Genomic DNA, 144,179 nt, shown 5'->3' with positions numbered 1-144,179 from the left:
TCTCCCTAGTCCTTAAGTGCTCTCCCTGTCACCTCTCTCTACTCTCCATGTTTCCCCTGTACTTTTCATGTCATGTCCATGCTCTAACTGTCACCTCTCTTCTCTCCCTGTTCCCTCTGTTCTCTCCCTAGTCCTTATATGCTCTCCCTGTCACCTCTCTCACCCCTCCATGTTTCCTCTGTACTTTTCATGTCATGTCCATGCTCTGTCACCTCTCTTCTCTCCCTGTTCCCTCTGTTCTCTCCCAAGTCCTTATGTGCTCTCCCTGTCACCTCTCTCTCCTCTCCATGTTTCTTCTGTACTTTTCATGTCATGTCCATGCTCTTACTTTCACCTCTCTTCTCTCCCTGTTCCCTCTGTTCTCTCCCTGTCACCTCTCTCTCCTCACCATGTTTCCCCTGTACTTTTCAAGTCATGTCCATGCTCTAACTGTCACCTCTCTTCTCTCCCAAGTCCTTATGTGCTCTCCCTGTCACCTCTCTCTCCTCTCCATGTTTCCTCTGTACTTTTCCTGTCATGTCCATGCTCTTACTGTCCCCTCTCTTGTCACCCTGTTCCCTCTCTTCTCTCCATAGTCCTTATGTGCTCTCCCTATCAACTCTCTCTCCTCTCCATGCTTCCCCTGTACTTTTCATGTCATGTCCATGCTCTAACTCTCACCTCTCTTCTCTCCCTGTTCCCTCTGTTCTCTCCCAAGTCCTTATGTGCTCTCCCTGTCACCTCTCTCTCCTCTCCATTTTTCCTCTGTACTTTTCATGTCATGTCGATGCTCTAACTGTCACCTCTCTTCTCTCCCTGTTCCCTCTGTTCTCTCCCAAGTCCTAATGTGCTCTCCCTGTCACCTCTCTCTCCTCTCCATGTTTCCTCTGTACTTTTCCTGTCATGTCCATGCTCTTACTGTCCCCTCTCTTCACTCCCTGTTCCCTCTCTTATCTCCCTAGTACTTATGTGCTCTCCCTATCAACTCTCTCTCCTCTCCATGTTTCCCCTGTACTTGTCATGTCATGTCCATGCTCTAACTGTCACCTCACTTCTCTCCCTGTTCCCTCTGTTCTCTCCCAAGTCCTTATGTGCTCTCCCTGTCACCTCTCTCTCCTCTCCATTTTTCCTCTGTACTTTTCATGTCATGTCCATGCTCTAACTGTCACCTCTCTTCTCTCCCTGTTCCCTCTGTTCTCTCCCTAGTCCTTATGTGCGCTCCCTGTCACCTCTCTCTCCTCTCCATGTTTCCTCTGTACTTTTCATGTCATGTCATGCCCATGCTCTAACTGTCACCTCTCTTGTCTCCCTGTTCCCTCTGTTCTCTCCCTAGTCCTTATGTGCTCTCCCTGTCACCTCTCTCTCCTCTCCATGTTTCCTCTGTACTTTTCATGTCATGTCCATGCTCTAACTGTCACCTCTCTTCTCTCCCTGTTCCCTCTGTTCTCTCCCAAGTCCTTATGTACTCTCCCTGTCACCTCTCTCTACTCTCCATGTTTCCTCTGTACTTTTCATGTCATGTCCATGCTCTAACTGTCACCTCTCATCTCTCCCTGTTCCCTCTGTTCTCTCCCAAGTCCTTATGCGCTCTCCCTGTCACCTCTCTCTCCTCTCCATGCTTCCTCTGTAATTTTCCTGTCATGTACATGCTCTTACTGTTCCCTCTCTTCTCTCCCTGTTCCCTCTGTACTCTCCCTAGTCCCTATGTGCTCTTCCTGTCACCTCCCTCCTCTCCATGTTTCCCCTGCACTTTTCCTGTAATGTCCATGCTCTAACTGTCTCCTCTCTTCTCTCCCTGGGCCTAATGTGCTCTCCCAGTCACCTCTCTCTCCTCTCCATGTTTCCCCTGTATATTTCCTGTCATGTCCATGCTCTAATGTTCCCTCTCTTCTCTCCCTGTTCCCCCTGTTCTCTCCCTAGTCCTCATGTGCTCTCCATATCACCTCTCTCTCCTCTCCATTTTTCCTCTGTACTTTTCACGTCATGTCCATGCTCTAACTGTCACCTCTCTTCTCTCCCTATTCCCTGTGTTCTCTCCCTGTCTTAAATTGCTCTTCCTGGCACCTCTCTCTCCTCTCCATGTTTCCTCTGTATTTTTCATGTCATGTCCATGCTCTAACTGTCACCTCTCTTCTCTCCCTGTTCCCTCTGTTCTCTCCCTATTCCTTATGTGCTCTCCCTGTCACCTCTCACCTCTCCATGTTTCTTCTGTATTTTTCATGTCATGTCCTTGGTCTAACTCTCACCTCTCTTCTCTCCCTGTTCCCTCTGTTCTCTCCCAAGTCCTTATGTCCTCTCCCTGTCACCTCTCTCTCCTCTCCATGTTTCCTCTGTACTTTTCATGTCATGTCCATGCTCTAACTGTCACCTCTCTTCTCTCCCTGCTCTCTCCCAAGTCCTTATGTGCTCTCCCTGTCACCTCTCTCTCCTCTCCATGTTTGCTCTGTACTTTTCATGTCATGTCCATGCTCTAACTGTCACCTCTCTTCTCTCCCTGGTCCCTCTGTTCTCTCCCAAGTAATTATGTCCTCTCCCTGTCTACTCTCTCTCCTCTCCATGTCTCCCCTTTACTTTTCATGTCATGTCCATGCTCTAACTGTCCCCTCTCTTCTCTCCCTGTTCCCTCTGTTCTCTCCCTAGTCCTTATGTGCTCTCCCTGTCACCTCTCTCTCCTCTCCATGTTTCCCCTGTACTTTTCATGTCATGTCCATGCTCTGTCACCTCTTTTCTCTCCCTGTTCCCTCTGTTCTCTCCCTAGTCCTTATGTGCTCTCCCTGTCACCTCTCTCTCCTCTCCATGTTTCCCCTGTACTTTTCATGTCATGTCCACGCTCTAACTGTCACATCTCTTCTCTCCCTGTTCCCTCTCTTCTCTCCCAAGTCCTTATGTGCTCTCCCTGTCACCTCTCTCTCCTCTCCATGTTTCCTGTGTACTTTTCATGTCATGTCCATGCGCTAACTGTCACCTCTCTTCTCTCCCTGTTCCCTCTGTTCTCTCCCTACTTCTTGTGTGCTCTCACTGTCACCTCTCTCTCCTCTCCATATTTCCTCTGTACTTTTCATGTCATGTCGATGCTCTAACTGTCACCTCTCTTCTCTCCCTGTTCCCTCTGTTCTCTCCCAAGTCCTTATGTGCTCTCCCTGTCACCTCTCTCTCCTCTCCATATTTCTTCTGTACTTTTCCTGTCATGTACATGCTCTTACTGTTCCCTCTCTTCTCTCCCTGTTCCCTCTGTACTCTCCCTAGTCCCTATGTGCTCTTCCTGTCACCTCCCTCTCTCCATGTTTCCTCTGTACTTTTCCTGTAATGTCCATGCTCTAACTGTCTCGTCTCTTCTGTCCCTGGGCCTAATGTGCTCTCCCTGTCACCTCCCTCTCCTCTCCATGTTTCCCCTGTACTTCTCGTGTCATGTCCATGCTCTAACTGGTCCCTCTCTTCTCTCCCTGTTCCCCCTGTTCTCTCCCTAGTCCTTATGTGCTCTCCATATCACCTCTCACTCCTCTCCATGTTTCCGCTGTACTTTTCCTGTAATGTCCATGCTCTAAATGTTCCCTCTCTTCTCTCCCTGTTCCCCCTGTTCTCTCCCTAGTCCTTATGTGCTCTCCTTGTCACCTCTCTCTCCTCTCCATGTTTCCCCTGTACTTTTCATGTCATGTGCATGCTCTAAATGTCACCTCTCTTCTCTCCCTGTTCCCTCTGTTCTCTCCCTAGTCCTTAAGTGCTCTCCCTGTCACCTCTCTCTACTCTCCATGTTTCCCCTGTACTTTTCATGTCATGTCCATGCTCTAACTGTCACCTCTCTTCTCTCCCTGTTCCCTCTGTTCTCTCCCTAGTCCTTATATGCTCTCCCTGTCACCTCTCTCACCCCTCCATGTTTCCTCTGTACTTTTCATGTCATGTCCATGCTCTTACTGTCACCTCTCTTCTCTCCCTGTTCCCTCTGTTCTCTCCGAAGTCCTTATGTGCTCTCTCTGTCACATCTCTCTCCTCTCCATGTTTCCTCTGTACTTTTCATGTCATGTCCATGCTCTAACTGTCACCTCTCCTCTCTCCCTGGTCCCTCTGTTCTCTCCCAAGTAATTATGTCCTCTCCCTGTCTACTCTCTCTCCTCTCCATGTCTCCCCTGTACTTTTCATGTCATGTCCATACTCTAACTGTCCCCTCTCTTCTCTCCCTGTTCCCACTGTTCTCTCCCTAGTCCTTCTGTGCTCTCCCTGTCACCTCTCTCTCCTCTCCATGTTTCCCCTGTATTTTTCAAATCATGTCCATGCTCTAACTGTCACCTCTCTTCTCTCCCTGTTCCCTCTCTTCTCTCCCTAGTCCTTATGTGCTCTCCCTGTCACCTCTCTCTCCTCTGCATGTTTCCCCTGTACTTTTCATGTCATGTCCATGCTCTTACTTTCACCTCTCTTCTCTCCCTGTTCCCTCTGTTCTCTCCCAAGTCCTTATGTGCTATCCCTGTCACCTCTCTCTTCTCACCATGTTTCCCCTGTACTTTTCAAGTCATGTCCATGCTCTAACTGTCACCTCTCTTCTCTCCCAAGTCCTTATGTGCTCTCCCTGTCACCTCTCTCTCCTCTCCATGTTTCCTCTGTACTTTTCCTGTCATGTCCATGCTCTTACTGTCCCCTCTCTTGTCTCCCTGTTCCCTCTCTTCTCTCCCTAGTCATTATGTGCTCTCCCTATCAACTCTCTCTCCTCTCCATGCTTCCCCCGTACTTTTCATGTCATGTCCATGCTCTAACTGTCACCTCTCTTCTCTCCCTGTTCCCTCTGTTCTCTCCCAAGTCCTTATGTGATCTCCCTGTCACCTCTCTCACCTGTCCATGTTTCTTCTGTATATTTCATGTCATCTCCATGCTCTATAACTGTCACCTCTCTTCTCTCCCTGTTCCCTCTCTCCTCCCCCAAGTCCTTATGTGCTCTCCCTGCCACCTCTCTCCCATCTCCATGTTTCCTCTGTACTTTTCATGTCATGTCCATGCTCTAACTGCCACATCTCTTCTCTCCCTGTTCGCTCTGTTCTCTCCCAAGTCCTTATGCGCTCTCCCTGTCACATCTCTCTCCTCTCCATGTTTCCTCTGTACTTTTCCTGTCATGTCCATGCTCTTACTGTCCCCTCTCTTCACTCCCTGTTCCCTCTCTTATCTCCCTAGTCCTTATGTGCTCTCCCTATCAACTCTCTCTCCTCTCCATGTTTCCCCTGTACTTGTCATGTCATGTCCATGCTCTAACTGTCACCTCTCTTCTCTCCCTGTTCCCTCTGTTCTCTCCCAAGTCCTTATGTGCTCTCCCTGTCACCTCTCTCTCCTCTCCATGTTTCCTCTGTACTTTTCATGTCATGTCCATGCTCAAACTGTCATCTCTCTCTTCTCTCCCTGTTCCCTCTGTTCTCTCCCTAGTCCTTATGTGCTCTCTCAGTCACCTCTCTCTCCTCTCTATGTTTCCCCTGTACTTTTCCTGTCATGTCCATGCTCTAACTGTTCCCTCTCTTTTCTCCCTGTTCCCCCTGTTCTCTGCCTAGTCCTTATGTGCTGTCCCTATCACCTCTCTCTCCTCACCATGTTTCCCCTGTACTTTTCATGTCATGTCCATGCACTAACTGTCACCTCTCTTCTCACCCTGTTCCCTCTCTTCTATCCCAAGTCCTTATGTGCTCTCACTGTCACCTCTCTCTCCTTTCCATGTTTCCTCTGTACTTTTCCTGTCATGTCCATTCTCTTACTGTCCCCTCTCTCCTCTCCCTGTTCCCTCTCTTCTCTCCATAGTCCTTATGTGCTTTCCCTATCAACTCTCTCTCCTCTCCATATTTCCCCTGTACTTTTCATGTCATGTTCATTCTCTGTCACCTCTCTTCTCTCCCTGTTCTCTCCCTAGTCCTTATGTGCTCTCCCTGTCACCTCTCTCTCATCTACATGTTTCCCCTGTACTTTTCATGTCATGTCCATGCTATAAATGTCACCTCTCTTCTCTCCCTGTTCCCTCTGTTCTCTCCCTAGTCATTAAGTGCTCTCCCTGTCACCTCTCTCTACTCTCCATGTTTCCCCTGTACTTTTCATATCATGTCCATGCTCTAACTGTCACCTCTCTTCCCTCCCTGTTCCCTCTGTTCTCTCCCAAGTCCTTATGTGCTCTCCCTGTCACCTCTCTCTCCTCTCCATTTTTCCTCTCTACTTTTCATGCCATGTCCATCCTCTAACTGTCACCTCTCTTCTCCCCCTGTTCCCTCTGTTCTCTCCCTAGTCCTTATGTCCTCTCCCTGTCACCTCTCTCTCCTCTCCATGTTTACCCTGTACATTTCATGTCATGTCCATGCTCTAACTGTCACCTCTCTTCTCTCCCTGTTCCCTCTGTTCTCTTCCAAGTCCTTATGTGCTCTCCCTGTCACCTCTCCCTCCTCTCCATGTTTCCTCTGTACTTTTTATGCCATGTCCATGCTCTAACTGTCACCTCTCTTCTCCCCCTGTTCCCTCTGTTCTCTCCCTAGTCCTTATGTGCTCTCCCTGTCACCTCTCTCTCCTCTCCATGTTTACCCTGTACTTTTCATGTCATGTCCATGCTCTAACTGTCACCTCTCTTCTCTCCCTGTTCCCTCTGTTCTCTCCCTAGTCCTTATGTGCTCTCCCAGTCACCTCTCTCTCTTCTCTATGTTTCCCCTGTACTTTTCCTGTCATGTCCATGCTCTAACTGTTCCCTCTCTTCTCTCCCTGTTCCCCCTGTTCTCTCGCTAGTCCTTATGTGCTCTCCCTGTCACCTCTCTCTCCTCTCCATGTTTCCTCTGTACTTTTCCTGTCATCTCCATGCTCTTACTGTCCCCTCTCTCCTCTCCCTGTTCCCTCTCTTCTCTCCCTAGTCCTTATGTGCTCTCCCTGTCACCTCTCTGCTCTCCCTGTTCCCTCTGTTCTCCCCTAGTCCTTAAGTGCTCTCCCTGTCACCTCTCTCTACTCTCCATGTTTCCCCTGTACTTTTCATATCATGGCCATGCTCTAACTGTCACCTCTCTTCTCTCCCTGTTCCCACTGTTCTCTCCCAAGTCCTTATGTGCTCTCCCTGTCACCTCTCTCTCCTCTCCATGTTTCCCCTGTACTTTTCATGTCATGTCCATGCTCTAACTGTCACCTCTCTTCTCTCTGTTCACTCTCTTCTCTCCCAAGTCCTTATGTGCTCCCCTGTCATCTCTCTCTCCTCTCCATGTTTCCCCTGTACTTTTCATGTCATGTCCATGCTCTAACTGTCACTACTCTTCTCTCCCTGTTCCCTCTGTTCTCTCCCTAGTCCTTATGTGCTCTCCCTGTCACCTCTCTCTCCTCTCCATGTTTCCTCTGTATTTTTCATGTCATGTCCATGCTCTTACTGCAACCTCTCCTATCTCCCTGTTCCCTCTGTTCCCTCCCAAGTCCTTATGTGCTCTCCCTGTCACCTCTCTCTCCTCACCATGTTTCCCCTGTACTTTTCAAGTCATGTCCATGCTCTAACTGTCAACTCTCTTATCTCCCAAGTCCTTATGTGCTCTCCCTGTCACCTCTCTCTCCTCTCCATGTTTCCTCTGTACTTTTCCTGTCATGTCCATGCTCTTACTGTCCCCTCTCTTCTCTCCCTAATCCTTATGTGCTCTCCCTATCAACTCTCTCTCCTCTCCATGCTTCCCCCGTACTTTTCATGTCATGTCCATGCTCTAACTGTCACCTCTCTTCTCTCCCTGTTGCCTCTGTTCTCTCCCAAGTCCTTATGTGCTCTCCCTGTCACCTCTCTCTCCTCTCCATTTTTCCTCTGTACTATACATGTCATGTCCATGCTCTAACTGTCACCTCTCTTCTCACCCTGTTCCCTCTCTTCTATCCCAAGTCCTTATGTGCTCTCCCTGTCACCTGTCTCTCCTCTCCATGTTTCCTCTGTACTTTTCCTGTCATGTCCATTCTCTTACTGTCCCCTCTCTCCTCTCCCTGTTCCCTCTCTTCTCTCCCTAGTCCTTATGTGCTCTCCCTATCAACTCTCTCTCCTCTCCATTTTTCCCCTGTACTTTTCATGTCATGTCCATACTCTAACTGTCACCTCTCTTCTCTCCTTTTTCTCTCCCTAGTCCTTATGTGCTCTCCCTGTCACCTCTCTCTCCTCTCCATGTTTCCCCTGTACTTTTCATGTCATGTCCATGCTCTAAATGTCACCTCTCTTCTCTCCCTGTTTCCTCTGTTCTCTCCCTAGTCCTTAAGTGCTCTCCCTCTCACCTCTCTCTACTCTCCATGTTCCCCTGTACTTTTCATATCATGTCCATGCTCTAACTGTCACCTCTCTTCTCTCCCTGTTCCCTCTCTTCTATCCCAAGTCCTTATGTGCTCTCCCTGTCACCTCTCTCTCCTCTCCATTTTTCCCCTGTACTTTTCATGTCATGTCCATGCTCTAACTGTCACCTCTCTTCTCACCCTGTTCCCTGTCTTCTATCCCAAGTCCTTATATGCTCTCTATGTCACCTCTCTCTCCTCTCCATTTTTCCCCTGTACTTTTCATGTCATGTCCATGCTCTAACTGTCACCTCTCATCTCTCCCTGTTCTCTCCCTAGTCCTTATGTGCTCTCCCTGTCACCTCTCTCTACTCTCCATGTTTCCCCTGTACTTTTCATATCATGTCCATGATCTAACTGTCACCTCTCTTCTCTCCCTGTTCCCTCTCTTCTATCCCAAGTCCTTATGTGCTCTCCCTGTGACTCTCCATGTTTCCCCTGTACTTTTCATATCATGTCCATGCTCTAACTGTCACCTCTCTTCTCTCCCTGTTCCCTCTCTTCTATCCCAAGTCCTTACGTGCTCTCCCTGTCACCTCTCTCTCCTCTCCATTTTTCCTCTGTACTTTTCATGTCATGTCCATGCTCTAACTGTCACCTCTCTTCTCACCCTGTTCCCTCTCTTCTATCCCAAGTCCTTATGTGCTCTCCCTGTCACCTCTCTCTCCTCTCCATGTTTCCCCTGTACTTTTCATGTCATGTCCATGCTCTAAATGTCACCTCTCTTCTCTCCCTGTTCCCTCTGTTCTCTCCCTAGTCCTTAAGTGCTCTCCCTGTCACCTCTCTCTACTCACCATGTTTCCCCTGTACTTTTCATATCATGTCCATGCTCTAACTGTCACCTCTCTTCTCTCCCTGTTCCCTCTGTTCTCTCCCAAGTCCTTATGTGCTCTCCCTGTCACCTCTTTCTCCTCTCCATATTTCCCCTGTACTTTTCATGTCATGTCCATGCTCTAACTGTCAGCTCTCTTCTCCCTGTTCCCTCTCTTCACTCCCAAGTCCTTATGTGCTCTCCCTGTCACCTCTCTCTCCTCTATATGTTTCCCCTGTACTTTTCATGTCATATCCATGCTCTTACTGTCCCCTCTCTTCTCTCCCTGGTACCTCTCGTCTCTCCCTAGTGCTTATGTGCTCTGCCTGTCACCTCTCTCTCCTCTCCATGTTTCCCCTGTACTTTTCATGTCATGTCCATGCTCTAACTGTCACATCTCTTCTCTCCCTGTTCCCTCTGTTCTCTCCCTAGTCCTTATATGCTCTCCCTGTCACCTCTCTCTCCTCTCCATGTTTCCTCTGTACTTTTCATGTCATGTCCATGCTCTAACTGTCACCTCTCTTCTCTCCCTGTTCCCTCTGTTCTCTCCCAAGTCCTAATGTGCTCTCCCTGTCACCTCTCTCTCCTCTCCATCTTTCCTCTGTACTTTTCATGTCATGTCCATGCTCTAACTGTCACCTCTCTTCTCTCCCTGTTCCCTCTGTTCTCTCCCAAGTACTTATGTGCTCTCCCTGTCACCTCTATCTTCTCTCCATGTTTCCTCTGTAATTTTCCTGTCATGTACATGTTCTTACTGTTCCCTCTCTTCTCTCCCTGTTCCCTCTGTACTCTCCCTAGTCCCTATGTGCTCTTCCTGTCACCTCCCTCGTCTCCATGTTTCCCCTGTACTTTTACTGTCATGTCCATGCTCTAACTGTTCCTTCTCTTCTCTCCCTGATCCCCCTGTTCTCTCCCTAGTCCTTATGTGCTCTCCCTGTCACCTCTCTCTACTCTCCATGTTTCCCCTGTACTTTTCATATCATGTCCATGCTCTAACTGTCACCTCTCTTCTCTCCCTGTTCCCTCTCTTCTATCCCAAGTCCTTATGTGCTCTCCCTGTCACTCTCTATGTTTCCCCTGTACTTTTCATATCATGTCCATGCTCTAACTGTCACCTCTCTTCTCTCCGTGTTCCCTCTCTTCTATCCCAAGTCCTTATGTGCTCTCCCTGTCACCTCTCTCTCCTCTCCGTTTTTCCTCTGTACTTTTCATGTCATGTCCATGCTCTAACTGTCACCTCTGTTCTCACCCTGTTCCCTCTCTTCTATCCCAAGTCCTTATGTGCTCTCCCTGTCACCTCTCTCTCCTCTCCATGTTTCCCCTGTACTTTTCATGTCATGTCCATGCTCTAAATGTCACCTCTCTTCTCTCCCTGTTCCCTCTGTTCTCACCCTAGTCCTTAAGTGCTCTCCCTGTCACCTCTCTCTACTCACCATGTTTCCCCTGTACTTTTCATATCATGTCCATGCTCTCACTGTCACCTCTCTTCTCTCCCTGTTCCCTCTGTTCTCTCCCAAGTCCTTATGTGCTCTGCCTGTCACCTCTTTCTCCTCTCCATATTTCCCCTGTACTTTTCATGTCATGTCCATGCTCTAACTGTCAGCTCTCTTCTCCCTGTTCCCTCTCTTCACTCCCAAGTCCTTATGTGCTCTCCCTGTCACCTCTCTCTCCTCTCCATGTTTCCCCTGTACTTTTCATGTCATGTCCATGCTCTTACTGTCCCCTCTCTTCTCTCCCTGTTACCTCTCGTCTCTCCCTAGAGCTTATGTGCTCTGCCTGTCACCTCTCTCTCCTCTCCATGTTTCCCCTGTACTTTTCATGTCATGTCCATGCTCTAACTGTCACATCTCTTCTCTCCCTGTTCCCTCTGTTCTCTCCCTAGTCCTTATTTGCTCTCCCTGTCACCTCTCTCTCCTCTCCATGTTTCCTCTGTACTTTTCATGTCATGTCCATGCTCTAACTGTCACCTCTCTTCTCTCCCTGTTCCCTCTGTTCTCTCCCAAGTCCTTATGTGCTCTCCCTGTCACCTCTCTCTCCTCTCCATCTTTCCTCTGTACTTTCCATGTCATGTCCATGCTCTAACCGTCACCTCTCTTCTCTCCCTGTTCCCTCTGTTCTCTCCCAAGTCCTTATGTGCTCTCCCTGTCACCTCTATCTTCTCTCCATGTTTCCTCTGTAATTTTCCTGTCATGTACATGTTCTTACTGTTCCCTCTCTTCTCTCCCTGTTCCCTCTGTACTCTCCCTAGTCCCTATGTGCTCTTCCTGTCACCTCCCTCGTCTCCATGTTTCCCCTGTACTTTTCCTGTAATGTCCATGCTCTAACTGTCTCCTCTCTTCTCTCCCTGGGCCTAAAGTGCTCTCCCAGTCACCTCTCTCTCCTCTCCATGTTTCCCCTGTACATTTCCTGTCATGTCCATGCTCTAATGTTCCCTCTCTTCTCTCCCTGTTCCCCCTGTTCTCCCCCTAGTCCTTATCTGCTCTCCATATCACCTCTCTCTTCTCTCCATTTTTCCCCTGTACTTTTCATGTCATGTCCATGCTCTAACTGTCACCTCTCTTCTCTCCCTGTTCTCTCCCTATTCCTTATGTGCTCTCCCTGTCACCTCTCTCTCCTCTCCATGTTTCTTCTGTATTTTTCATGTCATGTCCATGCTCTAACTCTCACGTCTTTTCTCTCCCTGTTCACTCTGTTCTCTCCCAAGTCCTTATGTCCTCTCCCTGTCACCTCTCTCTCCTCTCCATGTTTCCTCTGTACTTTTCATGTCATGTCAATGCTCTGTCACCTCTCTTCTCTCCCTGTTCCCTCCCAAGTCCTTATGTGCTTTCCCTGTCACCTCTCTCCCCCCATCATGTTTCCTCTCTACTTTTCATGTCATGTCCATGCTCTGTCACCTCTCTTCTCTACCTGGTCCCTCTGTTCTCTCCCAAGTAATTATGTCCTCCCCTGTCTACTCTCTCTCCCCTCCATGTTTCCCCTGTACTTTTCATGTCATGTCCATGCTCTAACTGTCCCCTCTCTTCTCTCCCTCTTCCCTCTGTTCTCTCCCTAGTTCTTATGTGCTCTCCCTGTCACCTCTCTCTCCTCTCCATGTTTCCCCTGTACTTTTCATATCATGTCCATGCTCTGTCACCTCTCTTCTCTCCCTGTTCCCTCTCTTCTCTCCCTAGTCCTTATCTGCTCTCCCTGTCACCTCTCTCCTCTCCATGGTTCCCCTGTACTTTTCATGTCATGTCCATGCTCTGTCACCTCTCTTCTCTCCCTGTTCCCTCTGTTCTCTCACTAGTCCTTATGGGCTCTCCCTGTCACCTCTCTCTCCTCTCCATGTTTCCCCTGTACTTTTCATGTCATGTCCACGCTCTAACTGTCACATCTCTTCTCTCCCTGTTCCCTCTGTTCTCTCCCAAGTACTTATCTGCTCTCCCTGTCACCTCTCTCTCCTCTCCATGTTTCCTCTGCACTTTTCATGTCATGTCCATGCGCTAACTGTCACCTCTCTTCTCTCCCTGTTCCCTCTGTTCTCTCCCAAGTCCTTATGTGCCCTCCTTGTCACCTCTCTCTCATCTCCATGTTTCTTCTGTACTTTTCCTGTCATGTACATGCTCTTACTGTTCCCTCTCTCCTCTCCCAGTTCCCTCTGTACACTCCCTACTCCCTATGTGATCTTTCTGTCACCTCCCTCCTCTAGATGTTTCCCCTGTACTTTTCCTGTAATGTCCATGCTCTAACTGTCTCCTCTCTTATGTCCCTGGGCCTAATGTGCTCTCCCAGTCACCTCTCTCTCCTCTCCATGTTTCCCCTGCACTTTTCCTGTCATGTCCATGCTCTAACTGTTCCCTCTCTTCTCTCCCTGTTCTCTCCCTAGTCCTTATGTGCTCCCCATATCACCTCTCTCTCCTCTCCATGTTTCCCCTGTACTTTTCATGTCATGTCCATGCTCTAACTGTCACCTCTCTTCTCTCCCTGTTCCCTCAGTTCTCTCCCTAGTCCTTATGTGCTCTCCCTGTCACCTCTCTCTCCTCTCCGTGTTTCCCCTGTACTTTTCATGTCATGTGCATACTCTAAATGTCACCTCTCTTCTCTGCCTGTTCCCTCTGTTCTCTCCCTAGTCCTTAAGTGCTCTCCCTGTCACCTCTCTCTACTCTCCATGTTTCCCCTGTACTTTTCATGTCATGTCCATGCTCTGTCACCTCTCTTCTCTCCCTGTTCCCTCTGTTCTCTCCCAAGTCCTTATGTGCTCTACCTGTCACCTCTCTCTCCTCTCCATGTTTCTTCTGTACTTTTCCTGTCATGTACATGCTCTTACTGTTCCCTCTCTTCTCTCCCTGTTCCCTCTGTACTCTCCCTACTCCCTGTGTGCTCTTCCAGTCACCTCCCTCCTCTCCATGTTTCCCCTGTACTTTTCCTGAAATGTCCATTCTCTAACTGTCTCCTCTCTTCTGTTCCTGGGCCTAATGTGCTCTCCCAGTCACCTCTCTCTCCTCTCCATGTTTCCCCTGTACTTTTCCTGTCATGTCCATGCTCTAAATGTTCCCTCTCTTCTCTCCCTTTTCCCCCTGTTCTCTCCCTAGTCCTTATGTGCTCTCCCTGTCAACTCTCTCTCCTCTCCATGTTTCCCCTGTACTTTTCGTGTCATGTCCATGCTCTAACTGTCACCTCTCTTCTCTCCCTGTTCCCTCAGTTCTCTCCCTAGTCCTTAAGTGCTCTCCCTGTCACCTCTCTCTACTCTCCATGTTTCCCCTGTACTTTTCATGTCATGTCCATGCTCTAACTGTCACCTCTCTTTTCTCCCTGTTCAATCTGTTCTCTCCCTAGTCCTTATGTGCTCTCCCTGTCACCTCTCTCTCCTCTCCATGTTTCTTCTGTACTTTTCATGTCATGTCCATGCTCTTACTGTCACCTCTCTTCTCTCCCTGTTCCCCCTGTTCTCTCCCTAGTCCTTATGTGCCCTCCCTATCACCTCTCTCTCCTCTCCATTTTTCCCCTGTACTTTTCATGTCATGTCCATGCACTAACTCTCACCTCTCTTCTCACCCTGTTCCCTCTCTTCTATCCCAAGTCCTTATGTGCTCTCCCTGTCACCTCTCTCTCCTCTCTATGTTTCCTCTGTACTTTTCCTGTCATCTCCATGCTCTTACTGTCCCCTCTCTCCTCTCCCTGTTCCCTCTCTTCTCTCCCTAGTCCTTATGTGCTCTCCCTGTCACCTCTCTCTCCTCTCCATGTTTCCCCTGTACTTTTCATGTCATGTCCATGCCCTAAATGTCACCTCTCTTCTCTCCCTGTTCCCTCTGTTCTCTCCCTAGTCCTTAAGTGCTCTCCCTGTCACCTCTCTCTACTCTCCATGTTTCCCCTGTACTTTTCATATCATGTCCATGCTCTAACTGTCAACTCTCTTCTCTCCCTGTTCCCACTGTTCTCTCCCAAGTCCTTATGTGCTCTCCCTGTCACCTCTCTCTCCTCTCCATGTTTCCCTGTACTTTTCATGTCATGTCCATGCTCTAACTGTCAACTCTCTTCTCTCCCTGTTCCCTCTCTTCTCTCCCAAGTACTTATGTGCTCTCCCTGTCACCTCTATCTTCTCTCCATGTTTCCTCTGTAATTTTCCTGTCATGTACATGTTCTTACTGTTCCCTCTCTTCTCTCCCTGTTCCCTCTGTACTCTCCCTAGTCCCTATGTGCTCTTCCTGTCACCTCCCTCGTCTCCATGTTTACCCTGTACTTTTCCTGTCATGTCCATGCTCTAACTGTTCCCTCTCTTCTCTCCCTGTTCCCCCTGTTCTCTCCCTAGTCCTTATGTGCTCTCCCTGTCACCTCTCTCTACTCTCCATGTTTCCCCTGTACTTTTCATATCATGTCCATGCTCTAACTGTCAACTCTCTTCTCTCCCTGTTCCCTCTCTTCTATCCCAAGTCCTTATGTGCTCTCCCTGTCACTCTCCATGTTTCCCCTGTACTTTTCATATCATGTCCATGCTCTAACTGTCACCTCTCTTCTCTTCCTGTTCCCTCTCTTCTATCCCAAGTCCTTATGTGCTCTCCCTGTCACCTCTCTCTCCTCTCCGTTTTTCCTCTGTACTTTTCATGTCATGTCCATGCTCTAACTGTCACCTCTGTTCTCACCCTGTTCCCTCTCTTCTATCCCAAGTCCTTATGTGCTCTCCCTGTCACCTCTCTCTCCTCTCCATGTTTCCCCTGTACTTTTCATGTCATGTCCATGCTCTAAATGTCACCTCTCTTCTCTCCCTGTTCCCTCTGTTCTCTCCCTAGTCCTTAAGTGCTCTCCCTGTCACCTCTCTCTACTCACCATGTTTCCCCTGTACTTTTCATAGCATGTCCATGCTCTCACTGTCACCTCTCTTCTCTCCCTGTTCCCTCTGTTCTCTCCCAAGTCCTTATGTGCTCTGCCTGTCACCTCTTTCTCCTCTCCATATTTCCCCTGTACTTTTCATGTCATGTCCATGCTCTAACTGTCAGCTCTCTTCTCCCTGTTCCCTCTCTTCACTCCCAAGTCCTTATGTGCTCTCCCTGTTACCTCTCTCTCCTCTCCATGTTTCCCCTGTACTTTTCATGTCATGTCCATGCTCTTACTGTCCCCTCTCTTCTCTCCCTGTTACCTCTCGTCTCTCCCTAGAGCTTATGTGCTCTGCCTGTCACCTCTCTCTCCTCTCCATGTTTCCCCTGTACTTTTCATGTCATGTCCATGCTCTAACTGTCACATCTCTTCTCTCCCTGTTCCCTCTGTTCTCTCCCTAGTCCTTATGTGCTCTCCCTGTCACCTCTCTCTCCTCTCCATGTTTCCTCTGTACTTTTCATGTCATGTCCATGCTCTAACTGTCACCTCTCTTCTCTCCCTGTTCCCTCTGTTCTCTCCCAAGTCCTTATGTGCTCTCCCTGTCACCTCTCTCTCCTCTCCATCTTTCCTCTGTACTTTTCATGTCATGTCTATGCTCTAACCGTCACCTCTCTTCTCTCCCTGTTCCCTCTGTTCTCTCCCAAGTCCTTATGTGCTCTCCCTGTCACCTCTATCTTCTCTCCATGTTTCCTCTGTAATTTTCCTGTCATGTACATGTTCTTACTGTTCCCTCTCTTCTCTCCCTGTTCCCTCTGTACTCTCCCTAGTCCCTATGTGCTCTTCCTGTCACCTCCCTCGTCTCCATGTTTCCCCTGTACTTTTCCTGTAATGTCCATGCTCTAACTGTCTCCTCTCTTCTCTCCCTGGGCCTAAAGTGCTCTCCCAGTCACCTCTCTCTCCTCTCCATGTTTCCCCTGTACATTTCCTGTCATGTCCATGCTCTAATGTTCCCTCTCTTCTCTCCCTGTTCCCCCTGTTCTCTCCCTAGTCCTTATCTGCTCTCCATATCACCTCTCTCTCCTCTCCATTTTTCCCCTGTACTTTTCATGTCATGTCCATGCTCTAACTGTCACCTCTCTTCTCTCCCTGTTCTCTCCCTATTCCTTATGTGCTCTCCCTGTCACCTCTCTCTCCTCTCCATGTTTCTTCTGTATTTTTCATGTCATGTCCATTCTCTAACTCTCACGTCTGCTCTCCCTGTTCACTCTGTTCTCTCCCAAGTCCTTATGTCCTCTCCCTGTCACCTCTCTCTCCTCTCCATGTTTCCTCTGTACTTTTCATGTCATGTCAATGCTCTGTCACCTCTCTTCTCTCCCTGTTCCCTCCCAAGTCCTTATGTGCTTTCCCTGTCACCTCTCTCCCCCCACCATGTTTCCTCTCTACTTTTCATGTCATGTCCATGCTCTGTCACCTCTCTTCTCTACCTGGTACCTCTGTTCTCTCCCAAGTAATTATGTCCTCCCCTGTCTACTCTCTCTCCCCTCCATGTTTCCCCTGTACTTTTCATGTCATGTCCATGCTCTAATTGTCCCCTCTCTTCCCTCCCTCTTCCCTCTGTTCTCTCCCTAGTTCTTATGTGCTCTCCCTGTCACCTCTCTCTCCTCTCCATGTTTCCCCTGTACTTTTCATATCATGTCCATGCTCTGTCACCTCTCTTCTCTCCCTGTTCCCTCTCTTCTCTCCCTAGTCCTTATGTGCTCTCCCTGTCACCTCTCTCTCCTCTCCATGGTTCCCCTGTACTTTTCATGTCATGTCCATGCTCTGTCACCTCTCTTCTCTCCCTGTTCCCTCTGTTCTCTCACTAGTCCATGTGGGCTCTCCCTGTCACCTCTCTCTCCTCTCCATGTTTCCCCTGTACTTTTCATGTCATGTCCACGCTCTAACTGTCACATCTCTTCTCTCCCTGTTCCCTCTGTTCTCTCCCAAGTACTTATCTGCTCTCCCTGTCACCTCTCTCTCCTCTCCATGTTTCCTCTGCACTTTTCATATCATGTCCATGCGCTAACTGTCACCTCTCTTCTCTCCCTGTTCCCTCTGTTTTCTCCCAAGTCCTTATGTGCTCTCCCTGTCACCTCTCTCTCATCTCCATGTTTCTTCTGTACTTTTCCTGTCATGTACATGCTCTTACTGTTCCCTCTCTCCTCTCCCAGTTCCCTCTGTACTCTCCCTACTCCCTATGTGCTCTTTCTGTCACCTCCCTCCTCTAGATGTTTCCCCTGTACTCTTCCTGCAATGTCCATGCTCTAACTGTCTCCTCTCTTCTCTCCCTGGGCCTAATGTGCTCTCCCAGTCACCTCTCTCTCCTCTCCATGTTTCCCCTGCACTTTTCCTGTCATGTCCATGCTCTAACTGTTCCCTCTCTTCTCTCCCTGTTCTCTCCCTAGTCCTTATGTGCTCCCCATATCACCTCTCTCTCCTCTCCATGTTTCCCCTGTACTTTTCATGTCATGTCCATGCTCTAACTGTCACCTCTCTTCTCTCCCTGTTCCCTCAGTTCTCTCCCTAGTCCTTATGTGCTCTCCCTGTCACCTCTCTCTCCTCTCCGTGTTTCCCCTGTACTTTTCATGTCATGTGCATACTCTAAATGTCACCTCTCTTCTCTGCCTGTTCCCTCTGTTCTCTCCCTAGTCCTTAAGTGCTCTCCCTGTCACCTCTCTCTACTCTCCATGTTTCCCCTGTACTTTTCATGTCATGTCCATGCTCTGTCACCTCTCTTCTCTCCCTGTTCCCTCTGTTCTCTCCCAAGTCCTTATGTGCTCTCCCTGTCACCTCTCTCTCCTCTCCATTTTTCCTCTGTACTTTTCATGTCATGTCCATGCTCTAACTGTCACCTCTCTTCTCTCCCTGTTCCCTCTGTTCTCTCCCTAGTCCTTATGTGCGCTCCCTGACACCTCTCTCTCCTCTCCATGTTTCCTCTGTACTTTTCATGTCATGTCATGCCCATGCTCTAACTGTCACCTCTCTTGTCTCCCTGTTCCCTCTGTTCTCTCCCTAGTCCTTATGTGCTCTCCCTGTCACCTCTCTCTCCTCTCCATGTTTCCTCTGTACTTTTCATGTCATGTCCATGCTCTAACTGTCACCTCTCTTCTCTCCCTGTTCCCTCTGTTCTCTCCCATGTCCTTATGTACTCTCCCTGTCACCTCTCTCTACTCTCCATGTTTCCTCTGTACTTTTCATGTCATGTCCATGCTCTAACTGTCACCTCTCATCTCTCCCTGTTCCCTCTGTTCTCTCCCAAGTCCTTATGCGCTCTCCCTGTCACCTCTCTCTCCTCTCCATGCTTCCTCTGTAATTTTCCTGTCATGTACATGCTCTTACTGTTCCCTCTCTTCTCTCCCTGTTCCCTCTGTACTCTCCCTAGTCCCTATGTGCTCTTCCTGTCACCTCCCTCCTCTCCATGTTTCCCCTGTACTTTTCCTGTAATGTCCATGCTCTAACTGTCTCCTCTCTTCTCTCCCTGGGCCTAATATGCTCTCCCAGTCACCTCTCTCTCCTCTCCATGTTTCCCCTGTACATTTCCTGTCATGTCCATGCTCTAATGTTCCCTCTCTTCTCTCCCTGTTCCCCCTGTTCTCTCCCTAGTCCTTATGTGCTCTCCATATCACCTCTCTCTCCTCTCCATTTTTCCTCTGTACTTTTCACGTCATGTCCATGCTCTAACTGTCACCTCTCTTCTCTCCCTATTCCCTGTGTTCTCTCCCTGTCTTTAATTGCTCTTCCTGGCACCTCTCTCTCCTCTCCATGTTTCCTCTGTATTTTTCATGTCATGTCCATGCTCTAACTGTCACCTCTCTTCTCTCCCTGTTCCCTCTGTTCTCTCCCTATTCCTTATGTGCTCTCCCTGTCACCTCTCACCTCTCCATGTTTCTTCTGTATTTTTCATGTCATGTCCTTGGTCTAACACTCACCTCTCTTCTCTCCCTGTTCCCTCTGTTCTCTCCCAAGTCCTTATGTCCTCTCCCTGTCACCTCTCTCTCCTCTCCATGTTTCCTCTGTACTTTTCATGTCATGTCCATGCTCTAACTGTCACCTCTCTTCTCTCCCTGCTCCCTCCCAAGTCCTTATGTGCTCTCCCTGTCACCTCTCTCTCCTCTCCATGTTTGCTCTGTACTTTTCATGTCATGTCCATGCTCTAACTGTCACCTCTCTTCTCTCCCTGGTCCCTCTGTTCTCTCCCAAGTAATTATGTCCTCTCCCTGTCTACTCTCTCTCCTCTCCATGTCTCCCCTTTACTTTTCATGTCATGTCCATGCTCTAACTGTCCCCTCTCTTCTCTCCCTGTTCCCTCTGTTCTCTCCCTAGTCCTTATGTGCTCTCCCTGTCACCTCTCTCTCCTCTCCATGTTTCCCCTGTACTTTTCATGTCATGTCCATGCTCTGTCACCTCTTTTCTCTCCCTGTTCCCTCTGTTCTCTCCCTAGTCCTTATGTGCTCTCCCTGTCACCTCTCTCTCCTCTCCATGTTTCCCCTGTACTTTTCATGTCATGTCCACGCTCTAACTGTCACATCTCTTCTCTCCCTGTTCCCTCTCTTCTCTCCCAAGTCCTTATGTGCTCTCCCTGTCACCTCTCTCTCCTCTCCATGTTTCCTGTGTACTTTTCATGTCATGTCCATGCGCTAACTGTCACCTCTGTTCTCTCCCTACTTCTTGTGTGCTCTCACTGTCACCTCTCTCTCCTCTCCATATTTCCTCTGTACTTTCCATGTCATGTCGATGCTCTAACTGTCACCTCTCTTCTCTCCCTGTTCCCTCTGTTCTCTCCCAAGTCCTTATGTGCTCTCCCTGTCACCTCTCTCTCCTCTCCATATTTCTTCTGTACTTTTCCTCTGTCATGTACATGCTCTTACTGTTCCCTCTCTTCTCTCCCTGTTCCCTCTATACTCTCCCTAGTCCCTATGTGCTCTTCCTGTCACCTCCCTCTCTCCATGTTTCCTCTGTACTTTTCCTGTAATGTCCATGCTCTAACTGTCTCGTCTCTTCTGTCCCTGGGCCTAATGTGCTCTCCCTGTCACCTCCCTCTCCTCTCCATGTTTCCCCTGTACTTCTCGTGTCATGTCCATGCTCTAACTGGTCCCTCTCTTCTCTCCCTGTTCCCCCTGTTCTCTCCCTAGTCCTTATGTGCTCTCGATATCACCTCTCACTCCTCTCCATGTTTCCGCTGTACTTTTCCTGTAATGTCAATGCTCTAAATGTTCCCTCTCTTCTCTCCCTGTTCCCCCTGTTCTCTCCCTAGTCCTTATGTGCTCTCCCTGTCACCTCTCTCTCCTCTCCATGTTCCCCCTGTACTTTTCATGTCATGTCCATGCTCTGTCACCTCTCTTCTCTCCCTGTTCCCTCAGTTCTCTCCCTAGTCCTTATGTGCTCTCCTTGTCACCTCTCTCTCCTCTCCATGTTTCCCCTGTACATTTCATGTCATGTGCATGCTCTAAATGTCACCTCTCTTCTCTCCCTGTTCCCTCTGTTCTCTCCCTAGTCCTTAAGTGCTCTCCCTGTCACCTCTCTCTACTCTCCATGTTTCCCCTGTACTTTTCATGTCATGTCCATGCTCTAACTGTCACCTCTCTTCTCTCCCTGTTCCCTCTGTTCTCTCCCTAGTCCTTATATGCTCTCCCTGTCACCTCTCTCACCCCTCCATGTTTCCTCTGTACTTTTCATGTCATGTCCATGCTCTGTCACCTCTCTTCTCTCCCTGTTCCCTCTGTTCTCTCCCAAGTCCTTATGTGCTCTCCCTGTCACCTCTCTCTCCTCTCCATGTTTCTTCTGTACTTTTCATGTCATGTCCATGCTCTTACTTTCACCTCTCTTCTCTCCCTGTTCCCTCTGTTCTCTCCCTGTCACCTCTCTCTCCTCACCATGTTTCCCCTGTACTTTTCAAGTCATGTCCATGCTCTAACTGTCACCTCTCTTCTCTCCCAAGTCCTTATGTGCTCTCCCTGTCACCTCTCTCTCCTCTCCATGTTTCCTCTGTACTTTTCCTGTCATGTCCATGCTCTTACTGTCCCCTCTCTTGTCACCCTGTTCCCTCTCTTCTCTCCATAGTCCTTATGTGCTCTCCCTATCAACTCTCTCTCCTCTCCATGCTTCCCCTGTACTTTTCATGTCATGTCCATGCTCTAACTCTCACCTCTCTTCTCTCCCTGTTCCCTCTGTTCTCTCCCAAGTCCTTATGTGCTCTCCCTGTCACCTCTCTCTCCTCTCCATTTTTCCTCTGTACTTTTCATGTCATGTCGATGCTCTAACTGTCACCTCTCTTCTCTCCCTGTTCCCTCTGTTCTCTCCCAAGTCCTAATGTGCTCTCCCTGTCACCTCTCTCTCCTCTCCATGTTTCCTCTGTACTTTTCCTGTCATGTCCATGCTCTTACTGTCCCCTCTCTTCACTCCCTGTTCCCTCTCTTATCTCCCTAGTACTTATGTGCTCTCCCTATCAACTCTCTCTCCTCTCCATGTTTCCCCTGTACTTGTCATGTCATGTCCATGCTCTAACTGTCACCTCACTTCTCTCCCTGTTCCCTCTGTTCTCTCCCAAGTCCTTATGTGCTCTCCCTGTCACCTCTCTCTCCTCTCCATTTTTCCTCTGTACTTTTCATGTCATGTCCATGCTCTAACTGTCACCTCTCTTCTCTCCCTGTTCCCTCTGTTCTCTCCCTAGTCCTTATGTGCGCTCCCTGTCACCTCTCTCTCCTCTCCATGTTTCCTCTGTACTTTTCATGTCATGTCATGCCCATGCTCTAACTGTCACCTCTCTTGTCTCCCTGTTCCCTCTGTTCTCTCCCTAGTCCTTATGTGCTCTCCCTGTCACCTCTCTCTCCTCTCCATGTTTCCTCTGTACTTTTCATGTCATGTCCATGCTCTAACTGTCACCTCTCTTCTCTCCCTGTTCCCTCTGTTCTCTCCCAAGTCCTTATGTACTCTCCCTGTCACCTCTCTCTACTCTCCATGTTTCCTCTGTACTTTTCATGTCATGTCCATGCTCTAACTGTCACCTCTCATCTCTCCCTGTTCCCTCTGTTCTCTCCCAAGTCCTTATGCGCTCTCCCTGTCACCTCTCTCTCCTCTCCATGCTTCCTCTGTAATTTTCCTGTCATGTACATGCTCTTACTGTTCCCTCTCTTCTCTCCCTGTTCCCTCTGTACTCTCCCTAGTCCCTATGTGCTCTTCCTGTCACCTCCCTCCTCTCCATGTTTCCCCTGCACTTTTCCTGTAATGTCCATGCTCTAACTGTCTCCTCTCTTCTCTCCCTGGGCCTAATGTGCTCTCCCAGTCACCTCTCTCTCCTCTCCATGTTTCCCCTGTATATTTCCTGTCATGTCCATGCTCTAATGTTCCCTCTCTTCTCTCCCTGTTCCCCCTGTTCTCTCCCTAGTCCTCATGTGCTCTCCATATCACCTCTCTCTCCTCTCCATTTTTCCTCTGTACTTTTCACGTCATGTCCATGCTCTAACTGTCACCTCTCTTCTCTCCCTATTCCCTGTGTTCTCTCCCTGTCTTAAATTGCTCTTCCTGGCACCTCTCTCTCCTCTCCATGTTTCCTCTGTATTTTTCATGTCATGTCCATGCTCTAACTGTCACCTCTCTTCTCTCCCTGTTCCCTCTGTTCTCTCCCTATTCCTTATGTGCTCTCCCTGTCACCTCTCACCTCTCCATGTTTCTTCTGTATTTTTCATGTCATGTCCTTGGTCTAACTCTCACCTCTCTTCTCTCCCTGTTCCCTCTGTTCTCTCCCAAGTCCTTATGTCCTCTCCCTGTCACCTCTCTCTCCTCTCCATGTTTCCTCTGTACTTTTCATGTCATGTCCATGCTCTAACTGTCACCTCTCTTCTCTCCCTGCTCTCTCCCAAGTCCTTATGTGCTCTCCCTGTCACCTCTCTCTCCTCTCCATGTTTGCTCTGTACTTTTCATGTCATGTCCATGCTCTAACTGTCACCTCTCTTCTCTCCCTGGTCCCTCTGTTCTCTCCCAAGTAATTATGTCCTCTCCCTGTCTACTCTCTCTCCTCTCCATGTCTCCCCTTTACTTTTCATGTCATGTCCATGCTCTAACTGTCCCCTCTCTTCTCTCCCTGTTCCCTCTGTTCTCTCCCTAGTCCTTATGTGCTCTCCCTGTCACCTCTCTCTCCTCTCCATGTTTCCCCTGTACTTTTCATGTCATGTCCATGCTCTGTCACCTCTTTTCTCTCCCTGTTCCCTCTGTTCTCTCCCTAGTCCTTATGTGCTCTCCCTGTCACCTCTCTCTCCTCTCCATGTTTCCCCTGTACTTTTCATGTCATGTCCACGCTCTAACTGTCACATCTCTTCTCTCCCTGTTCCCTCTCTTCTCTCCCAAGTCCTTATGTGCTCTCCCTGTCACCTCTCTCTCCTCTCCATGTTTCCTGTGTACTTTTCATGTCATGTCCATGCGCTAACTGTCACCTCTCTTCTCTCCCTGTTCCCTCTGTTCTCTCCCTACTTCTTGTGTGCTCTCACTGTCACCTCTCTCTCCTCTCCATATTTCCTCTGTACTTTTCATGTCATGTCGATGCTCTAACTGTCACCTCTCTTCTCTCCCTGTTCCCTCTGTTCTCTCCCAAGTCCTTATGTGCTCTCCCTGTCACCTCTCTCTCCTCTCCATATTTCTTCTGTACTTTTCCTGTCATGTACATGCTCTTACTGTTCCCTCTCTTCTCTCCCTGTTCCCTCTGTACTCTCCCTAGTCCCTATGTGCTCTTCCTGTCACCTCCCTCTCTCCATGTTTCCTCTGTACTTTTCCTGTAATGTCCATGCTCTAACTGTCTCGTCTCTTCTGTCCCTGGGCCTAATGTGCTCTCCCTGTCACCTCCCTCTCCTCTCCATGTTTCCCCTGTACTTCTCGTGTCATGTCCATGCTCTAACTGGTCCCTCTCTTCTCTCCCTGTTCCCCCTGTTCTCTCCCTAGTCCTTATGTGCTCTCCATATCACCTCTCACTCCTCTCCATGTTTCCGCTGTACTTTTCCTGTAATGTCCATGCTCTAAATGTTCCCTCTCTTCTCTCCCTGTTCCCCCTGTTCTCTCCCTAGTCCTTATGTGCTCTCCTTGTCACCTCTCTCTCCTCTCCATGTTTCCCCTGTACTTTTCATGTCATGTGCATGCTCTAAATGTCACCTCTCTTCTCTCCCTGTTCCCTCTGTTCTCTCCCTAGTCCTTAAGTGCTCTCCCTGTCACCTCTCTCTACTCTCCATGTTTCCCCTGTACTTTTCATGTCATGTCCATGCTCTAACTGTCACCTCTCTTCTCTCCCTGTTCCCTCTGTTCTCTCCCTAGTCCTTATATGCTCTCCCTGTCACCTCTCTCACCCCTCCATGTTTCCTCTGTACTTTTCATGTCATGTCCATGCTCTTACTGTCACCTCTCTTCTCTCCCTGTTCCCTCTGTTCTCTCCGAAGTCCTTATGTGCTCTCTCTGTCACATCTCTCTCCTCTCCATGTTTCCTCTGTACTTTTCATGTCATGTCCATGCTCTAACTGTCACCTCTCCTCTCTCCCTGGTCCCTCTGTTCTCTCCCAAGTAATTATGTCCTCTCCCTGTCTACTCTCTCTCCTCTCCATGTCTCCCCTGTACTTTTCATGTCATGTCCATACTCTAACTGTCCCCTCTCTTCTCTCCCTGTTCCCACTGTTCTCTCCCTAGTCCTTCTGTGCTCTCCCTGTCACCTCTCTCTCCTCTCCATGTTTCCCCTGTATTTTTCAAATCATGTCCATGCTCTAACTGTCACCTCTCTTCTCTCCCTGTTCCCTCTCTTCTCTCCCTAGTCCTTATGTGCTCTCCCTGTCACCTCTCTCTCCTCTGCATGTTTCCCCTGTACTTTTCATGTCATGTCCATGCTCTTACTTTCACCTCTCTTCTCTCCCTGTTCCCTCTGTTCTCTCCCAAGTCCTTATGTGCTATCCCTGTCACCTCTCTCTTCTCACCATGTTTCCCCTGTACTTTTCAAGTCATGTCCATGCTCTAACTGTCACCTCTCTTCTCTCCCAAGTCCTTATGTGCTCTCCCTGTCACCTCTCTCTCCTCTCCATGTTTCCTCTGTACTTTTCCTGTCATGTCCATGCTCTTACTGTCCCCTCTCTTGTCTCCCTGTTCCCTCTCTTCTCTCCCTAGTCATTATGTGCTCTCCCTATCAACTCTCTCTCCTCTCCATGCTTCCCCCGTACTTTTCATGTCATGTCCATGCTCTAACTGTCACCTCTCTTCTCTCCCTGTTCCCTCTGTTCTCTCCCAAGTCCTTATGTGATCTCCCTGTCACCTCTCTCACCTGTCCATGTTTCTTCTGTATATTTCATGTCATCTCCATGCTCTATAACTGTCACCTCTCTTCTCTCCCTGTTCCCTCTCTCCTCCCCCAAGTCCTTATGTGCTCTCCCTGCCACCTCTCTCCCATCTCCATGTTTCCTCTGTACTTTTCATGTCATGTCCATGCTCTAACTGCCACATCTCTTCTCTCCCTGTTCGCTCTGTTCTCTCCCAAGTCCTTATGCGCTCTCCCTGTCACATCTCTCTCCTCTCCATGTTTCCTCTGTACTTTTCCTGTCATGTCCATGCTCTTACTGTCCCCTCTCTTCACTCCCTGTTCCCTCTCTTATCTCCCTAGTCCTTATGTGCTCTCCCTATCAACTCTCTCTCCTCTCCATGTTTCCCCTGTACTTGTCATGTCATGTCCATGCTCTAACTGTCACCTCTCTTCTCTCCCTGTTCCCTCTGTTCTCTCCCAAGTCCTTATGTGCTCTCCCTGTCACCTCTCTCTCCTCTCCATGTTTCCTCTGTACTTTTCATGTCATGTCCATGCTCAAACTGTCATCTCTCTCTTCTCTCCCTGTTCCCTCTGTTCTCTCCCTAGTCCTTATGTGCTCTCTCAGTCACCTCTCTCTCCTCTCTATGTTTCCCCTGTACTTTTCCTGTCATGTCCATGCTCTAACTGTTCCCTCTCTTTTCTCCCTGTTCCCCCTGTTCTCTGCCTAGTCCTTATGTGCTGTCCCTATCACCTCTCTCTCCTCACCATGTTTCCCCTGTACTTTTCATGTCATGTCCATGCACTAACTGTCACCTCTCTTCTCACCCTGTTCCCTCTCTTCTATCCCAAGTCCTTATGTGCTCTCACTGTCACCTCTCTCTCCTTTCCATGTTTCCTCTGTACTTTTCCTGTCATGTCCATTCTCTTACTGTCCCCTCTCTCCTCTCCCTGTTCCCTCTCTTCTCTCCATAGTCCTTATGTGCTTTCCCTATCAACTCTCTCTCCTCTCCATATTTCCCCTGTACTTTTCATGTCATGTTCATTCTCTGTCACCTCTCTTCTCTCCCTGTTCTCTCCCTAGTCCTTATGTGCTCTCCCTGTCACCTCTCTCTCATCTACATGTTTCCCCTGTACTTTTCATGTCATGTCCATGCTATAAATGTCACCTCTCTTCTCTCCCTGTTCCCTCTGTTCTCTCCCTAGTCATTAAGTGCTCTCCCTGTCACCTCTCTCTACTCTCCATGTTTCCCCTGTACTTTTCATATCATGTCCATGCTCTAACTGTCACCTCTCTTCCCTCCCTGTTCCCTCTGTTCTCTCCCAAGTCCTTATGTGCTCTCCCTGTCACCTCTCTCTCCTCTCCATTTTTCCTCTCTACTTTTCATGCCATGTCCATCCTCTAACTGTCACCTCTCTTCTCCCCCTGTTCCCTCTGTTCTCTCCCTAGTCCTTATGTCCTCTCCCTGTCACCTCTCTCTCCTCTCCATGTTTACCCTGTACATTTCATGTCATGTCCATGCTCTAACTGTCACCTCTCTTCTCTCCCTGTTCCCTCTGTTCTCTTCCAAGTCCTTATGTGCTCTCCCTGTCACCTCTCCCTCCTCTCCATGTTTCCTCTGTACTTTTTATGCCATGTCCATGCTCTAACTGTCACCTCTCTTCTCCCCCTGTTCCCTCTGTTCTCTCCCTAGTCCTTATGTGCTCTCCCTGTCACCTCTCTCTCCTCTCCATGTTTACCCTGTACTTTTCATGTCATGTCCATGCTCTAACTGTCACCTCTCTTCTCTCCCTGTTCCCTCTGTTCTCTCCCTAGTCCTTATGTGCTCTCCCAGTCACCTCTCTCTCTTCTCTATGTTTCCCCTGTACTTTTCCTGTCATGTCCATGCTCTAACTGTTCCCTCTCTTCTCTCCCTGTTCCCCCTGTTCTCTCGCTAGTCCTTATGTGCTCTCCCTGTCACCTCTCTCTCCTCTCCATGTTTCCTCTGTACTTTTCCTGTCATCTCCATGCTCTTACTGTCCCCTCTCTCCTCTCCCTGTTCCCTCTCTTCTCTCCCTAGTCCTTATGTGCTCTCCCTGTCACCTCTCTGCTCTCCCTGTTCCCTCTGTTCTCCCCTAGTCCTTAAGTGCTCTCCCTGTCACCTCTCTCTACTCTCCATGTTTCCCCTGTACTTTTCATATCATGGCCATGCTCTAACTGTCACCTCTCTTCTCTCCCTGTTCCCACTGTTCTCTCCCAAGTCCTTATGTGCTCTCCCTGTCACCTCTCTCTCCTCTCCATGTTTCCCCTGTACTTTTCATGTCATGTCCATGCTCTAACTGTCACCTCTCTTCTCTCTGTTCACTCTCTTCTCTCCCAAGTCCTTATGTGCTCCCCTGTCATCTCTCTCTCCTCTCCATGTTTCCCCTGTACTTTTCATGTCATGTCCATGCTCTAACTGTCACTACTCTTCTCTCCCTGTTCCCTCTGTTCTCTCCCTAGTCCTTATGTGCTCTCCCTGTCACCTCTCTCTCCTCTCCATGTTTCCTCTGTATTTTTCATGTCATGTCCATGCTCTTACTGCAACCTCTCCTATCTCCCTGTTCCCTCTGTTCCCTCCCAAGTCCTTATGTGCTCTCCCTGTCACCTCTCTCTCCTCACCATGTTTCCCCTGTACTTTTCAAGTCATGTCCATGCTCTAACTGTCAACTCTCTTCTCTCCCAAGTCCTTATGTGCTCTCCCTGTCACCTCTCTCTCCTCTCCATGTTTCCTCTGTACTTTTCCTGTCATGTCCATGCTCTTACTGTCCCCTCTCTTCTCTCCCTAATCCTTATGTGTTCTCCCTATCAACTCTCTCTCCTCTCCATGCTTCCCCCGTACTTTTCATGTCATGTCCATGCTCTAACTGTCACCTCTCTTCTCTCCCTGTTGCCTCTGTTCTCTCCCAAGTCCTTATGTGCTCTCCCTGTCACCTCTCTCTCCTCTCCATTTTTCCTCTGTACTATACATGTCATGTCCATGCTCTAACTGTCACCTCTCTTCTCACCCTGTTCCCTCTCTTCTATCCCAAGTCCTTATGTGCTCTCCCTGTCACCTCTCTCTCCTCTCCATGTTTCCTCTGTACTTTTCCTGTCATGTCCATTCTCTTACTGTCCCCTCTCTCCTCTCCCTGTTCCCTCTCTTCTCTCCCTAGTCCTTATGTGCTCTCCCTATCAACTCTCTCTCCTCTCCATTTTTCCCCTGTACTTTTCATGTCATGTCCATACTCTAACTGTCACCTCTCTTCTCTCCTTTTTCTCTCCCTAGTCCTTATGTGCTCTCCCTGTCACCTCTCTCTCCTCTCCATGTTTCCCCTGTACTTTTCATGTCATGTCCATGCTCTAAATTTCACCTCTCTTCTCTCCCTGTTTCCTCTGTTCTCTCCCTAGTCCTTAAGTGCTCTCCCTCTCACCTCTCTCTACTCTCCATGTTCCCCTGTACTTTTCATATCATGTCCATGCTCTAACTGTCACCTCTCTTCTCTCCCTGTTCCCTCTCTTCTATCCCAAGTCCTTATGTGCTCTCCCTGTCACCTCTCTCTCCTCTCCATTTTTCCCCTGTACTTTTCATGTCATGTCCATGCTCTAACTGTCACCTCTCTTCTCACCCTGTTCCCTGTCTTCTATCCCAAGTCCTTATGTGCTCTCTATGTCACCTCTCTCTCCTCTCCATTTTTCCCCTGTACTTTTCATGTCATGTCCATGCTCTAACTGTCACCTCTCATCTCTCCCTGTTCTCTCCCTAGTCCTTATGTGCTCTCCCTGTCACCTCTCTCTACTCTCCATGTTTCCCCTGTACTTTTCATATCATGTCCATGATCTAACTGTCACCTCTCTTCTCTCCCTGTTCCCTCTCTTCTATCCCAAGTCCTTATGTGCTCTCCCTGTGACTCTCCATGTTTCCCCTGTACTTTTCATATCATGTCCATGCTCTAACTGTCACCTCTCTTCTCTCCCTGTTCCCTCTCTTCTATCCCAAGTCCTTACGTGCTCTCCCTGTCACCTCTCTCTCCTCTCCATTTTTCCTCTGTACTTTTCATGTCATGTCCATGCTCTAACTGTCACCTCTCTTCTCACCCTGTTCCCTCTCTTCTATCCCAAGTCCTTATGTGCTCTCCCTGTCACCTCTCTCTCCTCTCCATGTTTCCCCTGTACTTTTCATGTCATGTCCATGCTCTAAATGTCACCTCTCTTCTCTCCCTGTTCCCTCTGTTCTCTCCCTAGTCCTTAAGTGCTCTCCCTGTCACCTCTCTCTACTCACCATGTTTCCCCTGTACTTTTCATATCATGTCCATGCTCTAACTGTCACCTCTCTTCTCTCCCTGTTCCCTCTGTTCTCTCCCAAGTCCTTATGTGCTCTCCCTGTCACCTCTTTCTCCTCTCCATATTTCCCCTGTACTTTTCATGTCATGTCCATGCTCTAACTGTCAGCTCTCTTCTCCCTGTTCCCTCTCTTCACTCCCAAGTCCTTATGTGCTCTCCCTGTCACCTCTCTCTCCTCTATATGTTTCCCCTGTACTTTTCATGTCATATCCATGCTCTTACTGTCCCCTCTCTTCTCTCCCTGGTACCTCTCGTCTCTCCCTAGTGCTTATGTGCTCTGCCTGTCACCTCTCTCTCCTCTCCATGTTTCCCCTGTACTTTTCATGTCATGTCCATGCTCTAACTGTCACATCTCTTCTCTCCCTGTTCCCTCTGTTCTCTCCCTAGTCCTTATATGCTCTCCCTGTCACCTCTCTCTCCTCTCCATGTTTCCTCTGTACTTTTCATGTCATGTCCATGCTCTAACTGTCACCTCTCTTCTCTCCCTGTTCCCTCTGTTCTCTCCCAAGTCCTAATGTGCTCTCCCTGTCACCTCTCTCTCCTCTCCATCTTTCCTCTGTACTTTTCATGTCATGTCCATGCTCTAACTGTCACCTCTCTTCTCTCCCTGTTCCCTCTGTTCTCTCCCAAGTACTTATGTGCTCTCCCTGTCACCTCTATCTTCTCTCCATGTTTCCTCTGTAATTTTCCTGTCATGTACATGTTCTTACTGTTCCCTCTCTTCTCTCCCTGTTCCCTCTGTACTCTCCCTAGTCCCTATGTGCTCTTCCTGTCACCTCCCTCGTCTCCATGTTTCCCCTGTACTTTTACTGTCATGTCCATGCTCTAACTGTTCCTTCTCTTCTCTCCCTGATCCCCCTGTTCTCTCCCTAGTCCTTATGTGCTCTCCCTGTCACCTCTCTCTACTCTCCATGTTTCCCCTGTACTTTTCATATCATGTCCATGCTCTAACTGTCACCTCTCTTCTCTCCCTGTTCCCTCTCTTCTATCCCAAGTCCTTATGTGCTCTCCCTGTCACTCTCTATGTTTCCCCTGTACTTTTCATATCATGTCCATGCTCTAACTGTCACCTCTCTTCTCTCCGTGTTCCCTCTCTTCTATCCCAAGTCCTTATGTGCTCTCCCTGTCACCTCTCTCTCCTCTCCGTTTTTCCTCTGTACTTTTCATGTCATGTCCATGCTCTAACTGTCACCTCTGTTCTCACCCTGTTCCCTCTCTTCTATCCCAAGTCCTTATGTGCTCTCCCTGTCACCTCTCTCTCCTCTCCATGTTTCCCCTGTACTTTTCATGTCATGTCCATGCTCTAAATGTCACCTCTCTTCTCTCCCTGTTCCCTCTGTTCTCACCCTAGTCCTTAAGTGCTCTCCCTGTCACCTCTCTCTACTCACCATGTTTCCCCTGTACTTTTCATATCATGTCCATGCTCTCACTGTCACCTCTCTTCTCTCCCTGTTCCCTCTGTTCTCTCCCAAGTCCTTATGTGCTCTGCCTGTCACCTCTTTCTCCTCTCCATATTTCCCCTGTACTTTTCATGTCATGTCCATGCTCTAACTGTCAGCTCTCTTCTCCCTGTTCCCTCTCTTCACTCCCAAGTCCTTATGTGCTCTCCCTGTCACCTCTCCCTCCTCTCCATGTTTCCCCTGTACTTTTCATGTCATGTCCATGCTCTTACTGTCCCCTCTCTTCTCTCCCTGTTACCTCTCGTCTCTCCCTAGAGCTTATGTGCTCTGCCTGTCACCTCTCTCTCCTCTCCATGTTTCCCCTGTACTTTTCATGTCATGTCCATGCTCTAACTGTCACATCTCTTCTCTCCCTGTTCCCTCTGTTCTCTCCCTAGTCCTTATGTGCTCTCCCTGTCACCTCTCTCTCCTCTCCATGTTTCCTCTGTACTTTTCATGTCATGTCCATGCTCTAACTGTCACCTCTCTTCTCTCCCTGTTCCCTCTGTTCTCTCCCAAGTCCTTATGTGCTCTCCCTGTCACCTCTCTCTCCTCTCCATCTTTCCTCTGTACTTTTCATGTCATGTCCATGCTCTAACCGTCACCTCTCTTCTCTCCCTGTTCCCTCTGTTCTCTCCCAAGTCCTTATGTGCTCTCCCTGTCACCTCTATCTTCTCTCCATGTTTCCTCTGTAATTTTCCTGTCATGTACATGTTCTTACTGTTCCCTCTCTTCTCTCCCTGTTCCCTCTGTACTCTCCCTAGTCCCTATGTGCTCTTCCTGTCACCTCCCTCGTCTCCATGTTTCCCCTGTACTTTTCCTGTAATGTCCATGCTCTAACTGTCTCCTCTCTTCTCTCCCTGGGCCTAAAGTGCTCTCCCAGTCACCTCTCTCTCCTCTCCATGTTTCCCCTGTACATTTCCTGTCATGTCCATGCTCTAATGTTCCCTCTCTTCTCTCCCTGTTCCCCCTGTTCTCCCCCTAGTCCTTATCTGCTCTCCATATCACCTCTCTCTTCTCTCCATTTTTCCCCTGTACTTTTCATGTCATGTCCATGCTCTAACTGTCACCTCTCTTCTCTCCCTGTTCTCTCCCTATTCCTTATGTGCTCTCCCTGTCACCTCTCTCTCCTCTCCATGTTTCTTCTGTATTTTTCATGTCATGTCCATGCTCTAACTCTCACGTCTTTTCTCTCCCTGTTCACTCTGTTCTCTCCCAAGTCCTTATGTCCTCTCCCTGTCACCTCTCTCTCCTCTCCATGTTTCCCCTGTACTTTTCATGTCATGTCAATGCTCTGTCACCTCTCTTCTCTCCCTGTTCCCTCCCAAGTCCTTATGTGCTTTCCCTGTCACCTCTCTCCCCCCATCATGTTTCCTCTCTACTTTTCATGTCATGTCCATGCTCTGTCACCTCTCTTCTCTACCTGGTCCCTCTGTTCTCTCCCAAGTAATTATGTCCTCCCCTGTCTACTCTCTCTCCCCTCCATGTTTCCCCTGTACTTTTCATGTCATGTCCATGCTCTAACTGTCCCCTCTCTTCTCTCCCTCTTCCCTCTGTTCTCTCCCTAGTTCTTATGTGCTCTCCCTGTCACCTCTCTCTCCTCTCCATGTTTCCCCTGTACTTTTCATATCATGTCCATGCTCTGTCACCTCTCTTCTCTCCCTGTTCCCTCTCTTCTCTCCCTAGTCCTTATGTGCTCTCCCTGTCACCTCTCTCTCCTCTCCATGGTTCCCCTGTACTTTTCATGTCATGTCCATGCTCTGTCACCTCTCTTCTCTCCCTGTTCCCTCTGTTCTCTCACTAGTCCTTATGGGCTCTCCCTGTCACCTCTCTCTCCTCTCCATGTTTCCCCTGTACTTTTCATGTCATGTCCACGCTCTAACTGTCACATCTCTTCTCTCCCTGTTCCCTCTGTTCTCTCCCAAGTACTTATCTGCTCTCCCTGTCACCTCTCTCTCCTCTCCATGTTTCCTCTGCACTTTTCATGTCATGTCCATGCGCTAACTGTCACCTCTCTTCTCTCCCTGTTCCCTCTGTTCTCTCCCAAGTCCTTATGTGCCCTCCCTGTCACCTCTCTCTCATCTCCATGTTTCTTCTGTACTTTTCCTGTCATGTACATGCTCTTACTGTTCCCTCTCTCCTCTCCCAGTTCCCTCTGTACACTCCCTACTCCCTATGTGATCTTTCTGTCACCTCCCTCCTCTAGATGTTTCCCCTGTACTTTTCCTGTAATGTCCATGCTCTAACTGTCTCCTCTCTTATGTCCCTGGGCCTAATGTGCTCTCCCAGTCACCTCTCTCTCCTCTCCATGTTTCCCCTGCACTTTTCCTGTCATGTCCATGCTCTAACTGTTCCCTCTCTTCTCTCCCTGTTCTCTCCCTAGTCCTTATGTGCTCCCCATATCACCTCTCTCTCCTCTCCATGTTTCCCCTGTACTTTTCATGTCATGTCCATGCTCTAACTGTCACCTCTCTTCTCTCCCTGTTCCCTCAGTTCTCTCCCTAGTCCTTATGTGCTCTCCCTGTCACCTCTCTCTCCTCTCCGTGTTTCCCCTGTACTTTTCATGTCATGTGCATACTCTAAATGTCACCTCTCTTCTCTGCCTGTTCCCTCTGTTCTCTCCCTAGTCCTTAAGTGCTCTCCCTGTCACCTCTCTCTACTCTCCATGTTTCCCCTGTACTTTTCATGTCATGTCCATGCTCTGTCACCTCTCTTCTCTCCCTGTTCCCTCTGTTCTCTCCCAAGTCCTTATGTGCTCTACCTGTCACCTCTCTCTCCTCTCCATGTTTCTTCTGTACTTTTCCTGTCATGTACATGCTCTTACTGTTCCCTCTCTTCTCTCCCTGTTCCCTCTGTACTCTCCCTACTCCCTGTGTGCTCTTCCAGTCACCTCCCTCCTCTCCATGTTTCCCCTGTACTTTTCCTGAAATGTCCATGCTCTAACTGTCTCCTCTCTTCTGTTCCTGGGCCTAATGTGCTCTCCCAGTCACCTCTCTCTCCTCTCCATGTTTCCCCTGTACTTTTCCTGTCATGTCCATGCTCTAAATGTTCCCTCTCTTCTCTCCCTTTTCCCCCTGTTCTCTCCCTAGTCCTTATGTGCTCTCCCTGTCAACTCTCTCTCCTCTCCATGTTTCCCCTGTACTTTTCATGTCATGTCCATGCTCTAACTGTCACCTCTCTTCTCTCCCTGTTCCCTCAGTTCTCTCCCTAGTCCTTAAGTGCTCTCCCTGTCACCTCTCTCTACTCTCCATGTTTCCCCTGTACTTTTCATGTCATGTCCATGCTCTAACTGTCACCTCTCTTTTCTCCCTGTTCAATCTGTTCTCTCCCTAGTCCTTATGTGCTCTCCCTGTCACCTCTCTCTCCTCTCCATGTTTCTTCTGTACTTTTCATGTCATGTCCATGCTCTTACTGTCACCTCTCTTCTCTCCCTGTTCCCCCTGTTCTCTCCCTAGTCCTTATGTGCCCTCCCTATCACCTCTCTCTCCTCTCCATTTTTCCCCTGTACTTTTCATGTCATGTCCATGCACTAACTCTCACCTCTCTTCTCACCCTGTTCCCTCTCTTCTATCCCAAGTCCTTATGTGCTCTCCCTGTCACCTCTCTCTCCTCTCTATGTTTCCTCTGTACTTTTCCTGTCATCTCCATGCTCTTACTGTCCCCTCTCTCCTCTCCCTGTTCCCTCTCTTCTCTCCCTAGTCCTTATGTGCTCTCCCTGTCACCTCTCTCTCCTCTCCATGTTTCCCCTGTACTTTTCATGTCATGTCCATGCCCTAAATGTCACCTCTCTTCTCTCCCTGTTCCCTCTGTTCTCTCCCTAGTCCTTAAGTGCTCTCCCTGTCACCTCTCTCTACTCTCCATGTTTCCCCTGTACTTTTCATATCATGTCCATGCTCTAACTGTCAACTCTCTTCTCTCCCTGTTCCCACTGTTCTCTCCCAAGTCCTTATGTGCTCTCCCTGTCACCTCTCTCTCCTCTCCATGTTTCCCTGTACTTTTCATGTCATGTCCATGCTCTAACTGTCAACTCTCTTCTCTCCCTGTTCCCTCTGTTCTCTCCCAAGTCCTTATGTGCTCTCCCTGTCACCTCTCTCTCCTCTCCATGTTTCCTCTGTACTTTTCATGTCATGTCCATGCTCTAACTGTCACCTCTCTTCTCTCCCTGTTACCTTTGTTCTCTCCCTATTCCTTATGTGCTCTCCCTGTCACCTCTCTCACCTCTCCATGTTTCTTCTGTATTTTTCATGTCATGTCCATGCCCTAAATGTCACCTCTCTTCTCTCCCTGTTCCTTCTGTTCTCTCCCTAGTCCTTAAGTGCTCTCCCTGTCACCTCTCTCTACTCTCCATGTTTCCCCTGTACTTTTCATGTCATGTCCATGCTCTAACTGTCACCTCTCTTCTCCCTGTTCACTCTCCTCTCTCCCTAGTCCTTATGTGCTCCCCTGTCACCTCTCTCTCCTCCCCATGTTTCCCCTGTACTTTTCATGTCATGTCCATGCTCTAACTGTCACCTCTCTTCTCCCTGTTGACTCTCCTCTCTCCCAAGTCCTTATGTGCTCTCCCTGTGACCTCTCTCTCCTCTCCATGTTTCCCCTGTACTTTTCATGTCATGTCCATGCTCTAACTGTCACTTCTCTTCTCCCTGTTCACTCTCCTCTCTCCCAAGTCCTTATGTGCTCCCCTGTCACCTCTCTCTCCTCCCCATGTTTCCCCTGTATTTTTCCTGTCATGTCCATGCTCTAAATGTTCCCTCTCTTCTCTCCCTGTTCCCCCTGTTCTCTCCCTAGTCCTTATGTGCTCTCCCTGTCACCTCTCTCTCCTCTCCATGTTTCCCCTGTACTTTTCATGTCATGTCCATGCTCTAACTGTCACCTCTCTTCTCTCCCTGTTCCCTCAGTTCACTCCCTAGTCCTAAAGTGCTCTCCCTGTCACCTCTCTCTACTCTCCATGTTTCCCCTGTACTTTTCATGTTATGACCATGCTCTAACTGTCACCTCTCTTTTCTCCCTGTTCCCTCTTTTCTCTCCCTAGTCCTTATGTACTCTCCCTGTCACCTCTCTCTCCTCTCCATGTTTCTTCTGTACTTTTCATGTCATGTCCATGCTCTTACTGTCACCTCTCTTCTCTCCCTGTTCCCCCTGTTCTCTCTCTAGTCCTTATGTGCTCTCCTTATCACCTCTCTCTCCTCTCCATTTTTCCCCTGTACTTTTCATGTCATGTCCATGCACTACTAACTGTCACCTCTCTTCTCACCCTGTTTCCACTCTTCTATCCCAAGTCCTTATGTGCTCTCCCTGTCACCTCTCTCTCCTCTCCATGTTTCCTCTGTAATTTTCCTGTCATCTCCATGCTCTTACTGTCCCCTCTCTTCTCTCCCTGTTCCCTCTCTTCTCTCCCTAGTCCTTATGTGCTCTCCCTGTCACCTCTCTCTCATTTCCATGTTTCCCCTGTACTTTTCATGTCATGTCCATGCCCTATATGTCACCTCTCTTCTCTCCCTGTTCCCTCTGTTCTCTCCCTAGTCCTTAAGTGCTCTCCCTGTCACCTCTCTCTACTCTCGATGTTTCCCCTGTACATTTCATATCATGTCCATGCTCTAACTGTCACCTCTCTTCTCTCCCTGTTCCCACTGTTCTCTCCCAAGTCCTTATGTGCTCTCCCTGTCACCTCTCCCTCCTCTCCATGTTTCCCCTGTACTTTTCATGTCATATCCATGCGCTGTCACCTCTCTTCTCCCTGTTCACTCTCTTCTCTCCCAAGTCCTTATGTGCTCCCCTGTCACCTCTCTCTCCTCTCCATGTTTCCCCTGTACTTTTCATGTAATGTCCATGCTCTAACTGTCACCTCTCTTCTCTCCCTGTTCCCTCTGTTCTCTCCCTAGTCCTGATGTGCTCTCCCTGTCACCTCTCTCTCCTCTCCATGTTTCCTCTGTACTTTTCATGTCATGTCCATGCTCTTACTGTCATCTCTCCTCTCTCTCTGTTCCCTCTGTTCTCCCCAAGTCCCTATGTGATCTCCCTGTATCCTCTCTCTCCTCTCCATGTTTCCTCTATAATTTTCCTGTCATGTACATGTTCTTACTGTTCCCTCTCTTCTCTCCCTGTTCCCTCTGTACTCTCCCTAGTCCCTATGTGCTCTTCCTGTCACCTCCCTCGTCTCCATGTTTCCCCTGTACTTTTCCTGTAATTTCCATGCTCTAACTGTCTCCTCTCTTCTCTCCCTGAGCCTAAAGTGCTCTCCCAGTCACCTCTCTCTCCTCTCCATGTTTCCCCTGTACATTTCCTGTCATGTCCATGCTCTAATGTTCCTCTCTTCTCTCCCTGTTCCCCCTGTTCTCTCCCTAGTCCTTATCTGCTCTCCATATCACCTCTCTCTCCTCTCCATGTTTCCCCTGTACTTTTCATGTCATGTCCATGCTCTAACTGTCACCTCTCTTCTCTCCCTGATCCCTCTGTTCTCTCCCTAGTCCTTATGTGCTCTCCCTGTCACCTCTCTCTCCTCTCCATGTTTCCTCTGTACTTTTCATGTCATGTCCATGCTCTGTCACCTCTCTTCTCTCCCTGTTCCCTCTGTTCTCTCCCAAGTCCTTATGTGCTCTCCCTGTCACCTCTCTCTCCTCTCCATGTTTCCTCTGTACTTTTCATGTCATGTCCATGCTCTAACTGTCACCTCTCTTCTCTCCCTGTTCCCTTTGTTCTCTCCCTATTCCTTATGTGCTCTCCCTGTCACCTCTCTCACCTCTCCATGTTTCTTCTGTATTTTTCATGTCATGTCCATGCTCTAACTCTCACGTCTCTTCTCTCCCTGTTCACTCTGTTCTCTCCCAAGTCCTTATGTCCTCTCCCTGTCACTTCTCTCCCCTCTCCATGTTTCCTCTGTACTTTTCATGTCATGTCAATGCTCTGTCACCTCTCTTCTCTCCCTGTTTCCTCCCAAGTCCTTATGTGCTTTCCCTGTCACCTCTCTCTCCTCTCCATGTTTCCTCTCTACTTTTCATGTCATGTCCATGCTCTAACTGTCACCTCTCTTCTCTCCCTGGTCCCTCTGTTCTCTTCCAAGTAATTATGTCCTCCCCTGTCTACTCTCTCTCCTCTCCATGTTTCCCCTGTACTTTTCATGTCATGTCCATGCTGTAACTGTCCCCTCTCTTTTCTCCCTGTTCCCTCTGTTCTCTCCCTTGTTCTTATCTGCTCTCCCTGTCACCTCTCTCTCCTCTCCATGTTTCCCCTGTACTTTTCATATCATGTCCATGCTCTCTCACCTCTCTTCTCTCCCTGTTCCCTCTCTTCTCTCCATAGTCCTTATGTGCTCTCCCTGTCACCTCTCTCTCCTCACCATGTTTCCCCTGTACTTTTCATGTCATGTCCATGCTCTGTCACCTCTTTTCTCTCCCTGTTCCCTCTGTTCTCTCACTAGTCCTTGTGGGCTCTCCCTGTCACCTCTCTCTCCTCTCCATGTTTCCCCTGTACTTTTCATGTCATGTCCACGCTCTAACTGTCACATCTCTTCTCTCCCTGTTCCCTCTGTTCTCTCCCAAGTACTTATCTGCTCTCCCTGTCACCTCTCTCTCCTCTCCATGTTTCCTCTGTACTTTTCATGTCATGTCCATGCGCTAACTGTCACCTCTCTTCTCTCCCTGTTCCCTCTGTTCTCTCCCTACTTCTTGTGTGCTCTCACTCTCACCTCTCTCTCCTATCCTTGTTTCCTCTGTACTTTTCATGTCATGTCCATGCTCTAACTGTCCCCTCTCTTGTCTCCCTGTTTCCTCTGTTCTCTCCCTTGTTCTTATGTGCTCTCCCTATCACCTCTCTCTCCTCTCCATGTTTCCCCTGTACTTTTCATATCATGTCCATTCTCTCTCACCTCTCTTCTCTCCCTGTTCCCTCTCTTCTCTCCCTAGTCCTTATGTGCTCTCCCTGTCACCTCTCTCTCCTCTCCATGTTTCCCCTGTACTTTTCATGTCATGTCCATGCTCTGTAACCTCTCTTCTCTCCCTGTTCCCTCTGTTCTCTCTCTAGTCCTTGTGGGCTCTCCCTGTCACCTCTCTCTCCTCTCCATGTTTCCCCTGTACTTTTCATGTCATGTCCACGCTCTAACTGTCACATCTCTTCTCTCCCTGTTCCCTCTGTTCTCTCCCAAGTACTTATCTGCTCTCCGTGTCACCTCTCTCTCCTCTCCATGTTTCCTCTGTACTTTTCATGTCATGTCCATGCGCTAACTGTCACCTCTCATCTCTCCCTGTTCCCTCTGTTCTCTCCCTACTTCTTGTGTGCTCTCACTCTCACCTCTCTCTCCTCTCCATGTTTCCTCTGTACTTTTCATGTCATGTCGATGCTCTAACTGTCACCTCTCTTCTCTCCCTGTTCCCTCTGTTCTCTCCCAAGTCCTTATGTGCTCTCCCTGTCACCTCTCTCTCCTCTCCATGTTTCTTCTGTACTTTTCCTGTCATGTATATGCTCTTACTGTTCCCTCTCTTCTCTCCCTGTTCCCTCTGTACTCTCCCTAGTCCCTATGTGCTCCTCCTGTCACCTCCCTCCTCTCCCTGTTTCCCCTGTACTTTTCCTGTAATGTCCATGCTCTAACTGTCTCCTCTCTTATGTCCCTGGGCGTAATGTGCTCTCCCAGTCACCTCTCTCTCCTCTCCATGTTTCCCCTGTACTTTTCCTGTCATGTCCATGCTCTAACTGTTCCCTCTCTTCTCTCCCTGTTCTCTCCCTAGTCCTTATGTGCTATCCATATCACCTCTCTCTCCTCTCCATGTTTCCCCTGTACTTTTCATGTCATGTCCATGCTCTGTCACCTCTCTTCTCTCCCTGTTCCCTCAGTTCTCTCCCTAGTCCTTATGTGCTCTCCCTGTCACCTCTCTCCCCTCTCCGTGTTTCCCCTGTACTTTTCATGTCATGTGCATACTCTAAATGTCACCTCTTATTCTCTGCCTGTTCCCTCCGTTCTCTCCCTAGTCCTTAAGTGCTCTCCCTGTCACCTCTCTCTACTCTCCATGTTTCCCCTGTACTTTTCATGTCATGTCCATGCTCTGTCAACTCTCCTCTCTCCCTGTTCCCTCTGTTCTCTCCCAAGTCCTTATGTGCACTACCTGTCACCTCTCTCTCCTCTCCATGTTTCTTCTGTACCTTTCCTGTCATGCACATGCTCTTACTGTTCCCTCTCTTCTCTCCCTGTTCCCTCTGTACTCTCCCTAGTCCCAGTGTGCTCTTCCCGTCACCTCCCTCCTCTCCATGTTTCCCCTGTACTTTTCCTGAAATGTCCATGCTCTAACTGTCTCCTCTCTTCTCTCCCTGGGCCTAATGTGCTCTCCCAGTCACCTCTCTCTCCTCTCCATGTTTCCCCTGTACTTTTCCTGTCATGTCCATGCTCTAAATGTTCTCTCCCTAGTCCTTATGTGCTCTCCCTGTCACCTCTCTCTCCTCTCCATGTTTCTTCTGTACTTTTCATGTCATGTCCATGCTCTTAATGTCACCTCTCTTCTCTCCCTGTTCCCTCTGTTCTCTCCCAAGTCCTTATGTGCTCTCCTTGTCACCTCTCTCTCCTCACCATGTTTCCCCTGTACTTTTCAAGTCATGTCCATGCTCTAACTGTCACCTCTCTTCTCTCCCAAGTCCTTATGTGCTCTCCCTGTCACCTCTCTCTCCTGTCCATGTTTCCTTTGTACTTTTCCTGTCATGTCCATACTCTTACTGTCCCCTCTCTTCTCTCCCTGTTCCCTCTCTTCTCTCCCTAGTCCTTATGTGCTCTCCCTATCAACTCTCTCTCCTCTCCATGCTTTCCCTGTACTTTTCATGTCATATCCATGCTCTAACTGTCACCTCTCTTCTCTCCCTGTTCCCCCTGTTCTCTCCCAAGTCCTTATGTGCTCTCCATGTCACCTGTCTCTCCTCTCCATTTTTCCTCTGTACTTTTCATGTCATGTCCATGCTCTAACTGTCACCTCTCTTCTCTCCCTGTTCCCTCTGTTCTCTCCCTAGTCCTTATGTGCTCTCTCTGTCACCTCTCTCTCCTCTCCATGTTTCCTCTGTACTTTTCATGTCATGTCGGTGCTCTAACTGTCACCTCTCTTCTCTCCCTGTTCCCTCTGTTCTCTCCCTAGTCCTTATGTGCTCTCCCTGTCACCTCTCACTCCTGTCCATGTTTCCTCTGTACTTTTAATGTCATGTCCATGCTCTAACTGTCACCTCTCTTCTCTCCCTGTTACCCCTGTTCTCTCCCTAGTCCTTATGTGCTCTCCAATACCTCTCTCTCCTCTCCATGTTTCCTCTGTACTTTTCATCTCATGTCCATGCTCTAACTGTCACCTCTCTTCTCTCCCTGTTCCCTCTGTTCTCTCCCTAGTCCTTATGTGCTCTCCCTGTCACCTCTCTCTCCTCTCCATGTTTCCTCTGTACTTTTCATGTCATGTCCATGCTCTGTCACCTCTCTTCACTCCCTGTTCCCTCTGTTCTCTCCCAAGTCCTTATGTCCTCTCCCTTGTCACCTCTCCTCTCCATTTTTCCTCTATACTTTTCATGTCATGTCCATGCTCTAACTGTCACCTCTCTTCTCTCCCTGTTCCCTCTGTTGTCTCCCTAGTCTTTATGTGCTCTCCCTGTCACCTCTCTCTCCTCTCCATGTTTCCTTTGTACTTTTCATGTCATGTCCATGCTCTAACTGTCACCTCTCTTCTCTCCTTGTTCCCTCTGTTCTCTCCCTGTCACCTCTCTCTCCTCTCCATGTTTTCTCTGTACTTTTCATGTCATGTCCATGCTCTGTCACCTCTCTTCTCTCCCTGTTCCCTCTGTTCTCTCCCAAGTCCTTATGTGCTCTCCCTGTCACCTCTCTCTCCTCTCCTTACTTCTTCTGTACTTTTCCTGTCATGTACATGCTCTTACTGTTCCCTCTCTTCTCTCCCTGTTCCCTCTGTTCTCTCCCTAGTCCTTATGTGCTCTCCCTGTCACCTCTCTCTCCTCTCCATGTTTCCTCTGTACATTTCATGTCATGTCCATGCTCTAACTGTCACCTCTCTTCTCTCCCTGTTCCCTCTGTTCTCTCCCAAGTCCTTATGTGCTCTCCCTGTCACCTCTCTCTCCTCTCCATGTTTCCTCTGTACTTTTCATGTCATGTCCATGCTCTAACTGTCACCCCTCTTCTCTCCCTGTTCCCTTTGTTCTCTCCCTATTCCTTATGTGCTCTCCCTGTCACCTCTCTCACCTCTCCATGTTCTTCTGTATTTTTCATGTCATGTCCATGCTCTAACTCTCACGTCTCTTCTCTCCCTGTTCACTCTGTTCTCTCCCAAGTCCTTATGTCCTCTCCCTGTCACCTCTCTCCCCTCTCCATGTTTCCTCTGTACTTTTCATGTCATGTCAATGCTCTGTCACCTCTCTTCTCTCCCTGTTTCCTCCCAAGTCCTTATGTGCTTTACCTGTCACCTCTCTCTCCTCTCCATGTTTCCTCTCTACTTTTCATGTCATGTCCATGCTCTAACTGTCACCTCTCTTCTCTCCCTGGTCCCTCTGTTCTCTTCCAAGTAATTATGTCTTCCCCTGTCTACTCTCTCTCCTCTCCATGTTTCCCCTGTACTTTTCATGTCATGTCCATGCTCTAACTGTCCCCTCTCTTTTCTCCCTGTTCCCTCTGTTCTCTCCCTTGTTCTTATGTGCTCTCCCTGTCACCTCTCTCTCCTCTCCATGTTTCCCCTGTACTTTTCATATCATGTCCATGCTCTCTCACCTCTCTTCTCTCCCTGTTCCCTCTCTTCTCTCCCTAGTCCTTATGTGCTCTCCCTGTCACCTCTCTCTCCTCTCGATGTTTCCCCTGTACTTTTCATGTCATGTCCATGCTCTGTCACCTCTCTTCTCTCCCTGTTCTCTCTGTTCTCTCACTAGTCCTTGTGGGCTCTCCCTGTCACCTCTCTCTCCTCTCCATGTTTCCCCTGTACTTTTCATGTCATGTCCACGCTCTAACTGTCACATCTCTTCTCTCCCTGTTCCCTCTGTTCTCTCCCAAGTACTTATCTGGTCTCCCTGTCACCTCTCTCTCCTCTCCATGTTTCCTCTGTACTTTTCATGTCATGTCCATGCGCTAACTGTCACCTCTCTTCTCTCCCTGTTCCCTCAGTTCTCTCCCTACTTCTTGTGTGCTCTCACTCTCACCTCTCTCTCCTCTCCATGTTTCCTCTGTACTTTTCATGTCATGTCCATGCTCTAACTGTCCCCTCTCTTCTCTCCCTGTTTCCTCTGTTCTCTCCCTTGTTCTTATGTGCTCTCCCTATCACCTCTCTCTCCTCTCCATGTTTCCCCTGTACTTTTCATATCATGTCCATTCTCTCTCACCTCTCTTCTCTCCCTGTTCCCTCTCTTCTCTCCCTAGTCCTTATGTGCTCTCCCTGTCACCTCTCTCTCCTCTCCATGTTTCCCCTGTACTTTTCATGTCATGTCCATGCTCTGTAACCTCTCTTCTCTCCCTGTTCCCTCTGTTCTCTCTCTAGTCCTTGTGGGCTCTCCCTGTCACCTCTCTCTCCTCTCCATGTTTCCCCTGTACTTTTCATGTCATGTCCACGCTCTAACTGTCACATCTCTTCTCTCCCTGTTCCCTCTGTTCTCTCCCAAGTACTTATCTGCTCTCCCTGTCACCTCTCTCTCCTCTCCATGTTTCCTCTGTTCTCTCCCTACTTCTTGTGTGCTCTCACTCTCACCTCTCTCTCCTCTCCATGTTTCCTCTGTACTTTTCATGTCATGTCGATGCTCTAACTGTCACCTCTCTTCTGTCCCTGTTCCCTCTGTTCTCTCCCAAGTCCTTATGTGCTCTCCCTGTCACCTCTCTCTCCTCTCCATGTTTCTTCTGTACTTTTCCTGTCATGTACATGCTCTTACTGTTCCCTCTCTTCTCTCCCTGTTCCCTCTGTACTCTCCCTAGTCCCTATGTGCTCTTCCTGTCACCTCTCTCCTCTCCATGTTTCCCCTGTACTTTTCCTGTAATGTCCATGCTCTAACTGTCTCCTCTCTTATGTCCCTGGGCGTAATGTGCTCTCCCAGTCACCTCTCTCTCCTCTCCATGTTTCCCCTGTGCTTTTCCTGTCATGTCCATGCTCTAACTGTTCCCTCTCTTCTCTCCCTGTTCTCTCCCTAGTCCTTATGTGCTATCCATATCACCTCTCTCTCCTCTCCATGTTTCCCCTGTACTTTTCATGTCATGTCCATGCTCTAACTGTCACCTCTCTTCTCTCCCTGTTCCCTCAGTTCTCTCCCTAGTCCTTATGTGCTCTCCCTGTCACCTCTCTCTCCTCTCCGTGTTTCCCCAGTACTTTTCATGTCATGTGCATACTCTAAATGTCACCTCTTATTCTCTGCCTGTTCCCTCCGTTCTCTCCCTAGTCCTTAAGTGCTCTCCCTGTCACCTCTCTCTACTCTCCATGTTTCCCCTGTACTTTTCATGTCATGTCCATGCTCTGTCACCTCTCTTCTCTCCCTGTTCCCTCTGTTCTCTCCCAAGTCCTTATGTGCTCTACCTGTCACCTCTCTCTCCTCTCCATGTTTCTTCTGTACCTTTCCTGTCATGCACATGCTCTTACTGTTCCCTCTCTTCTCTCCCTGTTCCCTCTGTACTCTCCCTAATCCTCGTGTGCTCTTACTGTCACCTCCCTCCTCTCCATGTTTCCCCTGTACTTTTCCTGAAATGTCCATGCTCTAACTGTCTCCTCTCTTCTGTCCCTGGGCCTAATGTGCTCTCCCAGTCACCTCTCTCTCCTCTCCATGTTTCCCCTGTACTTTTCCTGTCATGTCCATGCTCTAAATGTTCTCTCCCTAGTCCTTATGTGCTCTCCCTGTCACCTCTCTCTCCTCTCCATGTTTCTTCTGTACTTTTCATGTCATGTCCATGCTCTTAATGTCACCTCTCTTCTCTCCCTGTTCCCTCTGTTCTCTCCCAAGTCCTTATGTGCTCTCCTTGTCACCTCTCTCTCCTCACCATGTTTCCCCTGTACTTTTCAAGTCATGTCCATGCTCTAACTGTCACCTCTCTTCTCTCCCAAGTCCTTATGTGCTCTCCCTGTCACCTCTCTCTCCTGTCCATGTTTTCTTTGTACTTTTCCTGTCATGTCCATGCTCTTACTGTCCCCTCTCTTCTCTACCTGTTCCCTCTCTTCTCTCCCTAGTCCTTATGTGCTCTCCCTATCAACTCTCTCTCCTCTCCATGCTTTCCCTGTACTTTTCATGTCATATCCATGCTCTAACTGTCACCTCTCTTCTCTCCCTGTTCCCCCTGTTCTCTCCCAAGTCCTTATGTGCTCTCCATGTCACCTGTCTCTCCTCTCCATTTTTCCTCTGTACTTTTCATGTCATGTCCATGCTCTAACTGTCACCTCTCTTCTCTCCCTGTTCCCTCTGTTCTCTCCCTAGTCCTTATGTGCTCTCCCTGTCACCTCTCTCTCCTGTCCATGTTTCCTCTGTACTTTTAATGTCATGTCCATGCTCTAACTGTCACCTCTCTTCTCTCCCTGTTACCCCTGTCCTCTCCCTAGTCCTTATGTGCTCTCCAATACCTCTCTCTCCTCTCCATGTTTCCTCTGTACTTTTCATCTCATGTCCATGCTCTAACTGTCACCTCTCTTCTCTCCCTGTTCCCTCTGTTCTCTCCCTAGTCCTTATGTGCTCTCCCTGTCACCTCTCTCTCCTCTCCATGTTTCCTCTGTACTTTTCATGTCATGTGCATGCTCTGTCACCTCTCTTCACTCCCTGTTCCCTCTGTTCTCTCCCAAGTCCTTATGTCCTCTCCCTTGTCACCTCTCCTCTCCATTTTTCCTCTGTACTTTTCATGTCATGTCCATGCTCTAACTGTCACCTCTCTTCTCTCCCTGTTCCCTCTGTTGTCTCCCTAGTCTTTATGTGCTCTCCCTGTCACCTCTCTCTCCTCTCCATGTTTTCTTTGTACTTTTCATGTCATGTCCATGCTCTAACTGTCACCTCTCTTCTCTCCTTGTTCCCTCTGTTCTCTCCCTGTCACCTCTCTCTCCTCTCCATGTTTTCTCTGTACTTTTCATGTCATGTCCATGCTCTGTCACCTCTCTTCTCTCCCTGTTCCCTCTGTTCTCTCCCAAGTCCTTATGTGCTCTCCCTGTCACCTCTCTCTCCTCTCCTTACTTCTTCTGTACTTTTCCTGTCATGTACATGCTCTTACTGTTCCCTCTCTTCTCTCCCTGTTCCCTCTGTACTCTCCCTAGTCCCTATGTGCTCTTCCTGTCAACTCCCTCCTCTCCATGTTTCCCCTGTACTTTTCCTGTAATGTCAATGCTCTAACTGTCTCCTCACTTCTGTCCCTGGGCCTAATGTGCTCTCCCAGTCACCTCTCTCTCCTCTCCATGTTTCCCCTGTACATTTCCTGTCATGTCCATGCTCTAACTGTTCCCTCTCTTCTCTCCCTGTTCTCTCCCTAGTCCTTATGTGCTCTCCATATCACCTCTCTCTCCTCTCCATGTTTCCCCTGTACTTTCCATGTCATGTCCATGCTGTAAATGTCACCTCTCTTCTCTCCCTGCTCCCTCTGTTCTCTCCCTAGTCCTTAAGTGCTCTCCCTGTCACCTCTCTCTACTCTCCATGTTTCCCCTGCACTTTTCAAGTCATGGCCATGCTCTAACTGTCACCCCTCTTCTCTTCCTGTTCCCTCTGTTCTCTCCCAAGTCCTTATGTGCTCTCCCTGTCACCTCTCTCTCCTCTCCATGTTTCCCCTGTACTTTCCATGTCATGTCCATGCTCTAAATGTCACCTCTCTTCTCTCCCTGCTCCCTCTGTTCTCTCCCTAGTCCTTAAGTGCTCTCCCTGTCACCTCTCTCTACTCTCCATGTTTCCCCTGCACTTTTCAAGTCATGGCCATGCTCTAACTGTCACCTCTCTTCTCTTCCTGTTCCCTCTGTTCTCTCCCAAGACCTTATGTGCTCTCCCTGTCACCTCTCTCTCCTCTCCATGTTTCTTCTGTACTTTTCCTGTCATGTACATGCTCTTACTGTTCCCTCTCTTCTCTCCCTGTTCCCACTGTACTCTCCCTAGTCCCTATGTTCTCTTCCTGTCACCTCCCTCCTCTCCATTTTTCCCCTGTACTTTTCCTGTCATGTCCATGCTCTAACTGTTCCCTATCTTCTCTCCCTGTTCCCCCTGTTCTCTCCCTAGTCCTTATGTGCTCTCCATATGACCTCTCTCTCCTCTCCATGTTTCCCCTGTACTTTTCATGTCATGTCCATGCTCTAACTGTCACCTCTCTTCTCTCCCTGTTCCCTCAGTTCTCTCCCTAGTCCTAATGTGCTCTCCCTGTCACCTCTCTCTCCTCCCCATGTTTGCCCTGTACTTTTCAAGTCATGTGCATGCCCTAAATGTCACCTCTCTTCTCTCCCTGTTCCCTCTGTTCTCTCCCTAGTCCTTAAGTGCCCTCCCTGTCACACCTATCTACTCTCCATGTTTCCCCTCTACTTTTCATGTCATGTCCATGCTCTAACTGTCACCTCTCTTCTCTCCCTGTTCCCTCAGTTCTCTCCCTAGTCTTTATGTGCTCTCCCTGTCACCTCTCTCTCCTCTCCATGTTTCCTCTGTACTTTTCATGTCATGTCCATGCTCTTACTGTCACCTCTCTTCTCTCCCGGTTCCCTCTGTTCTCTCCCAAGTCCTTATGTGCTCTCCCTGTCACCTCACTCTCCTCACCATCTTTCCCCTGTACTTTTCAAGTCATGTCCATGCTCTAACTGTCACCTCTCTTCTCTCCCAAGATCTTATGTGCTCTCCCTGTCACCTCTCTCTCCTCTCCATGTTTCCTCTGTACTTTTCCTGTCATGTCCATGCTCTTAATGTCCCCTCTCTTCTCTCCCTAGTCCTTATGTGCTCTCCCTATCAACTCTCTCTCCTCTCCATGCTTCCCCTGTACTTTTCATGTCATGTCCATGCTCTAACTTTCACCTCTCTTCTCTCCCTGTTCCCTCTGTTCTCTCCCAAGTCCTTATGTGCTCTCCCTGTCACCTCTCTCTCCTCTCCATTTTTCCTCTGTATTATTCATGTCATATCCATGCTCTAACTGTCTCCTCTCTTCTCACCCTGTTCCCTCTCTTCTATCCCAAGTCCTTATGTGCTCTCCCTGTCACCACTCTCTCCTCTCCATGTTTCCTCTGTACTTTTCCTGTCATGTTTATTCTCTTACTGTCCCCTCTCTCCTCTCCCTGATCCCACTCTTCTCTCCCTAGTCCTTATGTGCTCTCCATATCAACTCTCTCTCCTCTCCATGTTTCCCCAGTACTTTTCATGTCATGTCCATGCTCTAACTGTCACCTCTCTTCTCTCCCTGTTCTCTCCCTAGTCCTTATGTGCTCTCCCTGTCACCTCTCTCTCCTCTCCATGTTTCCCCTGTACTTTTCATGTCATGTCCATGCTCTAAATGTCACCTCTCTTCTCTCCCTGTTCCCTCTGTTCTCTCCCTTGTTCTTATGTGCTCTCCCTGTCACCTCTCTCTCCTCTCCATTTTTCCTCTGTACTTTTCATGTCATGACCATTCTCTAACTGTCACCTCTCTTCTCACCCTGTTCCCTCTCTTCTATCCCAAGTCCTTATGTGCTCTCCCTGTCACCACTCTCTCCTCTCCATGTTTCCTCTGTACTTTTCCTGTCATGTCCATTCCCTTACTGTCCCCTCTCTCCTCTCCCTGATCCCACTCTTCTCTCCCTAGTCCTTATGTGCTCTCCCTATCAACTCTCTCTCCTCTCCATGTTTCCCCTGTACTTTTCATGTCATGTCCATGCTCTAACTGTCACCTCTCTTCTCTCCCTGTTCTCTCCCTAGTCCTTATGTCCTCTCCCTGTCACCTCTCCTCTCCATTTTTCCTCTGTACTTTTCATGTCATGTCCATGCTCTAACTGTCACCTCTCTTCTCTCCCTGTTCCCTCTGTTGTCTCCCTAGTCTTTATGTGCTCTCCCTATCAACTCTCTCTCCTCTCCATGTTTCCCCTGTACTTTTCATATCATGTCCATGCTCTAACTGTCACCTCTCTTCTCTCCCTGTTCCCTCTGTTCTCTCCCAAGTCCTTATGTGCTCTCCCTGTCACCTCTCTCTCCTCTCCATATTTCCCCTGTACTTTTCATGTCATGTCCATGCTCTAACTGTCAGCTCTCTTCTCCCTGTTCCCTCTCTTCACTCCCAAGTCCTTATGTGCTCTCCCTGTCACCTCTCTCTCCTCTCCATGTTTCCCCTGTACTTTTCATGTCATGTCCATGCTCTTACTGTCCCCTCTCTTCTCTCCCTGTTACCTCTCGTCTCTCCCTAGTGCTTATGTGCTCTGCCTGTCACCTCTCTCTCCTCTCCATGTTTCCCCTGTACTTTTCATGTCATGTCCATGCTCTAACTGTCACATCTCTTCTCTCCCTGTTCCCTCTGTTCTCTCCCTAGTCCTTATGTGCTCTCCCTGTCACCTCTCTCTCCTCTCCGTGTTTCCTCTGTACTTTTCATGTCATGTCCATGCTCTAACTGTCACCTCTCTTCTCTCCCTGTTCCCTCTGTTCTCTCCCAAGTCCTTATGTGCTCTCCCTGTCACCTCTCTCTCCTCTCCATGTTCCCTCTGTAATTTTCCTGTCATGTACATGTTCATACTGTTCCCTCTCTTCTCTCCCTGTCCCCTCTGTACTCTCCCTAGTCCCTATGTGCTCTTCCTGTCACCTCCCTCGTCTCCATGTTTCCCCTGTACTTTTCCTGTAATGTCCATGCTCTAACTGTCTCCTATCTTCTCTCCCTGGGCCTAAAGTGCTCTCCCAGTCACCTCTCTCTCCTCTCCATGTTTCCCCTGTACATTTCCTGTCATGTCCATGCTCTAATGTTCCCTCTCTTCTCTCCCTGTTCCCCCTGTTCTCTCCCTAGTCCTTATCTGCTCTCCATATCACCTGTCTCTCCTCTCCATGTTTCCCCTGTACTTTTCATGTCATGTCCATGCTCTAACTGTCACCTCTCTTCTCTCCCTGTTCCCTCTGTTCTCTCCCTAGTCCTAATGTGCTCTCCCTGTCAACTCTCTCTCCTCTCCATGTTTCCTCTGTACTATTCATGTCATGTCCATGCTCTAACTGTCACCTCTCTTCTCTCCCTGTTCCCTCTGTTCTCTCCCAAGTCCTTATGTGCTCTCCCTGTCACCTCTCTCTCCTCTCCATGTTTCCTCTGTACTTTTCAAGTCATGTCCATGCTCTAACTGTCACTTCTCTTCTCTCCCTGTTCCCTTTGTTCTCTCCCTATTAGTTATGTGCTCTCCCTGTCACCTCTCTCACCTCTCCATGTTTCTTCTGTATTTTTCATGTCATGTCCATGCTCTAACTCTCACGTCTCTTCTCTCCCTGTTCCCTCTGTTCTCTCGCAAGTCCTTATGTCCTCTCCCTGTGACCTCTCTCTCCTCTCCATGTTTCCCCTATACTTTTCATGTCATGTCCATGCTCTAACTGTCACCTCTCTTCTCTCCCTGTTCCCTCAGTTCTCTCCCTAGTCCTTATGTGCTCTCCCTGTCACCTCTCTCTCCTCTCCGTGTTTCCCCTGTACTTTTCATGTCATGTGCATACTCTAAATGTCACCTCTCTTCTCTGCCTGTTCCCTCTGTTCTCTCCCTAGTCCTTAAGTGCTCTCCCTGTCACCTCTCTCTACTCTCCATGTTTCCCCTGTACTTTTCATGTCATGTCAATGCTCTGTCACCTCTCTTCTCTCCCTGTTCCCTCCCAAGTCCTTATGTGCTTTCCCTGTCACCTCTCTCTCCTCTCCATGTTTCCTCTCTACTTTTCATGTCATGTCCATGCTCTAACTGTCACCTCTCTTCTCTCCCTGGTCCCTCTGTTCTCTCCCAAGTAATTATGTCCTCCCTTGTCTACTCTCTCTCCTCTCCATGTTTCCCATGTACTTTTCATGTCATGTCCATGCTCTAACTGTCCCCTCTCTTCTCTCCCTGTTCCCTCTGTTCTCTCCCTAGTTCTTATGTGCTCTCCCTGTCACCTCTCTCTCCTCTCCATGTTTCCCCTGTACTTTTCATATCATGTCCATGCTCTGTCACCTCTCTTCTCTCCCTGTTCCCTCTCTTTTCTCCCTAGTCCTTATGAGCTCTCCCTGTCACCTCTCTCTCCCCTCCATGTTTCCCCTGTACTTTTCATGTCATGTCCATGCTCTGTCACCTCTCTTCTCTCCCTGTTTCCTCTGTCCTCCCACTAGTCCTTATGGGCTCTCCCTGTCACCTCTCTCTCCTCTGCATGTTTCCCCTGTACTTTTCATGTCATGTCCACGCTCTAACTGTCACATCTCTTCTCTCCCTGTTCCCTCTGTTCTCTCCCAAGTCCTTATGTGCTCTCCCTGTCACCTCTCTCTCCTCTCCATGTTCCCTCTGTAATTTTCCTGTCATGTACATGTTCATACTGTTCCCTCTCTTCTCTCCCTGTCCCCTCTGTACTCTCCCTAGTCCCTATGTGCTCTTCCTGTCACCTCCCTCGTCTCCATGTTTCCCCTGTACTTTTCCTGTAATGTCCATGCTCTAACTGTCTCCTATCTTCTCTCCCTGGGCCTAAAGTGCTCTCCCAGTCACCTCTCTCTCCTCTCCATGTTTCCCCTGTACATTTCCTGTCATGTCCATGCTCTAATGTTCCCTCTCTTCTCTCCCTGTTCCCCCTGTTCTCTCCCTAGTCCTTATCTGCTCTCCATATCACCTGTCTCTCCTCTCCATGTTTCCCCTGTACTTTTCATGTCATGTCCATGCTCTAACTGTCACCTCTCTTCTCTCCCTGTTCCCTCTGTTCTCTCCCTAGTCCTTATGTGCTCTCCCTGTCAACTCTCTCTCCTCTCCATGTTTCCTCTGTACTATTCATGTCATGTCCATGCTCTAACTGTCACCTCTCTTCTCTCCCTGTTCCCTCTGTTCTCTCCCAAGTCCTTATGTGCTCTCCCTGTCACCTCTCTCTCCTCTCCATGTTTCCTCTGTACTTTTCAAGTCATGTCCATGCTCTAACTGTCACTTCTCTTCTCTCCCTGTTCCCTTTGTTCTCTCCCTATTAGTTATGTGCTCTCCCTGTCACCTCTCTCACCTCTCCATGTTTCTTCTGTATTTTTCATGTCATATCCATGCTCTAACTCTCACGTCTCTTCTCTCCCTGTTCCCTCTGTTCTCTCGCAAGTCCTTATGTCCTCTCCCTGTCACCTCTCTCTCCTCTCCATGTTTCCCCTATACTTTTCATGTCATGTCCATGCTCTAACTGTCACCTCTCTTCTCTCCCTGTTCCCTCAGTTCTCTCCCTAGTCCTTATGTGCTCTCCCTGTCACCTCTCTCTCCTCTCCGTGTTTCCCCTGTACTTTTCATGTCATGTGCATACTCTAAATGTCACCTCTCTTCTCTGCCTGTTCCCTCTGTTCTCTCCCTAGTCCTTAAGTGCTCTCCCTGTCACCTCTCTCTACTCTCCATGTTTCCCCTGTACTTTTCATGTCATGTCAATGCTCTGTCACCTCTCTTCTCTCCCTGTTCCCTCCCAAGTCCTTATGTGCTTTCCCTGTCACCTCTCTCTCCTCTCCATGTTTCCTCTCTACTTTTCATGTCATGTCCATGCTCTAACTGTCACCTCTCTTCTCTCCCTGGTCCCTCTGTTCTCTCCCAAGTAATTATGTCCTCCCTTGTCTACTCTCTCTCCTCTCCATGTTTCCCATGTACTTTTCATGTCATGTCCATGCTCTAACTGTCCCCTCTCTTCTCTCCCTGTTCCCTCTGTTCTCTCCCTAGTTCTTATGTGCTCTCCCTGTCACCTCTCTCTCCTCTCCATGTTTCCCCTGTACTTTTCATATCATGTCCATGCTCTGTCACCTCTCTTCTCTCCCTGTTCCCTCTCTTTTCTCCCTAGTCCTTATGAGCTCTCCCTGTCACCTCTCTCTCCCCTCCATGTTTCCCCTGTACTTTTCATGTCATGTCCATGCTCTGTCACCTCTCTTCTCTCCCTGTTTCCTCTGTCCTCCCACTAGTCCTTATGGGCTCTCCCTGTCACCTCTCTCTCCTCTGCATGTTTCCCCTGTACTTTTCATGTCATGTCCACGCTCTAACTGTCACATCTCTTCTCTCCCTGTTCCCACTGTTCTCTCCCAAGTCCTTGTCTGCTCTCCCTGTCACCTCTTTCTCCTCTCCATGTTTCCTCTGTACTTTTCATGTCATGTCCATGCGCTAACTGTCACCTCTCTTCTCTCCCTGTTCCCTCTGTTCTCTCCCTACTTCTTGTGTGCTCTAACTGTCACCTCTCTCTCCTCTCCATGTTTCCTCTGTACTTTTCATGTCATGTCGATGCTCTAACTGTCACCTCTCTTCTCTCCCTGTTCCCTCTGTTCTCTCCCAAGTCCTTATGTGCTCTCCCTGTCACCTCTCTCTCCTCTCCATGTTTCTTCTGTACTTTTCCTGTCATGTACATGCTCTTACTGTTCCCTCTCTTCTCTCCCTGTTCCCTCTGTACTCTCCCTAGTCCCTATGTGCTCTTCCTGTCACCTCCCTCCTCTCCATGTTTCCCCTGTACTTTTCCTGTAATGTCCATGCTCTAACTGTCTCCTCTCTTATGTCTCTGGGCCTAATGTGCTCTCCCAGTCACCTCTCTCTCCTCTCCATGTTTCCCCTGTACTTTTCCTGTCATGTCCATGCTCTAACTGTTCCCTCTCTTCTCTCCCTGTTCTCTCCCTTGTCCTTATGTGCTCTCCATATCACCTCTCTCTCCTCTCCATGTTTCCCCTATACTTTTCATGTCATGTCCATGCTCTAACTGTCACCTCTCTTCTCTCCCTGTTCCCTCAGTTCTCTCCCTAGTCCTTATGTGCTCTCCCTGTCACCTCTCTCTCCTCTCCGTGTTTCCCCTGTACTTTTCATGTCATGTGCATACTCTAAATGTCACCTCTCTTCTCTGCCTGTTCCCTCTGTTCTCTCCCTAGTCCTTAAGTGCTCTCCCTGTCACCTCTCTCTACTCTCCATGTTTCCCCTGTACTTTTCATGTCATGTCCATGCTCTGTCACTTCTCTTCTCTCCCTGTTCCCTCTGTTCTCTCCCAAGTCCTTATGTGCTCTACCTGTCACCTCTCTCTCCTCTCCATGCTTCTTCTGTACTTTTCCTGTCATGTACATGCTCTTACTTTTCCCTCTCTTCTCTCCCTGTTCCCTCTGTACTTTCCCTCGTCCCTGTGAGCTCTTCCTGTCACCTCCCTCCTCTCCATGTTTCCCCTGTACTTTTCCTGAAATGTCCATGCTCTAACTGTCTCCTCTCTTCTGTCCCTGGGCCTAATGTCCTCTCCCAGTCACCTCTCTCTCCTCTCCGTGTTTCCCCTGTACTTTTCCTGATATGTCCATACTCTAACTGTTCCCTCTCTTCTCTCCCTGTTCCCCTTGTTCTCTCCCTAGTCCCTTTGTGCTCTCCATATCACCTCTCTCTCCTCTCCATGTTTCCCCTCTACTTTTCATGTCATGTCCATGCTCTAACTGTGACTTCTCTTCTCTCCCTGTTCCCTCAGTTTTCTCCCTAGTCCTTATGTGCTCTCCCTGTCACCTCTCTCTCCTCTCCATGTTTGCCCTGTACTTTTCATGTCATGTGCATGCTCTAAATGTCACCTCTCTTCTCTCCCTGTTCCCTCTGTTCCCTCCCTAGTCCTTAAGTGCTCTCCCTGTCACCTCTATCTACTCTCCTTGTTTCCCGTGTACTTTTCATGTCATGTCCATGCTCTAGCTGTCACCTCTCTTCTCTCCCTGTTCCCTCTGTTCTCTCCCAAGTCCTTATGTGCTCTCCCTGTCACCTCTCTCTTCTCTCAATGTTTCCTCTGTACTTTTCATGTCATGTCCATGCTCTAACTGTCACCTCTCTTCTCTCCCTGTTCCCTCGGTTCTCTCCCAAGTCCTTATGTGCTCTCCCTGTCACCTCTCTCTCCTCACCATGTTTCCCCAGTACTTTTCAAGTCATGTCCATGCTCTAACTGTCACCTCTCTTCTCTCCCAAGTCCTTATTTGCTCTCTCTGTCACCTCTCTTTCCTCTCCATGTTTCCTCTGTACTTTTCCTGTCATGTCCATGCTCTTACCGTCTCCTCTCTTGTCTCCCTGTTCCCTCTCTTCTCTCCCTAGTCCTTATTTGCTCTCCATATCAACTCTCTCTCCTCTCCTTGTTTCCCCTGTACTTTTCATGTCATGTCCATGCTCTAACTGTCACCTCTCTTCTCTCCCTGTTCCCTCTGTTCTCTCCCAAGTCCTTATGTGCTCTCCCTGTCACCTCTCTCTCCTCTCCATTTTTCGTCTGTACTTTTCATGTCATCTCCATGCTCTAACTGTCACCTCTCTTCTCTCCCTGTTCCCTCTGTTCTCTCCCTAGTCCTTATGTGTTCTCTCTGTCACCTCTCACTCCTCTCCATGTTCCCTCAGTACTTTTCATGTCATGTCGATGCGCTAACTGTCACCTCTCTTCTCTCCCTGTTCCCTCTGTTCTCTCCCTAGTCCTTATGTGCTCTCCCTGTCACTTCTCTCTCCTCTCCATGTTTCCTCTTTACTATTCATGTCATGTCCATGCTCTAACTGTCACCTCTCTTCTCTCCTTGTTACCCCTGTTCTCTCCCTAGTCCTTATGTGCTCTCCATCACCTCTCTCTCCTCTCCATGTTTCCTCTGTACCTTTCATGTCATGTCCATGCTCTGTCACCTCTCTTCTCTCCCTGTTCCCTCTGTTGTCTCCCTAGTCCTTATGTGCTCTCCCTGTCACCTCTCTCTCCTCTCCATGTTTCCTCTGTACTTTTCATGTCATGTCCATGCTCTAACTGTCCCCTCTCTTCTCTCCCTGGTCCTTATGTGCTATTCCTGTCACCTCCCTCCTATCTATGTTTCCCCAGTACTTTTCCTGTCATGTCCATGCTCTAACTGTCCCCTCTTTTCTCTCCCTGGTCCTTATGTGCTCTTCCTTTCACCTCCCTCCTCTCCATGTTCTCCCTGTTCTTTTCCTGTCATGTCTATGCGCTAACTGTCCCGTGTCTTCACTTCGTATCACCTCCCACCTATCTATGTTTCTCCTGTACTTTTCCAGTCATGTCTATGCTCTAACTGTCCCCTGTCCCCTCTCCTCTCTCCCTGTCCCCTCTTTTTTCTCCCTGGTTCTTATGTGCTCTTCCTGTCACCTCTCTTCTCCATGTTTCCCCTGTACTTTTCGTGTCATATCAATGCTCTAACTGTCCCCTCTCTTCTCTCCCTGGTCCTTATGTGCTCTTCCTTTCACATCCCTCCTCTCCATGTTCGCCCTCTACTTTTCCTCTCATGTCTATGAGCTAACTGTCCCCTCTCTTCACATCCTGCCACCTCTCACCTCTCCATGTTTCTCCTGTACTTTTCCAGTCATGTCTATGCTCTAACTGTCCCTCTCCTCTCTCCCTGACCCCTCTCTTCCCTCCCTGGTTTTTATGTGCTCTTCGTGTCACCTATCCCCTCTTCATGATTCTCCTGTACTTTTCCTCTCATTTCTATGCTCAAACTGTCCCCTCTCTTCCCTCCCTGGTCCCTATGTGCTTTTCCTGTCACCTCCCTCCTCTCCATGTTTCCCCTGTACTTTTCCAGTCATGTCTATGCTCTAACTGTCCCCTCTATTCTCTCCCTGGTGTCTATGTGCTCCTCCTGTCACCTCCCTCTTCTCCATGTTTCTCTTTACTTTTCCTGTGATGTCTATGCTCTAACTGTCCCCTCTCTTCTCTCCCTGGTAACTATGTGCTCTTCCTGTCACCTCTCTCCTCTCCATGTTTCTCCCGTACTTTTCCTGTCATGTCTAAGCACTAACTGTCCCCTCTCTTCTCTCCCTGGTCCCTATGTGCTCTTCCTGTCACCTCCCTCCTCTCCATGTTTCTCCTGTACTTTTCCTGTCATGTCTATGCTCTAACTGTCCTCTCTCCTCTCTCTCTGGTCCTTAAGTGCTCTTCCTGTCACCTCCCTCTCCATTTTTCCACAGTACTTTTTCTGTAATGTCTATGCTCTAACAGTCCTCTCTCCTCCCTCTCTGGACCTTATGTGCTCTTCCTGTCACCTCCCTCTCCATTTTTCCACAGTATTTTCTCTGTAATGTCTAAGCTCTATCTGTCCCCTCTCTTCTCTTCCTGTCCCCTCTCTTCTCTCCCTGGTCCTTATGTGCTCTTCCTGTCACCTCCCTCCTATCCATGTTTCACCTGTAATTTTCCTGTCATGTCTAAGCTCTAACGGTCCCCTCTCTCCTCTCCATGTTCCTCCTGTACTCTTACTATCATGTCTATCCTCTAACTGTCCCCTCTCCTCTCTCCCTTACCCCTCTCTTCTCTCCCTGGTCCTTATGTGCTCTTCCTGTCACCTCCCTCCTATCAATGTTTCACCAGTAATTTTCCTGTCATGTCTATGCTCTAACTGTCCCCTCCCTTCTCTTCCTGTCATCTCTCTCCTCTCCAAGTTTCTCCTGTACTTTTCCTGTAATGTCTTAGCTCTAACCTTCCCATCTCCTCTCTCCCTGACCCCTCTCTTCTCCCTGATTCTTATGTGCTCTTCCTGTCACCCCTCTCCTCTCCATGTTTCCCCTGTACTTCTCATTTCATGTCTATGCTCCAACTGTCCCCTCTTTTCTCTTCCTGTTTCCTCTCTTCTCCAACTTGTCCTTATGTACTCTTCCTGTCACCTCCCTCCTCTTCATGTTTGCCCTATAGTCTTCCTCTCATGTCTATGCTCTAACTGTTCCCTCTCTTTTCACCCTGGTGCTTATGTGCTCTTCCTGTCACCTCTCTCCTCTCCATGTTTCCCCTGTACTTTTCCTGTCATGTCTATGCTCTAACTGTCCCCTCTTTTCTGTTCCTGGTCCTTATGTGCTCTTCTTGTCACCTTTCCCCTCTCCATGTTTCCCCCGTACTTTTCCTGTCATGTCTGTGCTCTAAATGTCCCCTCTCCTCTCTCCATGACCCCTCTCTTCTCTCTCTGGTCCTTATGTGCTCTTCCTGTCACCTCCCTCCTCTCCATTTCCCCCTGTACTTTTCCTGTCATGTCTATGCTTTAACTGTCCCCTCTCTTCTCTCCCTGGTCCTTCTGTGCTCTTCCTGTCACCTCCCTCCTCTGCATGTTTCCCCTGTACTTTTCCTGTCATGTCTATGCTCTAACTGTTCCCTCTGTTCTCTCGCTGGTCCTTTCTGCTCTTCCTGCCACCTCCCTCCTCTCCATGTTCCCCCTGTACTTTTCCTGTCATGTCTATGCTCTAACTGTCCCCACTCTTCTCTCCCTGGTCGTTCTGTGCTCTCCCTGTCACCTCTCTCCTCTCCATGTTTTCCCTGTTCCCTCTGTTCTCTCCCTGGTTCTTCTGTGCTCTCTCTGTCACCTCTCTCCTCTCCATGTTCCCCCTGTACTTTTCCTGTCATGTCTATGCTTTAACTGTCCCCTCTCTTCTCTCCCTGTTCCCTCTGTTCTCTCCCTGGTCCTTCTGTCCTCTCCCTGTCACCTCTCTCCTCTCCATGTTCCCCCTGTACTTTTCCTGTCAGGTCTATGCTTTAACTGTTCCCTCTCTTCTCTCCCTGTTCGCTCTGTTGTATCCCTGTACCCTCTAATTTTCCTGTCCCCTCTATGCTCTACATGTTCCCTCTATATTCTCCCTGACCCCTCTGTGCTTTTTCTATCTACTCTGTCCCCTTCCTGTTCCCCCTGTGCTCTCCGAGTACTTTCTGTACTCTCCCTGTCCCCACTTATTCTTTTCTATGTTCTCCCTCTGCACCGTGTTTTTCTCTGCCCTCACAGTGATGTCTTTATCGTCTCCACTTTCTCTTTGTGCTCTATCTGCCATCTCTGAAGACTGGTTGCCCTCTCTGAACTATATCTGAATTTTCTGTATTCTATTTACCTCCTCTGTACTCTCTCTGTAGTCACTTTGGCCTCTCTGTCCTCTCTACTTTCGGTCTTTTTGCCCTCTGTGTGCTCTCTTTGCCCTCTGTGTTATGTGTCTGACCTCTCTTTTCGCTTTCTTTACTCACTGTTCTCTCTCTCCTTCTCTGTGCTGACTGTGCTTTTTCTGTTTCTCCGTGTTCACTCTTCTTTCTCTGTGCTCTCTTTCCACTCTCTGTGATCACCATTGCTGCTGTCCAAGTGTTAGTATGAAGTCCTCAAACACTATTGAACACTACAACACCAAAAGAAATCATTGGAATGTAATAAATCTTGCTATGAATTTGGAAAATAATTAAGATACACATTAGTCTTGATAATTATTCTATAATTATAGTGTAAAATTAGTTATTATACCAAAGCACTAAAACAACGTACTGCCACGTTCCTATAAATCTTGTCATGAATTTAGGAAGCTTTATGCATGACCAGAGTCCTTATTGTAACTGTCAGAATGAAGTCGTCAATTTCTATTCAGATCAACAAGACCACAAGACCCTAAGAATTTGAAGAATATTTTCCAACAGTGCACTCGCTGTTACTACCTCTTCAACACACAATCTCAAATCATTTATTATGTAAAAGGACCAAATAAAAATACTGCCATAGTTCTATAAGTCATGGCAAGAACTTCGCAGTCATTATTTAAGAGCAGAGTACTGGTACCTATTGCACATGTACAGTTATGAAATCGTCAATTGTTATTCAAACAACAACACCACAACATGCATGCATATTCTATTTTTTTTTTAATTTGTAAACTTTCATTCAAGAACTCAGTCGCTAATACAGCTCTTTGGTTCGTAGATTGTGTTATTATGTGATACAGTAAACAAAGGTAGCATATTCTGAGAATGGCATCAATTTAGCATTAAATATTCAACTGTAGAGTACCCGTAGCTATTGCAGCTATTCAAATGTCAGTACGAAATCGTCAAACATTATAGAACACTACAACACCTAAACAAGCATAAGAATGTAATAAATATTGCTATGTAACATACACATCAATCCATATAACTGCTCTGTAACTATCAATGTAAAGTCATTTATTATGTAAAACCACTAAACAAAAGCATTGTAAGAGATGTATAAGTCCTGGGATGAATTTAGCAATGATTATGCAAGATTAGTAAATATTTATGCAAGTGCTCAGTCAGTAATATACCTCTATGACTAATAGGTTAAGTCGATTATTTTGAAAAATCAGAAAACAATGCAATCTCAGACTTGCGTAAGTCATGACATGAATTTGTCAATTAATATTCAACATTAGGGTTCCATCTTAGGACCTTTCTTATGTCTAATTATTGTAAATGATTAAATACAACATTATGGCCAAATCAACATTATATGCAGATGACACTTCTTTCATAACATGTTCGACTACTGCAGCAGAACTGCGTCAGCTAACCTCAAATACAGTTTTGGAAGCAGCAGAATGGTTCAGAGCAAATAAGTTAATTTTAAACGAGGAGAAGACTCAAAAATTAATTTTGACATTGAAAAAAGAAGAAGGGTCTGAAGAAAAGGCAGTAAAATTACTTGGTATCCATCTTGATACAAAACTAACCTGGGATTGCCACATTGAATACATCTCTCGGAGAATGTCCAGTCCTGTATCTCTTAAGAGGAATTAGAGATAAAATACCTGGGCAGTACCTAAGAAATGTTTATTTTGCTTTTTTTCATAGCATATTGAAGTATGGAATCCTGGTGTGGGGAACAGCAATAAACTTACTGAAGTCCTACTGATTCAGAAGAAAGCAATAAGAATTATCACAGAAGTACCAAGCAAATCACATTGTAAACCACAGGAGTCCATCTTAACAGTTGTTAATGAATATATTCTGGGACTCCTCCTTTACATCAAGAAAAATCTTTATGGCTTCACCAGTAGGATGGATAAACATGAGTATAATACTCGGAATAAAGAAAAACTGGACATACCATTTTCCAGACTATCCAAAGTTAAAAGAAGTGCTAACATGTTGGGCTGTAGGATGTTCAACATGGAAGCACAGGAAGTGTCACTTGACATATTCAAAGTCAAAGTGAAAACGTGGCTTCTTGGAAACCCATTCTATTCTGTACAAGGATATTTTGAATCAGAAAATCAAGCTGTAGATATTTTTTAGGTTTCTTTCTCTGAATTGTATTATTATTTTGTAATATATTAGGAAATTCTCATAAATTGTTAAGTTAATTCTTGTTTTATTGTATATAAACAGAGCAAATCAAATAATATTTGTGATCAGTGTGTTACAATTTTCATCCAGATATTAGCCTATTTTTGATAATTTCGACTCTCAATTGTAAACTCTAAGGAGTATTAGTGATCATTTTGTTTTATGTTTAGTGTTGTTTAGAATAATTTTCATTTTTGCACTATAATTTCACACGTGTAATTTGACAATGTCATTAGCTTTTGCTATAACGACAGCTAATAAATACTATACTATACTATTGCAGTTCTCCAAGTGTGAGTATGAAGTTGTCAAACATTATTGAAACTACAATACCTAAACAAGCATAGGAATGTAAGGAACTTTACTGCGAATTTGGAAAATAATTAACCTACACTTCAGTCCCAATAGCTGCTGTATAACTATTAGTGGAAAGTCAATTATTATGAAAAACATTAAACAAAAGTACTGCCACAGTTCTATGAGCTCTGGCATGAATTTAGCAATCGTTATGCAAGACTAGAGAACCTACTGCAGCTGTGCAAGTATCAGAATGAAGTTGTCAATTTCTATTCAAAAGAACAAAGCCACAAGAAGCATGGGAATATAATAAATATTGCTATTTGGAAAATATTTTCCAACAGTTCAGTCGTTTTTACTGCACTTTAACTATCAATGTGAACTAAACAAAAGTACTGTCACCTATGTATAGGTTCTGGCGTTATTTTAGCAACCATTATGCAAGATGTTAGAAATTTAATTTTTTTTCAGTCGTTGACTTTACTACTTTATATATTTTGTTAGGTGTTAACCTTTACATAATAAATTGTGTGATGTATGAACGTTTTCGTTGACCATGTCAACATCATCAGATATACTCTGTCATTTTACAATATCAATACTCTCAATGTTATGTACACAATCTACACATACAATACATGTTTACTATCATATGAAGATAAAACCTATTAAAAATTATATGAATTAGTTTTATAATGTTGAATTGTGGATACCCCAACTGTCAACAATTAAAATATGCTTATATTATCATGGGTATATTCTTTGCAAATCATCACATGTGTGCGATAATATGAACGATGTAATGATATGAGGCTAAAAGTAAGATAAAATATAAAAATGAGCTAACTCTATTTGATGCTTTATTATGCATGTGAGGATTTGCAAATTACAATATTTTGTTACAAGGTATTCACTTTTCCATATCATGGTGTAAAATTCTAACCTGTTATAACTGCCTATATTTTGTAGATCTTGGTGTTATTATTTATGCCAATATGTTGGGTTTAAACTGTTTATAGTTAATCAGATGATGGGCGTATGTTCTGTTGTTGTTCATGTTACAGAGTACACGACCAACATCCACAGAAAACACTTCCACAACTATGATTTCAAACTTTCGATTCACACCATGTTAAATAAACTTCTACAACATCACTACTACATTGAATAATTATCCTGTAACATGAACAACAACAGAACATACGCCCATCATCTGATTAACTATAAACAGTTTAAACCCAACATATTGGCATAAATAATAACACCAAGATCTACAAAATATAGGCAGTTATAACAGGCTAGAATTTTATACCATGATATGGAAAAGTGAATACCTTGTAACAAAATATTGTAATTTGCAAATCCTCACATGCATTGTAAAGCATCAAATAGAGTTAGCTCATTTTTATATTTTATCTTACATTTAGCCTCATAGCATTACATCGTTCATATTATCGCACACATGTGATGATTTGCAAAGAATATACCCATGATAATATAAGCATATTTTAATTGTTGACAGTTGGGGTATCCACAATTCAACATTATAAAACTAATTTATATAATTTTTAATAGGTTTTATCTTCATATGATAGTAAACATGTATTGTATGTGTAGATTGTGTAGATAACATTGAGAGTATTGATACTGTAAAATGACAGAGTGTATCTGATGATGTTGACATGGTCAACGAAAACGTTCATACATCACACAATTTATTATGTAAAGGTTAACACCTAACAAAATATATAAAGTAGTAAAGTCAACGACTGAAAAAAAAATTAAATTTCTAATATATTCACAGACTTTTCTGAAAATTACGCAAAATGAATTGCAAAAAAAAAAAAAATCATTATGCAAGACTAGAGACCTTATCACACGTGTCCAAGTATCAGTATGAACTCGTCAATTACTATTCAAAACACCACCACCACTACAATGAGCATGGGAGTTCTACAGTTCTAATTACTTCAATTTGTACATATTCATGCAAGAACTCAGTCGGTAATGCAGCTCTATAATTAGTAGATTGAGCCAATTATTATGTAAAGCAACAAAACAAAAGTATTCTGATACTTGCATAAGTTCTAGCATGAATTTAGCATGCAAGACCAGAATTCCTATTGCAGCTGGCTAAGAGTCACAATAATTTCGTCCATTAGGTACTATTTTTTATTTATTTATTTATTTCATCAATCCTTGTTCACGTCATGGCGGATTAGATGTATTCCAGTTCTTAATCCGCCATCACTCTCTATACCAGACGTGGGCATTTAAAGAGATGCGCCGTACTACTCTGATTGCTGCAACACGCATCACCTGTTAATGTAATACTCAGCGGTGGATCGCGTGAAGTATTGAAACACAGAATGTTAAGCAATTAAGCAAGACAAAAAGATACACAGTTTTCTGAATGTTATTTTTATGAATAATGACAATGAAAGATAACATATTTTCCAAAAAAAATGCAAACTATTTTACAATAAGCTGAAACATAACTGTATTTCTAATTTAAACAATTACTGTAAAAACCTTATAAAATTACATAAAACGTACAATTCCACAACAGTTAAAATGTAATGCCATAATCTGAACCTATTTGTTCTGAAAGGGCATCAATCACTAATTTGCATCACTAGAAAATAAAATTAAGGAACTTATGAAAAACATATTCTTAACAAAATATCAAGCACATTACTAAGAAACAGAAAAAACAACAATTAGGCTATTTTAAACCTATTACTGTAGTTCTTTGTTGTTGTCAATTTACGTCAATTAACTTATGCCCTTAAAAGAAGGGGTTCATTTATTCTTCTTCGTCACGTAAATCAGCAAAGTGTTTCAAAATTTGAAGTTATGTCAGACATTGCAATTGTGAGCTGATGGAATAAATTTTCGTCTGAAATGCGTGATCTTGATTTGGATTTTACAATGGCCAACTGAGAAAATAACTCTTCACAAGTGTAGGTTGAGCTAAACATAGAATCAATTTTCATAACAAAACTCCGAAGATGTGGATATTTTACTTTTGAACGTTGCTCTTCTTCACTGCTAGTAAAATTTTGTAGCATAATAAGCACCTAACACTTTCCCCTTCTTCGCAACAAAAGAATCCATTTTTCCATTCTTTGTGGAAGTAATATTTTTCGACTTTTTTACTTCAGGAGCTTCCTTAGAGAGCGAATTTTTTTACTGAAATCCACCGCTGACTGCCAGTATAGTACCTCAACCAGTCTGACAGGTACCCGGGTATGTTGAACAGCTAGGGGTGTGGAAGGAGGGAGATCACGTAGTTGCGTTCGACTCCGTGCGACATGTACTACTGATGCCCACGTCTGCTCTATACAAATATAACACAAACTAATACATAATGAACCTATAAGCATCCTCTGTTTACAATAATAATAATAATAATAATAATAATAATAATAATAATAATAGTAATAATAATAATGGTACACAACTAATAATAAGTATAGCTCTTGTATTTAAAACTCCTGCCTTAGCTTTTTCATTTTATGCTTAATCTCTTAAGAATTATTCTGTTAACTTCATTGACTACTCTTCGTAGTTTCTTATCGTGTGACTACTCAACATTTATAATTCCATCTCCGTTAGAGCTTTGACTTTCTCTTCCAATCTAATTTTAACTCTAAAAAGAAATTTTCCTAATTTATGCAAATTGCTGGCGTTTAGGTGACCATTCATTTTTTTATAAGCTACTATAGCGTTTATGTGTAGAAATTTTTTATCTACCCAACTGTGTCTCAAATCATTCGTTGCCTGGCACTTTAGCGCAATATGCATTGCGTCTTCAGCTAGTCCACACAAAGGACATTTATCCTTCTCTACGTTCCCTCTCCTATTCTTGAGTCTCCAGATAACTAATCTCCACCATGCCATTCCTGTTCTCTCTTCCCTTGAATTTAGTCTAACATATTCTTCCTATTCCCAAAACTGCTTAACCTCCCTATAGTATTTTAGTGATCCTAGGTCTTTAATATTACTAAAAATGTCTTGTCTCGAAGTTTCGTTTGCCCTCTCTTTTACTATTCTTCCAATAGTTTTCGTGTTTATAGACCCTAGTTCTCTCCATAGCCAATTTAGACCTAATCTGCTTATTTCTCGTTCCAGCTCCTTCAGCCAATTCGATTTCCAATTAGCGGCTTTCATACAAAAGATACATGTTTTCATAACTGCCGAATCATCCCTACACAGAATATTACCTAAATATTTGATTTTTATTTCTAGAATAATTCCCAGACTCGAATCGATTCCCCTCTCTAGTAAAGCTGCCAGGTTAGAAGCATTCTCCGGTATTCCTAGAAATTTTTTTACACATTTTGGCTCTTACTTTATCGATGTTTCTGCTGGATAACCTACTACCCCAGATCTCAATATTGTATATCTTTGATTCTACTAGTGCATTATAGATGTTGACCAAATTCTTCACCCCAATATTCGGCCATTTATTTAGGCATCTGTCTACTGCTTGAAGTGCATTTTTACCTTTATTCAGTGCCAATTCATTTTGCAACTTCCAATTTCCTCTACTGTCTATTATCACTCCTAGGTACTTGAATCTGGAAACACAATCAATTGGAACTTTATTCACGTACCATTTCTCTTTCTTACTATGCACGTTGCCCTTTTTGCAGATTAGGACTTTTGATTTCTTTTCGTTTATTTTCAGATCCCAAGTTTTACAGAAGCTATTGATTTCGTTAATCGACTTTTGAAGCCCGTTGACCGAAAATGCTCCAATAGCGCAGTCATCTGCAAAAAGTAGTCCCGGAATAGGTATGTTATCTAACACTGGGCAATGAGAATTCACATTTGCTACATTATCTAAAATATCATTAATAAATATATTAGGTACAATTCAAAATAAGTCCATAAGAAGCATGGGAATGTAATAAATCTTGTCACGACTTTGTAAAATATTTATTCAACAGTTCATTTGTCGCTACTGCCCTATTATTATCAGTGTGAAATAATTTATTATGTAAAAGCAATAAACAAAAGTACTGCCAGAGTTGTGTAAGTCCTAGCATGAATTTAACAATCATTACGCAAGACCATAGTCCCTATTGCACTTCTCCAAGTATCAGAAACAAGTCCTCAAGTAATATTCGAAACAACAAGACCACAAGCAGTACCCAATGTAATAAACCTTACTATGAATTTGTAAAGTTAAAATAAGAAAATATAAAACTATTATTAAACCAATAGTAGTATATGGAAGTGAAACCTGGACTCTACCTGAAAGGGCAATAAAGATCTTAAATGCCTGGGAAAGGAAAGTATTACGGAAAATCTTTGGGCCTACTTATGAGCAAGGGTTTTGGCGAATTAAAACAAATGCTGAGTTATATGAATTATATAAAGATAACAACATTGTTGTTGATATAAAACTCAGAAGGTCAGAGTGGCTGGGACACGTAGCCAGGATGGAGAACAATCGCACACCCAAAGCTCTACTAGATGCATTGCCGGTAGGAAGAAGGAAAGTCGGACGACCTAAATTGAGATGGCTGGATGATGTTCAGGCTGACCTAACAAAAGTTGGAATTAGAAGATGGAGAACACGAGCATTAGACAGGAGTGATTGGTCGGATGTTCTGAGGGAGGCTAAGGCTAAACTATAAGGGCCGTAATGCCAATGATGATGATGATGATGATGAATTTGGAAAATAATGAACCTACACTTCAATCCCTATAAGTGCTCTAAAACCATTAGTGTAAAGTCAATTATTATACACAATCACTAAACAAAAGTACTGCCACACTTCTATAAGTTCTGGCAAGTATTTAGCAATCATTATGCACTAAGCCGCTACTGTACCTGTACAAGTATCACAATGAAGTCGCCAACTAATATTCAGAACGACAAAAAAAAAAAATGTATTTATCTAATGGTAGAGCTTGTTTCATAGTTGTTCCTTCATAGTACAAAGCATAGAGAAAGTTAAAGAAGAGGTAGGAAATATGAAAATAGTAAAAAACTATTTACAGTATATCTGGGCATGGATTGTAGGCAGGTCCTCGAAAATGAAACAGATGTCGATACATTAAAAACTGAACATTTTACATTTACCTGGGGTAGGAGACAGAGTCTTAGTCAAGCTGAATCTGTTAACTTTGGGTGTCTCTGACCTCCCCCTATTCCCTTACAAGGAGTGTGCTTGCAACTGGGCTAGATGGTGTACAATTTCTTTGTTCTGTCGCTCATCAAACGCACTTCTTGAGAGCTGTGTGTTCGAATGAACAATTTCTTGCCTCCATTTTGCCAACTCCACTTCTTTTTCTCCAGTCAGTGAGCCACCTGCAACAAAAATTGCCAAATCAAGACGTACCACTTGTTAAATACAACACAAGTACCAGTCCTGGAAATATACTTAAACAAATCGTTACTGAGTGGCATCATGGATTACCGTAACTCAATTCCATAATTTTCTCTCTCCTCTTCTCCACAGTCCCAGTTTATTAACTTCAACTACCCTCTGTATTACATTATAGCCAATACTTTTACTTCTGGCACCGAAAATGAAATATAAAGTTCCAATATCTTTATGATTTGTTGAGAATATTCATTGTTGCAAAGTTAATAGAATGGCTGAGATTAAATAGGTGATAGATTGTTTTATATTACAGGTATATAGGAAAGAAAATATCAACTCCTCCTAGTAACTGATAATGACTACCCTCCATTTCCAAAGACTATTATTTGCTAGTTTATATGCTCCTAATGAAAATCTACCGTGCAAATAATACGAGAGGAAATTGTACTTATTCTTTTATATGCATTCTTCCAAAACTATTGCCAGCCTCCAAACTCAGTACAACAAGAATTTCTTACTTAACACATTGACTTGTTACCACTTACTACCAGTGGCGTAGCGTCAATGTAAGCTAAAAAGCTTAGCTTCCCCAGTTAATAATAATTTCATAATAAACCTGCAGTTTATGGACAAAATTATTTATTAATTTTAATAGAATTTATATTTACGCGTTAAATATTGTGATGCGGCAGCTCAGGATGATTTGTGATGCAGCAGTAAACAAGAAGCCTGCACACACCAGCTTCCAAGCAGACTGGTTTCTTCTGTGTAATCCACCCCGCAGATTTTCCATCCCTTTCTAACTAAACTACCCTAGTCGCAAGGCTCGCAAGAAGCTAGCTTTAACATTTAAAATAAGTAGTTTCCGAGTTATCCCTTTTCGTCAGTTGTGTTCAGTTGAAGTGTTAGTGTGCATTGTGGCTGATATAATAAATAATGAGCGAAATAACAGTTCCTAACACTAGTTTACTAGAATTTTTTAGGACAATTGTATTATCAAGACTGACTTACGAACAAAAGTGTGATTTAAAAAACAAATGACTGACTCCCTTGCTGTCAATGAAGGACACAACCAAAAGACAGACGCATACTTACATAATGATACTAATATTGTGATTTCTGTAAGTATGACAGGGAGTGAGCTAATGTTATACATATATGTGTCTATTTGTTAAGAGATATGTGTAAACCGTGAAATTATATTTTACTACGTATCATTTGAGGTCATGCCTTATTGGTGTTACTTACGATGTTCCAACCAATCTTCGACTGCTGACTTGAAATTGACTACTATTTATTTTAAGACTGTATTTTTGTAATACGTTTTCTCATATTGCATGAAAAACAACTTGAGTTAGCTTCCCCTGCTCAAAATTTCATGCTCCGCCGCTGCTTACTACCCATAGAAAGCATATTTTTCACAGGATGTCACACAATCTGAAATTAATAGATAATGCGTCAGTTTCTGCAGTGTAGATAACAAGTTAATAATTCTAAACTATACAATCATTAAGGTATAACGTACCTAGAATGGCTTGCAGCTACTTCTCGATGCATACTATGCATTGCGTAGTGTAATGGCACTTGGATAGTAGAGTCAGTTGTGGATTAAGGAAGATATCTTGTATTTATATCTTTTTAATATCTCCAGTTGCTTCAAAGTGAAACACTTATATTGTACAAGTTAAAAATTTATTTTGAAGCTAATGCTTTAGTTTTAAATGAAAAGAAAACAGAATCATTAACATTTCATTTAAAATCTTGCTCAACAAATTGTTCATAAAACATGCTTGGAATTGTGGTTGACACAAAGCTAACTTCGGGACAATGTATTGAGCTTTTAAATATTAGATTATTCAGGATTTCATTTAACATGCCTTTACTAAATACTTTTGCGTTTGTAAAGTAGGCTTTTATTCAACTTTACTTTATTTCACTAGTGAGATAAAGATTTTACCTCACAGTTTGAACTTTATCTCACAGTTCATTAATATTTTCCTAGTACCCGGGCACACACGTACATTTTTCCATTGAATTATTACTCAAGAATTTAATATATTAGTTACTAGATGTCACTACCTCTACTTCTTTATTACCATTTCTTAAATATACATACACTCAATCTCCTTCTCTTTTCTCTATCTGCTACGTCGTAATTTATGCATTGCATCCATATCTAATATGTATTTTTTTTTTTAATTTGTAATAATTTACCTTTTGGGAAGCGAGGAGACTTGAACCTGTGAAGTTGGGTTTATAGGATTTTATATTTTATAATTTTTTATAATTTTATAACAACACGCGTTAGTTGACTGAGCTAAACAGACACAATGATTGATTATGTTTTAATATTCCTCTTAAGTTTACAGAAGTAAAATGTGAAATTATTTTAATCACATTAGTCCCGTGAACACTTCTAAATAATCCCTGAAACTTCAAAAATATGAAAATACACGTTTAAAGTGAAAAAATACATATTAAAATTATATAATTAATTATAATTTGTTATTTTATCCAACGCCTTACATACCATTCTTCACTAATCATGGCCTCCTACATCATGACCTACCTAGTACACTTATCGATTCTAAAATCCATGCCATGATATGTGATTATATGAGGACTTATTTTCAACATATTTTCTTTTATAAAACAGAATTTTTCGTTATGGTCATGGATAAAATTATGTATGGTACTTGTGAGCGTGATCTTTATTGCGCGAGTGGAAAGATGCACTTACCTCACAACTACCATAAATAACTATTATCATTAAAATTTATTAAGACTGCCGATTATGCATATTTTAACAGCACATTAAAATATGGCTTCTTATTATGGAGCAACAGTTACTCACATCATCAAGATTTTTAAATTACAGAAAAAAGCCGTCAGGTTTATCACCAATTCTCATTATCATGAACATTGTCGTCCTTTATTTATTAACGAGAAGATCGTAATTGTCACATGTTTATAAATTTGAAAATTATTAATGTATATCAAGCAACATTTTAATAATACACTTTTAGGAAAGAAGAATGTCATGATCATAACACTAGGCAATTAAGTATGTTTCATCAACTAAAATGTCGACTAAGAAAAACCAGCAATAACTTTGAAATAATGGCAATATAAGTGCCTAATAAAATACCTACATATTTATTTGTGCGAGATGGTGCGTATTTGCTTGTTTTCCGCACAGAACCAATACGCGGTAAGTGTGAAATACCACATTCAGTATTCCCAACGTAACACACATAACAATTTCCCTCTTCTTACCGCTTAAGCGCGACATTCATTTTACTGCTTTAGGCTTTTAACATATTATTTTTAGAGACGTTTAACATAGTAATAATTATAAATTGGAAACTTACCACTGCAATTTCACCTAAATTGCAATGTTATTTATTGTTTTTAAATATTTGCAAAAATTAAGTAAAGTCTACTACTCCACGAAACTTATTGCATTCCTGATACAAGTAACATTAAGGAAGCCGTGAAAAAATCAACAAGATTCCAGATGCCGATGTTATTACTGCAATATGTTATATAAATAATATTGTTAAAATATTAAAATGAAAAATAAATCATTACATAACCTTACCATTTGTTTTAAGTTCGCATTTATAGACTGGGGGGAAAAAAAGACAGACGTATATCACGGCCTGCTGGAGTATAGTAAACACAGAATACATTTTATAGCAACAATGTTGAAGAAAGATATTTTGGTTTTCCGAAGTTGTCGTCATTAAACAGAAACCAACATAAAGATTTCATTGCAACTAATTAGAAATTCGTCTTTCAGATATGTAATAAACGATCTTCGTACAAAATAATGTACGATACACGAGCGGTATGTTTGTTTTCATGTTCTCGGAAATTAAAAAAGCTCAACTACGTTTCGCTTTTTCAATCTTTTCCTCGACCATGAAAACGTCAACATACCGCTCTTGTAACGCATATTACTATTACTTTAATAAGCAGTGGTGAATTTATAAATGTTATCTGTAAGTGGCTCATCAGCAAGCCTTGTTGTGATAAACAAAAATTTTTTAATTCTAAGGTCTATTACACTATTTCGGTGGCTAAACACTGTTAAGTAAAAAAGGTAATAATAATAATACGAGACAGTCAAAAAATAACCTTAATTATTCTACAGTGGGTGATCAAATTATTAGGGACACTTGGTAAAAGTAGGAATTTCATCTTCAAATTCACATAAAACACAAATAATTCCGATTTTCTCAACTAGAAAAGCTTTATTACTCTAAATAGTGTTTTATAGACAATATTATTACATATTTAATTGTGTAATAATGAATATGGAATGAAATAAACAAGAAAACTAATATATTGTCACACATCCCTTTGCAGCAATTACAGCATTAACTCTATTTGGCATACTAGAAATGCATTGGATACAATTGTTTTTAATTTCTTGGCCGTGATGCCACACATTGATCAGTTTTTCTATTAAAGATTGTGTATTTGTAATAATTTCTGAATGAATTTGCCTCTTCATTAGCTTCCCAATATTTTCAATCGAATTAAGGTCCGGAGAATTGTTGTCAGACAGGAATTTTGTCACCTTATTTGCCTTGTGGCAGGGCGCAGAGTCGTGCATGAACAAAAAATCACCATCTGGATACCACTCACGGACTTGTGGAAGAAGCCGTTCCTTCAGAATTTTTATGTATTGATATTGTCTCATTATTTCTTGAACAAAATACAGACGACCATGACCACTAATCACAGACCACACCATGAGGCTTAGAGGAGGTTTAACAGTCTTCATAATACAGTCATTATTGTACTTTTCACCTTTAAGCCTTCTAACGAACACAGCTTTGTCAGCAAGTATTTGTATGGTAGATTCATCTGAAAAACACACCTGAAAAAAAAAAACAGTATGCCTACATAAAACACATTTGCACAAAGTAAAATTGTGACTAACACAGAAATCATGTGAATGACATACAACTCACTTTTTTCCAATCATCCACAGTCCAAGATTGATGCTACTTTGCCCAAGAGAGACGCTTCTTCACCATGTATGGTTTCAGGAATGGTTTCTTGGTTGGAGTGCGATATGAAAACCCTAACTCTTTGATCCTCCGACAGGTTTTCATAGAAGATATGTTGATTCCAGCATCTCTCATTGGCGCCTTTCTATGTAGAAGAATGTTAAACATCCTCTAAGCCTCATGGTGTGGTCTGTGATTAGTGGTCATGGAACTGGTCGTCTGTATTTTGTTCAAGGAATGATGAGACAATATCAATACATAAAGGTTCTGAAGGAACGGCTTCTTCCACAAGTCCGTGAATGGTTTCCAGATGGTGATTTTGTGTTCATGCACGACTCTGCGCCCTGTCACAAGGCAAATAAGGCGACAAAATTCCTGTTTGATAACAAAATTAGGGTTCTGGATTGGCCTGGTAACTCTCCGGACCTAAATCCGATTGGAAATATTTGGGAGCTAATCAAGAGGCAAATTCATTCAGAAATTATTACAAATAAACAATCTTTAATAGAAAAACTGATCAATATGTGGCATCACAGCCAAAAAATTAAAAACAATTGTCTTCAATGCATTTCTAGTATGCCAAAGAGAGTTAAAACTGTAATTGCTGCAAAGGGATGTGTGACAAAATATTAGTTTTCTTGTTTATTTCATTCCATATTCATTATTACACAATTAAATATGTGATAATATTGTTTATAAAACACTATTTGGAGTAATAAAGCTTTTCCAGTTGAGAAAATCGAAATTATTTGTGTTTTATATGAATTTGAAGATGAAATTCCTACTTTTACCAAGTGTCCCTAATAATTTGATCACCCATTGTATTATTACCTAATTGAATACGAACAATAATACTACAAACATTTCATCACTTTTCAACATAGCCCCCACTACGTTCAATGCAAGTGTTCCTATTATACTATGTTGAACAGTGATCAAGTGTTTGTAGCCTTATTGCACATACCGGGTATTCAATTAATGAAACAGTTCTTAAGGTTACTTTTTGACTCTCCCTTGTAAATACCAGTAGACCCTAATATGGCGCTTCCTAGATAATTATAAATTTGCTTAAAATTTAGACGTGGATTTGTACTGGAAAACCAGGAGAATGTGAAATTCTACAACTTGTTATCGCAGATCACATGAAGTGAAATGCATTATGACCAGTGCTGTCATAGTAATTTCTGTCTTGGCCATACACCACACACTTTATTTTTCTCCCTTCAAATATATTTCACTTTCCTCTCTCTCTACCTCTCCAACCATGATTTAATGGTCCTTTTTTATATATATTTTACGACGCTTCTTCAACTGCAATGGCTGCATTTGCTGTTAATGGGTTTGTGGAAAAACCCCGGAAGAAACCTCAACCAGTTAATTTACCGCAACTAGGAGTTGAACCCAGGCCCACTTGTTTTACAGTCAGACTTGCTAACCATTACTTAGAATATTTTAATATAAAAGGAAGTAATGAATTATTGTTTTCATTTTGATTTTCATAATTACAAAATAAGCGTGATTTTTTAAGAATACCGGTATCCCATGAAGCCCTCACAGTAGATGCACACGTGTCTTGATGAATTTTGGAGCACTTCGGTGTTTTTTCAATTATATAATTATGGTTCTGGATTCCAGCACTGTAGCAATGGACCTTTTAGAATCATAAACATCAAGTAAGATAATTATACTAGGAATAGTAAGTGAGAATCTAACATCAGTACAGATTTCCCTGTAAAAATATAGATCACCCTGTAGCCCTACAAAACTTAGGCGCACACACATACATCGTATGGATCTGTATAGGCAGAAATTTCTCTTCCCCATACGATTCATTAAAAAATTGTAGGTTCCCATACACTGTATGGTTACATATGGCCCCCATGACAGCACTGATTATGAGGAATGCTCAAGCAATAAGCTACTTCAGTTCTACAAAAAACAAATTTCTGTACTCTGTAAAATTGTTGCTAATATAGCAAAATTGACTTCAGCATTTCATTGATTGTGAATGACTTACGATTATTTACACAGTGGCACAAGATAGCAACAACAGCTACATGCATTTAGCGTTCCAGCTACATATTTTGTAAAGCACAGGTGTTTATTACGCATGAATACTCGAATCAATAATCCATAACTTACATACGAATCTAATCAATGTCACTTTAACGAAAATAATTATGGTGCTTCCACAAGTTCATTATACTGACATTAAATTAAATAAAGTAATAAATACTGTGTCTCAATTCAAAATCTCACTGGTTTACAAGCCTTCCAAACTACAAGTATGAGATTTGTAAATTGAAAATTTCATATCAAGTAAGCCAAAATCAGCCAACAAGTACCAGTGACTTAGTACTGGAAATTAATCATCTGTGCAATATCAAAAGACATAATTCAAGAGTATAAATTGCGCAAGTACTGTATCTACACAGAAAACTAACCTTTTACCATCAGATGCATACATGAACTAATTTCTGTTTCTGTATCCCCAGGTTTCCACCATGAGATGCCTCTCTTCACTGCTTGTTTCTTCTTCTAATACATCTTCTGTTTTTCTTTGGAATCATCAGCTTTATACAGCCAACCAATCTGGAAGGAATATTTAAGATCTCACTAAACATAATGCAGGAAACACATTCTAGCCTCCACTGTGATGATGATGGTGATGATGATGATGATGATGATGATGATGATGATAGTTACTTATGTTAATCTTTGTCTTAACAGTATTTCTTTATTTATTTCAATTTACTTATTTTATTTAATTTATTTATTCAATTTTATTTTACTTAATCTAATCTACTTAATCTAATTTAATTTATTTATTTCCTTTTAGTTATTTATTTAAATAATTTAATCTACCAATATAATCTCATTTAATTAATATAATTTACTTATTTATTTAATAACATTTTATTAATTAATTAAATTAAACTGATTTATTTACATAATTCATTTCATTAAGCAATTAATTATTTTGCCAGACAAAATATACCATTTACAAAAAACAAAATTTTGAATAGTATATATTACTTGGATAATTTTTTTACTTCTATTTTAAAATCAATTCCATTTTATAATTTCTATTTTTATGTTTAGTTTTGTTTTCAATTTATATTTTTAGTTTTAATTTAATTTGTATACTCAATTTTAATTATTATTTTTTTTTCTTTTTTTTTTTCCCCATTGTAATTTCATTTCTTCATTTCAATATAATTTTTAATCAATTTTTTAATTTTAATTATAATTCTATTGTTTAAATTTAATTTTAGTTTCAATCATTATTTTAAGTTCAATTTATTTTTTTCAATTTCAATTTTAATCATACTTTTAAATTTTAATTCTGATTTCAAATTGTAATTTCAAATGTATATTTATGTATATTATTTTAATTTTAAATGTTAATTTAATTCTCTTCTCTACTGCAATTTTAACTTAATTTATCCTTTTTAATTTTATTTTTTAATTTTAATTCTAATTTTAATTTTATTCCTTTTTCTTTCAAATTTACATTTAATATAGTTTTTTTTAAATTTCAATTCAATTTTAACTTAATTTCAATTTTAATTTCATTTTATAATTACAATTTTAATTTAGTATTTTAATTTTAATTCTTATTTCAATCTCATTTTTTAATTTTAATTTTAATTTCATTTTGTACTTACTTTCCATTTTAACAGCATTTTTTTAAATTTTGACTCTATTTCAAATGTTAATTTTCATTTCATTTCTTAATATTATTCTTAATTCCATTTCTTTAAATTCAATTTTATTTCACGATTATAATTCATAACTCCGCCGTATGTGTAAAGTCTGTGTGATGTATCTTGTCTCACTCTGAAAAGAGAGAGAAAGGAGATATGTCTCACTTCGTCTGTGTTGTTATGGCGACAGGGGAGTGGAGCAGTGCCGTCCATCCATCCAGTGGCGGAAGGGACTAGTTGATACATTCTGTAGCGCAAAATAAAATAACAAAATATCTCTCTTCGTACTATGTAGTTCCATCACTGAGCTTGTCTTTCAAGAAACTGAGTTCCGGTAGCCTGTACAATAACAAGATTTTGAAAGGAATCCTGAAAATTTACAACCCTCCTATAATCTCCACCCTCATTTGAAGGGACTTGGTTTTATTGTTACTGAGACAAGATAAACCTTACCAGGTATAGTGAGAACAAAGTTATGTGCCGCGAATAGAGCTCGTCTAACTCCATATTATGGATGGTAGAGGCTGGCAAAGTTTTATTTTGTCTTTCCAAAACAGACTTTTCTCTATGTCGTACGCCGGTCTCCGTGGTCGTTCCTCTCCGAGGTGTAGTCGAGGTAGGGAGGGGAAACGGGATGGGTGATAGTAAAGTATGATTTCAGTGAGAGGAAGGTAGGGGTAACGGGAATGCCTGGGGAAGATCGGCTTGTTTTCATGTGTGTTGTGGTGGGGGGGAGCAGGATAACGAGAGAGATGGAATCGGGTAGAATATTAGTTCTCTAGTTCGAAGGATCAACACAGCGTACTGTGCGACTTACCGACTTCGAGAACAAGCTCCTGGCATCGGAGGATCAACACAGCGTACTGTGCGACTTACCGCTTCGAGAACAAGCTCCTGGCATCGGAGGATCAACACAGCATACTGTGCCACTTACCGACTCTAGAGGGGGGGTTGAGGAGATGGTTGTGTTTTATCGAACAAGCCGGGATAAGAGCAGGGAGTCGAAATCAGGAAGGTGTGAGATAAGGGAGATCAGGGGAGAGAAGTGGGTGGGTTGGAGGTGGTGATGAGACTTGTAGAGAGACGAGAATAAAATAAGTTTAGGATACATAAGAAGTGAGGAAAATTCGGCTGTTGTAGGAAAGAATAAAGGAGACAGTGGCGCAGCTTGGCTTCCTGTTCCCGGAGTGGTGGTCGTGTGTAGACATGCTGAACAAAAGACAACCATAGCGTAGGCCTGGTTGGAACACTGCTGCTAGCGACGGAGGACGCGTTAGAGCTACCTCTTTGCCATCTAGCAAATGAGTGACTCTGGATTTTTATTTTTTTTTTTTATTTTACATTGGGAAATTTAATTGAAGTGAATTTATTATGGCAGACAGAGTAAGTATCTCATGCCCCCATGTTTTATATTGCTACCTGTGCACTTCATTAGAACCAGGTACCCAGCTTCGAAGCCGTTAGCCCTGTGAACTTACAGTATATTTATTTTCCCCTATTATCATATTATAGGATTATCTAAGAAATTAGCAAGTTCTTTGTGATAGTAGAAGAGAAAGAGTGGGGGAAGGAAAGTGGTCCGTGGCCCATTTCTTTTGGGGCTCATCCCGACATTGTCTTCTTACTCAAGGGAAACCACAGAAAAACCTTGAGCAGGATGAGGTGTCGTGCTGACGACAAGCCAATTGGCTTCAGTGAGGTCTGTATATGTTGAGGTGGGAGGTTGTCTTTTAATCATTATTGAAAATACATATACATTAAAAAATATATAAAAATTATTTACAAGAAAATACAATGCATCTATGCACCCAATAACGTGATAACCCTGAAACAGAGAAATAACATTATTAGTGCATTAGTAGACTTACGTCTGGGTCATTCCATACAAAATTTAAAAATTTGTAATGTCAAGTTCTGGATTCTTTTTCAATATTCTAGTAAATGAATGTCATAATAATAAATATTTAAATGGCCTAATATGAACTTCATCTCACCAATGCCACAGTGTTTCCAAGAGGCTCAAAAGCTGGCCAAAAATGATTTTTTCACTTTTAATTTTATGGTGTTTGCAATATACCCCAAATATCTCCAAGGTCTGGCGGTCATGAAACAGCCACCCTCGTAGCAGGTCTAATTCTACGCAGTTGTATTCGAACCTTTGAAAGTAGTGCATGAAGTGTCGTTTTTGCTGTGTTGTGATTGTGCGTTTTTCAATTAGAATTTCAATTATTTTTTGTACCTCTGTGGTTGATTTTCAGGTAAATGTTATTATGGATTGTTAGAGTTATGTTTCTGAATTAAGAATACGTTATTATTATTATAATGATTACGTATATTATGCTGCGCTGAGGAATCGTAATCATATTATGTAAAATTTTATTTTGTGATTCCTTATGTTCGGTCTTTATGCAGACCAGCAAAATTTTCCTCACGTTGCCCCGTGTTATTTCCTTGACCAACGTGTAGCCTGACATGTTTACTTGATGATCTTGAAAGGTAAAATTGCCCATATTTGCCCCTTTTGATAAAATTTAGTTAAAAATATGTATTGGCGTATTTCAAATTAATCGTCTAAAATACGAATATTCTCAGTATCAGTTAATTTCTTCTCTGCAGCAAAACTATGTTCAATTTGGCTATCAAATAGTTATAAAAGTAAAAAAATAACAAATTTTTAGTAATTTATTTTGGTTTCAGAATGGAGTACCGTTGCAAAAGGAAAGAATTGTTTGATACTTCACAGAAGGAAAAAAGTGGTCGTAAGAAACAGAAAGACGTAGTATTGCAGTTTCTTATTACAAAAATCGGTCTAGAAGTCTCCCATGATCAAATTAAATTGTTAGAAAGACATGTTTCTCGTTTTTGCATTAATGTGTTTCGCAGAATCGATGAATCTTACAGGATGAGTGATAGATTAAAAAAAAACGAGCAGTGGTTAGATAAAGAGTTTGTATGTGATTTAAATGCTATAAAACCTACTCTACAGAAAAGAGGAGGACCACAGAGTTTGGGGAGAGCAGTAGTAGGTCTAAGCGTAGAAAAACTCAAAATGTAAGAAAATCTGCAGAGATTGCGAAAAATTTAACATTCGCTGCAAAAATAAAGTCAGTGCAGAAATAACCTGCATTGACAGGAATCTCATCCACAGATGTGGAATTATACTTAAAACCATTTCCTGTGAATCTGAAATAAACACAAATGAATTTGAAAAATATGCAACTGAGACTGCCAGATTATTTGTCTCACTGTACTCTTGGTATCCCATGCCTGTCACTGTACATAAAATACCCATTCATGGTTCGACTATTATTTCCGAGGCAGTACTTCCAATTGAATGGCGAATTTACAAAACGACTTATGTCCCTAGAAGTAGTTTTGAGGAAATTAAAGAAAACTGTTTTTGACTTCGCTGAACCATATATTCTTACAATATAATTTTTTTATATGTAAGAGATAAGTAAGAGAAAAATTTTTAGTATAAAAATTCATACTTTTGTACTCTTCTTCAGGTTGTAAAAAATTTAATTATCTTCTGCAAATTAACTTCAATTCTGCATCATAATTATTAGGTAATTGACACATAAACATGTTTAACTAAATGTATTTAGGCTATACCAAAATCATAAAATAACCTTACTGCAATTGTTGAACAATATTATTTTGAACAATTTTTTAATCACAAGAGCACAGACCTCTGATGGAGAAAAGTATGATGTTGAAGAAATGTTTCTGCACACTTATTGCCATTAAGAATTTGATTAGTGGACTGTTCTTATTTTGTCCCGGACAGTTCTTTAACATAGGGGATGTGACATAGTTATCGAAGTAGTGTGCAGGAGAAAATTACATACCTCATTAAGACGTTTCTTGGCCTGTCCCTCATGGTAGACACAAAAGGACATTTCACTAGTTTTCATGCTGTGCACAGAGAAACTGAGACGGTGAGCTGGCGATAGTAGTACGTATCCTGAACTGGTCTTAGGCAAGCATACATTTTTCATGTAGTGAAATGTGACAGCAAGAAAATCCTCTCTCTCAAGATACTTATCTTGGATCCATTTTGCAATATTTTTTACTTCAGCTACAAGTTCAGCACGATTACTGAACATATTGCTTTTCATTTTCATGCTCTGTTTTTCAAACGTAATAAATTTTCTCAACTGAAGAAATACCAATGACAACAGACAAAAAACATTTTGTCAGCTGATTGTATACATATTACATATTATGTAAGTTTCTTCAGTACTTGACAGGCAAAACAACTTAAGACCAGGACTAAATTCGTTTTACCCCTTAACCAAACATTCTGCTGCTAAGGAAAACTATACAAAAGTGGTCGATAAAAGTCATTCTGTTACTAAACGATGACCCTTGCACACAGTAACATAATCATGCTCTCAACTCAAAACCCCCAAAATGTGGACTCAAGTCGTTTTGCAAATTTACCATTCAATTGGACAAATGTCGGAAGAAGCACAAGAAGCAAGGTATAAATACCTTAAGCAATTTCGTGAACAGTATGCCAGAAAGATTTCAAGAGAGGCCACTAATCGGGATGTATTCAATCGACTCCTTGCCGCCTCTGATCCTTTTATAACATCCTTCCGCCAAGAGAACCGAACAAGATACAAGAAAAGGATACTACATGTGGAAGTCATAAACCTATTGAGTTCTGAAACAAACAAGGGACGGCTCAGGCCTACTGCAAGTGCAGTCACAACTTTCGGAGGGGAGGACAGTACCAATACTAGTGACAGTTATCAATGAACATTCTTTACAGTGCTAAAGTGTTTCAAAATCTGTATTGTGTATGTGCTCACTTAGAATTTATTATTTATTAAGTGCCTCCGTAATAAATATAATAAACAGTGTAGTTACTTTAACGTGTAACAACCATTAAAAAGTTACTATTAAACAGTCATGAACATAATCGTAAAATGTTTGTAATACTTAATGCACAGATTAATTCAATGAATACTAATAATATATATAAAGTGTTAAATTAAGTGCTTTTATTATGGAGGAAAAAACTGGGTCTACCACTTCACTGTTCAAGTATACCCAGCGGAACACGAGCCATCAGTTGAGAAACACTGTCCTAAGATAAGCAAGTAGACCTGATATATTCTCAATATGATATTATCTTTCAATTGGTACCAAAAATTGGTAAAAAAAAAGTGGTAAAGTGGCTTTTAGTATTTTTGGCCAGCTTTTATGCCTCTAGGAAACACTGTGGCAATGGTTGAAAAGTAATGAAGGGTGAAATATTCGGGGAGTTGATATGTATACTATTGTTAAAAATATTATTAAAAAGACATGCTTCATTGTATCAACGTAAAAATTGTGCCAATACAAAGACGACTCTATATATTAAAACTTACTTCTCAGTTACTATGGATTTTTACTTCGAGCATATATTAAAACTTACAGTAAAACAAAGAAATGTTGATATTTTCAAATCGAATATTTTTTTTACCATGCTCTATTTTTTACGGTGAGATTAACAATTTCTTAATCTATTACAAAAATTTTATGATGGGATCTCTAATACTTTGGGAAATATTAAATAAACCAGAATTGCAAATGTTGCCATTAAGGATCAAAGTCGCGTGCAGTGTATTACGTCACGCGCTCATACCACACATCCACACGCGTGCTTAGCGATCGATATGACAAATGCCAGATGTTGCAACATCCGCTCAACAGTATGCTAATAGATTTCACGTGAGAGTTTGTTTTTTTCCTGTTATAATCTCAGCGCAACTTTTTCATTTCAGTTTAGATGGCGATTTTGATCTGTTCTGTCATTGTAAGTTGTAAGTGTTCAATATGCCTAAATTAAAGACGAAAAGTTGGAGTCATCTGTGGTGTTACAACACTTTCTGACTTTAAAAACATTCGTCACAAGTCTGTAAAAGAAAAGTGACAAGTAGCATGTGTAAAAAGGTCCCACATTTAGTGGTAGGTGATGCTATTTGCGAATGCTTTTGCCATAAGATTTCAAAAATTGAAATAATTAGTGAAGTTGCTGGGACTGAAAGTGAGGTCGACAAATCAACAAGCGAAGAAGAATGCTTACAAACAGAGGCGGGAAATTCAACAAGTGAAGAAGAATATGCTGCTGAACGTAAGGAACTATAAATGTATCTATCAGAAATATTGAGAGTCTAAGAAATCTTCAATGGTATTTCGAAAATATTTATACTACATTCCATACATCATTTCTGATCTATAGATATGAGCATGAAATATTTAATTATGGAAAATCACTAATCAAAATCTCTGTCAGCGTTCTGTAAGTCCTGGCATGAATTTAGAAATCGTTATGCAACACTGGAAATACTATTGAAGCTGTCCAATTATCTGCATGAATTTGTCAAGAACTGCTGAACACCAGTACACTTAGGCAAACATTAGAATCTAATAAATGTAACTATGAATTCGAGAAAAAGATTTATCCTACACTTCAGTTGCCATTTCTGCCCTAAAAGATTGAGTGTAATGTCATTTCTCATGTAAAGTTACCCAAAAAATCACTGTCAGTCTTGTATAAACCCTGGCTAAAAGTTTGCAAAGTCCCGCGCCGTGGCGTTGCGGTCTAAGGCATCCTGCCTAGGACTCGCGTTACGGAATGCGTGCTGGTTCGAATCCTCATGGGGGAAGAAATTTTCTCATGAAATTTCGGCCAGTGTATGGGACCGGTGCCCACCCAGCATCATGATGCACTTGGGGAGCTACGATAGGTAGCGAAATCCGGTTGCGAATGCCAGCTATAATGGCTGGGGGGATCATCGTGCTAACCACACGATACCTCCATTCTGGTTGGATGATCATCCACCTCTGCTTCGACATGTGGGTGTGAGGCCAGCAGCCGGCTGGTCGGTCTAGCCTTTCACGTGCTGTAGCACCACGGATTATTTATATAATTAAAAGTTTGCAAATTTATGCAGCACTAGAGTCCTCATTACAGCTGTCGTAGTATGAGTATGAAGTCGTGAATAATTACTTTTCAAAGCAACAGAAAAAAGATAAAAAGCACGGAAGACATACAATTCCACATTCTTTCCTTTTGTAGAAATCTATGCATGAGCTCAGTCGGTAATGCAGCTTTACGAGTAGTAGATTGCTATTTTTATATAAAATCTACAAACAGATGCACTGTTAATGTTGTATAAGTCCTGCCTTCAATTCGGCAATCCCTATGCAAGACCAGAGTCCCTATTGCAGCTGTCCATGTGTCAGTATGAAGTCGTCAACAACACTATACATATACAAAAAAAAAAAAAAAAAGAGAATTTAATAAATCTTGCAAGGAATTTGAAAAATGTTTATGCTACATTACATACATCATTCCAGCTCAATAAGTATGAGCATAAAAATATTCATTATGGAAAATCAAAATCTCTGTCAGTAAGTAGTCCACTCACATGAATTTAGTAATCATTTCCCCAATCCCTATTGTAGCTGTCCAATTATATGTAGTAAGTCGTGAAACGCTACTGAACACTAGTACACTTCAGCAAACATGGGAATCTAATAAATCTTGCTATGAATTTGGAAAGAAATTTATTCAACCCTTCAGTTCTTACTCCTGCCCTATAGGATTGAGTATGAAGTCAGTTCTCAAGTAAAATTACTTAAAAAGTCACTGCCAGTCTTCTATAAATTTACTGGCTATATTTTGGAAATATATGCAATATTAGAAGCCTAATTGCAATCGTCCAAGTGTTAGTACGAAGTCGCGAATTACTTTTCAAAGCAACAACAGAAAAAAAACAGGAGAGACCTACAATTCCAAATTTTTCTACTTGTAAATATGTATGCATGAGCTTACTATTTAATCAGTGATATAATAAGTGTTAAAAGTAGGATAAAAAGTGAAAATTGTAATTTCTATCCTATTGTAAATATTTATTCAAGAGCTGATTCGGTAATGCAGGTTTATAAATTCTAGATTGGATCTTTTCTTTAAGTAAAATCAGAAAACTAAACACTGTCATTGTTGTTTAAATACTGGCATGAATTTAACAACAACTACCCAGAATTTGAGTCCATATTACACCTGTCTATGTGTCATTATGAAGTCGTGAAAGAATATTCAATACTGTACCATTACACCTATACAAACATGAGAATGTAAGAAATCTTGAATGGTATTTCGAAAATATTTATACTACGTTCCATACATCATTCCTGATCCATAGATATGAGCATGAAGTAATTCATTATGAAAATCACTAATCAAAATCTCTGTCAGCGTTGTGTAAGTCCTGGCATGAATTTAGCAATCGTTATGCAAAACTAGAAACACTATTGAAGCTGTCCAATTATCTGTATGAATTCGTGAAGCACTGCTGAACACCAGTACACTTAGGCAAACATTAGAATCTAAGAAATCTTACTATTAATTTGAGATAAAAATTTATTCTACACTTCAGTTGCCATTTCTGCCTTATAGAATTGAGTGTAATATCATTTCTCATATGAAGTTACTTAAAAAATCACTGTCAGTCTTCTATAAACCCTGGCTAATATTTTGCAAATTTATGCAACACTAGTTTCAAAGCAAAAAAAAAAAAAAAAGCAAAGATTATTCATTACATTCATGGGAATCTAATAGATTTTGCTATGAAGTTGGAAAAAAAAAAATTCTACATTTCACTTGTCATTCCTGCTCCATAGCAAAGAGTGGAAACTCATTTCTGATGTAAAGCTCTATTTAAAAAGCACTGTCAATGTTGTATATAGCCTGGCTTAATTTATTCCACAGTAATGTAGTACTAGAGTCCATATTGCAGTCATGCAAGTGTGAGAATAAAGCCGTCAATTACTTTCCAAATCAAAAACACCTAAGAAAGCATTTCTGACATACAATTCTAAAATTTTTCAATTGGAATTCATTATGAATGAGCTCAGTCGGTAATGCAGCTTTATTAGTTGCAGACGAAGTCATTCTCATTTAAAATCATTAGATAAAGGCAGTGTCGGTGTTGTGTTAGTCCTGGCAAGAACTGAGCAATCACTATACAGAACTAGAATTCCTATTGCTGCTGTCCTTATGCCACTAACATGTCGTTAAAGATTTTTCAACACCACTTCACCTATACAGACATGAGAATGCATCAGGACTTGTACCAAATTTTGAGAATATTTAAACTACACTCAAGTCTTCATTCCTGCCCAGTAAGTAGGAGCGTAAAGTGAGTTATTATCAAAAATCGGTAAGCTAAAAACTGTTATTGCTGTGCGAGTCTTGGCATGAATTTATCAATCATTATGCAAGACAAGATCCTAACTATTGCAGTGTACCAAGTGTCAGTATGAAGTCTTCAAATATTATTGAACACCAGTCAAGGTAAGCAAGCATGGGAACCTAATAGATTATAGCCTATATGAAACTGGATAAAATTGTTCTACATTTCAGTTGTCATTCCTGCCCTATAGGAAGGAGTGTAAATTCATTTCTCATGTAAAGCTCTTTTAAAAAAGCACTGTCAATATTGTATAAAGTCCGGCTTAGTTTTTTCCACTTTAATGCAACACTAGAGTCCTTATTGTAGATGTCCAACTATGAGAATAAAGTCGTCAATTACCTTCCAAAGCAAAAGCATCTAACTAAGCATTTCAGACCTACTGTTCTATGTTTTTACAATTTTAAACATTTATGAAATAGCTCAGTCGGTAAAGCAGTTTTATGGGTTCTAATATAAGTCATATTTTGTGTAAAATCAGCAAACAGAAGTACTGTCAGTGTTGTATAAATCCTGGCAAAAAATTAGCAATCACTATACAGAACTAAAATCCCTATTGCACCTGTCCGTGTGTCACTATGATGTCGTCAAACATTTTTCAACACCACTACACCTATACGCACATGAGAATGTAAAAAATCTTGCATGAAATTTGGAGAAAATTTATACTACACTCAAGTTTCCATTACTGCTCTGTAAATATCAGTCTAAAATAAATTATTATGAAGAACCAATAAGCTTAATAACTGTCGTTGATGTGTATGTCCTCACATGAATTGAGCAATCATAATGCAAGACTAGACACCTACTGCAGTTTACCAAGTGTCAGCAAAAAGTCGTCAAAAATTGCTCAGCACACCTAAGCTAACAAGCATTACAATGTGATTAGCTTTACTTTCAATGTGGAGAAAATTATCCTACTCCTCAGATCTAATTCCCACCCTATAAGAAGAACTGTAACATAATTTATTATGACAAACAAGCAGTATAAGCACTGTCATTCTTTAATTAGACCTGCCATGCATTTACTATTCATATGGAAGTCTTGAATTCCTATAGCAGCTGTCCAATGATCTATATGAAGTCGTCAAATATTATTCAACACAAGTACACATAACCAAGCATGGGAATCTAATAAATCTTTTAAAAAATTTGGAGATTAGCTTTATCCTACAATACATGATGTCTTTTTCCTGCCTTCTATGTATCAGCACAAGAAATTTATTATGAAAGACCACTAAGCAGAGCACTATCAGACTTGTATACATCCTGGTATTAATTTAGAAACCATTATATAAGAACAGGAACCAAGTTCCAGCTTTCCTTATTCTCTGTATGAAGTCGTCAAACTTTGTTGAACACCAGTAAGCATAAGCAAGCATGCGAATCTAATAGACTTTGCTATGAAATTCGAAAAAAAATATTCTACATTTCAGTTGTCATTCCCACCCTATAGAAAGGAGTGAAAATTCATTTCTCATGTAATGCTCTTTAGAAAAGCACCGTTAAAGTTGTATAAAGCCCGGCTCAGGTTTTTCCACTTTAATGATTATATTATATATGACAAGATATGCATGACCCCTTCAATGTAGGCTATAGACTTACTTTGCTCTTGGCAATGATTTATCATTTATATTTTCTTTCAGGCATTATACTTAATTATAATTGTATCATTATTATTTTCATAGTATTCCTAGTTATGTAGCTATTTTAAAGTCCTCCATTCTTTGTCCATCCATCGGCATTATTGTCATTAATTGTAATTGTATGTTTATGTGTAATAATTATTTTTGTGCACTTTTTTTTATTATTTTGTCATCATTTCTGTCATATTGTAATTATGCTTTGTACTGAACTGTTATTGGCCTCTGGCTGTTGTACAGCACAATAAATAATAGTAAATAAATAAAAAATTATTATCATTATTATTATTATTATTATTATCCAGTATAACAGAGAGGGTTTGGAATTGAACGGGTTACATCAGCTGCTTTTCTATACGGATGACATGAATATGTTACAAGATAATTCAAAAGCTATTAGGGGAAACACGGGAATTTTACTTGAAGCATGTAAAGAGATGTATTTGGAAGTAAAGTCAGAAAAGACAAAGTACATGAGTATATCTCGTGACCATTGTTCGAATTGTAAATATAAAAATGAAGCACCTTATTCTCAAACACCCTTAACTTCTGTTTCTTTCTCAAAATGAGAGTCCAAGTTTCATAACCATACAGAACAACCAGTAATATAACTGTTAAATTTAATTTTAATTAAATACTCGTTGAACGTAGGCAATGCGAAAAACATTTTTTACGTTGTGTAAACCTACTTAATGGTTTTAAAAAGCTCTATTTGTCGTACATAAGCATTAGTACCATGTTTCTGGTTGCTCCGTGTTTATTTAGTAGGCCTACACATGCGTACCGGAACATAGCGGAATTTTGGCAGCTCCGTAGCGGATTTCGTGTTTTTGTAGTTGGGCACACGATTCATACCCTGCGCAGTAAACCAAGCGCTCTCTCTACTTACTCTATGACTATGCACCCATGGATAAATATATAAATATTATATATTTATCCATGATGCACCTGTGTACAGTGTTGCCAACTGGACGGAAATTCCGTCAAAAGTGACGGAATTTCAACGTAGCGAACGGGAAAAGAATGACTTTGGCGGGTGACGGATTTTCTGGCGGAATTTAGATTTACATCGACTTTTTTTAGCTGCTGTCATTTTAATTGTTTAATGTTTGGGGATTTTACTTTTTATTTGAACAGCCCTGCCAGTGTTGTAGGCCTACCAAGTTAAAGAATCCTCGTCATCAAGTCGGAGGTTGACGAATTATTATTTTAATCAAGATTGGTAAGTAAGTTGTATTAAAATTTGCTTTTTATCTGTATATAGATATAATGAGTGGGTAATTTTTTTTATTTTGACTGATTCTGATGGATTTCCACGTGTTAGACTGACGGGGATACAATTTATGTGTTGGCAACACTACCTGTGCAGTTATATAGATTGACAAAAAGAACTGAAACCCTGACCATGGATAAATATATACATATATATATATATATATATATATATATATATCCATGCCCTGAGGGAGTTACTACGTGAACGCTGGCTGTCTTGGGGAGGAGCAAGTGAGAAAGCACGGGGGGGGGGGGGGAAGGGAGAGAGCACTATGTACTTGCACGTCCACTCACAGTTTGTCAAACCTGCTAACAAAAGCATTGAAAGGTTGACTAGTTGCCTGCAATGCTAGCATAATGGAACCTTCCTAGCCGACAGTCGAGGCAAAAATGAAGAATCCGTTGTTGTGGTAATACTGGAGAGTGGTTCTTCTATTGGTCGCGATGCCCACACACACCCTCTCAGATATTTACGTGGTGATTGGTGACTGAATGACGAGGAGCGAGGGAGAGAGAAGAAAGAAAGAGAGAGAGATTCCAGAAGTTGACGTGTTTTACGGGGTTTCACTTGAAGTTGTCAAACTATAAATATGAGTATATAGTATTGTTATTTCGGAACTGTTATTTGGAACCTAGTACTTTCAAGAAACTGGAACAATAGGGATATCCTGAACTAGCACCAATAGATAGCGGGATGCGCTTTGCGTGTGCATTTGTTTTTCGGTATATAAACATTGAGGATATACGTAGTGTATCAGTATATTAAATACTCTTAAAAACAACTAAAATGGCAAATTTTTGTTATGTTCCTATATGTAAAAACTAGGGAAAGCTTTTTGTCTTCAATCAGGTCCCGAAATATTCTGAATATATGCTTTAAATCTTACAAAATAAAAGTGATAAAATTGGGGCTCGAAAAATTAATAAAAACATATGCAACCTCTACAGCGAGCTATGTTAACTTAGATTATATGCAGTAGTTGTAGAAGTTTACGCCTGCAGTAAACTCTCGATAAACTGGAATGTTTATTATCCAGGACGATCCCTAGTGAAATCCATTTCGTTAATAATGTTTTTAATGTACTGTACCCTAATTATTAAAGCCATTTTTTAAGTTCAAAGTTTCAAAATCATCCCACACAGTATTCAAAATTGCACATCCTTAACCTACAAAACAGAAACACACTACTAATCGTGATACTATTGCGATCATATTATATCATCCTATTAAAAATTGCATTTGATCTTTCTGCAACTACAGAAAAAATACAAGGAATTCAATCTCGATAGTCTCTTCCCTATAAAAAAAAACACATTGGTGGTTGCATATCCTGTTTTTAGCGTACGGTTCTTAAATACCGGTAATAATTATTAAAGAGGGCAATATTCACTTTCGACATATTTCCTATATTTTTATTCGTGCACCTCGTTCTCAAAGTTCTCGTTTAGGTTCATGAACATTCAATTTACTCGTATTTATATTCTGCATACTACAGATTTCCTCACCCATCTCGGGGAATCGCTCAATAGGTATACAGGTTTACGTTATTATTTAATTGTAAATTAAATTAAATTATGAGGTACGAAAATATTGAATTATATTAAATTATACTAGGTTATACAAAATAACTGTAAATATAATTTTGACACGTACAGAAAACCAACAAGCGGGAAAACGTAATCAACTGTAGCATATGACAAAACGTAGCCCTACAACATGTTGCGCCGCATGGAACGATCGTGCCACCTGACGGTAAAACTTCGCATAAGATACTGCCAGTGTCTCACGTCCTGAACCGAGAGCTCCCTAGTGCTTATAACTACGCCTCTTCGGTCTGCTCGGATCGGCACGGGAGGTGCAGCGTGGCGGCAAGGCAGGATATTACATGTTCTGAAAACATTATCCTATGCCATCGCAGGGATCTTTACTGGTTATAATACTGGATACTCTAATCGCGGTTTCCACTATCGCTATTATCTCTGATGGCGATTTCCTAAAATGTAAGTACACACTAGGCCACTCTTCGTTCAGTCTGGACAACTGCTGAATTGCCATAGAGCAGCATTTCTCAAAGTATGTTCTGGGGTTCCGTGAGCCCTATACGATTTTAAATGTCATTTTATACTTTTTTTTTACTTGGTTATTTAACGACATTATATCAACTACTAAGTTATTTTTCATCGATGGGATTGATGATAGCGAAATGGTATTTGGCGAGATGAAGTCGGGGATTCGCCAAAGATTACCTGACATTCGCCTTACGGCTGAGGAAAACCTCGGGGAAAAAATCCAACCAGGTAATCAGCCCAAGCGGGAATCGAACCCACGCTCGAGCGCAACTCTGGATCGATAGTCAAGCGCCTTAGCCGACTGGTCTGCTCCGGTCGCTATTTTATACTTAGTGGATACTATAAAAATATATAAATGTTACGAAAATATGAATCAGTAATACATGAAACCATAATAATAATAATAATAATAATAATAATAATAATAATAATAATAATAATCCAAGAATATGCGTAATAATAATATATCCCTATTGGAAGTGGAACTGTTACGAGAAAATAGCAACTCTTTCCATCTCTGAGCTTATCTATTTTGCAAGTCATGCTTACTGACGTTAGAGTTGGGTCGATTCGTGAACGAATCGTTCATTCGAACGACTAATAATAAAGAATCGTAAGAATCGATACGTGGTATCAACGAATCGTCGTTCAAAAGAATCGTAACGAATCGTCATTCAAAAGAATATATGAAGGAATCGGCATGGTATCGTAACCCACGATTCTATTCGTTGTTTGGTGTAACCTGTCAACGGACATTTCCGAACCGTGTCGAATGCTCCCGAGCGAGAGTGAAATCAAAATATGTACTGCATTTGTTAAGTATGGAAAATAATGAACACAAACCTGAAATTTGCATAGTTAAATAGAGATGTAATGCAAAAAAATGTACTTCATAATAAGGTTCAGTTGATAAATTATAATTTAGAGACATTATCTTGGGTAATTTTGTAGACTAATGGAGTTCATACTGAATGGTTCCAGCCAATGAGAAAGAGACAATCCAATGTCTCGCCTCTTATGCCATCTATGAGAGAGATGTAGAACGTTTTTGTTCTACGCGTGGTTTGCAAAGGAAAGTGTCTTGCGACGATTCAAAAGAATAGTTGGAATCGCAGACTGAGAAGAATCGTGAACGAATCGTTAGAATCGATTCGTAATGTGTGATTGAATCGTTGGAATCGACTTCTGAAAAAGAATCGTGTTGCCCAACTCTAACTGACGTGTTCCCAATGTGGCGATTGTCACGAAGACGCGAAGAGGGTAGTGGGGAGGTGGGCGGTCGGCCCTGCTCGGCCGCAGTGAGGCTGGGCCAGTCTGGAATGTCTTTATCTCAGCTCACAGCATGGCGATTGACTTGTACTGCTCACTTAGAAGCCCGCCTAGCCGCTCCGTGCTGCTACTGGCAAGGGCCTTAGACGTGCAGCTCAACTTGAAGAAGATTTCGTTTGAAGAAAGCGAGCATCTGGCACCGGAGTTCATCAAGGTAAAAGCATGATGGAATCAGGAGATGGCGCTGGAGGGGGAATTTACGGCCCGGATACAAGAATATCCGTTCCACTGTGATTTTACACTTCTTCTCTTCATGCCCCAATGTCACCTACAGGTACCGCTTCCTAAAAGCTGCCCAAAATTACCAGTAAATTAATTTGGACATAAATCAGCATCGAAAATGCCTTAATAGACATCTGGTAACCGAATTCCAATGCTGATTTATGTTTAAATTAATTTACTGGTAATTTTGGACAGCTGTGGCACCTGTAGGTGACATTAGGAATCAAGAGTTACTAAAAAAATATTAATTATATTTCGATTTTACATGATTTTTAGTAACTGAAATAAATTATCTACCAAATCATCAAGTTATGTCTAGAAATTTGAGAAATTTCTTTATATACATTTCGATCTGAGTAGAATAAAGCCCGCGGAAAAATTACAGCACAGGTAGTTCTGATGATTTTGGAAATGAAAGTCATGGAATTTGTAGGACTTAAGGACTATTTGTAGAGATGGAGGTGAATAATAAGAAATGTATAGCGATATATTACAAAAAAAAATTGTTCGAAAATCTAGTAAATAACGTTTGAAATGAGAGGTGGGTCATAATGGAGGTGAATATATGGTACGTTTCGGTAAAAAAAAAAAAAAGGAAACGCAAGAATTTAAAAATATATCATGCTATGTGAAATACCAATACTTTTATTAATGGAATGAGGACTTAAATAAAGAAAACGGTTAATAATGCAATAAACACACAGTTTTCTAATGTGGCTTCGTTTGTATACACGACATTGCAGTAGCTTGTCACAGATCAGTACTGACAACATCACTAAACAAAAAAGTCACCAGCCTTTGCGCAAAGCTTGAAAATTCCCGAACTCAATCACTGCCATCCAGTGGCGGCTGATTGACGGAGGCAAGTGAGGCCGGGCCTCAGTCACTTGTCTTAACTGAAATCAAATTTTGTGTTTTTATAAATGTATTAGTTATTTGAATGAAGCATATATCGCTGTAGAAGCATTTGAAAACTTTGTGATGTATGTAGACCTGTTTTGCAGTAAAATTTGTTCCTGAGGCCAGAATCGCTCGTGCCGGGTCTGGCTTCTGAATTTCCTGTATTTTCGCGGCATTTGAGCTTGCGCTTAAAACGTTGTAGCTGAGGCACAATTCGTCTGGCCTCGTGGACTGGTCAGGTTTCACTCCTCACATCCATGGGCCGGCCTCAAGGGTGGTGTGGGGTGGGAATAGCAATAGTGACTTGTCTTCCTAAATAGGCCATAAATAATACAAATTCCAGCTCTTTGGCAGACAGAGACCCACACTATTCCCTCCCTTTATGTCTTAAGCTAGGCTGCTAGGGTGTTATACTATTGTACTTCGTAGTACAGTAGTGAATCTGGGCCAATGTTGTTATGTATTTCGAGAAAATATAAACAGAAACAAATGCGAGAAATAATGCTGGTGCAGTTAATTCATTGTTAGTGTCCTTTTTCGAGAAGAAATAATATTGAAAGAAAGGAAGTTTTAAATAAAGAGAGAGACTACCGAGATACCTACGACATCGCAGACAATTTTTCTGACAGATAATCTTAAAACGCGAGTTTCTATTGCATCCTGGTATGGGCAACATAGTAGGCTAATAATAATAATATAATACAGTAATAATGATATTGATAATATAATAACAATAATAATTAATATCATAAATAAACATTTCCTATCGGAGGCACTTAAACTAGTTGCATCTGGCCTCACCGGGGATTTCGATCACCGGCCGCTACTGCTGTCATCCGAATCTTCCCGTACACCGCCGGGAGGGGACTTGAAGTCTTCTAAACTAAGCTAACGCAAATTAAGGTAACGAAACCTTACGTAAAAATTTCAGTGTGCATTAGCGTGAACTTTCTTAATGACATGTGAAATGGTATTGTATTTACTTACATTCCATGGTATTCATACAAAACTTGACAGCTACAATAGGCTATAAGCCTACAGAAAGGTGTTATAATACTCGTAATTCTACTAATACAGCACAAGGGCTTAGTATCGATACTTAATACAAGACAGAAACATTCATGCAGCGTTGTTGGATGTCATAAATTCACCTACAAAATAGAAGGCGTGAGAATTGGGTACTTTTTTAATTTGGCCCTAAATAATCTTGTTTTGAGTTTGATTTTTATAATCCATAGGAACGTTATTAAAAATGTTTACTGCCATATAACGCACTCCTTTTTGATAGCACGATAGACTTGCCGATGGCGTATTTTTTTTACGAGTGTTTATGCCATGAAGTGTTGAATTAGTTACAAAATGTTTTCACCATTACATAGGAGGAAGTTCATTCATGAAAAAAAATATACTGACAAGCCATGGGCATTATTTGTAGTTTTTTTTTTTTTTTTTGGAAACGGTCCCCATCCTGAGCAAGATTAATCCAGTCTCTACAATCATATCCCACCTCCCTCAAATCAATTTTAATATTATCCTCCCATCTACGTCTCGGCCTTCCAACTAACACACTAAAGCATTTGATTGTGTAGACCATAGTATATTAGTAAAAAAATTGAAGTTTTATGGTATTAAAGATGAGATGTTGGGTTGGTTTACATCGTACTTATCAAATAGAAAACAAAAAGTAGAAATAAATGTACCAAATAGTCATAAAGTTACTTATTCAGAATTTAGAAATATTAAACATGGTGTTCCGCAGGGGTCAATTTTAGGTCCATTGTTGTTTCTAGTTTATATTAATGATTTAGCCTTGACCATAAACAATTTATCTAAAGTAATTTTATTTGCAGATGATACAAGTGTAATTATTTCAAGCAAACAATACGATCATTTTATAAACACTTTAAATACAGTGCTGAATCTAATGAATGAATGGTTCCATGCAAATAAACTAGCACTTAATGTTGATAAAACCAGTGCAGTCAAATTTAGTACACACAATAGTGCTCAGGTTTCCTACAGTATTCGATTAAATGGAACTCATCTCAAAGAATCTATAAGCACAAAGTTTCTTGGTTTAGAATTGGATAATCACTTGAACTGGAAAACGCATATAGAATGTATTACTCGTAAATTGAGCTCTGCCTGTTATGCATTAAGATCCTTATCTACTATTGGTGATATAAACTTACTTAAAATGTCATACTTTGCATATTTTCACTCTGTAATGAAATATGGATTAATATTCTGGGGTAACTCGTCTGAAGCTAAACACGTTTTTGTTTTACAAAAGAAAGCTATAAGAATAATGGCCGGTGTGCATAAAAGGACCTCATGTAAAAATATTTTCCGAAACTTAGAAATCTTGACTTTACCTTGTGAATACATTCTTTCCCTAATGATGCTGTATATTAAGAACCAAGATAAATTCAGTACTAATCAAGACATTCATCATTTTAATACAAGACATAAATCAGATCTTCATCTACCCTCTGTTAGTCTAAGCTGTTTTAAAAAAGGAGTTCGCTATTCATGTATAACAGTCTTCAATGCACTGCCTAATAATCTTAAAGATTTGAAGAACAACGAGAAAAGGTTCAGAAAAGAATTAACCAAATTTCTACATACTCATACCTTCTACACAATTGATGAATTGTTTATGCTTGTGAATTGAATTATTCTACTTAAATGACATGTACAATTTTATATAGCTCAACTAAAATATGTTTTTATATTGACTTAATCTGTTTACTATGTATTGTATTTTTTGTTTAGCATAACTGATGAATTGTATGTACTGTATACGTCAACTGATGAATTGTTTAAGCTTATAAATTGAATTAATCTACTTCATATGAATTGTATAGCTTAACGAAAATAAGTTTGTAAATTGAACTAATTTGATTGTATATGTTTGTATAGTTTGGCTGATGAATTGTATATGTTCTTAAAATGATTACTAGTCTGTGTAGCTCTACTGATGAATTGTATATAGACCTACTGTAAATTGAATGGTAATATGTATAGCTCAACTGATGAATTGTTTATGATTATAAATTGAATTAATCTACTTGATATTAATTGCACAAATTTGTATAGCTTAATGAAAGTATGCTACTTTGTATTGTATATATTTGTATAGTTTTGGCCGATGAATTGTATATGCTTTAAATTGAATAGTAATCTATATAGCTCTACTGATAAATTGTTTGTGTTTGTAATTTGAAGTAGTTTGCATGATATGTATTATCAATTTCTGTATATCACAACTGGTTGAATTGTTTATACCTTAAATTTAATTAAATTGTTTTGTATTATAATATAGCTCAACTTATGAATGATCGTTTGCGTTTGTAAATTTAATAATCTGATTGGCTATGTATTGTATACTTTTAGTAGAGCCATCGATGTAGCTCAGTCGGCAGACTCGCTGGGCTGCTGTTCCGGAGCTGCGTTCGGGCTTGGGTTGGTTCCCCCTTTGGACTTTGGTTTCTTCCGAGGTTTTCCACAGCCGTGGGACTGAAGCCGGATGGTCTATGGCGAGTCCTTGGCATCAACACCTTTGATTGATTACCCCCTTTGATTTGATTACCTGGTTGGGTTTTTCCGAGGTTTCCCCCACCGAAAAGGCAAATGCCGGGTAATATTTTGGCGAATCCTCGGACCTCATTTCATCTCACTACATCTCGCCAAAATGTAAAAAAATTGTACAACATTGTAAAAATTTTAGAAAATTACTAAATTGTAAAACTATAAAACTTTGTAAAAATTGTAATTGTAATATTGTAAAATGTTGACATGTTCCACATCTTAAAGCTTCATTGCTCATGTAAGATCTATGGAATAAAATAAATGAATGAATGAATGAATATGCATTTCTGGATTCGCCCATACGTGCTATATGTCCTGCCCATCTCAAACGTCTGGATTTAACGTTCCTACTTATATCAGGTGAAGAATACAATGCGTACAGTTCTGCGTTGTATAACTTTCTCCATTCTCCTATAATTTAATCCCTCTTAGCCCCAAATATTTTTCTAAGCACCTTATTCTCAAGACCCTTAACCTCTGTCCCTCTCTCAAAGTGAGAATCCAAGTTTCACAACCATTGATATATCTCTTGCATAGATCTAATAGCAAAACATGCTGAATTTAATTAGGGGGTAATTTCTTTAATATGATTCTTCCATTTTAATATATCATTGATTATTATGTTGGTTAGACAGAACAAACAACTGAAGGTGTATTAGCGGTGTACGAAGGAACATCCTTTGCGCTAATCTAAGAAGATAAAAACAGAGGAAGGAGCAATCCAGGGAAATATGCTTGAAATCGGTGCGACGGATATGACGTCAAACTACACCTTCTACGCCGCACAATCCTCTGCGAATACCGCCAATCGCCAAATATTCAATTGCTACTATCGGTTTCGGTCATACGTAAACGGTTTAAAATGGATGTGGAGGTAACAGGAGTATTAGCATATTATTATATCAATGTACATTTCACTGTATATTTATTAAAAGTGTTATGGTTGTGGCATGGACTGAACATTTCATTTCCACATTCTTTCTTTTATCAAGAAGGATGTTGGCACACCTTCATATGTTAAGGGTATATGTACGTGAACGACCATAAATATTATCAAAAATGCAAGCTCTAAATTTCTAAAATTTTTTAAGAAAATGAACTCACAATAGGACAAAAATTACAAGGTACCACAACAAGACTTATTAGAACTTAAATACCTGATAAAAGTATAAAAAAGGTTACTAATAATATTTTTCAAACTTGTTTTATCAAAGTATGAAAAAAAAAATTTAAAAAATCTGCAGTTACATCATTTGGTAACCATAACACTGTTATGGTCTGTCTGACATCTTTAATATTTTTCCTGCGTGTAATAAACACTTATTTCTGAAAAGTGGACTACTCTCAGACATGTAGAATTGTTTATTTTAATACAATTAATTTTTTATTTGTCCCATATAAAATATATTAAAATTTACATCATGTTTTGTGATCTAATTTTTCTCTTTTCAAAGAAATGGGCATTATTGTAGTCTACCTTTTGCATAAATGCATGTTAAATCAGTGTATAAAATTTCAGTATTCTATCTCTAATGGTTGTGGAGTTATGAAATAATATGTGTGAAAGTCTTCAAATTTTGGAAAATTTAATTTAAAGTAAAAAGTGAATTCTAAAAAGTATCATTAGTAACCATTTTTATACTTTTGTCATATATTTCAGTTCTAATAAGTCTTGTTGTGGTACCTTGTAATTTTTGTCCAATTGTGAGCTCATTTCCTTACAAAATTTTAGAAATTTAGAGCCTGCATTTTCTGATAATATTTGTGGTCGTTCACGTACGTATATCCTTAAAGCATAGGGGGACATATCAACGGATATATTATACAGTTCAACCGAACAGAATATTAGCTTATTTATAAAAAATAACTCCTGCTGAACTTGACTATACTTCTGAAATATTCACAAAAACAGGAAACAATTCGTAATCGTAATAATATGAACAAAACAGCTGATAAACATACCGGAAAACAGGTGAACTATGGGTAATTTGACGGCCATGCCAGTACACCTTTTTGGTTCCACCGTTTAAAGCTTACGCTTCCTTCTGTCTTTCTATTCTCTAAGACGCTAATAGTTCAGCCATGTTCGCTTCTTTTCCGTACATTATTCACAATTAACAACGTCGAATAATGAACCAACGAGATTACCTATTTTGCAGGACGTTAAGCCTCGTTTACACTTTTCAAGTAACCTGAATTCAAGTTGCAGTTCACACATATTCAAGTTATTTTGTTTTCAAATAGGATAAAATGGCGTCGATGGAAGTTGTGCAATTAGGAATTTGTGTAGTAGCAAGCCTCTGTGCCAGGGAAATGATAAATATATTGAAGAAATGGAAGACACGTTGTTCAGTATGGGTTAGGAATTGGATTAGTAAGAGAAATACACGGCCATTGACCATTAGAAATAGAATAAGTGAAATCTTCAAGCAGAGTTTGTAATTCTTAATGTAAATGTAATAAAATGTAACCAGATCTGATTTACCACAATTGAAAATGATTATCTTGAAGCTGTTACAGTTCCCCAAATAAAATCTATCAGTCACATTGAACTATGCCAGTTTCGGCCGATAAATGCCATCCCTTCAAGCAACACACTTATTAATCCCTCCAATCTTCCTCACTTCTTCTCCATCTACAGTGTAATGGTTTTTAATTGTTTTTCAGATCTCATCTATTCTGTGTCCAAGTTAAAAATCTCTGCTGTTCAATTCTTCAAGGAACTCTTCTTTCCTTGGCAGCTTTCTTTGCATTTCTGTCACGAAACTTCGCAATTTCTATAATCCACAGGTCTTCATGAGTTTTATACAACTTCAGAAACTCAAATATTTGGTCATTATTTCATTTACTGTTATTTCCTACTAATTTTACGTTCAGTACAACTGAAAAACAATAAGCTGTTAATTTAACGCTCTTAAAACAGCCGTCAATTTAAATTCCCGCGCTATTCTCCTTGAATTCAAGTTATCAGCTTCACAGTCACGGCGGGGGAGGGGGGGAATAGAGTGGGCGGATGGCCTTGCTCAACAGCAACACGGAAAGAGGCGTGAGCCAGTCTGGAAAGTCTTCGCACACCTGCGGACCTCAGCTCTCAGCATGACTATTAACTTCTACTACACACCTAGAAGCCCGCCTTGTCGTACCGTGCTGCTGCTGGCAAGGGCCTTAGACGTGCAGCTCAACTTGAAGAAGATTTCAGTGACAGAAAAGGAACATCTGACTCCGGAATTCATAAAGGTAACGCATGAAGAATTCAGAGGATGGTCCAGGAAGCAGTGGCGGCTGATTGACTGAGACAAGTGAGGCCGGGCCTCAGTCACTTGGCTTAAGTGAAATCAAATTTTGTGTTTTTATATAATGTATTAGTTATTTGAATGAAGCATATATCGCTGTAGAAGTATTTGAAAACTCTGATGTACATATACCTGTTTTGCAGTAAAATTTGTTCCTGAGGCCGAGATCGCTCGTGCCGGGTCTGGCTTGTGATGTATATAGACCTGTTTTGCAGTAAAATTTGTTCCTGAGGCCAGGATTGTTCGTGCCGGGTCTGGCTTGTGATGTACAGTATATAGACCTGTTTTGCAGTAAAATTTGTTCCTGAGGCCCGAATCGTTCGTGCCGGGTCTGGCTTAATGCATTTCATGTCCTTTCGCGGACTTTGAGTTTACGCTTAAAACGTTGTAGCTGAGGCACAATTCGGCTGGCCTGGTCAGGTTTCACTCGTCCCATCCATGGGCCGGCCTCAAGGGTAGAGTGGGGTGGGAACGTGGCGGGAATAGCAGTGGTGACTTGTCTTCCTAACTAGGCCATAAATAACAAAATTCCAGCTCTTTGGCAGGCAGAAACCCACTCGATTCTCTCCCCTTATGTCTCAGTTTATGACATAAGCGAGGGTGTTCTACTATTGTACTTCGTAGTACAGTAGTGAATCTGGGCCAATGTTGTTATGTATTTTGGGAAAATATAAACAGAAACAAATGAGAGAAATAATGCTGGTGCAGTTAATTCATTGTTAGAGTGTCCTTTTTCGAGAAGAAATAATACTGAAAGAAAGGAAGTTTTAAATAAAGAGAGAGACTACCGAGATACCTACGACATCGCTGATAATTTTTCTGACACATAATCTTAAAACGCGAGTTTCTGTTGCATCCTGGTATGGGCAACATAAATGGCTATGTGGTAATGTGATGCGAAATAAACTTCTCTTGGCCTTGTTTGTTGCTGTCAAAGGAAAAAAAGAAAAAGAAAAGAAAGAAAGGGGAATTTCAACACATAATATGGGATGCTTCATCACACTGAAACAATCACTGAAACTCAGAGCATAACAGCTTATTTGGTGAGTGAAATTATTATTTTTCATTAATAGTAATAATAATAGACTAATAATAGTAATAATAATAATACAGTAATAATTATATTAATAATATAATAATAATAATTAATATCATAAACAAACATTTCCTATCTGAGGCACTTAAACTAGTTGCATCTGGCCTCACCGAGGATTTTGATCACCGGCCGCTACTGCCAGGAAGGGAATTCCCGCTCCGGATTCAAGAATGTCCCTCCCCTGATGATTTCAGAGTTTTTTTTAATGAGAAAATGTTATTTATACAATACTCGTATTTTATTTCAATTTCACATGACTTTTAGTAACTAAAATAAATTCTGTTATGTAGATTTTCAGATAATTGTTTCCTTGAAGGTTGTGATCTGTCAGTCGATATTGATTGGTTGAAATTGAAGCAGTCTGAATTAATGGTGACCAGAATCGAATAGTTTATTCCAACAAATGTTCTGATACTTTCATTATCGATTGATTGATTACTCACCAACAGGTTCTCGGTTATCTTATCCAACATTCAGTATGACATCGGTAATAACGGCGATAGCAGTGTATTGTGTAATCACAGCAGTTTATACTTTGTATCATTCTAATCATATGCTGTAGCTATCTGCAACTTATGAAAAAGATGTTGATTCCTGCGTTCCGTAATTAGACGAGAGAAAGAAAGAGAAAAGAAGTGAGACAGACAGAGACGATCTGGAGCAAGGCTTTATTGCACGCAACTACCGCGAGGTTAGCTCAATGTACGAGATTGATGAGTAGGGCCCGGATTTTGATGACCTAAAGAATACTAAAAAATGACCTTAAAATGATGACTTTATGACTTTAATTAAAAATGACCTAAAAATAAAAAAGAATGACTTAAAAATTACCTTTATTTGTCGACCTCCTTGTGCAATATGGCAATATCACTTACACTTTATCACTCAACACTGCATTACAATAACTTACAAACACCTTTTTCCAGGGTTTCTTGTACTCGCCAGGGTGTAGTTTCTCCAAGACTTCACAATTTAAAAGGAAAATGTCACCACTGTTTTCTTCATTCATTTCCGCAACAATTACATTTACAACATAGCGACCCATGCAATCTGTGGTCTCATCAATTGAGATTCAGATTTTTTTTCCCGTCCAGTTTTGCTCGTATGGCATCAATAGTTTTGTTGTAACATGATTCAATATAATTTTTGCTAATTGTCGACACATCTGGGATGGATTTTCCAGTGTATTTCTGCAGGAAATCTCGGAAGACATTATTATTGAGTTTGTGCAATGGGATGTTTGCCGAGACAAAAGCTTGACATAGCTCTTCGTAAAACACTGAATTCGCTGATAGTGCACTGCCCGAGAAGCATCTGTTATTTTTTTCTTTCTTCTGCTTGAAGACCGCATTTATGTTTCTCTCTGTTCACATGTTGGTCCACGGTGAATTTCTTCTCTGCTGAAACCTTCACTTCACAAATTTTACAGTACAATATAGTACCATCACTAGAAAATACAGTGTCGACATACTCCGATACAAACTGTTTTAATTTTGCGGAATTGCTTGTTTTTAATTTCGGCATGGCAAAATAGAAATATTACTTCAGTACCTCTAAACGACTACCTTCCGCTCTGTGAATGACTGAATTGTAACCAGTACACAAGAACCCGTAACAGTGCGAACCTCAAGCAGGTAATTTCACCCCCCACATTCCTTTAGAGGACAAAGTCTGTCTTAAAATAGACATGACCGGTTAGTTGGACGAGTCCAAATGTTTAACAGAACATGAATAGAGGAGGCCACAATGCAACAGATTTCCAAGAGTTCATAGATTTCGTGCTTCAGAAACTTAATTTTACTAATATTAACAATAATGCAATCAAAATCGCTAAAAATGACAAAAAACCCGGATTTGTTCTTAAAATATGACTAATAGAAAGTAATAATCCATAAAAAAAATGCCCTATCAGAGAAAAGTGTCCAAAAATGCATAAAAAATGACCCATCAAATTGGTTTAATTTCACTGAAGATGATATGAGCTACATTTATCTTCCATAGAGCATTGTCCTAGCATCATAAGAAAAAAGATGCAAAGTCATCGAAATCCGGGCCCTATTGATGAGCAATCGGTGTTCTCGAGAACTTCCTCCTCTACGGTTTCTTTCTGTTCTCATTCTTCATTTCTCGCAGTATCTACCATCCGAGCAAAGTATTCGAATACTTGCTCATGATTCGAGATATACCTCGAGAATTTACAAGAACCAAATGATTCGTATCTTTTTATTCGAATATTCTCAATGTTCAGTCTCTATTGTTACAGTTAAGAAGTTAGATAGGCCTATGCTGTGTGTTAGTTGTGTTTATCAAATTTAATTTTTTTTCTTTTACTAAAATAATCATAGCATATAGAGTAAATGTAAATATTTCAGTGTACGATGGCAAAACAACAGATATTGTTTCCGTTTCTTAAAAAGAAAAGCCCTATTGAGGAGTTAATTGAAAGTGCATTCCTTACATTTAACGGTATGGCACAGTTGCGCCCTAAAAAAATCAGGTAGCAAAATAGACATGGAATAGTTGCGCCCCGGTGGGAACAGTACACACGAAAGTGATTGTCATAAAATAAATAAATTACTCAAAAATATTATAGTTAAAATGCTAGGTTTTATTTAACAACGCTCGCAACTCCAGAGGTTATATCAGCGTCGCCGGATGTGCCGGAATTTTGTCCCGCAGGAGTTCTTGTACATGCCAGTAAATCTACTGACATGAGCCTGTCGCATTTAAGCACACTTAAATGCCATCGACCTGGCCCGGGATCGAACCCGCAACCTTGGGCATAGAAGGCCAGCGCTATACCAACTCGCGAACCAGGTCGACACTATTATAGTGGTAACTGCATTTTTAAGAACATCTGTCTATTTTACAGCTTCTGAATTTCTCGATCACGTGGTTTAAAAAACGGAGTCTCTCGATATCGGTAGGCTATAGATAATCACTGCATAAACAGTAGAAAAACAGTTAATAAAGTACTGCCAACTTCATGTTGTTCATTTTAACGGTAGGCTATCGATAATCACTGCATAAGCAGTAGAAAAACAGTTAATAAAGTACTGCCAACTTCATGGTGTTCATTTTAATGATAGGCTATCGATAATCACTGCATAAGCAGTAGAAAAAACAGTTAATAAAGTACTGCCAACTTCATGGTGTTCATTTTAATGGTAGGCTATCGATAATCACTGCATAAGCAGTAGAAAAACAGTTAATAAAGTACTGCCAACTTCATGGTGTTCATTTTAATGGTAGGCTATCGATAATCACTGCATAAGCAGTAGAAAAAACAGTTAATAAAGTACTGCCAACTTCATGGTGTTCATTTTAACGGTAGGCTATCGATAATCACTGCATAAACAGTAGAAAAAACAGTTAATAAAGTACTGCCAACTTCATGGTGTTCATTTTAACGGTAGGCTATCGATAATCACTGCATAAACAGTAGAAAAACAGTTAATAAAGTACTGCCAACTTCATGGTGTTCATTTTAATGGTAGGCTATCGATAATCACTGCATAAGCAGTAGAAAAAACAGTTAATAAAGTACTGCCAACTTCTTAGTGTTAAGTTTAATGGTAAGCTATCGATAATGCCTGCATAAACAATAGAAAAACAGTCAATAAAGTACTGCCAACTTCATGGTGTTCATTTTAACGGTATTAATAATGAATATTAAATCGAATAAGAAATCAATAAGATTGGTTGATTATGAGGCTCGAGTTTCCGTAATGTCTTTTTCTCTACCTATTTCATCGGGGCGCAACTATGCCATACCCCTTTTTTCTACCTGATGGGAACGGGGCGCAAGTATGCCCACAAAACGGGGACCCTTTTTTATCTGCTGCATTTTACCTGACCGTGGGGCTCAAACATGCCCTGCCCACATTTAATAAAGCAAATTCTCAATTGGCTTTAAGTAAAAGTGAAATCTGTGAACCAGTAGCAATTCAATCTACGTTACCTTCATCTATTGCTGTGAGCGGTGAGTCAGTAAATAAAATGCGAAATCAAATATAAAAAAAAAACAATGGAGGACTAAATATGATCCGTTGTATTCGATCACAGTCAGGGTGGTGCATTTTGTAAACTGTGTGAAATGCTTTACCAAGTTCTTCAAAAGCAAGTGGAGTATTCATAACCTATAAGTGCCCTTTAGAAACTTTATGAAAGCTACTGGAAGACGCATTCGTCTAATAATATAATTATTGCGTGTTGTAAATTTAGGTGGTTTATTTAAAACGAATGCAGGAAATTAAACACAGAATAAATATGGGAAATGTGTGTTTTATTCGGTTGAAAAGTTTTTGTCATCGAGTCTGCTCTCCAAAAAAAAGATGAAAGTTAGAATTTATAAAACAGTTATATTACTGGTTGTTCTGTATGGTTGTGAAACTTGGACCCTCACTTCAAGAGACGAATAGAGGCTAAAGGTGTTTGAGAACAAGATGCTTAGGAAAATATTTGGGGCTAAGAGGAATGGAGTTACACAGTAGAATGAGAAAAAGTTACACAACGCAGTACTGCATGCATTGTATTCTTCACCATACATAATTAGGAACATTAAATCCAGACTTTAGAGATAGGTAGGGCATGCAGCACGTATGGTGAATACAGAAATGCATAAGCTTATAGATTATTAGTTGGGAGGCCGGAGGGGAAAAGACCTTTGGGAAGGCCGAGACGTAGGCCTAGATGGGAGGATAATATTAAAATGGATTTGCTGTTCGTTCCACTCCTCCCTTTATAATATAAATCCTCCCACCACGAAGGAAAAGGTCTGAAGTCAAGAGTGTTTCCTGATGGAATCTCAAATCCCGATTAAAAACAGTCGGGAAAGGTAAAAATCCTTGATTTTAAATAATATTGAACCATATTTAAACAAAGTAGCCTGTATTTCCATTTCTCCATTGTTTTTATTTGCACAACGACTCAAATGGCAATATTGTAAAGCGATAGCTCAGCTGGCAGTGATAAGACAACGCTATTCGCAAGACGGTACTTCCTCAGCCGAGTTCTGTCGCGTTATTCATAAACCCGTTTCTGCACTTAGTAGCTGCTCTCACTTCGTAGTGTGACAGCTGCAACGGGGGTCGAACACGCGTCCGACGAAACGCTGGTACGGGGAGCGTCTGGATGCTGAGAGGGTAGAGGGACGGTGTACTACTACGACGCGCGGCGGAGAGAAGAGAGGGGAAAGGGCCTACGCGGCGAGGGAGGTTGCGCGCGCATCTTCTGCTTGCCTAGAGAGGCCGAGAAGTCCGTCGAAGTGGAAAAATCGCGAATTCGAACTTTCTCGGTTACGTCGCTGTGGTTATAAATTACGGACACGAAGGAACGACAGATTCATTCATTCATGATTAGTTCAGTCAGTAAGCCAGTGAACAGAGCAAGCCAGCCAGTCTTGTGTACCGGAGTTCGACATGAGTGTGCGTCCGCAACTGTGTCAGCATCCGAAGGCCTGAGTTCGAGTACTTTAAAACAAATTCAACCTATCATGAGTATAACACCAGAACATCCCAAAACATACATCTGAATTACCACAGGCTTACCAGAAGTCTTAACAGCATATCACATAGAGGCAGCAATTTATATAATAAACTTCCACAGAAAATCAAAGAACTTAACATAAGAAAATTCAAAAAAGAGGTAAAGAACATTTTATTAACACATATGCCATTTTGCACGAATGAATATCTAAATTTAAAATGTTAGTATTTAACGTTTCTTGATACTGCCCTTGTCCATTTATGTTTCAGGTAACTCAGAGTTGAAGAAAAGACAGGGAAAAGCAAAAAGAGAAGATACTAGATAGAACAGTGGAGACTGAAGATCAAGCTTGTCATATATATTTTTTTTTTCTCTTTTTTGCATGTCACGTAATATTAAACTGTTAAATTTATTTAGAACTAAGCCTATTTTTGTATTATATTGTATGTTATTCATTTTTCTTGTGTACTGACGACGCCATGAATGCTTGTAATTCTATCGGCTAATAAAGATCTAATCTAATCTAATCTACAGTGGACTGTCTCTGAAGGTCTGTAGTTCGAGATACTGTGAACTTGAGTGACTGAGCTAGAAGAACTGTGAACTGAGAACTGACAGTTCTGTGTTGTAAATAGTGCTTTGTGAATATTAGTTAAGATTAACAGTTCATTGTTGTTAACAGTCCAAGTAAATTGTCATTGTCGTTTGTGGAGTGCAATAACGAACACTGTGTTGCTGTGCGGAGAGCAAATCCCATTGTTGACGGGAGTGAAGTTAAATTGTAGAGAGTGAAGAGTTATTGTTGTGACAATAAATTACATTGTTGTTAGTAAATAAAATTTACAGTACTTATATTTTAAGTGGGTTCAGGGGTAAAATGATTATTTCGTTTTTACATAATATACATTAATGACGAACATTATAATAATCGGTTCGTAGAATGTTCGTCCATTAGATTTTCGTCCAATTTGTTTTGGTCCTTGATTTACTTTTGTCCAGTTGTATTTTTTATGCAATTCCTTTCGGCCTATACGAAATTTCTTCCTACATGTATTTTTTCCCTGCCTGGTGGGGTTCTGAGAGTTAACGCCTTGAGGTTATGCAGGATCATGTAGCGAAGACTTGGAAATTTGTTTTCTTATGAATTAAAATTTATAGACCTAATATAGTCGACGTTCGCTATGGATATTTTGTTTTACAGTACATGGTTTCGTAATGAGTGAAGCCACGGTCGACTCTAGTAAAAGGTCGGAAGGCTCAACTTGGCGACTCTGTGTCGTCTGCTGTTGTCAATCACACTGCTGTCATACTTCGCTAACAGAACCAAAGAGTTTTATGTTAATATCAGAAGAAAACCGTTAAAAACTTAATCATACGTCGTACAACGAGCCAGTATAACACATTACGGATTATAGAAAGACTAGCCGTACCCGTGCGCTCCGCTGCACCCGTTAGAAATAAATATAAAGTAATTACACAATTAAAATAGGACGTTTGATACAGGGAACATTCGTGTTTGATAGAAGGATAAATCGTTTAATATATTACTTAATTTAAATTGCATCCAAATAATTAAAATGCGATCATTTTGGTCCAGAGACACTCATTTGGTGCAATGACAGTTACTTTAACATGTTTCTTAATTTTTATTACATGCAACCATAGTTTAATGAAGATTGACTTCATTTAGATTTAATGTGTAAATTTTATTTTACTTGTTATAGGTTTCCATTGAAGTATGGTAATAACTTAATTTTAACCCTTGTTTTCTACGTATTCAGTAAATGGCGCTTGGCCCACTATGGTTCTGAACCCTTCAAATAAATTATATTATATTATATCAGAAGTTACTGTAATAACATTATAGCATTATGTCCATCTAGAGAAACTACACTTTCCAATGGTGAAATAATAATTAATTATACAAATCGGTTAATTTAGCTTCCGATATTACTTCATACAAACACAGAAACATTCTCTGTAGGCTATCTTTCATAGCTTTCGATTGTTGCTGTCCAAGGCCCCTCATAGACGAAGTCATTTGTTTTTTAATTCATTACACGGCCTTAGATGGCAGTTATTTTAATTTAAAAACTCATTTATCTCATTAAATATCAGTCCGATCAAAATTTTTCAAGGAATAAAACTTATCGGAAATTGTTTTTAAAGAAACTTTTGTTATGTAACATTTTTCACAAAAATCAATAATAAGCGAGATATTTCGATTTATTTCATTCAGGCCCCCCTATAACCCCCCTTTTAAATAATGTATTTTGAATGCCATATAGCCTAAAATCTAAGTTACAACGAACTTAATTTATATTCCAATTTTCATCGAAATCCGTTCAGCCATTATCGCGTGAAAAGGTAACAAACATACAGACAGACATACAAACAAAATTTTCAAAAAAGCGATTTTCGGTTTCAGGGTGGATAATTATTTATGTTAGGACCAATTATTTTTGGAAAATCGAAAATTACCGGAAAAATTTCGGGTACAGATTTATTATTAGTATAGATATAAATATACATTTGCAACAAAGTAAAGTAATCCTCTTATATATTTTTAAAATCTTGAATAATGTCATCTCTTAAAAAATTGCTATAATCTAATACAAGAATTCGTAAGGAGTATATCGTGTCTTCATTATTTTTGTCACTGTTTCCCCTCATACTACAGTTTTATATTATTTATAAAAATATTCCATTCCATTAAGTACAAAACTCAAACAAGTACAATTCATAGGCGTGAATATTGAAACATTTTTGTTACATTGTACTTTATTTAAGTCATAGGTCTACGTTGGTTTTCAGTCAGAATTAATGGACCTGGGCTAGGCCACTTTTTTTCAAACTTCAGTAATATTAATTTATAAAAAGACACTGTAATATATCTTAAAGGAGTCGTGTCTTTATGATTAGATATTTTTATCTTATTTCGAACATCTATACGGCAGTTTTATATTGTTTATCAAAACATTCTTCCATTACATTACATGCAATACTCAACAGATACTTTACAATTCCTAGGCCTAAATGTCTATGCCAGGGCTGTACACTATATTAAATATGTTTTATCTTATTTATGCCTTCATTTTTCACATCTTTTTCTAAAATGTCTGCAATGTTCTCTTATCGTACACTAGTTTATTGGCAGCTATGACATCATTGCTTGCCTTTGAATATTATTAACCGCGTTCATAATTAGCAAGTTTAACTTATTCTGTCGCACGTGAGCATACATCGTTTACAAAGCCATCACTACACAAGACTGTTTTTGAGAGCAACTTCAACAACTTCTTTTGATTTCCATATTCTACATAGTTTTCTTCATTAATGCTGTTTGAAATCAATGTATTTGCAGTGCAGTAGGCAATTGTTGCAATGTAAAGTACAAAATCTGAAGGAAGAGTAAAATCCTCCTCGATTCAAAGCGTAAACATAAATACCTATCTTGATTGTTGGTTTCTATCCCTGCAAAATAATCAATACAAAGTGAGCAATGTAACTTTGAGGATACCTTGAAAGAGACGTAAGCTGATATATTCAGAAGGCTGGATGTATCAGACTCAAAGCTAAAAGTATCAGGGTCTTGGATAACTCTAAAAAATGGAGCTACCGGTACAGCTACCATTTCGTTTCTTTCTGGTTCTATGTCGTCTGGTGTTTCAAATATTTCCGAGGATCATTTTAGAAATCTATACTTGGCTAATTTCATGCCAAAACGTAAAAAGGAAAACTCAGCATAAATTGTAAATTCTCTTCAATACGCGAAAGCAAGGGTTAATCGCATAGTACATCACGAGCTTGTAGGAAGACTGATGCCTGATGCACATGTTGCCAAGTTTCTGCCTTTTTTAATTTATTTTCTCTTAACAAATGGTTAAAACCAACCTTACAATTACAAAATCAATATACAATAAACAACACGAAACTTATAATAGTTAATCTAGTCAAACTGAACATTAACCTAGATTCAAAACTGATGTCCCTTGACATAGAAAACTTATATACAAATATCACACTTCAAGAAACTATAAATATTATCGAAGCAAAATTAATTAACCTTCAAATACCATTGAATAAAATCCAACAAAAATTAAATCTAATAAATAATGTTACTTCACAATTTTGCTTCACTTCGATAAAAAATTATATAAACAGAATGTTGGCCTAGCACTGGGTAATCCATTATCTGGAATTCAAACCGATATCTTCCTACAAAACATAGAAGATGATACTATCAGTGACATCCTAAATAACCATAACATAAAAGACTTTCATAGATTTGTAGATGACACTTATAATTTATGAAAATAAGTCAATAGATAATACAATTGTACACTTGTTGAATAAATTACACGAAAGCCTGAAGTTTACAGTAGAGAGTGAAATAAATTATTCAATAGCTTTTTTAGATATAAAATGGCAATTTTGTTTATATATATTATGCTACGAGATCTTTTTATTATTATTATTATTCCTTCCGACCTTCTACTAGAGTCGACCGTGGTGAAGCCTTTCAGTGGGGGAGTGTATTGCAGGTTGCATCGGCTCAAGGCCGCTAAGGGGTAAGATGCGCGTGGCAAAAGGGGTGGTATTTTGGACGCTCGTCTTCAAGCAATGCCGAGCGGTCATTGGTTTGACCCCCTCCATTCACAATTTGCGCAAAAGACTTGTTTCGTCTCCTATACTCTACAGATTCCAAAAACTGAGTATAGTCTTATGGTAAGAGAGACATGGGTTGTTCTGGAAAACGATACACTGAGTAAAACCGGAATAGAGTAGGCCTATTGACCTAATCCTCGTACTGTGATATTATTATTATTATTATTATTATTACTACAGCGGAGCAACACTTATTTTAGTGTGGGGCGATTTGTAGGGAGCATTTCATAATATGCAACATAGAAGGGAGAAGCACGTTTTGAGATTTGAAAATATTAATATTTTTCTTTTCAGATTAACCCTCAACACTGCATTCCAACAATAGTTGACAACGGATTCGCCTTGTGGGAAAGGTATGTGATACACTATCAATTACTGGAACTTCTTGAAAAGGAAATATAAATTACAACATGAAATTAATCAATAATATATTCTCCTACATTATCTATGATCCTCTGTCAACCCTGCTGCGGTAATTTTTCAATTCCGCGTCTGAAGAAATATATGCTGGTTTCTAGTTAAAGAAGTCGTGAAGCCAAGTTTGTAAAGCATTTTCGTTAACGAAGGAATTCCCTTGAAGATTGTTGGATAGAGAACGGAGAAGGTTGAAATCTGAGGGCTCAAAATCGGGAGGATATGAGGGATGTGGAATCACCTCCCAACCAAGCTCCTGGATAGCTGCTTTCGTCATGTTAGCGGAGAGAGGGCTTGCATTATTGTGTTGCAACAACATCAGTCTACCTGATCATCAGGGAAAGGATTTATATGTAAATACATATTTACTTATAAAGCTAATATAATTTATATTTTGCATTATCTTTATGTTTCACAATGTGTAGGGTTGAAAAATCCTACTTTTATTTTCCATATTTTTCCATATTTTAGAGTTTAGTACATATTTTCGTTAATTTCCATATATTTTCCATATTTCATATAAAACAGTCCATATTATATTAGGTTTAACAATAAAACAAAACAAAATTCCATTAACTTTTAAAAATACATTTCAACAATAGAGATTTAAACACATGTTCAGTAATCCCTTTAACATCAGAGTTATTTGAAAATTAGCAGTCCTATCAACAATGGGAAAGTAAGTTACAAAACTGTATTAATTTAATTTAAAATTTTTAACAGACTTCAGTTGTGCAGCTCAACAGTTAAATGCCAGTCAGAGTACACATAGGTTCAGTTTTGTAAATCATACTATAAAGACGGTAAATATGCCAAAAGTACGTCATTCAGTCAATTTAAAATCAAAACTAACAAGTTACATTTCAGAATTTAAAGAAGATGGTTTATCAACTGACAATAAAATATTATTTTGTAATTTGTGTCAGTGTGCAGTATCATCTACACAAAAGTTCCTGGTGCAACAACACATTACAACTAGTAAACATCAGGCCAACAAACAACTAAATTCCAAGCAGAGACAATTGTTTTTAACACAACCAACAACATCGAATGTAAGATCTGAGTTTAACATCGACCTGTGCCGTTCTCTCATCTCTGCTGATATTCCTCTCTACAAACTAAAGAATAAGGTCTTCAGGGAATTCCTTGAAAAATATACTCAACATACAATCCCGGATGAGTCAACACTTAGGAAGACGTATGCTCCATCCATCTACGATGAGACAATACAGAAGATAAGAGATGAAATTAAAGATAGTTCAATTTGGGTTTCCATTGATGAGACTCCCGACAAAGAAGGTAGACTTGTTGGTAATGTAGTTATCGGTTTGTTAAGTGAACAATATTCTGAACGAATTCTTTTACATTGTGATGTTCTAGAAAAGTGCAATAACAAAACTATAGTTAAACTGTTCAACGAAGCTATGGGTATCCTGTGGCCAAAGGGTATTATGTACGATAATGTGTTATTCTTTATTAGCGATGCTGCCCCTTATATGGTCAAAGCTGGACAAGCATTATCTGTTGTATATCCTAAATTGACTCATTTTACTTGTGTGGCGCATGCATTTCATCGTGTGGCAGAAGTGGTCAGAGACAATTTCCCTAAAGTAGATTTGTTGATTTCATCAGTGAAAAAAGTATTTCTCAAAGCTCCCAGTAGAGTTAACGTGTTGAAAGAAATGTACCCTGAAATTCCATTGCCACCAAAGCCAATTTTAACTAGATGGGGTACATGGCTAGAAGCAGTTGAATATTATGCCGAACATATAGACTCTATTAACAATGTTCTCCTTGCATTGGACTCTGAAGATGCAGTCTCAATTGATACTGCGAAAACAGTTACCTGTGACATAAGTGTGAAGAATGACTTAGCTCACATTCAGCATACATTTTCATGCATCATAAAAACGCTCAAAAGTCTCCAAAATAGGCACCTTTCACTATCTGAAAGTTTTGAAATTATAAATAGTACTGTGGAACAACTGAATCGTGGTAGAGGTAAAGTTGCAGATGCAGTAAGAGCTAAGGTGGACACTGTACTTTCAAAAAACCCTGGATATGAAGAACTACAAAAGGTTGTTGCTGTGATGAGTGGTGAATCAACAGTGAAGATTAACTTGGACTTATTCCCAGCAGACATTGTGAAATTGAATTATGTACCAGTTACTTCTTGTGACGTCGAACGCTCTTTTAGTCAGTATAAATCTATCCTCAGAGACAATAGAAGAAGATTCACTTTTCAGCACTTGAAAGAAATGTTTGTAACCTATTGTTATGGTAACAGACAATAAAAATTGTGTTTTGTTGAAACTACATTGGAAGATAAGGTACGTCCATTATATTTTTTGTTTAGTTTGATTAAAATGTACCAATATTTAACGTACATAGTCATTTTTTTTATAATTTTAAGTCCATATTTAATTCCATATTTTGGTAAAAATCCATATTTAATTCCATATTTTGGTAAAAATAACTACATATATATTTACATATTTCATATATTTTTAGTCCATATAAATCCGTTCCCTGCTGATCATTTTTCAATTGGGGCCGCAAGGCGTCTGAATTGTCAGCAGTTATGGTTACATTCCTGAGAAGAAAATTGTAGTACACAACACCTTCTTTATCCCCCAGATCAGAGTTGCAGAACTGGGGAAGAGAGGGGTGGAAGCCTGGGGAAAGAGTTCGTTCCCCCATCCACAAGACCGGAGTCTTCAATGCCGTTTGGCAAACACACTGTTTTCTCTTCTCCCCTCCCCCTACCGTACAATGGCGCGAGGGTTGAAGGGAAGGGATGAGTTACGTGTTCCGGCTTATGGCGTGTGCTTCAATTGTAGCACAGTTTTGCATCCCTGCACCAGACTCATAACATCATCTTCTGTGGATGGACACTAACTTTTGTACGGGGTGTTGTATGTTGAAACGACAAAACCATTTTTTGCAGTGCTTTCTCCGATGGCATTCTCGCCGTATACAACACAAATGTTTTGAGCCCCCTTCTCTGCCTATTAAACTCTAACAGAAGAATATGTCGAAGCGTTCGTTTTTTTTCTACTTGACACTCTATCTTTCTTTAGCCTCAAACAGCACAAATTTTCCTCAAATCCACAAAATTCATGCGTAGTTACAATCACAACTCTCCAAATAACAAAATAATGTTACAGACAAATAAACGATAAACAATCTTCTAACAACGTCAGTGTTGTGATTGCGAACAAAAATGCATTATCGTAATATTATAATTATAAATTAAGGATCAAACATTATTTCATAGGATATAAGGTTATTGTTTCCTAGATCGAAACGATTCTTTATTTCAGTCGCGCAATCCTCAGCTACCTTGTAACTACGTATGGAAAAGACGACAAGTTGTATCCGAAAGATGCGAAGAAGCGCGCCATTGTCGACCAGAGGCTGTACTTCGACATCGGAACTCTGTTTCCAAGGATAAGGCAGTGTTTTGTAAGTAATAATTTGATCAGATTTCACAACATATCTTAATAATTCTATTAATTCACCCAAAACCAAATAGTAGACTACAGGTAAATGTCCGTCATGGATTTGAGATCACGTATGAAGCTGAAGATATGTGGTTGCAATTGCATGGATGGTATGATATGCTAAATAAGTGGAAAGTAGTAAAGAATGGAGCAACTCAAATTCTCGACAAAAAACAAAACAAAGAAAATCAGCTATACAATTCCAAAACGATCAGCTCATAATATCAGATTCAGATAAATTATTTATAAATTGCAGGTCACAAATTAAAATTCTGAAAGAGTATCGTTTAAAAATGGAACATCAAAACCTAACACAATGTCGCTTCAAAGTAAAATCCCAATCAGGAGCAAAATATTAACAACAGAATTATCGAGAAAGTAAATACTGCATTACATTTGAGTATGTAGGAAGACTACTTTCATATAGGCCTACAATTAAAAAAATTACAGTAAAATTTAATTTTTTAATACCAAGAAATTAATAACCCTAATATATTTTTCAAATCCAACCAAGTACAAAAGGCTACAAAAATAAAATTGTACAATACTTTAGCAAATTCTGTAGGCCCTACTGTTATGACAATTGGACCAGCGCATAGGGAATTGCAAGTATGGACACTTCGCGTCGGTACCTTTGATGTAGCATGACTGATTTCAAACCAGCTTGAGCGGAGATTCTGCTTTTTCCCTAGAGTTGTCGCTGACGTCACACCAGTTAGCAGTCGACACAGCGGAATATAAAAGACATGCAATTAATACATCTAGGCCTTATGTACTCAAAATAAATTGGACCGATGAAATAATAAATCCGTCATTAACTGTAATGTCTAGACTCTATAGAGTTCCTTTATAATGAGAGTAGAGACGTTGGCCCCAACAAAAATTAAAATATGTAATGTTTTGATAGCGCTGAAAATGGAAAAACGAAACTCCTATGAGAAGTAAAACCATATTGTCTATATATTGCATACAGACATTAAACGAATTTGATACATAATTTTATAATGTATTATATTATTGTATAATATAATTTATTATATATAAAACATATAATCCCTATTCGCTGGTTTGACTTTTATATTCAAAGACAAATCCAGACTGAAATTCACAGAGATGAAATCTGTGGCAAAAACAACGGACATATTTGCTCACATTTTAAACAAAATAACGAAATTTTTCATCAACTGAAAGTAATTCCCATTTTGGAAAAATAGCAACATATAAAAGAAATGGAACAAAATGGAAGAATCGAAACTGACGGATAAGCTCTGTATAAACAGGGGTGTATAAACTTGAAAGTTTAATAACGATGATGGTGATGATAATAACAATAAAATGGTGATAATTTATCTATAATTACTCTGTAGTAGATATCTAATGAATGACGAGATGATGTAAGTCAGGCGTTCTCAATCTGGTGCTCGCGAGTACCATAGTGTTCTTCTAATGATATTTGGTGCTCTCGTCACGCGAGTAAAAATGTGCTCGCAAGCACGAATGCTCCCGAGGTCATTTTTAAATGCTAGCTTTGTTGTACGAGCTGCAACAATGTTCCTATCCATCTGTTACACTGTTTCAGCGACATAATGAGCCTTGTCGTATTTTATTTCGATTCAGTGTGAACTTAATCAGAAAAATCAACATTATTCGCGCTCACTTAGTATCAGTGGCGTAGCATGAAATTTTGAGCAGGGGAAGCTAACTCAAGTTGTCTTTCATGCAATATGAGAAAACATATTACAAAAATACAGTCTTAAAATAAATAGTAGTCAATTTCAAGTCAGCAGTCGAAGATTGGTTGGAACATCGTAAGTAACACCAATAAGGCATGGCCTCAAATGATAGTAGTAAAATATGATTTCACGGTTTACACATAATATCTCTTAACAAATAGACACGTATAAGTATAACATTAGCTCACTCCCTGTCATACTTAGAGAAATCACAATATTAGTATCATTACTTAAGTATGCGTCTGTCTTTTGGTTGTGCCCTTCATTGACAGCAAGGGAGTTGGTCATTTCTTTTTTTAATGACATTTTGTTCGTAAGTCAGTCTTGATAATACAATTGTCCCAAAAAAAATTCTAGTAAATTAGTGTCAGGAACTGTTATTTCGCTCATTATTTATTATATCAGCCACAATGCACACTAACACTTCAACTGAACACAACTGACGAAAAGGGATAACTCGGAAACTACTTATTTTAAATGTTAAAGCTAGCTTCTTGCGAGCCTTGCGACTAGGATAGTTTAGTTAAAAAGGGATGGAAAATCTGCGGGGTGGATTACACAGAAGAAACCAGTCTGCTTGGAAGCTGGTGTGTGCAGGCTTCTTGTTTACTGCTGCATCACAAATCATCCTGAGCTGCCGCATCACAATATTTAACGCGTAAATATAAATTCTATTGAAATTAATAAATAATTTTGTCCATAAACTGTAGGTTTATTATGAAATTATTATTAAATGGGGAAGCTAAGCTTAGTATTACGTGTAGGCGGTGCCCACTATCTTGAAAAGGTTGAGAACTCCTGGTGTAAAACATATCACATCTCTCATTAATAAACAAACTCACAAACCAATTAATGACAACCATTTCTCAGGCTCTACTTTGCTCAAGAACACTAAATTTAATGGACAAATTAAGAGAGCTTTCTCTTGCAGTTGGCACTTCGCAGTGGAGGCAAGCCTGACGCTGACAATATCGCCAAGATAAACGAGGCGTTGGAATTGCTGGACAAGTTCCTGGACGGCCAGCAGTGGGTAGCAGGTAGTGATATCACTATCGCCGACTATGCGATTGCTGTTACTCTGTCCGTCACATCAGTAAGTACTGGGTTCAATACGTTTTATTTCACACTTGTTCCTAATACACAGCAAGATACAGTGGCAGTGGCGGCTCGTGCCTTTCTTGGATGGGTGTTCAAAAAAAAAAAAAAAAAATAATGAACACACTGATATATTCTCGTACAGCTGAGTCACACGTCAGAGATAGATTAGTTCTAATATGCATGTGCCAAATCTACGCATATAAACCAAAATTAAAAACCATTAAAGAAGAGTAGAGTAAAATTATTTCAGAGGACTCGCCTTGACTGCTGTTGTAGATAGTGTTGAAGATCTAGATTTATTTGTACAGAAATTCCATTCGCCTAGTTTTGAGAGATGCAAACTTATCAATAACTTTATTAATAAGTCTCTAATGTTGTTAGCAAGTTCCCCCCCCCACTGCCAACATAGCCAATGTAGGCCCTACTTAATCGGTCTCCTGTCATGATGTTACGGAGGAATGTTTTAATCCTCTTTTAATTTAACACACGTCCGCTCAAGTGTTACTGTTTCAACTTTCAATTCGCACCAATGCAGCTTGTATTTTCCTTACTTTGCTGAATAAAAGACAACAGAATCAACCCCCGCGCGTAACGGTATTTTGAAAAGAATGCGTAAAGAGAGAAAACTAGGAAAGAGGGAGAAAGGAACAGGATGCCAGACCATAGAGAGATGGAGCATCATTCTTTCTCTCTCATTAGCACGTTCAGACCTGTGCGAGCCAGAACTATTGTAACCATTGTAACAAACCAGAAAATATTCTCGCCTCAGGCTATTTCACCCTGCTAGAGAAAAATTGTGCGAGCTGCTGTCAACCACTCCAATGGAGATTTAAAGACACACGACACACGAACGGGACATTCTCTCGAGACGAAATATGTAGGAACGTAATTGCGCATTGGAAAGTATAGATGTACCGGTAATAATATTAATACAGTAATACGTACGATTATTGTTGGTTTTTAAGGTGTTCACGTGCTCCTGTGCTCATATAGAGGAACCGCCGCTGCACAGTGGTCTCTTACGACACTCGCCCTTCCAAAGTACATCATCCATATTTTCTATTCACTGTTGTTTGGTCCCGTAAGTACAAGTGTACAACTATTAATCCCTGAGAAATCTTTTCTTTCCATTTTCCTATGAAGGCTAGTGTAACCCACTGTTTCTTATGACTAGACATCTGATTTATATGCAAACTAGTGGCTTGTGCAGCAAATGCTGCCAACTAAGTTCATTAGACGTTCAAATAAACATTTTTCAGATTTATTTTCAATGAAGAATACCAGACATTCGGAAAGTTATTTGCTTCCACAACAATGGAAGATACTCTCTCTCGAGCCAATACTGAAGAGAACCACGCATATAAATATCTACACCACACCGCCATTAAATATATGAAAAAGACCCAACCCCACTTGATTAATAACTATAAAAATATTTGATTTTTAATAATATTATTATCTTACATAAGTTTTATAGCTTTCAGTAACATATACTATATATAGGCTACTATATAGCCGCCATTCAGTAAAATATAGAAATCAAAATCTAATTTAAGTTATTCTCTACATCTACTTAAATAACCCCAAAACGTTTCACTTTCATATCATCAATATAGTATTAATATGTATAATTAATGAAAAATAGTGACATAATGGCATTAAGTACAATAATATTTCAATTCTAATGGTAATAATGTCATCAAACCATCTCAAGTTTTGTAGTTTTTAATATCCAATACACAGCTGTACCCAGAAAATTACACACCACAGAATCGAACCTGTAAATTATTTTTAGTAAGTTAAGTTTTTAATAATGGCCTTCGTGTAATATGGTTTACTGTAGTATGTGTTTTGTTTTATTCTGAAATGCAACACGGCCGACTTGATGCTCGCTTCGCTTCTCGCGAAGGGTATATCAAGTCGGCCGTGAATGCTATTAGCTAGTTCTCAAAACTGACGACAGATGGATTTTGAAAAATAGGAAAATTATGTTTAAAAATTGACATTTCACTGAAAACTACTATTTTTCCGAAAACCTTCTAGTTGCAAGCTTCAAAATGAGGGGTCATTTATTAAAATCCGTCCAGCCGTTTTTCCGTAATTTCCATTACCAGTTCAAATAGATGCATATTAAGCTTGTTTTTACTTGTGATATGGTATTACCTTCTGTTTTTCTATTTCCGATGTTGCCGCATTTTCTCATGCATCGAGCATATAATATATGTATTTTTTAATTTTCATCATTATCATCATCATCAGCCATACAGGTTATAGTCCCAGAAGGACTGTTGTGTCCACACCTGTGGATTAACGGTTAGTGCTTCTGGCCGCGGAACCAGATGACCCGGGTTAGATTTCCGGTCGGGGCAAATTACCTAGTTGAGGTTTTTTCCTGGGTTTCCCCTCAACCCAATATGAGCAATTGCCGATTAACTTTCGGTGCTGGACTCCGGACAACAAAAAGGAACATTCTTGATGCAGCAAATTATCGCCTAAGAATCGAAGTACGAGTATATAACGAGACAGGCTACTGCTTCTCACGACGCGTTGTTTTTAAATTTCTCCCACAATGATTGTGACATTTTAAGTTTTTAAGACATGGCATTAACTCATTCTACGATGAAAGAGTAGTGGAACGGAGAAAAATTCTCTCCGGCACCGGGATTTGAACCCGGGTTTTCAGTTCTACGTGCTGATGCTTTATCCACTAAGCCACACCGGATAACTATCCCGGTGTCGGATCGAATCGTCTTAGTTTAAGTTCCACCTCTTGGGTTCCCTCTAGTGGCCTGCCCTCTGCACTACGTCATAGACATCTATGAATGTGGGACAATGTCTACATATGTGCGGAGGTGCACTCGTTATGAGTGACTCTTTCATCGTATGATGACGCAGAATATCTGCATGAAAACATCATATGTACTTCGGTGCATTAAATAATATACATTAACTCATTCTGCCAAGCAATTCTAACCTATAATTTATGTATCAAACATTTTTAACCATACTAGCAGTAACTGCTGACAGACAGTCTTAAGTCTGTTTAAAATGGGAGGGAAAATGTTGGTTACTGATGACAGAGTTCATGTCTTTGTTGGGACAGACTTCATGTGCGAAAATGTTATTGGGACAGAGTTCATGAAACCTGTTCTGTAACTATTGTGTGCCGATACGCTTCACTGATTCCAGGCTGGAGTGATAAAAACTACACCTTCGCACTGGCTAAAACATCAGTGAAGGAATTGTGTTTACAATGACTCTTATTCTTTAAATCCAATTTGCAGGTCGTGAACATCGATATCAGCAAATACACCAACATCACCAAATGGTTTGAGAGGGTGCAGAAAACAATAGAAGGCTTCAGTGAGTTACAAGAGGAGGGCAATGCTGAACTCCTGAAAATGATACCTTCCCACGCACCTGACCACAAATGAAAAAGGCTGAGGAATGTCATATAATGTATAACAATAAGTATGCAATGAAAAATATGAAGTAAAAGAGCTTTGTTATAAATGTTACTGAATGTACTCCACATTGTTATATTTTTCCAAATACACTGCAAACAAGATGTTTATCTTCATTCATTTATTCATTCATAATTTTCTGCCCAAAGGCAAGACTTTAATTTAATTCAATTTAATTAACTTTTTAATTTCATTCAATTACATAATTTATATTTTTTTATTTTATTGGGTTATTTTACGACGCTGTATCAACATATAGGTTATTTTGCGTCTGAATGATATGAAGGTGATAATGCCGGTGAAATGAGTCCGGGGTCCAGCACCGAAAGTTACCCAGCATTTGCTCGTATTGGGTTGAGGGAAAACCCCGGAAAAAACCTCAACCAGGTAACTTGCCCCAACCGGGATTCGAACCCGGGCCACCTGGTTTCGCGGCCAGACGCGCTGACCGTTACTCCACAGGTGTGGACCATAATTTATATGTTTTGGGCGTAGTCAGATCAATAATACAACATTAAGCTTAAAATTAAAACTAAATTAAAGTGTTCCTCACTTACTTAGGCCTACAAATGACTTTTAAGGAATCCGCAGGTTCATTGCCGCCCTCACACAAACCCGCCATCTGTCCCTATCCTGAGCAAGATTAATCCAGTCTCTACAATCATATCCCACTTCCCTCAAATCCATTTTCCTATTATCCTCCCATCTACGTCTCGGCATTCCCAAAGATCTTTTTCCCTCCGGCCTCTCAACTAACACTCTATATGCATTTCTGGATTCGCTCATACGTGCCCTGTCCATCTCAAACGTCTGGATTTAATGTTCCTAATTATGTCATTTGTCGCCCCATTCCGAGGCTCATTGGTATGGTTTCGTAACAAGCATTTTTTTACGGTGATGAGTTGTTAGCCCTTCGTCCAACCCCCAACGTGGAGGACCACCGCCTTATCTATTGTCCACGAGCTACCCTCCATATCTGAAGGCTCCTCTATCCGCAACCTGAGGACGCGCCATGCCGTGGTGATAGGGACCCACAATACATGGATTGAAGGGTTCCTGCTTGTGGAAAATATTCATCCCCACTATAAAAAGGATTCTCGGCAAGCCATTTTCGTAATATATTTTTTAACCTAGATAAATGAGCAGTATGAGCTTTGTGGGATAATGTATTAAATAACATTAGAGACATTGAATTTAATCAACACTTTGATTATTGAATCTGACTCAAGTAGCACGTAATTACATCTACAGGGACATCATTTTATTTTTACTTCAATTTTTATTGTACCTGAGTTTTGGAATGTACTTCACTCCCACCCCTTCTACTAGTAAACTTCCAACCGTTCACGACACAAGGCCGAGGGCGCGTAAGCAGTACTGAGTTAGTGAGTATAGTACGTTTCAGAAATATGTTCACGTTTTCCAGTGACGAAAGAGCTTTCAATATTGAATCATATTTTCGTACGGGTACTGTCGTCCGTTTCCCTATGTCGCATCCCGTTTTCCCCCACCTGCTTCTGTTCGCCCCTCTGTTAAGTCTAGTAGCTGGGCTATCTTAGCTCTTTTCTGAAAACATTAATTTCTGTTAGCAATTGGACGTCTACGTAATATTATATAAATAAAAGGGCCTCCTTAAGTAATTAACTGTCACGTGATTTCTTCCCTTTCTACGACCCTACGATATAACCACTTGGACAGTAGATAGTATGTCTGAGTAATTTTATCTTTTCGGATCGAGCAGAAGTGAAGATTGAATTTACAGTACGTAAGGTACTTTTTTATAGAGTAGGTACAGAATTTTTTTTCTTTCTTTTAGTAGGTTATTTTACGACGCTTTATCAACAGCTTAGGTTATTTAGCGTCTGAATGAGATGAAGGTGATAGTGCCGGTGAAATGAGTCCGGGGTCCAACACCGAAAGTTACCCAGCATTTGCTCATATTGGGTTGAGGGAAAACCTCAATCAGGTAACTTGCTCCGACCGAGAATCGAACCCGGGCCATCTGGTTTCACGGCCAGACTTGCTAACCGTTACTCCACAGGTGTGGACGGTACAGAATTATTTCAACATGAGTTACTAGTACGAAGAACGAAACTGGTAATTGGGATTAGGCACAATAGTCTATAGCGATAATATGCACATTATAACTGAAGCCTGTATCGAAATGAACGGCCACCATTTTAAAAATGTGTTTAAATATCCATATCATGATTATTTTTCAATTTAACTTAATTCTCTATAGTGTACGCTAATGTGCTGTAGACAGTATAATACACACTGCATAATGAATACGTCCACATGGACAGCTCAGTTCGTGAGTAAAAACACTCATTGTTAATACTGTACTGTATTTTGATTAAACAAAAACCTAATGAAAATTATCAAACTCAAAAGCGCGATATCTCCTAGTTTACGTAAATGGATGAACTACTTTTCTTCCCTCCTATACCTAGCAAAGTGATTTGTTTGTATATTACGCCAGTATCATCGAACTCCAGTCGTGGAAGGGGTAGCAACAGTGTTGATCCAAAGGTATAGCCAGGTTAACATTAAAAATGATAGTAAAAATAAAATGATGTCCTTGTAGTATTATACAGTGCTGTAGTTGGAAATAAATTTTAGGGGGTACTGTTGAAATCTCCGTGGTCGGACTAGACTCTGTATGGACTCGTACCACAGTCTACTATATACATTCACGAAGCTTTAGTTTTGAGGGTGCTAGAAACAATGGACTGTGACGGTACTATTTTGCATTGCCTGTAATGAGGCGAAATTAGCGATCCTAGTGGTGAGCAACTACCTAATGTTTGCATATTTACTACGTATTGAGCTTCGCGACTGTATATACTAGACTGTGCTCGCACTGCATTTATTTTCAAGGTCACTTCTTCGCCTTGCAATCTCCTCTGCAGATCTTTCAGATCGCAGCCATATTTGCATATAAGGCAAGAAATTAGACACTGGTGGCCCAACACTTTTTAGGAACAAGAGTCTAGGAACTCTTTTACGAGAAGAATATTCCTTTTCTTAGTGCAGGTCTTTCACTGCAAACCCAGCTTTCTCCAATCTTTCCTATTTTCTGCCTTCCTCTTTGTTTCCTCATATGATCGATGTATCTTAATGTTGTCTATCATCTGATTTCTTCTGCCCCGAACTCTTCTCCCGTTCACCATTCCTTCCAGTGCATTCTTCAGTAGGCAGTTTCTTCTCAGCCAGTGACCCAACCAATTCCTTTTCCTCTTCAGTTTCAGCATCATTCTTTCTTCATCCACTCTTTCCAACAAAGCTTCATTTCTTATTCTAACTGTTCACTTTACATATTCCATTGTTCTATATATCCACATTTCAAATGCTTCTATTGCTTCTCTTCACTTCAGTCATTATTATTATTATAATTATTATTATTATTATTATTATTATTATTATTATTACAAATAATGATAATATTTTATTGTAATACTTTCTACAGTTTTGTACAGGGTGAGGCATAGAAACCAAGGGTTTTTAAAATAACTATAAAATAGTTTTTGTTTTCAACACACTTTATTGGTAGAACAACGTTTGTGAGAACATACCATTTGAATTATGAGCGAAAAATTACATCTGGCATGTGATGTCCGTCTGTGTTGACGCACTGTTGAAGCGCTGACGAAAATTGACCTCTGTTCTTTCTAGGAGATCTCTGTTGCAATACTTTTAATAAATTAATCGATTTCTATGAAATTTCGATCCGAAAAATTCTAACATATTCTTCAATTATGATGTAGGCTGAATGTTAGTCGTTTCTTCTTTGTAACTCAGGGATGAAACAGGTATGAATTGTCTCAATGTAACGCACAGAGTTTACAGTAATTGTAATCCCATTTTCTTGAAAAAAAAAGTAAGGACCGATGACGCCAAACTGTCCCACCACGCACCAAACTGTTACTTTAGGACTATGCATAGGTTTTTCGTGTAAATGACGCGGATTTTCAGCATCCCAGTACCGAAAATTTTATCTGTTAACGGCTCCATTAAGACGTAAAATGGGCTTCATCACTCATTGCAACCATCATGTTTTCATACTGCTCGTGGAGTGCAAGCATTTCCTGTGCGAAATTCATTGTTGGGGGTAATCCCTTACATTGAATTTCTGCACAACCACCCATCTGTATGGGTGTAAATGTAAATCGTCATGCAAAATCCGTCCTACCGTACGATTGCTGATTCCAAGTGCAGCTGAATGTCAATGAGCAGAAGCACCTGGGCTGCGCATTATCGCTTGTCTGACTCAAAATTTTCTGGAGTACGCACTCTGCGTTGGGGGCCGGCCGGTTTATTCTTCAGTATTGCGCCTTTTGTTCAAAGATTTTTTAACCCAACATAAGATTGTGTCACGCAATGGAACAGAATCATTGCGATTAATAGTGAATCTGTAGCAAAATTCACGCGGTATCGCGGTCACCGACTCGCCATTCCTAACAAAACAATCATACGCAAACATGCGTCCACTGCTCCCTGATGCCGACTGCAGGTGAAATGCTATGAGCCACGGAATGGAATGTCACATGCCGCACGTCTCTCCCTTTCATAACGACCGAGTATAAGCCATTCCAAAAACACTTGGTTCCCATGCCCCACCCTGTAGTTTTCCTCAACCAAACAAAGTATAATACATCAAAATTGTCAGGCTATTCATTAAATTTTTTCCTCCATTGTTTGCTATCCAATGTAGGGGAGACTCGTCTAATTTGGCAATACTTTATATTTTGACACAGTTTGTAGTTACATATTCTGAAATTAAATATTCCTCCATTATGGAATGTGTTTAAACATTAAATCCCTATAAACCTCTGGAAGAAAATTCTACAAATCTAAATGACTTTACACATAACACACTAATAAATAACAAATGACATGTTTCCAGATTTAGTACTTCATCAGGATAATTTGGCAACAGTACAGGGGTAATTTGGCAATACGATTAAAAAATAAATTTTTCAAAATAAAACAGTGGTACAAGGTTTATAAGACTTAATTTACTGGGGCAAGAAGTCACTAAATGCCATAAACACAAAACAAAAGCAAGAAAAAAAAAAAAGAATGGATTTTTCCGACCACTCTTATTAATTATATTGAAGGGTTGTCTTCTAATTTCTGTTGTCGATAGCCCAAACTCAAGTTCTTGCATTTTGATTACATATGTCACCAGTTTTTGCTCTTCCTCGACAGTTAGAGCTAGGGGTCTTCCTTTCTTGGGAAAGACAACGTCATCGGGTTCTGAGGATGCATACAGAAACCTCTTTAAGTTGTTAAAGGGCACATTGTACTTCTTAGAAGCCCTATAAGTCGACCATCTATCTTTCAAAACACTCCCAACCGCAGCCCACAAATCATCTTTGCAATATTTTTCAGAATAATGTCCTCATTCCCTTCGCATATCTGCAACACACCACACACAGTTCTGCATTGTTGATTGAAGTCTGTAAAAATCCCTCATATGTCCCTATTCTTAAATTTTACCATCGAGTACACATTCTTGTTCAAAGAGAGCAGTAATATATCACTATAAAGGAAAATGGCTAATTCACACTACCCTGGAGAAGACTTTTTTGCTAAGAAGAACATAAAACGAGCTAAGGCCTGATGAGTTATTAACAGAAAATATTAATTATATAAATGGCTTACCTTATAATATGGAATATCAGCTTTTGATATGTAATGCACAAACAAACGTAGGTAATGAACAACACTTTTCAGCCGTCTTTGTATACACACGTCCACACAACCACCACGTCAACAAGAAGTATTCAACACTTCTTTCTATTAGTAACAATATCTGCCACTATAATGCGCGGATTCGAATGAAACGAAAACTAAAAGTACACTCAGATGTTGCACTATATGAAGGTGTCATTGAACTTCTTAAAACTCTGGAGGAAATTTGGCAATAGAAGAAATACAAGAATATTGCCAAATTTTCCGAGTTTCCCCTATCTGAATCTTGCAGTCCTTTCAGTTCCATATACACCATCTATCCATTTTTCGCTAGGTCTTCCTTTGCTGCTCCTTCCTTCTGGTTCCTATAGCATGGTTTCCTTGCTGAGCTAGGAGCTGGCCCAGTGCATCAAACTCCAACCTGGAGGGCCAGGTTCGTTTTGATCAAGGTTTTCTTCCTCTAACCTTTGACAACCACTCTCAAACTACAAGGCAGCAGTTCCTGTTGGTGCATGGGAGCTATTTCATTGCCGTCCTGCCACCCACATCCCCCTGTCCGCCCTTTCCCTAATAATAACAAAATGCAGAAGAGTAAAAAGAACGAAATGACAAAAAATGACACAAAATCAATATCCCGAATTTAAAAGAAAACCTACAAATTAAACCAAACCCTTTAACTCTATTAAATATAGAATATAATCTAAATTTAACAGAAGAAATACTGAAATCAGTAGTAAACACTGAAATACTAAAACAATTGTATTTAGAGACAATTAATATTAGATATCCTCCACAAAACTGGCTTCATTTATACACTGACGGATCCTTGATCTCCAGAGAACAAGGTGCCGGTGCAGGTGTTACGTGCTGTCTCTTCTCACTTTATAGATCTCTTGGGTATGGAACAACAAGTTTTGATGGAGAAATCATTGCAATAAGTGAAAGTCTCAGGAATCTTCTATGCCACATCAGTAAATTTAAAAATGCAGTTATATTGTCAGACTCCAAAGCAGCTATTCTATCAATAGTCTCTAAACACACACCTTCATCTCAAACAGCAGAAATAACTAAAATGCTCTCTCAATTAATATCACTCAATAAAAGAATTGTATTCCAATGGATACCATCCCATTGTGGAATCCTGGGAAACGAGAATGCGGATGCTTTAGCAAAGAAGGGCAGCACTGCTACTTACAGACCTGTTACTAAGTCTACATATTACTCTGTGAAAAGATTTATTAAATCTACATACTTAGACTTCAACAAACAAAATTTGATAACACAATCCCAAGGGAAAAAATGGAACTCTCTGCATCAAAATCCACAGTTAATTCCCGATTTACCACGAAAATCGTCTGTAGCTGCATTTAGATTGGCAACAGGCCATGATTGTTTGGCCAAACACCTGCATAGAATTGGAATATATCAGTCCCCTAACTGTCCATTGTGCAACTCAAACCAAGAAATGGATTCGGAACACCTCAAAATCTGTGCTTCAGTGGCTGGTCATGATAATATCTTTGAAAAATATTGGAGTGCAAGAGGTCAAATGACTTTATTGTCAAACGCCTGGCATTAGAAAACAACAACAACAATGATAGATAAATGTCATGAAAAAAGTGTTTATGACAGTAAGAAATTACGAAATGAAGCGCTTTATCAAAGTATTATGTAAGCTGAACAAACAAGAGGATGTGGTGGGACTGTTATCTTGGAAGTGTGAAAATCATGAGATATGAAATGATGTCAACGTTACATTGTCATTGATGAACACAACCAAGGCTTGCATCAGAGTTACCTGAACTAAACACAGTGTTACTACTGCTAGTATTTTAGTACTAGATCTGGTGCTTTATAAACATTTTAGTACGCTAGTACCTTTTATAGAAATCTACTACACTGCTCCACCGATTTAGTACAGGGACATCATTTTATTTTTACTTCAATTGTTATTGTACCTGAGTTTTTGAATGTAGGCTTACTTCACTCCCACCCCTTCCACTAATGAAGTTCAACCGTCCTGCACACAGATCCAAGACCGCATACACAGTCATAGTAGCCTTACGGTCATAGTAAACAGTACGTTCCAAAAATATGTTCGCGTTTTCCCGTGACGAAAGAGCTTTCAATATTGCATTATTTTCGCAAAGGTACTGTCGTCCATTTGCCTACGACGCATCCCGGTTTCCCCCACCAGCTTCTATTCGCCTCTCTGTAAACGCTAGTGGCTGAGCTGTCTTAGCTCTTTCTGAGAACATAAATTTCTGTTAGGAATTGGACGTATAGGTAACATTATATCCATACAACTGTTTAAAATAACTTAAATAAAAGGGCCTCGTTAAGTAATTAACTGTCACGTGATTTCCCCCCTTTCTACGACCCTGCGACATAACCACTTGAACGGACAGTAGATAGCATGTCTGAGTAATTGTATCTTTTCGGATCGGGCAGAAGTGAAGGTTGAATTTACAGTACGTAAGGTACTCTTTTACAGAGTAGGTACAGGATTATTTCAACATGAGTTACTAGTACAAAGGACGAAACTGGTAATTGGAATTACACACATTAGAACTGAAGCCTATATCGAAATGAACGGCCACCATTTTCAAAAATATGTTTAAATATCCATGATTTTTTTCAACAGTAATCTCACTAGAGGTTTTGATTTCATCGATAAATCTGCGAGTGGAACACGAGCAGATTTATCAAGAGAAAATCAAAACTCGAGTGGGATTTAATTGACTATTACACGATTAGAAGAAAGTAGGCTATATAAAGATTAGAAGTAACAAAGTATACAATAAAATATTAATTGGCTTACGAAAATAGAACTGTCTTCAAATGTATTATTGTACCATCTCAACATTACGCTAGATGGCAGTAGTGTTTTATGATGATGTTTTCTTGTTATCGGTATCAGTTGTGCCAACTATGGAATCATCATTGAACTCTGTGGTCTGTTACTAGTCAAGAAGGCTTTGTTAATTCAGTTTCATTTTTATTAAGACAGTTGCATTCCACTTCAATTATCCGAATCCCAGTAATCAACGTCACTTGATAGATGATTTTCAATAAATCTTAATATTAAACAATATCTGATACGTGACTATCTATAATATCATATAGCAGAAGCTATAACATAACCTAACTAATATACACAAGTGTTATAAAAGTTTTATTTAACGACGATGACATAAAAAATAAACATGAATAATTTTCAAAGGAATAATTATTGAATGTACAATTTTCAAATTTGAATGTGGTTGGTGGTTCAATTGATGTTATATTGGACGTGTGCATAATAGAAGTGGAACTCGTTGATTTAGGCCTACATGGTGTATTCAACTTATTCAGGATTTCCGAATGAATAATTTTAAAAGGAATAATTATTGAATGTACAATTTTCAAATTTGAATGTGGTTGGTGGTTCAATTGATGTTATATTGGACGTGTGCGTAATAGAAGTGGAACTCGTTGATTTAGGCCTACATGGTGTATTTAACTTATTCAGGATTTCCGAATGGTGCTCTTCATTTATTTGTAAATCGGATTTCAGAAGATGCATAGGTATGATCAGTGATTTTGATTAATTCTTGTTCTTGAATGCCAATGCGAATCATATTTGAAACTGCTGTGCATCGACTGGAGTGGTTTGTAATTATATATATAGGCCTATATATTTTTTTTGACGTCCAGACCAACGCAGTTTCAAATGTTGGCAAACAAAGAAACAAATGCTAGGGACGCGATAAAATTGTGCGATAAGCAGCCATGATTGGTTGAAATACGTCCTTTCGTACCGTTTTATTGGTCAAAAGTAGTATGACGTAGTAAGAGTGTAATAAAAGGTATCCCCGTAACATGCCATGAAGGCACTTGGGGGGCATGGAGGTAGAGCCCCATGCTTTCCATGACCTCGGCACTAGAAAGAGGTGGTGTGGTCGGCACCACGCTCTGACCGCCTTTTACCCCCGGGAAAGACCCGGTACTCAATTTTATAGAAGGCTGAGTGAACCTTGGGGCCGTTCTGAAAGTTTGGCAACGAGAAAAAATCCTGTCACCACCTGGGATCGAACCCCGGACCTTCCAGTCCGTAGCCAGCTGCTCTACCAACTGAGCTACCCGGCCGCCAGTAAGAGTGTAATAGTCAATTTAACTTCATTCTCTATAGTGTACGCTAATGTGCTGTAGACAGTATAATATACACTGCATAATGAATACGTCCGCATGGACAGCTCAGTTCGTGAGTAAAAACACTTATTGTTAATACAGTACTGTATTTTGATTAAACAAAAACCTAATGAAAACTGTCAAACTCAAAAGCGTGATCTAACTCTATAAATATGTAATAAATACGAAGGCCAGTCAAATGAAAAGGAAAAAATTTTTTTCTTTTTCCGCAGAGGAATTTTATTTCTCAAAATAATCTCCACCAACATTTAGGCACTTATTCCACCTGCTCACTAGATTTTTGATACCTTGTTCATAAAAGACTTTTGGCTACTGCTGGCATCACTGCAGCACTGCCTCAATTACGTCACCGTCCGTCGCAAACCGGCGCCCTCTCAGGTCACTTTTGACCTTGCCGAAAATCTGGAAGTCGCAAGTCCGGGCTGTAAGGGTGGTGTTCGAGCACCTCCCAGCGCAGGTCCCGAATGGTGTCCATGGTGTGCTGAGCTGCGTATAGTCGCGCATTGTCGTGTAACAAAATGACACCTTCACACAAACATCCGGATCGCTTGTTTTTGATGGCACGACGCAATTCAGTACGGAGGATTTCGGAGTATCGAGCGGAGGTGACAGATTCTCCTCTCTCCATGAAGTGGCACACTGGTACCAATTTTTTTAATCTCTCCTACAGAATGGAAGCTTGTGGGTTGGTTCGTTTCAGCAGAATGGAAACTAAACAAATCGTGTGAGTTGGTTAAGTTTAGCATAATGAACGAAGCATTGTGGGATCAGCTTGTGCGAAGACAAAGGCTTGTACAATTATGTACTTTAGCAAATGAAAATAAGAATGTATTATTGGCTTCAGTTGTGGATCTTTTGAACAAGAATATGCTGAAATTCATATTAAGAATAGCAAAATCGTCGACGATCAGTTGGCCTCAGCAATAAGATAATTCCTTTGTGGTCCAATGCTATACCAATACCAACGCAATACTTCACGATCCACAATCAATCGTGGATCTAATAACTTGTGATGCAAAGTATTTTTGTGCGAGATCGTGCGTATTTGCTTGTTTTCCGCACAAAACCAATACGCGGTAAGTGTGAAATACCACATTCAGTATTCCCAAAGTAACACACATAACGATTTCCCTCTTCTTACCGCTTAAGCGCGACATTCATTTAGGCTTTTAACATATTATTTTTAGAGACGTTTAACATAGTAATAATTATAAATTGGAAACTTACCACTGCAATTTCACCTAAATTGCAATGTTAATTATTGTTTTTAAATATTTGCAAAAATTAAGTAAAGTCTACTACTCCACGAAACTTATTGCATTCCTGATACAAGTAACATTAAGGAAGCCGTGAAAAAATCAACAAGACTCCAGATGCCGATGTTATTACTGCAATATGTTATATAAATAATATTGTTAAAATATTAAAATGAAAAATAAATCATTACATAACCTTACCGTTTGTTTTAAGTTCTCATTTATAGACTGGGGGGAAAAAAAGACAGACGTATATCACGGCCTGCTGGAGTATAGTAAACACAGAAAATGTTTTATAGCAACAATGTTGAAGAAAGATATATTGGTGTTCCGAAGTTGCCGTTATTAAACAGAAACCAAGATGGAGATTTCATTGCAACTAATTAGAAATTCGTCTTTCACGTATGTAATAAACGATCTTCGCACAAAATAATGTACGATACACGAGTGGTATGTTTGTTTTCATGTTCTCGGAAATTAAAAAAGCTCAACTACGTTTCGCTTTTTCAATCTTTTCCTCGACCATGAAAACGTCAACATACCGCTCTTGTAACGTGTATTACTATTACACTGCTTTGAGTGCAGATGATGGATTAGGCTATAGGGAGAAGATAGGGGGGAAGATGAGTAAATTGTATTTTGTTGTAATAAGGACGGAACTGTATATCTGTCTTTATTATGTTGTTTTCTTTGACTGTTTGATGATGATAATAGTTATTTATGGTACTTGTGAGGTAAGTGCATCTTTATTACACGAGTGCAATAAAGATCACGCTCACAAGTACCATACGTAATTTTATCCATGACCATAACGAAAAATTATGTTTTATAAAAGAAAATATGTTGAAAATAAGTCCTCATGTAATCACATACCATGGCATGGATTTTAGAATCAATACTTTGCTTGGTAGGTCCTCATGTAATCACATACGATGGCATGGATTTTAGAATCAATACGTTACTAGGTAGGTCCTCATGTAATCACATACCATGGCATGGATTTTAGAATCAATACGTTACTAGGTAGGTCCTCATGTAATCACATACCATGGCATGGATTTTAGAATCAATACGTTACTAGGTAGGTCATGATGTAGGAGGCCATGATTAGTAAAGAATGGTATCTAAGGCGTTGGATAAATAACAAATTATAATTGATTATATAATTTTAATATATATTTTTTTCACTTTAAACGTGTATTTTCGTCTTTTTGACGTTTCAGGGATTATTTAGAAGTGTTCACAGAACTAATGTGATTAAAATAATTTCACATTTTACTTCTGTAAACTTAAGAGGAATATTAAAACTTAATTAATCATCGTGTCTGTTTAGCTCAGTTGGCTAACGCGTGTTGTTTTAAAATCCTATAAACCCAACTTCGCACCCCAAAAGGTAAATTATTACAAAATTTAAAAAATATGCATATTAGATATGGATGTAATGTACAAATTACGACGTAGCAGATAGAGAAAAGAGAAGGAGATTGAGTGTATGTATATTTAAGAAATGGTAGGGTAATTCCGGGGGAGATAGCCATGCGGGTGAGACGACCAACCGCTCTTATTTTTATTGTAATCATCTGTTTCGAATGAAAATCGGTTTGCCGCCAGATGTTAATTAAACGAAGTGATTGTTGCACCTGCGAAAACTGAAGGTTATTATTTCCGCGTTTTGTAGCCGTTCGTGAGTCTGTGAGCAAGAAATAATTTTTCACCTTCTGAAATAACAATAGAGAAATACTGCATTTTGTGAGGAAATTTGATGGAAACATTATTAAAGAGGTAAGGCATCTTTAAACATTCTATCTTAACTGTATTTGTTCTCTTCACTGCTGCCAGTTTTTATTACGCGGTATGGCCATCTCTCCCGTAAAAAAAGGAGAGATGGCTAGCATTTTTCCGGGATAGATGGCCTACAATTGAGGAATATTATTATGTTAAAAGTATCGTTATTTCTAGATTCCGATAAAATATAAAGCAAAGCCCGGCAGCAAACGTATCTTTGGAATGAAGATGACTTATACCGTGCTTTTGAAGCCATTAAATATGGCACTTCTGTACGTCAAGCCTTCATTACATTTCATATTCCAAGAAAAGCCCTGGAAAGTAGAGTTAAAACACAATTATACAAAGGGTGCAATGGGACCAAGTGACACATAGGCAATGACAATGGATATAGGTTTGTTCGCCAAATTAAATATGCAGGAACATGGATTTTCCCTTACAGGGACCGATGTCTATAGTCTCGCTTACATTTTTGCTGAAGAACTTGTCAATTTCTCTGACTGGCTGACAAGCAAGCATTCTGATGGGAGCAGATAAAAAAGTTATTTTTTTTCACCATGTTAATAACGTCAAAAGAAGTGCTTATAAAAATTTTGGCCACTTGACCGCAATTACGAGGGCCGTAAAAAAGTTCGCCAGGGATCGTTAACAGAAAGAAAACACAATTTAATTTAAAAAATTATTGAACAGACACAGCAATTGTTGAGCTATTTTTTCAACACATTCCACACCGGAATGAGATATTTGTCATATGATGGGATCGGTAGAGAGGTGCAGGCGGCTGTCCAACGCTGGTTTCGATCCCAGGAAGCTGACTTCTACGACACAATGGTACAAAAATTGATCCCATGTTATGACAAATGTCTCAATTCCAGTGGGAGATACGTTACACAATTAGCGCAACAATTGCTGTATCTGTTTCAATAAATCTTTCCATGTAATTGTGTTTTTTTCTGTAAACGGCCCCAGGTAAAATCACTTTCTGGATGGACTCGTAATTACGGTCGAGTGGCCAAAATTTGTATAAGCACTTCTTCTGACATTAATATGGCGGAAGAAAAAAAAATAACTTTTTTATTTGCTCCCATCAGAATGTTTGCTTGTGAGACAACGCTTCCTATCCCGGAAACCAACTGGAAAAGATACTGTTACTTTGACTTTTCAGGATTTTGTTTCATTAACATGTTCATAAGGTCCCGCGTCGTGGCCTAAGGCATCCTGCCTAGGACTCGCGTTACGGAATTCGCGCTGGTTCGAACTCATGGGGGAAGAAATTATCTCATGAAATTTGAGCCAGTGTATGGGACCGGTGCCCACCCATCATCGTGATGCACTTGGGTAACTACGATAGGTAGCGAAATCCGGTCAAGAAAGCCTGCTGTAGCGGCTGGGGGGATCATCGGGCTAATCACACGATTCCGCCATTTGGTTGGATGATCGTCCACCTCTGCTTCGACATGTGGACGTGAGGCCAGCAGCCGGCTGGTCGATCATGGTCCTTCATGGGCTGTCGTGCCTCGGATTTTTATTATAATAATATGTTCATAAGCGTTTCAATTTATTTCTGTATTGTTTTAAGGAAAATTCACTAAAAGAGGAAAAAACAAAAAAATAAAGTTGTTGAAAAGTTTCAAACAATCATAATTATGCACTTAGACACTATATTTATGTGTCCAGTGCATAAAACCTCATTCTTTTACAAAAAATTGTTATGAATTTACTTAAAAATTATGGTGGCCATCTATCCCTATATCCTATGGCCATCTCACCCACATATGTTGGGTGAGATGGCCAGTGGCCTATTATATTTCAAACGTATTTTTTTATTACATCAGTGAATTCTATGCGCCCTGAGGCACTGTAGTGAAGAAACATAACCTAGAAGGAACGTATTTGATTTGTTTCGTATTTCTTTACCAATCGGTTACCCTGTTCTAAGTGATTTAAAAAACTATGGCCATCTAACCCGGAATTACCCTAATAAAGAAGTAGAGGTAGTAACATCTAGTAACTAATATATTAACTTCTTGAGTAATAGTTGAATGGAAAAGTATACGTGTGTACCCGGGTACTAGGAAAATATTAATGAACTGTGAGATAAAGTTCAAACTGTGAGGTAAAGTCTTTATCTCACTAGTGAAATAAAGTAATGTTGAATAACATCTAATTCTTTCTCAACTTCGTCGGAACTTTCTAAAGTGGCAAACCTATTCGAAATTTCGACCTGATAAGTTTGCTTAGCTTCCTCGTCCTTTAATTTCAAAATATTGAATTTAGTAATATTAACTTGTTGCTCTACTCGCTTGGCTACTGATAATCTTTCTCTTAATTCTCCAATCACCAAATAATGGTCAGAATTACAGTCTGCACCCCTGAAAGTTCGAATATCTACTATACTAGTATGTCTCCGTTTATCTATCAAGATGTGTATTTATGCTATGAACTATTGAATTAGTTACAAAGTTTTCACGATTACATGCGAGGAAGACTGACTTACGAACAAAAGAGTGATTTTGAAAACAAATGACCGACTCCCTTGCTGTCAATGAAGGACATAACCAAAACACAGACGCATACTTACGTAATGATAGTAATACTGTATCTATTGACCGCTAATATTGTGATTTCTCGAAGTATGACAGGGAGTGAGTTAATGTTATTACAAATAGTCAAGATCGGTTACATAATATACGAGTATAAATTAAATTAGAAAATTACACATGATCAAAATCAGTTACATAACATAAGGGGAATACACACACACACACACACACACACACACACACACACACACACACACACACACACACACACACACACACACAATTTATAAGACCTAAAATGCTCGAGATAAATTCGACTATTAATTCACTTGAGATATATTATACAGTTAATATACTAATAGGAGAATACATGTGGGTTACAAGACATAAAATGTTGATTAGCAAAGTCGTACCAAATGGCATACAAATACAGGGACATCATTTTATTTTTACTTCAATTTTTATTGTACCTGAGTTTTTGAATGTACTTCACTCCCACCCCTTCAACCGTCTTCCACACAGATCCAAGACCGCATATACAGTCATAGTAGCCATAGTACGTTCCAAAAATATGTTCGCATTTTCCAGTGACGAAAGAGCTTTCAATATTGAATAATTTTCGCACAGGTACTATCGTCCATTTGCCTACGTCGTATCCCGGTTTCCCCAACCAGCTTTTATTCGCCAGCTAGTGGCTGGGCTGTCTTAGCTCTTTTCTGAGAACATTAATTTCTTTTAGGAATTGGACGTCTACGTAATATTCCATACTTAACAACTGTTTAAAGTAACTTAAAAGGGTCTGTTAAGTAATTAACTGTCACGTGATTTCCCTCCTTTCTACGAACCTACGACATAACCACTTGGACGGACAGTAGATAGTATGTCTGAGTAATTTTATCTTTTCTGGCAGAAGTGAAGATTGAATTTACAGGTACTCTTTTATAGAGTACGTACAGAATTATTTCAACATGAGTTACTAGTACGAAGAACTGTTTTTTTTTTATTTTTTATTTGATTATTTAACGACGCTGTATCAACTACGAGGTTATTTAGCGTCGATGGAATTGGTGATAGCGAGATGATATTTGGCGAGATGAGGCTGAGGATTACGAAGAACTGGTAATTGGAATTAAGTACAATATGCTATAGTGCGATAATATGCACATTAGAACTGAAGCCTGTATCGAAATGTGTTTAAATATCCATATTGTGATTATTTTTCAATTTAACTTCATTCTCTATATTGTACGCTAATGTGTTGTAGAGAGTGTGATATACACTGCATAATGAATACGTCCGCATGGACAGCTCAGTTCGTGAGTAAAAACACTCATTGTTTATACTGTACTGTATTTTCATTAAACAAAAACCTAATGAAAATGATCAAAGTCAAAAGCGCAATATTTCCTAGTTTACGTAAATGGATGAACTACTTTTCTTCCCCCCTATACCTAGTAAAGTGATTTGTTTGTATATTACGTCAGTATCATCGAACTCCAGTCGTGGAAGGGGTAGCAAACGGCGTTGATCCAGAGGTATAGGCAAGTTAATATTAAAAATGTTAGTAAAAATAAAATGATGTCCCTGTACAAATGATTAAGTAATATATCAAGATAATAAGATAGCTTCTCGTTTGATTCTATAAATGGTTACCTGTTCCGCTCCGGGTCATTTCAGCCAGTTCTTCAAGAGCTACAGTAGAATATTGTTCCTTCAATGAATTAAGGGGAGTATGAATGGCCTATTCCGCTAATGTTAAATTTTCCAAGTTTGTTTTCCATTTCCTGTGGAACTGCTGAAGATAATGGAGTGACATTTTTGCAGGATATTTATCGGTAAACTGTCAATCCACTGATCTGTTTTCATTCTGTTACCATTACTCCAAAGCAAAATATGATTTATGAAGAAAAAGATTAGTCAATTTTTTAAACATTTTTCTTCTGATTTAATTTTTTTTTATGTTGCCATTACTGGTTCTAGCTCGATCTCTATCCTGAGCAAGATTAATCCAGTCTCTAGCATCATATCCTATCTCCCTCAAATCCATTTATTTTGAGGTTTCGGAACATGCTGTTTTTTACGGCGATGGGTTCTTAGCCCTTCTCCCAACCCCCAAGCTGGAGGTCCACCCTTATCGGTTGTCCACGACTGCTTATTCAATATATTCGCAGCTACCCTTCATATATCTAAAGGCCGTCTCCTCTATCCGCAACCTGGGGACGCGGCATGCCGTGGTGATAGGGACCCCACAATACATGGCCTTGTATGTCTTCTGCAGCAATATCTTCCTTCTTCTGAGGGATCTTGCTGTTATCTCTGCCTGGTGGACTCGCTGTTTATCCAGTCCCCTCTGTGTTCCAACCAGACTTGATACCAAGGTGTTGCAGGATCTTTATTCTGCTTGCATTATCATCGTTCAAAGTGATAACTAAGGAGCGGATTTCTATGTAATTAAATATTATTTTTGCGTGTGATAAAACACAATTAACAAAGTTAAAAATTCCGAACATGATGTTTCAAGTTTAAAACCCGAATTTTATTTCACATAAAAACACATATTTTCACAAAAAAATGATGTAAATACATATTTTCAGGAAATCTATTATAAACACATAAATCTTGAGGTTTTTTACTTACATAATTTTTTTACAAGAACTTTTAAACATTTTAAAACTAAATCAATTATGTCACTCAGAAGTACGTTATCTTTTTAAGAATTCTTGGTTGCTTCGAGTTTCTAAGCGCTGTGTGGTGTATCCGTGATCCATTTTTGTAGTAGTATCGCCTCAAGTTCTGAGAACTGCTAGGCAGCATATCAGTGTTATTATTAGAGAATAAATTAACGTGGACAAGGAGGAGAGATCTTGCAACACATAATTAGGAATGTTTATTGTTGCTGAAGATGATTTCATTCCACGCTTTGTTTGTGAAACACAACAGATAAGAGCTCGGGTATGAATTTTAATTTAAACAAATCTCTCGCCTCTCGCTCATGTCCATGAAGTAAGTAGACCTATGTCTTGTTGTGATTCCCTGTTATCGGGCTTGGTCAATCGATATCCTTCAAGATATACTGAAAGATGGTTATTTAAAAAACAATATGGCTTTCCTATTAGCAAATTTAAGCTTTTTGTGTGACACCATAAAAAAAATTCGAAACATCCAAAAACCTGTTGTCTGAAACAGCGAGGTGCGTGCCGTGGAAATTAAACTAGACTCGCTACCAGGTTCAGAATCACAATTACTAAGGGACAAATTCCAGAATGTGTTTGGGAAAAACAGTGGATATAAAAAAAAATGTGTAAAGTTGCTCAAGTATTGGAGGATGTGCCTATAGGTGAAATTGACGGTGTATGTGTTTGCGACATTCCTCTCTTTAAATATTCACGTCTGACGTCCTGTGATGCGGAAAGATCGTTTTCACAATATAAGTCGTTGTTCAGAGATAATCGGCATGCATTTGTGATGGAGAATTTGGAGATGACCTTTGTTGTTCACTACAATTCTCGGCCAACTACTAGCACTCAAGTGTGGTTGGTGAGTACCTAGTAACATTTTTTTTTCCAAGCTAAGTAAGGTATTTTTGTCATATTTAAAACAAATATATTTTTTTTTGTTTTTAGCAAATATTTTCGTACTTTTTAGCACATAAAAATAAATATATTTAAATTTTTTAGCACATAAAAATCCGCTCCCTAGTGATAACAGTACCATTCATCCCCCAGCTGCAAAGTTTTCAATCTCACAAATACATTTTCAGGCACTCTGGTCCATACGACACTGTTGAAGGATTCGTTTACTTTCTGAGTCTTTCCAGTAAGACACTTAAGTTACTTCTTCAGGAGATCAGGATGTGTCAGATCCCTATACACTTAGGGATAGCATTGATGTGTGTTCCTGCCGCTTCAGCTTTACGATACTTGCACCAATCAATTACACTGGTGGCCATAATTCTGGAAACTTTTTGTTTTTGTACTGAATTATTATAACATCTGCATTGATTCATAGATTTATACAATTGAAAATGTTACTCGTGACTGATTCGTTAATTATGGGGTTATAATAAAGGTATTATATTAAATCCTGAATATTTTAACAATAAATCATTTCTATGTGGGAAATTATGTTCTTGTCGTTTAGAAGAGTTTCTTTGATCTTTCAATGCTAATCGACAAATCTGCCTCACATCTCTTGGACTTACTTTAGGTTTTCTACCAGTCCTAAGTGTTCCATTACAAGATTTTGTGGATTTGTACTTCTGCCATACCTTCTGGATGCCAGACACTGTGGCACCATTACCAAGTTTTCTTCCAATTTCCTTGAATGTGTAGCCTTCTTCTCGAAGCGCGACTGCCCTAGAAGGTGTCCAGTTCTTTCGTGGATCCATTGTGATAAAATGAACAATAAAATTTGTTGTAAAGCAATCAGATGTTAACCTAACGAAATCTTAAGTCAGACTAATGATAGAAACACACTAATAATGTCCACATTTTATGCTAACAGTGCTCAACACTGCTTCTACCGATGAACAATAATCTTAAAATAAAAAATGGGCCAGTTTATATTACAATAAATAATGGGAAATTATAATGAAATCTGAAATTAATATTTAGATCTTAAACGACAAGAACATAATTTCCCACATAGTAATGATTATTTATTGTTCAAATATTCAGGATTTAATAAAATACCTTTATTATAACCCCATAATTAATGAAATAGTCATGAGTAACATTTTCAATTGTATAAATCTGTGAATCAATGCAGATGTTATAATAATTCTGTACAAAAACAAAAAGTTTCCAGAATTATGGCCACCAGTGTAGACAAAAGTCGTGCAGTGGCTTGTCATCGGTCGAAGCTTTATGAAATTTAAGTTGTGCGCATTGCTTCCTGCATTCCTTTCAGACTGTTCTTATTTCTAATGGCTTGGCCATAGTATTCTATAAGCTGATTGATAATGGTGTGCAACTTCTAATCATTAAATTGTGCCTGGGTTAAATCCCAAATATCTCCGCAGTGCATATTAAAAGAAGGTATCTGTAACCGTTTATAGTGATTCGTCCGTCGGATGGGGACGTTAAGTCTGGCGGCCCCCTTTTTGCTATTCGACAGGAGGAGGCTACGTGCCGGCACCGGGTTTTCCCTTCTCTCTTCCTCATCTTCATCATCACCAGGCACTTCTCACACTACACTTACACATACACTCACTATAGTACACGACATAACTCTCCACAGATACACATTATGCATAGCGTGGCCCGCCGAAGTGGTGTGCAATTTGAAAATGGGTCACAGTACTGCCTTCTATCCGCAAATTTCGGGTTTTAGTAAATAATAAACTGCGCTACGTATTCATATGTCTCTGTTATTTCTGGGTACCGGTACAAGGTACTTACTTACTCACAAATGGCTTTTAAGGAACCCGAAGGTTCATTGCCGCCCTCACATAAGCCCGCCAGCGGTCCCTATCCTGTGCAAGATTAATCCAGTCTCTATCATCATACCCCACCTCCCTCAAATCCATTTTAATATTATCCTCCCATCTATGTCTCGGCCTCCCTAAAGGTCTTTTTCCCTCCGGTCTCCCAACTAACACTCTATATGCATTTCTGGATTCGCCCATACGTGCTACATGCCCTGCCCATCTCAAACGTCTGGATTTAATGTTCCTAATTATGTCAGGTGAAGAATACAATGCGTGCAGTTCTGTGTTGTGTAACTTTCTCCATTCTCCTGTAACTTCATCCCGCTTAGCCCCAAATATTTTCCTAAGCACCTTATTCTCAAACACCCTGAACCTATGTTCCTCTCTCAGAGTGAGAGTCCAAGTTTCACAACCATACAGAACAACCGGTAATATAACTGTTTTATAAATTCTAACTTTCAGATTTTTGGACAGCAGACTGGATGATAAGAGCTTCTCAACCGAATAATAACACGCATTTCCCACATTTATTCTGCGTTTAATTTCCTCCCGAGTGTCATTTATATTTGTTACTGTTGCTCCAAGATATTTGAATTTTTCCACCTCTTCGAAGGATAAATCTCCAATTTTTATATTTCCATTTCGTACAATATTCTGGTCACGAGACATAATCATATACTTTGTCTTTTCGGGATTTACTTCCAAACCGATCGCTCTACTTGCTTCAAGTGAAATTTCCGTGTTTTCCCTAATAGTTTGTGTATTTTCTCCTAACATATTCACGTCATCCGCATAGACAAGAAGCTGATGTAACCCGTTCAATTCCAAACCCTGCCTGTTATCCTGAACTTTCCTAATGGCACATTCAAGCGCGAAGTTAAAAAGTAAAGGTGATAGTGCATCTCCCTGCTTTAGCCCGCAGTGAATTGGAAAAGCATCAGATAGAAACTGACCTATACGGACTCTGCTGTATGTTTCACTGAGAGTTGAAATTGTGTTTAACAACAGAAATATCAGGTAAGGGACCTAATTCTATTCCATACAATACACTGTTTATTCGTCAGTAACTTTGATACAAATTGAGATAAAATTCTGATATCTGGGGAAAATGTAGCTTAATGTTGTCAGTTGGCAGTGACCGGATGAGCGCGCAGTAGTGTGAAAACAAAATGGCGGATGCAACGTTGTCGTTCGAACATTAGCGAGGTACGGTGACAATGGCGGAACAAACAGTGTATTATACGGAATTGATTCAGGTAATTCAAGTGTGCTACTCTGTATATGCGAAAACCACCCTATATTGGTCTAGATAAAAGTTGTTTTCCATGAAGCATTTCATGCGTGTTTTGGGAAAGATATTGA

The 144,179-nt window shown here is 41.0% G+C and overlaps 1 protein-coding gene and 1 long non-coding RNA gene across 3 annotated transcripts; one reads left to right on the top strand and one right to left on the bottom strand.

The window, feature by feature from the left end:
* Positions 1-59,124: 59,124 nt before the first annotated feature.
* On the bottom strand, positions 59,125-75,837 carry LOC138711668 (uncharacterized). Its single transcript, XR_011335416.1, has 3 exons — positions 75,618-75,837; positions 67,909-68,136; positions 59,125-59,560 (listed from the first exon to the last, which is right to left on the bottom strand). It is a non-coding gene; the product is annotated as an uncharacterized lncRNA (long non-coding RNA).
* A 16,541-nt stretch (positions 75,838-92,378) lies between these two features.
* On the top strand, positions 92,379-122,021 carry LOC138712575 (glutathione S-transferase D4-like). 2 transcript variants are annotated; one of them, XM_069844523.1, is made up of 5 exons: positions 92,379-92,602; positions 112,000-112,058; positions 115,443-115,584; positions 118,287-118,448; positions 121,738-122,021. In XM_069844523.1, the coding sequence occupies exons 1-5, from the start codon at positions 92,462-92,464 to the stop codon at positions 121,885-121,887; spliced, it is 654 nt and encodes a 217-aa protein (XP_069700624.1). In that variant the 5' UTR covers positions 92,379-92,461; the 3' UTR covers positions 121,888-122,021. The 2 variants fall into 2 exon arrangements, with proteins under 2 accessions (XP_069700624.1, XP_069700625.1); XM_069844524.1 differs by lacking the exon at positions 92,379-92,602 and adding an exon at positions 100,197-100,398.
* Positions 122,022-144,179: the final 22,158 nt, after the last annotated feature.

This window comes from Periplaneta americana, chromosome 13 (assembly GCF_040183065.1).
Source record: "Periplaneta americana isolate PAMFEO1 chromosome 13, P.americana_PAMFEO1_priV1, whole genome shotgun sequence".
Lineage (NCBI taxonomy): Eukaryota > Metazoa > Arthropoda > Insecta > Blattodea > Blattidae > Periplaneta > Periplaneta americana.
This window is presented reverse-complemented; position numbering and strand designations above follow the sequence as displayed.

What these genes read in the sequence shown, in the direction of transcription:
- LOC138712575 (XM_069844523.1), top strand. Translation starts at nt 92,462, where the DNA reads ATGGCGATTGACTTGTACTGCTCACTTAGAAGCCCGCCTAGCCGCTCC. An exon ending in CAAGGATAAGGCAGTGTTTT is followed by an intron (nt 115,585 to 118,286) that starts GTAAGTAATAAT and finishes TTTCTCTTGCAG; the next exon opens with TTGGCACTTCGCAGTGGAGG. An exon ending in TTACTCTGTCCGTCACATCA is followed by an intron (nt 118,449 to 121,737) that starts GTAAGTACTGGG and finishes TCCAATTTGCAG; the next exon opens with GTCGTGAACATCGATATCAG.